This window comes from Mustela lutreola, chromosome 9 (assembly GCF_030435805.1).
Source record: "Mustela lutreola isolate mMusLut2 chromosome 9, mMusLut2.pri, whole genome shotgun sequence".
Taxonomy (NCBI): Eukaryota; Metazoa; Chordata; class Mammalia; order Carnivora; family Mustelidae; genus Mustela; species Mustela lutreola.
Genome location: NC_081298.1, coordinates 48,151,942 through 48,295,069, shown reverse-complemented (window position 1 = coordinate 48,295,069; position 143,128 = coordinate 48,151,942). Strand labels below are relative to the sequence as shown.

Genomic DNA, 143,128 nt, shown 5'->3' with positions numbered 1-143,128 from the left:
CTCCACTCAGTGGGGAGCCTGCTTCCCTTCCTCTCTCTCTGCCTGCCTCTCAGCCTACTCGTGATCTCTTTCTGTCAAATAAATCAATAAAATCTTAAAAAAAAAAGAACACTTGTCTATTGGCCTTAAAAGAGCAAATGCTCATGTTGAGTGGAAGACCATGTTGGCAGAGAATAGCAGCCTTTAACAGCTGAGAGCATCAGTCCTACAACCTCAGGAACTGAATTCTGCCAACTACCACATAAGCTTGGAGGAGGACCCCATATTTGGTGAGTCCCCAGTCTTGTCCAATACTTGGAAGCAGCCTGGAAAAACCCTGCACAGAAGACCCAGGTAAATTTGACCCACAGATACAATGAGATAATAAATGGATATTGTTTTAAGTTGTTAAATGTGTGGTTATTTGTAGCATACATAAAAAAACTAATAAAGGAAGAAAAACGGACAAAAGAAAAAAATGAACAAGAAGATACAGTCATCCAAGTATTTATAGGCCTAGTAATGGTCTAACACACACCTAGCAAGAAATGAGACAGCTGCAGGGGAAAACAGGTAAAAGTGGTCAGCTTTTTATCTTATTGATCTGAATCCAAAAATTGATAATCAAGAAGCCCCAAAACAAGCAAGTTCAAAAGCATAAAGAATACATTAATAAGTTCTAGTATGAAATGCCACACTCTACATTAAAATTCACAAAATTTAGGATGTCTGTTCAACAAAAGATATCATTCACAAAAGACAGTAAAGACATTTGCCAAATCTGATACTAAGGAATGAGCTAATGTTGTGAGACAGGCATTGTCAGAGGGGAAACCTAGCAGTCTGAGCATATCAACAGATATTCAAAGCCACTGGTAACCAAAGAAGTGGAAGTAGGTGTCACCAATGAGAAGGATTACTCCTTTTCACCTACTACATTATCAAAAATGAGAAAGCTAGATGAGACTGATCATGGGGGCACAGGAGGGCTCCTGCAAGTATAGGGAGTATGAGGTCTGGTGCCTCCATTCTGGAAAATAAATTGAGGACTTGCAAAGCCCAGTACACAAGTCTGTTCCTGAGTACTAGTCCAAGGAATTTCTCAGGACATCCATAAAGGACCTAAAGGAAGACATTCACTGCAGCAGATTTGATGGGGGAGTCAAAAACCACCTTGGGGTAGAGGAAAGGTGGGTAAAGTGGTGGACACTCCCCACAGAGTACAATGCAGGGGTTGGAAGCTAGACTGGATGTATGCAGAGAAAATCCATTCTTGCCTCCAAGATTCCGAGATTCCAAGAAAGGATCTTTTAAAAGACAATATTAACAGGAAAGAGTCAAATTCGGAAAACAATATATAGCAATATAAATAACTATTATGGACACAAAACGATACTACACACTCTTTAAGAAAACCAAAGCAAAGGCACACATAAAAGACATAAGAATGGTTGCCTAAGAAGAGGGACAGGGAACTAGAGTAGGTGTGGAAAAAAAAAGACAGTGAATGAATGAATGAATGGATGGGAAGCTAACAAACCACAGAGGACTCCAGGGTTCTGGAGATGTTGAGAGGGCAGGGCTAGGAGTGGGAAAGTACTGAGAACTGAGTCAGAGTGGAGGCAGGTGTCAAGTGTCCCTCCTCCATGAAGAGGTTCCCCCATGCAGGGTCTCTTGAGCATCTTCCCCATGGGAGGGAAATTCTATCCAGAGAATGCAGATGTGTGCATGGGGTTGGTGGAGAAGGCCAGCCTCCCTCTTACACCCACCAAGTGAGACTTTATAATTATGTGCAGCCTGAAAAGTTACTCATACCAGTTTGGCCTGGAACTGTCTCCTCAGAGAGGAGCCCCTCAGAAGTTTCTCTCTCTCTGTAACATATCCTCTAACTCCAACCACCTTAATCTCCAGGTCATTTCAAGGAAACAGCCAACACAGAGGACAGATAGGGTCCACAGAACAAAGGAAAGCTTCTCCTGATCTCTGGAAGTCACTAACATTTTCTTATTGATTGATTTCCCACTTAATTTTATCATGATCATGGAATGGCCTGCAAGGTGTTGGGCTTATAAATTTTTTTAAGAATTACTTTGTGGTACACAATTGATCAATTCTGGAAATACTTCATGTGCACTTGAAAAGAGCATGTATTGGGGCACCTGGGTGGCTCAGATGGTTAATCTTGTGATTTTTTATTTTGCTCATGTCATGATCTCACGGTTGTGATATTGAGCTGCACATCTTCAGGCTCCACAGTGGGTGTGGAACCTGCTTAAGATTCTCTCTCTCCCTCTATGCCTCCCCACCCTCACTCTCTCTCTCTAACCACCCCCCCGCCAAAAAAGAAAGAATGAATGAATTAAAAAAAGAGCATGTATTCATGGTCAGTGTTTGAGTGATGTTCAGTATAAGTCAAGGAGAAGTTGACATGCCTCTATGGGAACTTCAGAACATGGCTGATGACCTGCTTCAGCTGAGTTTTGTCAAGTCCTGCGGTTTGTGTTTGTGCTCTCTCGCTGTGATTATAGATTTGATTATCTTTCCTTTCTATTCATTCCGTGTCTGCTTTGAATATTCTGAGATAGGTACCTACACACTTAAGAGTTGTTATATCTTCCTAGTAAACAATATTTCCATTAGTGAAATGCCCACCTTTATTTCAAGCACTGCCTCTTGTCTTGGAGTTTTCCATTTTACAGAATCTTAGCACTGTTACACCGACATTTTTTGGTGGGCATTGACATAGTATACTATAATCCATTCTTACTTTTCCCATATCTCAGTGTTCTCATATTTAAGATATGTTTCCTTTTTGTTTTGCCTTCTTGTATTTTTTTTCAGAGGTCAACGAACCACGTCTTTTAATAACAGTACACAATTCATTTATATTATCCTAACTACACTGACTACTGTTCAACTTTGTGCTACTATTTTCATGTGTACTAATTCTATATGTATTTAACAATATTTAATACAATATAATGATTTTACATGTCAAAATAGCATCTAGATGTGTCCACAAATTCATCCTTTTGATGTGTTTGTTCTTCTTTCCTTCCTACCATACTATTTTTTTCCATCTGGGCTTGTTTCTCCTTCTGCCCAGAGAATTCCCTTTAGTCTTTATTTTAGAACAGTTCTCCTGACAGCAAATACACTCCATTTTGCTTATTTAAAATAACTTGGTTTTGTATTTGTTTTTGAGAGAGATTTTTGGTGCCCAAGGAATTGTAGGTCAGTGGCTAATTTCCTTCAGTGGTTAGCAAGTTCATGACAGTATCTTCTGACTTGTTGTTTCTCATCTGAGGTCAGCTAAAAGCCTGATGGTGGTTTATTTAAAAGTAAAAGATCTTTTTATCTCTGGCTGATTTTAAGATTTTTCTCCCTAAATTTGATTTAGAACTATTTTATGCTTGATTGTGGTTCCTTTCATTATATCCTGCTTAGGATTTGTAACCTTGTTTAAATAAATGGTTTGATGTCTTTGATCAATTATGGAAAACTCAAGCTTTACATTTTCAAATACTGCTTCTGCCCCATTGTCTGTTGCTCCTCTATGGGGAAAATCTCACCTCACCCTTCTTTGTTTCCCATTCTGCATCTGCTCTGGCCTGCCTCCACCTGTCTAACCTGCAGTTTAACCTGACAATCACATCATTCATATCTGTTATTAAATTTTTCAGTTCTAGAATGTTCCTTTTATTCTTTTTGGTAGCTTCTACTTTTCACCCATATTATCCATCTTTTTCCCCTAACTTACTCATCTTGAGGTTAAAGCCCCATATCTGATAACTGCCCTGTTGAGACATTCTCAGGTTTGTTTCTATTGTTAAATTTTGTTCTTGACTTACCCATCAAGTCTTGTCTTTTTTTCTTATTGTTTCTGACTGAGTGCTGGACATTCTGTGTTTTTAACATCTAGAACTAATTGAGACTTCCCTAATTTAGAAAATATTTTACCTTGATCTGATAGCAATGCACAAGATGTGAGCAATGGGAGAGGTTTATGTAAAATATAGACCATTTCAGAGAAAATGTCATCATTTAAAGAGTAGATTCCAAAAGTGGGTGCATCCAGGAGACTGGAGAAGAAAGGGAGGTTGTATAGGATCTATCGGGCACACTAGGAGGACTTTGGGGCAGATGCTGAAGGATGGAACCTGAGTGTGGGGCAATTGAAGATGGAGGTGAGGGGCCAGTCTAATGAATGCAATGCTTCAGGACAACGATTTGTTAGTTTTGATTCACTGATGGTATTATTGGACTGACAATGTGGCCTCATAAGAGAAGACAAGGAAGCAGATAAACAATAGCAGTTTCTGTGGTGAGTGATTTTGCTCAGAAAATAATATTTGGAAACTATCACAAAAAGGAGATAACAAATGGCTAGTTACATGTATTTCCAAGCTTTTGTTTCTTTGCTAATGCCTGTGGATATTTGTGTTTGGAAACCAAAAAGTTAACATAAGAGCTGGACTCAGTCTATGAGCTCAACTTAAGAAAAGCACAATAAAGAATCATGACACTAGCTACCAGGGCCCTGACAGGGAAATGGGGAAGGAAGCTGGTGGTTAATAGAGATCATCTCATAACTTCAATTTTATGACATTGCAGGGAAAGTGACATTTTGCCTTCACCTCCTCCCTTTCCCTTTTGAAGCTTCCCTGAAGACCCCAGTGCTGAAATTTTTGGATAAGCCCCTATTTCAGGAGAGGTCTCACAAATATATTCCAGGAACCTCTATTTCTTCAGGGCAGGAAGTCCCATAAAATATTCTGAGTTTTGTGGAAATCGAGAATTTCTGAGAAATGTGTCAATGTTTCTATGTGTGAGCTTGTATGGTAACTTCCAAGTATATTTTTGCTCACTACTGATTTGGGACAATGAGTCACTGGGCTGGATCTGGAGAGGTCTCTCCAGGACATGATGACACAGGACAGGCTGCCTCTGGTGCTGACTCACTTTGGACAGTAATGTTTCATTCAAAACCTACTAATGTGGGCTCACCACGGGCAGTAGTGGCAGACACATTTACCTGCCCTACCAAACACTCTTGTACAAACCATGACCTGTGAACATCAACTCCATGAATGGGGCCATGTTTTTAATCCCTTATTCTGTCAGAGTAGGAATAAGAGGAAATACACTAGTCACAAACAATATACCCTAACCTCAATTCACATATTTTTAAATATCGCAGTTCCTTAGAAAACTATTTCCCAACTGTGGCCACAGTGCCATGCACCTGGGGACTTCATGTATTTCTGGTGGCTGGTCAGAAAGATTCTTCTATGTAGTGGTGGGAGGTGGGTATGGCCTGGTCTCTACATTTTTAAAATGAAACCAAGGACGTTTTCATGTGGATCAAGAGAGAACATGACAGACATAGTGAGAAAAAAACAAGACACCAGGCCATCCTCAGGTGAAGCTACATGGCCCAAGAACAATGGTTCAACCCCTCAGAACCTGAGGGCTCTAAAGCAAGGGTGGAAAATAGGTCAGCTCTGCTGACCACACAGACTTACCTTGTAAGATTTTGTATGTCCCTATCTAAGTTACAAATTCTACTCTCAGATTGGTCGAAAAACCAAAGCTGAACGAGGCCACTACTTCTGTGCTGTACCCAATGGAACTATCCCCAATTTTCTTGGGAAATCCTGTCACATCATTGCTTATGACCACTTCGTGAAAAATGCATGGTCCAGGAAACAGGCAGACTTTTAACTAGGAACCACTCAAATCAGTCTTTAGAAAGCCAAGAAGAAGGAAGAAAGATATCTCAGCCCTTGCATTCTGAAAGATTCCTTCAAGTAGCATTGCCAGTGCTTCTCTGTCCCAGTCATGCCCCCAGGTGGTCCCATACCCTTCCTTACTCTGCCTCTTCAGGGCTACTCCCCACAAGGATCCCTGAAGACAGAGTTGCTCATCAGACTGGGTGCTATCACCACAGTGCCTATCCAAGGGGTAATGATTGATGTTGACAGCCATGGAGGCCAAGCTGGGTTGGGAAGGAGGCATCATCAGGGAGCAGGTGGGACATGGTGACTGGAGCTACCATTCTCTGAGCTATCCTCAGAGACCCTGGGATGACTTTCTATGTGTCAAGAGGCTCATGTGCAGATGCCCTGATGGGTGTCCATGGAAGGCAGAGCATTTTGTCAGCTTCACTCACCCACCTCCAATCTCTGTGACTAGATATGGCCCCTTTTCAGTAGGATCACCCCATTGTGAGCCTGGCCCCAGAGCCAGAAGAGAGAAACAGGTGTCTGCTCCTTGGCAAATTTGTCTACATTCCTTTTGAGTGGGATGGATGAGGGGCATGGAGAGATTGGAGGATGAATGAATAGGTGAGTGGGTACAAAACAGTGCAAAACAGACAGGGACCCAGAAAGTGCTCTGAGATACATTTAATTTTCCTGGTACTAAACAGACCTGGGACTACAGACTGACTATTGTTCTCTGGAGGGAAAAGAACATCTTTTATTTTTTTTTAAACGATATTTATTTATTTATTTGTCAGAGAGAGAGAGAGAGAGAGCACAATCAGAAGGGGGGAGGATAGAGGAGAAGCAGCCTCCCCACTGAGTACAGAGCCCGATGCAGGACTCAATCACAGGACCCTGAGATCATGACCTGAGCTGAAGACTGATGCTTAACTGACTGAACCACCCATGTGTTCCAGGAACTTCTGCTTGAGGAGCCAGGGTCTCCTTCTCTGCCTATTTCTGCACACAGGTACTGTTCAGGAGGAAGAACTGGGAAAGCCATGGTCTGGCATCCACAATAAAGGTGCAGTCCAACTGAAAAAAAAGTAATTATGAGATTAGAACAGTTTAACACATGGAGAGCACTTCACATGAAGGACTGAGTAGGAGTTCACCGTACATGAAAACTATAAATGATGAAAAGGAAAAAGAAACAGTGGCCTAGGGTAAGATCTGAAAAGCTCAAGTATCCATCAAAATGATGGGCAGGGGTTGTTGAATCTGCACATGTGGGTCAGGGGCTCCTGAGAGGGTCCTAGTGGGACCATGACTTGCCCTTCGGGGTCCTGCCAGTACCCATGACACTTCCTAGATGCTCCATGCCTCCCATGAGTTCTGAGGGATCCAGCAGACTGCTCAGGAGATGGTTCAATTGGACACTGGACACTCAGCAAGAGCTGCAAACCTACCCAGAGGGGAGGCTACCCCTCAGGCTGGGATGAGGGGTGGGGTTCAGACAAGCCCCACTGAGGTGTCATCCTGACTCTGGCTCATGCCCAGGGTCCAAGTCCCCTGGATGATATCAGCTCATAGATGATGACATAAGAAGGCTATTACACAGGCCAGCTGTGAGCACAGGGCTCAGTAGGCCGGAGCAGCTCTTTTGCCCTAGAATAACCATATTCCCCTCAGGGGGAGCCCTGGGACCTGAAGGGCCAGGACTTTTTCTTGCCCAGGATCATCCCTGATAACTTCCCTAAGCCTCTTTCCACTCATACTCCTTTATGAATGTTCATCATATTCTCAAACCTTTTTCTCTTCCGGGCCTTCTTGCAAGGGGCAGTTTTCCAGATCTTCATCCTCTTTTGTGCAAATGGTTTGGCCCAATTCCAACTCCATTAAATATATCAAGGTAAACTGCTGTTAATAACAAATTGGAGAAACTGCAATGAAATACTTTGGTTTTTTTTGTTTTGTTTTGTTTTGTTTTTTGTTTTTATTTTTTCAATTTATTTATTTTCAGAAAAACAGTATTCATTATTTTTTCACCACACCCTGTGCTCCATGCAATCCGTGCCCTCTATAATACCCACCACCTGGTACCCCAACCTCCCACCCCTCCGCCACTTCAAACCCCTCAGATTGTTTTTCAGAGTCCATAGTCTCTCGTGATTCACCTCCCCTTCCAATTTACCCCAACTCCCTTCTCCTCTCTAACACCCCTTGTCCTCCATGATATTTGTTATGCTCCACAAATAAGTGAAACCATATGATAATTGACTCTCTCTGCTTGACTTATTTCACTCAGCATAATCTCTTCCAGTCCCGTCCATGTTGCTACAAAAGTTGGGTATTCATCCTTTCTGATGGAGGCATAATACTCCATGAAATACTTTGTTTTAGTAAGAAAAGCAGAGAACCAAAAGGAAAACATGTAGTCACATCTACAGTGCCATGAATACACAGGAGGGAACCGGCTCACAGGATCAGAGGCCACACAGCATGGAGCCTGTGTGGGCCACAGCAACCCTAACAGCACCACTGATCTCTCAATCGTATGCCTGCATGGCGTCATCCAGACACAAGGGGAGCACTCCAGAGAATCCTCCTCTGGAGAGCAGGGTAGTGGGTCTGTTAGTCCACTAATGAGCCATCTCAGCTGGTGGTCCCTTTCAGAGCAGCGTCTAGACAGGGGTGTAGGGGGTCCTGAGGGCTGGGAATGCTTGTCTTTTTATATGGGAGCTGGCTGCACAGAAAGGCTTTTCTTGCTAAGATTCATTGAGGTGGATATTTACTAAGAAGATGCTGTTCCATGTGTTTGTTAGGCTTCTATCAGAAGTTATTAAGTTACTATTTGATCTTGTTAAATAGAAAGAAGTGCATGAAAACTTAAGAAGAGCTCAAATTTAGAAATGTAGCCAGAAATCACTGTAGGGAGGAACCTGTCTCTTACTGGACTGACCTGGAATTATCTGAAGGCTGACTTCTTTGTTTGGGGTTCAGTTCTTACAGGTGACACATGATACCCACTCATGACCCAATAAGCACCACCACCACCAACACACACACCCCCACACACACACACATTCATGTACCCCTAGCTTCACTTGCATGGCCCCCAGACCTTCCTGAGCTAAGACAGGCACAAGGTTCTAGAGCAGCAGCTATAGTCTCAATGCCCAAGGGGCTCCCACATCCTCCAGATGTCCAGAGTTGGCTGCTGTCTAAGAAAGAGGCAGAGGGTCAGGAAATGGGAAAGACTGAGGGAAGCCAGTGGGTGCTGTGCAGGGAGGGAGCCACACCCAGTGTGATGCAGAGATGAGACTTTACCCATCAGGGCCTTGCAGACATGGTGCCTGGCTCAGGACTATTCATGCAAGGACCAGAATATGGGCATGGACATATTCAAAGAATATGTATTCCATTCAAAGAAAGCACAAAGTGATAAAAATAAACAGTAGTGAGAAAGTTTTGCCCAACAGAGGCTAAGGACACATTTATATCTGGCCCAACATTTTCTCTACTCTTAAGGCTCTGTAGCCCATGGCCTCCTGCATGGGCTATTTCAGGAATCCTAAATGTGATGTGCTGCCAAGATCTCTTTGTGTCTCCTCCAACCTTGCTCTGTTGTTTTTTCAGTTGATGGAATCACTGCACACCCGTGTGTTCTGGGAAAACACCGGGGGTTCATATTTGACCCCCTCTATCTCTACACCCTCACACCAGTGCACCCCACACCGACTTCCAACACATGCAGAAACCAGCACTTCTACTTCCCAGTGACCAGAGGACCATCCACTGCATCTTGGTCTCAGGCTGCATGGCTTGTGGAACCCTCAGTGACTTACTTCGGTGGATCCTCAGATCTTCAAGGATAATATCCCCAAATCTTTGCCTGGGGCCCTGAAATGCCCCCAGCCCTACCTCCTCCTGCACTCCTGCCTCTCTGCATCTCCTTCCCTGTAACCACAGTCCACAGAATTTCAGGCTGTCTACAAGTATATTTGTTGCTTGCCCCCAACCAGGGTCCTCTCCACGGCTGCCTGCCCTTCTCATCCTCAACCTCATGTGACCAGATCTTTCCAGGACTATCCCTCATTGAGATGCCTTCCCTGACTTCTCCCCCTTGTCCCCAGCTTCCCCTCTCCCTGAGCCCCCACACCTACTGCTCTTCTCCAGCCTTCCCCAGCCTTCCCCTATTCCATTCATGAACTTGGAACCATTGGCCTGTCCTCACTATCACCACAGTCCCATGAGAACATGTCCCAATCTGTCTTCTCTGCTGCCTCCTGTCCAACCCTGGACCCACAGTGTTGCATGCAGAAGACTCACAGCTCAGCCTCTGAGATGCCTTTCCTTCTTGGGCTCTTGCTTCCCAGCGACTGCTTTTCTTAGTCTTTCTGGTTTCTTGTCTCCCTGCTGTTCTGGCTTCTCCCAACCACCTCACTAGCAGCCTTTCTTCCCTCTCTCACTCTGCAGCTGGATCTATGCTTTCAATGCTTGCTTTCTGCTCACCTTCTTTACATCCCTCTATTATTCAGAGGCTTGGCTCATGAAAGAAACAAATCAGAAACTCAGAACATTTCTAATGAAATCTTGCAACTTTTTAAACAATATTTACCAAATTAAAATATCATTGCTCTTTCCCACAGATCAAGGACTCACCCCTCCCAAGTGTGGTCTCAGGGTAAACATGGAGCCATCCGGAGGGAGGATACTCAACTCACCTTGCGCTGGCTTCGCCGCACCCACAGCAGCTTATACGCATACTCATCTGGGTAGACTTGGTTGAAATGAAACACCGCAAACTCAACACACAAGATGAAGTAATTTGTTCTACTACCAATGTCCATAAAGTCAGAACTGCAGACATGAGGCACCAGCACAATGAGCCCCAGAATCAGAGGTGCCTTCAGGAGCATTCTGTCTGGTGTCAGTCCTGGAGGCCAGCAGCAAACAGGTGGCAGGGTGGCAGCTAGTTTGGGACCACCCTCTGAAGCTCGGCATCCCACACAGTCCTATACCAGGGAGTCCCTGGGCTGCTGGCCAGTGCTCTGTCCAGCTCCTCCCCTTCACTGTCTCCTGCCCCTCCCATCATCACTAACAGAAGGCAGAGCAGGGGCTCACAGTTTTCACTGCTTTGTTCCATAAGCCTTGGACGCAGGAACATGCATGTAATATGCTCTGTTTCCAGTGCTGCTTCCACCTGCCCCAGCCCAGCCCTAATAGACTCTGAATGCAGGTCTTGAGCCCAACTCCCTTGCTCTCACAGCAGTGTATCCTACAACTGCCAGGTCACAGGAGCTCTTAGGAACACTGGTGGGCTCTAGGAAGTTGAAGTAAAAACCAGGTCTACCTCTGACCATGGATGCAGCCATCAGGAGGGTACAGGGAAGGGTTACCATGGGGGCTGAGTTACCATCGCTTCCAACACCTCTAGCACCAGTTGACCTGCTTGCCATTAGGTCTATCTGTGTTTGGCAGTGGGGAGAGAGGTTTCTAATGTCCTGAATGGGTGGAGAGAAATCCAGGACAAGGCAGGTACCAGCCCAGGGCTGGGCTTAGCTGGAATGGATGTGAATGGCAGCCATGGGCATGAGAGGGATCGGGACTGGGAAAGACAGGTCTTCTCCAGCCCTAGCTAACATGTGTTTCCACACAGTGTTGCCACTTTGAAGTCCCATGGCCTTTGCTGAGGCATCTTTGTTAGGCTTTTCTAAGAGGAACCACAGTACCTGTGAGTGTCCTGCCTGACCTCATACAAGGTATTGGGAGTGAGTGGACCAGGAAAGTATGACATGTTGCCCATGCATGTGAGGACACTGCAAGGGAAGGATTTTCCCACTTTGGGCATGGAGTAAACAGATACCTGAACATTGATGATGATCCCAGAAAGGATACAGGGCCAGGGTCACAGCCGGATAGGCCATAAAGACAGATTGGCACTACCCCAGAAAGAGATAGGAATGTGGCCAGAATGGCAGACACCTTTGTGACCACCTTCACTGTTGCACATCAGTAGATAGCTAGCAACCTGGGTGTCTAAGGATAATCAAGATGAGGACTCCACAGCCTGCCTAGAAATGTGTCTGATCCTGAGTGCTGCCTCCCCTAAGAAGCTCAGGTCAGTCCCCACATGGCTGGTTCTTTCTCCCCACTCCCAGCAGCGGGATGACGAGAGTGGCCATTGTCATCTTTCGAGACCTGCAGGATACTACCAACATGGGTTGTAACTGCCTTTCTTCTAGATATCTTGTACCAGGCAGGGATCAGTAATTTCGTGAGGCCTGCCAATGGACCCACTGTTGCATTTCATGACCCTTTCTATCAAGCTGTTTCTTCTTTCCTTTGTTTATTTTTTTTTGTCATAATTTCTTCCATTTTTGCGGGAGACACAATTTTTGTGCCCATTCTCTGCATGTGCCTGTCAGACTGTCACTTCCCTTGAGGCTGAACCTCAGGAACACCACATATGCTTTTCACATCCTAAGTTTAATCATTTCCTTTGATCACATACCCTAATCAGAATTGTGGTTACTCATGTTCTTTTAAGGTATGTTGCTACCTCGACAACCATTTTTCTCCTTAATTTAATCAAAACATCCCTGCAGCCAGAGACACTTATCCTTAATGAACTTAGTTTTTTCAAATTCATTGAGATTCACTTTATGGATCAGAATATGTTCAGTTTGGATCCATAGTCTATCAGCTCAAGAAGAATACCCGTTCCATAATTGGTGGTGAATATCCTATATAATTGTTACTAATTTGCCAATTAACACTTAAGTGGAGCACAGGGTGATGCATGGAGAATCTCAGTTCAACAAACGACCACAGGAGAAATTGAAACAGAGGAGTTATGGGGAACTTACTCAGCAGCTGAAGGGTCCACAATGTGGAGGTCACGGCACAACACAGGTGAAGCCACAGGATCTGCTTACTGAGTGGAGTACCTTGGGGTTCTTGGGATACAGCCAGATTGGCCAACTCAACCACAAAGGGCAGAGTTCTGGTAAACCCCACGGGGGTCTTATCTAAGGAAGAACAAGGGGGAGGTCCTGGCAGGCAGAGGAGACTGTTGCTCACAAGAGCTGCAAGGGAAGACCCATCACGCACTTCCATGTAACTCTGTAGGATGCTATCTAGGGCACATGCTTGTGCTTATATGAGACGCCAGTGTCAATTTTAAGACCCTGCAGGCCTCCTGGCCACGCAAAGTAGATGCCAAGACAGCAGTACCATTAAATAGCTTAGCTAAATTCCCAACAAAAATAAAAAATCAGATTTGTTCAGTGGATTCTTGAAATCCAGGACAATGATTTGTGTAAAAATACATTTTCGTGTATATGTACCTGGTGGCTTCTGGATTGGATTTGATCATTCTCCCACTAGCCCTGTCTGGTCTGGCTTTAACAATGTGGAGACCATAAGAAGAGGTAGCCTGAGGATAGAACTATTGTAACTTCCATATTCAAGCAAAACTGTGACCGTCAGTTCCTGAAAGGTTGTGTTTCTAATCCCATATTTATTGAAAGCTGCAAGAGGCCACAGTTACAAACCTGTATTTACACCTTGGTGCCCCAAGGGAAGCTCATTAGAATCATCAGTATAGGGCTTAAAATAATACCGTGGCAGGGTCCACTGAAGGACTTGATGTTAACAGAGGGACATTTACAATGCCCCCAGGTGCATGTAAGGTGTATCTGAGCTCAAAGCACAACGTAACTGAAAAGAACAAGATGCCAGACCTTCCCAATGTGAAATGGAAGAGAAGATGAAGGTGTTCACCTATGAGGGGCACCCATGAGCAACAACAACTGGACTTCAGGGAGGGTCTGGCTGTCCTCAGCCACCAGGGGTGTCTGAACAATGAAAGCTAGACCACTCTGAACTGACTGATCTCAAGCCAAGGGCAGGTAATAGGCTGCCTTTACTGACCACACATATTCCTTGTCAGCTTATATTTGCTCCTATCAAACTGTGGGGAGATGCCAGCAATTCTATGCACAGGCTGGTCAAAGGACCAAACCTGGATCAGGCCATCATCTTTATTCTGTCCCCAATGAATATGGTCAAAATATGTGGGAGATCTATCTTTACAGGCTTATAGCCAAATCATGGAAATACATAAGCAAAAAAGGATAGACTTTGAACCACACTCAAAATAGACACCCTAGAAACCCAAAAGGAAGGAAGGGAACCCCTAACCCCTCCCTGCTGAAGGATTCTTCTAAGAATCATTGCCATAGCCTCTCTGCCCCAGGCTTGCCCCCAGGTGGTCCCATACCCTTCCTTACTCTGCCTCTTCAGGGCTACTCCCCACAAGGATCCCTGAAGACAGAGTTGCTCATCAGACTGGGTGCTATCACCACAGTGCCTATCCAAGGGGTAATGATTGATGTTGACAGCCATGGAGGCCAAGCTGGGTTGGGAAGGAGGCATCATCAGGGAGCAGGTGGGACATGGTGACTGGAGCTACCATTCTCTGAGCTATCCTCAGAGACCCTGGGATGACTTTCTATGTGTCAAGAGGCTCATGTGCAGATGCCCTGATGGGTGTCCATGGAAGGCAGAGCATTTTGTCAGCTTCACTCACCCACCTCCAATCTCTGTGACTAGATATGGCCCCTTTTCAGTAGGATCACCCCATTGTGAGCCTGGCCCCAGATCCAGAAGAGAGAAACAGGTGTCTGCTCCTTGGCAAATTTGTCTACATTCCTTTTGAGTGGGATGGATGAGGGGCATGGAGAGACTGGAGGATGAATGAATAGGTGAGCGGGTACATGGAAGGATGGATGCATGGATGGAACAGTGGATGAATATATGAGTAAGTGAATGAATAAATACACCAACCAACCAGTGGGGACACTGCAAGGACCACTAGGACAGCCTCCCAGGAACTGGGGAGTCTGATTGACTCAACATTCTGCACCTACAGTCAAGGTAAGAGCAGTAATGATGAATTCTCCACCCCTTGTCACAGGCAGCAACATTTACAAAATATAAATTTTTTTTCAAGATTTTATTTATTTATTTAACAGACAGAGATCACAAGTAGGCAGAGAGGCAGGCAGAGGGAGAGAAGGGGAAGCAGGCTCTCTGCTGAGCAGGGAGCCCAATGCAGGGCTCAATCCCAGGACTCTGAGATCATGACCCGAGCCAAAGGCAGAGGCTTAACCCACTGAGCCACCCAGGTGCCCCTACAAAATATAAAAGATGTGGGAGAGTGCAAAACAGACGGGAACCCAGAAAGTGTTCTGAGATACATTTAATACTCCTGGTACTAAACAGACCTGAGACTACAGACTGACTGCTGTTCTATGGAGGGAAAGGAACATCTTTAAAAAAAAAAAAAAAGATTTTATTTATTTACTTGTCAGAGAGAGAGAGAGAGAGCACAATGAGAAGGCAGGAAGACAGAGGGAGAAGCAGGCTCCCCACTGAGCACAGAGCCCGATGTGGGACTTTATCATAGGACCCTGAGATCATGACCCGAGCTGAAAACTGATGCTTAACTGACTGAACCACCCAAATGCCCTAGGAACTTCTGCTTGAGGAGCCAGGGGCCCCTTCTCTGCCTCTTTCTGCATGCAGGTACTGTTCAGGAGGAAGAACTGGGAAAGCCATGGTCTGGTATCCACAATAAAGGTGCAGTCGAACTGAAAAAAAAAAAGTAATTATGAGATTAGAACAGTTTAACACATGGAGAGCTCTTCACATGAAAGACTGAGTGGGAGTTCACCGTACATGAAAATTAGAAATGACAAAAAGCAAAAAGAAACAGCAGCCTAGGGTAAGATCTGAGGAGCTCAAGTCTCCACCAAAATGATGGGTGAGGGTTACTGAATCTGCACATGTGGGGTGGGGGCTCCTGAGAGGGTCCCACTAGGACCCCACTAAGACCCATGGGTCTTGCCAGTACCCATGACATTTCCTGGATTCTCCCTGCCCCCATGAGTTCTGAGGGAGCCAGCAGACTGCTCAGGAGATGGTCCAGCTGGACACTGGACACTCAGCAAGAGCTACAAACCTACCCAGAAGGGAGACTTTCCCTAAGGCTGGGGTGGAGGGAAGATTGGGACATGTCCTTGAAGTCCAGGATATTAGAGGGGGATGTGGGATGACTAGATAAACTAAAGAGTCCTCCAAAACCAAAATAAAGGAAGAGTTAGGATCACAGAGCCAGAATCCAAGGTTTCAGGAAATATTCAGGCTATGTTCTAGAGAGAGGGCTTCATCCTGGGAGGAAGGTCATATGGGTATTTTCAGAGTATTTCTGGTGGGCCAGCCAGGTGAAAGCAGGGCTCAGCTTCACTACTCTGCTGGAAGCCACTCTGTCTTCTTAGTGTGACCACCTTCCCTCTCTGGGTGGAGCCCTGAGATCTGGATGGAGTGGGCCAAGACCCTCATTGTGGCCCAGGATCATCCCTGACATTTTCTCTAAGCTTCCTTTCATAGACCTTCCTTAATATTATTGTTAATTTTATTATCAACCCTTTTTCTTTCCTGGGCCTTCTTGTAAAGGGCAGCTGTTTAAGTCTTCACCCTGTTCTTTACAAATTGTGCAGTGCAACGTCAACTCCATTAAAAATATCTATCCATTAAAAACCTCTGTCAAGAAGAAATTATAAAACAGCTGCTAAATATTTGCTTCCCATGAATGAATAAAATAGAAAAGTGGGCAAAAGCATAGAGTGTCTATGATATGGACTCTCTCTGGTTCTTGTGGGGGTGGGGGGTAGGAGGGGAAATCCTTATCAAGCTAGTTCCTGTTTTTTTCCTGGAGAATGGAGAAAGAGATGGTAGGATAGAGGGAGGGGGTAGGTGAGGAGAAGATGGCACGGCACACCCAACCATCTTGGTGAGAATCCCAGAGTCTATAGGTAGTAGTGTGCCAAGGCTTTGGCACTGAAAGAAGCCTCCTTTGTAATAATAGACAGGAAACGGAGTTTGCTATTGTGCTGCTGCAGCTGCCTGCTCTGAAACTTTGTGAAACCATTGATCTGACTTCAATGAACCGTAATTCTATTGATTTGGTGTCAGATCACTGGTAGGCACTTGAGTGACAGCTTGAGTGGATGTGATGTTACTTTTAAATTGTCCTTTTGCTTTCTAGTTGTCAAAATCTCTTGATAGAATGTGTGCTGCCAAATGCCTGTACAGTCCTTATTAAAGTTCAAGTACCAAGAGCAGGAAAAAAAAGAAGTGGGCAAAAGACTAGAATATGAATATAAATAGAATATTCAAATCATGTGCAATTTCTCTGTAAGCGTATGATCAACAGAAAGGTTTCCCTAAATGCACCTGAAGCATGTACTGAAATCTTCCCTGAGGCACTCCTCCTGATGGCCTGCACCTGCTAGTCGTATCTGCAGTGCCTTGAATGCACAGGAGGGAGCATGCTCACAGGATCAGAAGCTGCACAGCAACGAGCCTGCATGGGCCACAGCAACCCTAACAGCACCACTGATCTCTCAATCATACACCTGTGCGATGTCATCCAGACACAAGGGGATAATACCAGAGAATCCTCCTCTAGAGAATAGGGTAGTGGGTCTGTTAGTCCACTGATGAGCCATCGCAGCTGGTGGTCCCTTTCAGGGCAGCATCTAGACAGGGATGTAGGGGGTCCTGGGGGCTGGGGATGTTTGTCTCTTTATGTGGGAGCTGGCTGCACAGAAAGGCTCTTCTTGTTAACACTGAACTGGATATTTATAAAGTAGCTGCTGTTCCATGTGTTTGTTTCGTTAGGCTTCTATCAGAAGTTATTAAAAGTTACCATTTCATCCTGTTAAATAGAAGTTCATGAAAATTCAAGAACTCAAACTTAGAAATGTAGCCAGAAATCACTTTGAGGAGTAACCTGCCTCTCATTAGATAATTCCTGACCTGGAATTATCTAGAAGACTGACTTGTTCGGGGCTCAGTTTTTGTAACTGACACATGATATCCACTCATGCCCCAAAACACACCAACAACTCTCTCTCTCTCTCTCTCTCTCTCTCTCTCACATACACACACAAACACACACACACACACACACACACACACACACACACACACACACACATATTCCCAACCTCACTTACACAGTCTCCAGACCCTGAGCTAGGACAGGGCACAAGGGCTGGGAGAACAGGTATAGTACCTGTGCCCAAGGAGCTCTCACATCCTACAGGTGTCCAGGGTTGGCTACTGTCCAAGAAGAGGCAGAGGGTCAGGAAATGGGAAAGATTGAGGGAAGCTGGTGGGCACTATGCAGGGAGGGGGCCACACCCAGTTTCTTCAGGAATGTGGTACAGAGGTGAGGCCTTCCCTACCAGGGCCCTGCTGGCATGGCATCCAGCTCAGGGCCGTTCATGCAGGGACTATAATCTGGTCATGGACAGAATGATTCCAACTCACCTTTTTCTGAGCTTGCCCAACCTCCAACAACTTGTATGAGTGTTCTTTCATGTTGTCTTCACTGAACTGAGCCAGATCAACTCCACAGATGTCACTAAATAATCATGGTTCTTACTAATGTCTACAAATTCTTTTTGACTGGTCCAGACATGAGTTCCCAGCGCAATGAGTCCCAGAAGCAGAGGCGTCTTCAGGAACATGTTGTCTTTTGTCAACACCAAGGTCTGGGGACACATGGGAGGAGGGGGTGGCAGCAGCTTCTGGGCTGCCCTCCACATCTCCGGATCCCACACAGCCCTGTTCTGAGAGCTGCTGACCTCCCCACTTTGACTGGTGCCTCTGTCCAGCTCCGTCTCTCCATCTACCTGCCTGTCCCTTCCATATTGCCAAACAGAAAGAATGGAGGAAGAGGGGTCACAACTTCACCCCCTGTTACAAAAACCCTGGACATAAGGCATACATGTGACATGCTCTGTTCCCTGCACATTGCCAGGGCTGCCTGCCTGAGTTGTTATTTCAGCCCCCATCCTGCAGAGCATTGTATCCACCTGTTTGCTCCCATGGCAGTGCATCAACTGAACAAGTCACATAGATTCCTGGAAATGCTGATGAGCCCATTTATGGGAGTGGAGGCAGTTGCCAAGGCTTCCTACAACCTTGGCTGGAGCCCACCACCACCCGGACCCAGGGAAGTACCGGATGGCCAGCCAGCAATGAGGAAGGTTGGGGAACTGTCTAATCTACTGTTCTGACTTGGCCTCTGCCAGAAGGTACATCTGGCTTCATCCTCCCAGTTTAGTATGATTGGTTTTCCCTCCCTTCAAAATATGTTCTCAGTTTCACTGTGACTTCTTTCTTGATCTGTGGGCTAGTGTGACTGTGTTATTTAATTCCTACTATAGCCAATTTCTAATCATCCTCTCTCCTGTTGACTTCCAGCTGAAGTCCACCATTGTCAGAAAATGCCCTATTATTTAACTTCTTTGAAATTTGTTCAGATTTCTTTTATTGCTCAGAATATGAACAACATTCTATATGTTCTTGAAGGTATATTCTGTATTTTTTAGGAGTTAGATACCACTCAGTACACCATTTCCTTCAAACCTTTCATATACTTACCCTTTTTTGCTTTATTTTGTTATATCGAGTTTGGTTTGCTTTGGTTTGGGTTCAGGTTTCAGTCTCTTTTTCTGTCTATTGCTCAGAAATGTGTTAAAGTCTCTCATTGTGATTGATCGTGAATTTGTTCTTTTCTCACAATGATTGCTTTATGTATTATGAGACTCTGTCATTAAGTGCTTATACAAATAGAACTGTTATACCTTCTTGGTGGTCAAATAGTTTACCATTATGTGTTAGTTGTATCTTTTATCCCAAGGGACTTCTCTTGCTCTGCAGTCTGCATTGGGTGATATCAGAGCTCCTACATCACCATTGTTGTCATTATTTTTCTCATGATACATCTTTATCTATCTTTTTACTCACGGTTGGTGTCCTAATCATTAAGATGTTCCTTTGTGAGCAGCAAACAGTTTTTAAAATCTTTCTAGAAGTCTTTTATTTTGAGGGTTTATTCCATCTACAATGACTCATATTACTGATCACTAACAACTAGTATTACCACCACTATTGATGGGTTTGGGTTCCAATTGACCATATAACTATTTGTTTTCTATTCATCTCATTGTCTGTTCCTTCTTTTCTTCTTTCTTGCATTCTTTTTCAAGTTCAAAGTTTCCATTTATTCCTCTCCATGGCTTTATTTACTCCTTATTTTACTCTTCTTTTGTGGTACCATTAACAATTATGACAAGCATCATTGAGTTACTTGTATCTGATGTAAATTAGTACTTTTACCATTTCAGAGTTAGAAGACTATAACTCCTAACTCCCTGTTATTGTTGTCAGGTGTTTAAGTTCTGTATATTTGAAAGACCATACAACAGTATGATTGTCTTAAGTTAATTGAATTTAATAACATATTTACCCTTCTGCTCTGCATCCTTCAACATTATTTTCACTGGGGTTATTTCTTATTCCCAAAGAACTCTCTTAAGGATTAATTTTTGGCTGGATCTTGATAATGTATCTCTTAATTAATTTGTTGGTTTTTTTTCTTTCGAAAACTGTCTTCTCACTAAACAACTGTACTTCCATGGAGGCCCTTGTCCTAAGGGTTCAGCAAACTTCCCCCATACCCCCGACATGTCCTTCAAGCATGGTTAATATATGGACTTTAAGATGATAAATTATTCTCTGTGCCCTGCTTTGGCTACATCTCAGAAGACTTGCTATGCCATATGTTCATTATCTTTTGATTGAAAGTATTTTCTTATTTTCTATGTGATTTCTTCTTTGACCCTTGGCTTATTGAGAAATATACTACTAACTTTACAAGAGCTAGAGTTTTCCAAATTATTTTTATTGCAGTTGTCTACTGTGTGAAGCATAAACAATGAATCCCAGAACACTGAAAAAATAAAATGAAGTTTAAATTTTTTAAAAAATACTCTGAACTCTTTTCACCTTTTAAAATTTTGAGATTCCTCTCCTTTGTGATGATCTGAAATGTTTTTACTTTACCTTCATTTTCAAGAAAAATTTTGCTGGCTATAGAATTCTAGGTAATTAGAGTTTTCATTTCAGTTCCTTGAAGACTCGAAGTGGCGCTTCTTAAATTGGTCTATTTCCAATTAACATGCAGGTTGTGGCCCTTCATGGTCTCAACTGAAGTCCTGGGATATTTGCTACAGCTCTTCTTCTTAGCAGGTGCCGAACTCCAGGTTTTGTCCCCCACTTGAGGCAAAGAAACACCTCTTCCCCAGGGTACTGAAAGCCACTCCCTCCCATTCCTCCATTCACACCCTGGTACCCTGTTACTCCTCTCTCCTCTCCACATCTTGCTTTGAGTCAAGCAAGACAGAGATGATACAGTTCCACACCGCAGGAGTGTCCATCACCACTTGTCTTTCCCAGGAGCAGTAAATAGTGCCTATAGCCTAAGTTCTCACCAGAAAGACAAGGCTGAGTCCCCAGGTAGGGGAGTTTAAGCATCAAGGAGCAGGTAGGGATGTGCTGAGTTGAACTGCTACCTTCTAAGTTCATTTGCAGTCCTGATGAAGGCTTTCTTTCAAACTGGTGGCCCCTGTGCCCTGGTGGATATCTATAGGTAGATGGAATCTCCCTTGGCCAACCTCTTGTGCCTCTCAGATTTAGGTATGGCCCATCTACAGAATGCCTGTGCCCTGTGAGCCTGGTGGCCGGAGTCTGAAGCAGAAGTAATGTGGTCTTTGCTTCCTGGGAAATTCTCCTATAACCCTTGACTCTCAGGAGGTTTGTGTGAAAAAAAAAAAATTTCATTCCTCTTGAAAGAGCACTGAACATTCAACCTGGCTCTACCTTAAAGTTCTCTTCATTCTGTCTTTGGCCTCCGGTCCACGGTCCAGCACTGCCTCTGGAAAGGTCAGCAGGACCATTTCCCTCCTTCCCTATAGAGATCAAGCCCATAGGTGACTGGACTCACTGTAGACTCATAGACAAAGCAGAGAGCTGCCCAGGTCAGGACCCCTGGGAATTCTACTGGGGTTTGACAGTTACTGCTCCAGAATGGGGCTTACTGAACAGATATGTACTCATCCACGTCCACAGAAGCATTAGGCACAATAGCCAAAAGTCTGAAGTAACGTATATCTACCAACAGATGGATGGATAAACAAAATATTTTACATCAATACAACAGAATACTATTCAGCCTCAAAAAGAAAAGAAATTCTGTCACAAAGGATAACATGAGTGAACATTGAGGGCATTATGTTGAGTGAAATAAGCCAGTCACCAAAGAACAAATATTGTATGACTACACTTATATGAGGTACCCCGGAATATTCAAATCCATACAAACAGAAAGTGGAAAGGTAGTTTCCAGGGACAAGAGGGTGGGAAGAGATGAGGTATTACTATCTAATGAGTGCAGAGTTTAAGTTTAGGAAAATGAGAAAGTTCTAGGGATGGATGGTGGTGATGGTTGCACAACAATGTGAATATACTTAATACCAATAGAATGTACAATTAAAAATGATTAAAGCAAAAGAACACAAACAATAAAATAGAAAATGTCAGTGAAAAAAATGATTAAAGCAATAAACTTCATGTTATGTATCTTTTGTTACAACAAAAACTACATATACCTATTAGGGGCTCAGGAAAATTCTCAATTACAAAGGAGAGAAGCATATGGTTCTGCAGGGAAGTCCAGGTTGCTCCCATCACACATGCTGGCACCACCCTCCAGAGCCCATGTGTCAGCAGGGAGAAGCAGGGAAGAGAACCCCTTCCCTGAACATAAACGAACTCTAACCTGCTGGCTGTCCTCTGCCAGTCTCCCAGCTGGCCTGAGCACTGCTGCCTCTTTCTACAGCAATGTTATCCACCGGGGGCTATTATTGGCCCCTCTCAAAGCTGTGCCCTGTATCTCAGAATACCTGATGCTTGCCTGGGTGTCCAATTCTTATATCACATTCAAGATCAGTCATTCCCAAGTAAACATTAAAACTCAACAGAACACACAGAGTAACTATTATAAGAATATGTTATCCTCTGTGGAGAAAGGAAAACCCTCTTACACTGTTGGTGGGAATGCAAGCCGGTACAGCCACTCTGGAAAAGAGTATATGGAGGTTCCTCAAGACATTAAAAATAGAGATACCCAATGGCCCAGCAATTGCACTTGGTATTTTCCCCAAAGATACAGATGTAGTGAAAAGGAGAGGCAGGGCACCTGGGTGGCTCAGTGGGTTAAAGCCTCTGCCTTCGGCTCGGGTCATGATCCCAAGGTCGTGGGATCCAAGGGAGCCTGCTTCCCCCTCTCTCTCTGTCTGCCTCTCTGCCTACTTGTGATCTCTCTCTCTGTCAAATAGATAATAAAATCTTAAAAAAAAAAAGTTTAAAAAAAAGAAAAAAGAGAGGAGGAGTCAAGATGGCGGAGAAGTAGCAAGCTGAGACTGCTTCAGCTAGCCGGAGATCAGCTAGATAGCTTATCTAAAGATTGGAAACACCTGAAAATCCATCGGCAGATCGAAGAGAAGAAGAACAGCAATTCTGGAAACAGAAAAACAACCACTTTCTGAAAGGTAGGACCGGCGGAGAAGTGAATCCAAAGCGACGGGAAGATAGACCCCGGGGGGAGGGGCCGGCTCCCGGCAAGCGGCGGAGCAACCGCGCACAAAATCAGGACTTTTAAAAGTCTGTTCCGCTGAGGGACATCGCTCCAGAGGCTAAACCGGGGCGAAGCCCACGCGGGGTCAGCGTGGCCTCAGGTCCCGCAGGGTCACAGAAGGATCGGGGGTGTCTGAGTGTCGCAGAGCTTGCGGGTATTGGAACGGGAAAGCCGGCTGCAGAGACAGAGCTGACAGTAAGCTCGCAGCTCCGTGTTACCTTGAACCGGTCGCAGGCTCGGTGAGCTCGGAGCGCGGCCGGAGGTCAGGCAGACGGGAGTAACTGGGCGCGGTTCTCTGAGGGCGCACTGAGGAGTGGGGCCCTGGGCTCTCGGCTCCTCCGGGCCGGAGACCAGGAGGCCGCCATTTGTATTCCCGTCCTCTGGAACTCTACGGAAAGCGCTCAGGGAACAAAAGCTCCTGAAAGCAAACCCGAGCGGATTACTCACCCCGGCCCCGGGTAAGGGCGGTGTAATTCCGCCTGGGGCAAAGACACTTGAGAATCACTACAACAGGCCCCTCCCCCAGAAGATCAACAAGAAATCCAGCCGAGACCAAGTTCACCTACCAAGGAGTGCGGTTTCAATACCAAGGAGAGCAGCAGAATTCCAGAGGAGGAGAAAGCCAAGCACGGAACTCATGGCTTTTTTCCTGTGATTTTTTTTAGTCTTGCAGTTAATTTAATTTTTTCTTTTTCATTTTTTTTTTTTTCTCGCCTTCGGGTAAAATTTTTTTTTTAACTGTTACCTTTTTCTTTTTTAACGACTTTTTACTAGTTTATCTAATATATATATATATATTTTTTTACATTTTTCTTAGGTGTTTTCTTTTTTTAAAAATTCTTTTCTTTTCTTTTCTTTTTTTTTTTTTCTTTTTCTTTTCTTTTTGTTTTTTTTTTCTTTCTTCCTTTTTGAACCTCTTTTTATCCCCTTTCTCCCCACTCACGATTTTGGATCTCTTCTAATTTGGTTAAAGCATATTTTCCTGGGGTTGTTGCCACCCTTTTAGTATTTTACTTGCCCCTTCATTTACTCTTATCTGGACAAAATGACAAGACGTAAAAATTCAACACAAAAAAAAGAACAAGAGGCAGTACCGAAGGCTAGGGACCTAATCAATACAGACATCGGTAATATGTCAGATCTAGAGTTCAGAATGACAATTCTCAAGGTTCTAGCCGGGCTCGAAAAAGGCATGGAAGATATTAGAGAAACCCTCTCGAGAGATATAAAAGCCCTTTCTGGAGAAATAAAAGAACTAAAATCTAACCAAGGTGAAATCAAAAAAGCTATTAATGAGGTGCAATCAAAAATGGAGGCTCTCACTGCTAGGATAAATGAGGCAGAAGAAAGAATTAGTGATATAGAAGACCAAATGACAGAGAATAAAGAAGCTGAGCAAAAGAGGGACAAACAGCTACTGGACCACGAGGGGAGAATTCGAGAGATAAGTGACACCATAAGACGAAACAACATTAGAATAATTGGGATTCCAGAAGAAGAAGAAAGTGAGAGGGGAGCAGAAGGTATACTGGAGAGAATTATTGGGGAGAATTTCCCCAATATGGCAAAGGGAACGAGCATCAAAATTCAGGAGGTTCAGAGAATGCCCCTCAAAATCAATAAGAATAGGCCCACACCCCGTCACCTAATAGTAAAATTTACAAGTCTCAATGACAAAGAGAAAATCCTGAAAGCAGCCCGGGAAAAGAAGTCTGTAACATACAATGGTAAAAATATTAGATTGGCAGCTGACTTATCCACAGAGACCTGGCAGGCCAGAAAGAGCTGGCATGATATTTTCAGAGCACTAAACGAGAAAAACATGCAGCCAAGAATACTATATCCAGCTAGGCTATCATTGAAAATAGAAGGAGAGATTAAAAGCTTCCAGGACAAACAACAACTGAAAGAATTTGCAAATACCAAACCAGCTCTACAGGAAATCTTGAAAGGGGTCCTCTAAGCAAAGAGAGAGCCTACAAGTGGTAGATCAGAAAGGAAGAGAGACCATATACAGTAACAGTCACCTTACAGGCAATACAATGGCACTAAATTCATATCTCTCAATAGTTACCCTGAATGTGAATGGGCTAAATGCCCCTGTCAAAAGACACAGGGTATCAGAATGGATAAAAAAACATAACCCATCTATATGTTGCCTCCAAGAAACACATTTTAAGCCCGAAGACACCTCCAGATTTAAAGTGAGGGAGTGGAAAAGAATTTACCATGCTAATGGACATCAGAAGAAAGCAGGAGTGGCAATCCTTATATCAGATCAATTAGATTTTAAGCCAAAGACTATAATAAGAGATGAGGAAGGACACTATATCATACTCAAAGGGTCTGTCCAACAAGAAGATTTAACAATTTTAAATATCTATGCCCCCAATGTGGGAGCAGCCAACTATATAAACCAATTAATAACAAAATCAAAGAAACACATCAACAATAATACAATAATAGTAGGGGACTTTAACACTCCCCTCACTGAAATGGACAGGTCATCCAAGCAAAAGATCAGCAAGGAAATAAAGGCCTTAAACGACACACTGGACCAGATGGACATCACAGATATATTCAGAATATTTCATCCCAAAGCAACAGAATACACATTCTTCTCTAGTGCACATGGAACATTCTCCAGAATAGATCACATCCTCGGTCCTAAATCAGGACTCAACCGGTATCAAAAGATTGGGATCATTCCCTGCATATTTTCAGACCACAATGCTCTAAAGCTAGAACTCAACCACAAAAGGAAGTTTGGAAAGAACCCAAATACATGGAGACTAAACAGTATCCTTCTAAAGAATGAATGGGTCAACCGGGAAATTAAAGAAGAATTGAAAAAAATCATGGAAACAAATGATAATGAAAATACAACGGTTCAAAATCTGTGGGACACAACAAAGGCAGTCCTGAGAGGAAAATATATAGTGGTACAAGCCTTTCTCAAGAAACAAGAAAGGTCTCAGGTACACAACCTAACCCTACACCTAAAGGAGCTGGAGAAAGAACAAGAAAGAAACCCTAAGCCCAGCAGGAGAAGAGAAATCATAAAGATCAGAGCAGAAATCAATGAAATAGAAACCAAAAAAACAATAGAACAAATCAACGAAACTAGGAGCTGGTTCTTTGAAAGAATTAATAAAATTGATAAACCCCTGGCCCGACTTATCAAAAAGAAAAGAGAAAGGACCCAAATAAATAAAATCATGAATGAAAGAGGAGAGATCACAACTAACACCAAAGAAATACAAACTATTATAAGAACATACTATGAGCAACTCTACGGCAATAAATTTGACAATCTGGAAGAAATGGATGCATTCCTAGAAACATATAAACTACCACAACTGAACCAGGAAGAAATAGAAAGCCTGAACAGACCCATAACCAGTAAGGAGATTGAAACAGTCATTAAAAATCTCCAAACAAACAAAAGCCCAGGGCCAGACGGCTTCCCGGGGGAATTCTACCAAACATTTAAAGAACTAATTCCTATTCTCCTGAAACTGTTCCAAAAAATAGAAATGGAAGGAAAACTTCCAAACTCATTTTATGAGGCCAGCATCACCTTGATCCCAAAACCAGACAAGGATCTCACCAAAAAAGAGAGCTATAGACCGATATCCTTGATGAACACAGATGCGAAAATACTCAACAAAATACTAGCCAATAGGATTCAACAGTACATTAAAAAGATTATTCACCACGACCAAGTGGGATTTATTCCAGGGCTGCAAGGTTGGTTCAACATCCGCAAATCAGTCAATGTGATACAACACATCAATAAAAGAAAGAACAAGAACCATATGATACTCTCAATAGATGCTGAAAAAGCATTTGACAAAGTACAACATCCCTTCCTGATCAAAACTCTTCAAAGTGTAGGGATAGAGGGCACATACCTCAATATCATCAAAGCCATCTATGAAAAACCCACCGCAAATATCATTCTCAATGGAGAAAAACTGAAAGCTTTTCCGCTAAGGTCAGGAACACGGCAGGGATGTCCATTATCACCACTGCTATTCAACATCGTACTAGAGGTCCTAGCCTCAGCAATCAGACAACAAAAGGAAATTAAAGGCATCCAAATCGGCAAAGAAGAAGTCAAATTATCACTCTTCGCAGATGATATGATACTATATGTGGAAAACCCAAAAGACTCCACTCCAAAACTGCTAGAACTTATACAGGAATTCAGTAAAGTGTCAGGATATAAAATCAATGCACAGAAATCAGTTGCATTTCTCTACACCAACAGCAAGACAGAAGAAAGAGATATCAAGGAGTCAATCCCATTTACAATTGCATCCAAAACCATAAGATACCTAGGAATAAACCTAACCAAAGAGACACAGAATCTATACTCAGAAAACTATAAAGTACTCATGAAAGAAATTGAGGAAGACACAAAGAAATGGAAAAATGTTCCATGCTCCTGGATTGGAAGAATAAATATTGTGAAAATGTCTATGCTACCTAAAGCAATCTACACATTTAATGCAATTCCTATCAAAGTACCATCCATCTTTTTCAAAGAAATGGAACAAATAATTCTAAAATTTATATGGAACCAGAAAAGACCTCGAATAGCCAAAGGGATATTGAAAAAGAAAGCCAACGTTGGTGGCATCACAATTCCGGACTTCAAGCTCTATTACAAAGCTGTCATCATCAAGACAGCATGGTACTGGCACAAAAACAGACACATAGATCAATGGAGCAGAATAGAGAGCCCAGAAATAGACCCTCAAATCTATGGTCAACTAATCTTCGACAAAGCAGGAAAGAATGTCCAATGGAAAAAAGACAGCCTTTTCAATAAATGGTGCTGGGAAAATTGGACAGCCACATGCAGAAAAATGAAATTGGACCATTTCCTTACACCACACACAAAAATAGACTCAAAATGGATGAAGGACCTCAATGTACGAAAGGAATCCATCAAAATCCTTGAGGAGAACACGGGCAGCAACCTCTTCGACCTCTGCCGCAGCAACATCTTCCTAGGAACAACGCAAAAGGCAAGGGAAGCAAGGGAAAAAATGAACTACTGGGATTTCATCAAGATCAAAAGCTTTTGCACAGCAAAGGAAACAGTTAACAAAATCAAAAGACAACTGACAGAATGGGAGAAGATATTTGCAAACGACATATCAGATAAAGGACTAGTGTCCAGAATCTATAAAGAACTTAGCAAACTCAACACCCAAAGAACAAATAATCCAATCAAGAAATGGGCAGAAGACATGAACAGACATTTCTGCAAAGAAGACATCCAGATGGCGAACAGACACATGAAAAAGTGCTCCATATCACTCGGCATCAGGGAAATACAAATCAAAACCACAATGAGATATCACCTCACACCAGTCAGAATGGCTAAAATCAACAAGTCAGGAAATGACAGATGCTGGCGAGGATGCGGAGAAAGGGGAACCCTCCTACACTGTTGGTGGGAATGCAAGCTGGTGCAGCCACTCTGGAAAACAGCATGGAGGTTCCTCAAAATGTTGAAAATAGAACTGCCCTATGACCCAGCAATTGCACTATTGGGTATTTACCCTAAAGATACAAATGTAGTGATCCAAAGGGACACATGCACCCGAATGTTTATAGCAGCAATGTCCACAATAGCCAAACTATGGAAAGAACCTAGATGTCCATCAACAGATGAATGGATCAAGAAGATGTGGTATATATACACAATGGAGTACTATGCAGCCATCAAAAGAAATGAAATCTTGCCATTTGCAACAACATGGATGGAACTAGAGCGTATCATGCTTAGCGAAATAAGTCAAGCAGAGAAAGACAACTATCATATGATCTCCCTGATATGAGGAAGTGGTGATGCAACATGGAGGCTTAAGTGGGTAGAAGAAGAATAAATGAAACAAGATGGGATTGGGAGGGAGACAAACCATAAGTGACTCTTAATCTCACAAAACAAACTGAGGGTTGCCGGGGGGAGGGGGTTTGGGAGAAGGGGGTGGGATTATGGACATTGGGGAGGGTATGTGATTTAGTGAGTGCTGTGAAGTGTGTAAACCTGGTGATTCACAGACCTGTACCCCTGGGGATAAAAATATATGTTTATAAAAAATAAAAAATTTAAAAAAAAAAATAAATAAATAAATAAAAAAAAAGAAAGAAAAAAAAAAAAAAAAAAGAAAAAAGAAAAGGAGAGGCACATGTGCCCCGATGTTCATAGCAGCAATATCCACTATAGCTAAACTGTGGAAGGAACCAAGATGTCCTTTAACAAATGAATGGATAAAGAAGACATGGTTCAGATACACAACAGAATATTACTCAGCCATCAGAAAAGATGAATACTACAATTTGCATCAACATGGTTGAAACTGGAGGGGATTATGCTAAGTGAAATAAGTCAAGCAGAGAGAGACAATTATCATACAGTTTCATTCATATGTGGAACATAAGGAATAACATGGAGGACCATAGGGGAAGGAAAATAAAACTGAAGGGGAGGAATCAGAGAGGGAGACAAACCATGAAAGACTCTGGACTCCAGGAAACAAACTGAGGGTTACAGAAGGGAAGAAGGTAGGGGGATGGGGTAAAAGGGTGATGGGTATTAAGGAGGGCACATGTGGTAATGAGCATTGTGTGTTATATACAACTAATGAATTGTTGAACACTATATCAAAAACTAATGATGCATTATATGTTGGTTAATTAAATGTAATAATAAATAAATAAAAGAATATTTTATCTTCTTGAGATCTGAAAGTTTAGATAGCAATGTTTTTTTTAATGGTGCAAAGAAAGTTCTGTTCCTCAGTCGTTCAGCTATAAGTCAGAACCAGGACCAAGCACCAACATAGTTCAATGCTCGAGGAACCCAGACCAAAGCCAATAGGCCCCTGCTCTCCTGCCTCATCCCACACTTCTGGCCTTGTCCTTGGGATGATAAGCCAGTGAATAAACATGCTTTCTATAGAGACATTACTATTCCTTAGCTCTGAATGAGTCTCATTGCTACTATCTCAAAAGTTGGAAAGGGGAGGGGGATGGGTAAGCCTTGGTGGTGGTTATTAAGGAGGGCACATATAGCATGGAGCACTGAGTGCAGTACATAAACAATGAATCTTGGACCACTGAAAAAATAAAATTAAATTTTAAAAAAATGTTGGGAGAGACCAAGACAGCTGGCAAGACAGCCACAAAAAGAACAGAGCTTTCCTTTTTCAGGGAGGTAGGGTCAGAACTGAGGCCTTGAGAGGAGGTGGGGTATGTGTGTCCCCTGAGGCCAATGGGCACAGACCAGGAGAGATCCACAGACAGGTTTCTGTACTGTCAGAGCACTTACCAGGATGCCATGCTATTGCACAAATTAGAGAAATACATATTTAGGGAAATTCCACAGTATAATGCCTCTTCAAAAATGTCAAGGTCAGGGTGCCTGGGTGGCTCAGTCAGTTATACTTATGGAAATATAAGTCATGGGGATGAAAGCCACAGCATAGGGACTATAATCAATAGTGTAATAGCATTGTATGGTGACTGATGGTAGCTACACCAGCTATACCTGTGGTGAGCATAGCATAACATATAGACTTGTTAAATCACTCTTTGTCCACCTGAAACTAATGTAACATTGTGTGCGAACTACAATTTTTAAAAAGACACCAATGCTGAAACAACTCAGTCTGACAAGGAGTTTAAAGCAACTGTTATAGAACATTCAAAGAAATAAAGGCAAGGACTTTTGAAATGAATGGAAAGGTAGGAAATATTAACAAAATCAAGAAAATTTAAAAAGAGGTAGCAAACAAAAACAAATACTAAAATAGTAGGCTCAATCCAAACACAATCAATAATTACATTAAATATAAGTGATCTAAAGTAAGAGATTGTCAAAATGAATAAAAATATGACTCAACTACATACTCTCCTTATTCATATACAACATGATTATATGTATGCCCAGAAACATCATATGAGTACATGCATCATGTTGTGAAAATCCCAAGGAAACCAGCCCCAAATTCTATAGAGCTAGAGTATGGTTCCTGCAAAATGGTAGATAAATACATGGAACAGAATAGTCAAGAAATATAACCACTGGTAGCCTACTCGCTTTTTACATTGATGTAAAAGGCAATTCAAGGTAGAAAAACACTCTTGCAACAAATGGTGTCGGAATAACTGAGCTCCTTTGGGCAGTAAATGAATCTCAAACTCAAGGAGTAAATATGGAGGAAAGAAGAAATAAAATCATCCTATCATGCTCATGCTGGGGTGGGGGGTGGGGGACAGAAGAGCAGGAAAAAAAATAAGTCTAAAGAGTTCATCTTTAAGGGGAGAAGGCGTGAACAGATAATAGTCTTGAACAGCAGGTGTGATAATCATTTTAAGAATAGGAAAATACAGTTTTACTTGGGACTAATATTCTGTGCTAGATTGATAAAATGGTTACAGTTCTTTAAGCCTCCCTATATCCACCCCCTTTGCAAAGGCGACTTTACAGTTCCTCTCACTGAGAGGTGGAGTCTCTTATCCTTTTTCATGGAATGTCACAGAAGTGTCTGTAAGCCAATTCCAAGTCTAAACCCCAAGGACCTAGAGCATATCCTCTCATTCTCTTGGAAGCCTGTCACCATCATGGGACATGCCTAAGTTACCCTGCTGAAGCATGAAGGGCCATGTGTAATAGAATCAGGTGGACCCAGGTGAGACTCCTGACACATGAGAGAATGCCACCAAGATCAGCAGAGCAAAGATTATGCTTAAAAAGTTGGAAGGGAGGCTCCTGGGTGGCTCAGTCAGTTGGGTGTCTGCCTTCAGCTCAGGTCCTGATCTCAGGGTCCTGGGATTGAGCCTCACATCAGTCTCCCTGCTCTGCATCAAGTCTGCTTTTCCCCCTCCCTCTGTGATTTCTCGCATTCACACTCTCGCAAATAAATAAATAACTTAAAAAAAAAAAAAGGTTGGAAGAGCTGAGAACACAAAATAAATCAAGAGAAAATGTTAGAACACTTAACGTAATATGCAGAAATTAACTCTGCACAAACTGCATTAAACCTGAAAGAATCTGGGCAAAGCAGCAGACACTGCTTTGGAAAATGAGAAGCCATGAAACTTTCACGATAGCCTTATACCAACTGTAGAAGGATTTATTGTGACTTCTTGTTTTTCAGACTGTTCCTGAGTTATTATTAACATTTATTTAAGTAGAAAATATGCATATTGTTTGTATCTACATTGATATATGGATAATGTATCTTCAGTTTTATCTATAATTTACAGATGATATATTATAGACTTATTTATTATCTACAGATGTGTTTTTTTTGTTTGTTTTTTTTTTAAAGATTTTATTTATTTATTTGACAGAGAGAAATCACAAGTAGATGGAGAGGCAGGCAGAGAGAGAGAGAGGGAAGCAGGCTCCCTGCTGAGCAGAGAGCCCGATGCGGGCCTCGATCCCAGGACCCTGAGATCATGACCTGAGCCGAAGGCAGCGGCTTAACCCACTGAGCCACCCAGGTGCCCTACAGATGTGTTTAAAAATAATTTCATACAGTACAAAATGGAGTGCATGCATGGCATATACTGAAAACAGGAAATATATGTTAGTTCATTAAACTTTATTTCAGTTTTATATATGTAGGTATGTGCTAGACCATAATAAACACACTATTTCTTCCTGTGGAATGATCTAACATGTTTATAGCCTAGTACGTTGAGTAACAAAAGAGTCTGTGCAGCCAGCAGAAAAGGCCAGTACAAGAATAACTATTCTTTTTCTGTTCTGTACACACACCATCTTAACCCCTCAAGGCCAGGCTGCAATCACTCTTTGATAGGCTCATATTTTTTGGCCTTGTCTTTTCAGATTTGCAGTCAGACAGTGATCCTCATTTAAAAGAACTTCCTCCATTTGCTATGATTACTTATAAGGCTAGGTATTCTGGTGGCAGGTTCCCAGATATTTATAGCTCTGCCAAAGGTTTAGAAGTTGTTTACACCTCTTTGTGACGTTTTTAGAAAAGACTACTTTAGAAAGGATGGCTTCTCACAGATATTATCCCAAACTCCCCCAACCCATGGCTTGAACAGGCCAATCAAGAAATTCCAGTTAATGAATCTATCAATAACCAAACTTTACCTGAAGTCTTTTGTGCCTCAACTGGTTTCATTTTTGTTTGCAGTAGACAGCATTTCCCATGGGCATGAACGTTTAGATAGCTGGTGCACAAGGGGTCAATGCTTTTGGAGACATTTAACTGTCCAAGTCAGCATCTATAACACATCAGAAGTTTCCCACTTGCCCTGCCTTGAGCCTCCATAGCCACCTTCAACAAAAACTTCCAGGAGGCATACATGACTCCAGAACTGTCTCCAAAGGGAGAACCTTTCTCACATGCCAATCAACACATGACCAGAAATCTCTCCCTAATAGTAGGAAAGCTAGCCAGTCCCACAGCCAAAGCAGTAGCAGCCCAGTGGTAATCACTTGACTCACCAGATAAAGTAGTTATAGACAATCACATGGCCCTTGATTATCTACTTACTGAACAAAGAGGCATTTATACAGTTGTGAATTCCATCCTTTTTACATGGATCGATGCCTCTAGAGAAGCAGAAATTTAATTATAGAGGATCAGAGAGCAAGCAAATTTCTCCTCACACTCCATCGTCTTGATCTATTTAGCTGGCTACCCTCAGGTTTCAGCTCCTGGCTTAGAATGATCATACTAACTGGATTTACCACATTACTCTAATTCTACTTTACATAATTATTCTTCAACTTCTTACCTGCTGCCTGTCAAATGTCTGCAAAAGGGATGCATCCAAGAGGATGATGTTGCTTCAATGCGTGGAGATGATCTCCAATGCTTACCACGCTGATAAGATAAAGAGTGTGGGTGGAAAAGGCCCGAAACTTCTCCCTCCTACCCTTCCTTGTTGCTCACATGTGGCCTCAGTAGTTTCAGTGAGTGCACTTTACCTCCAACATGGGACGTGACAGCCAGCACAGGGCTTTCCTGGCAACAGGACAAAGGCACAAAATGGGAGAAATCCTTGTGATCAGTGATGCTCTCTAGGGAAGATCTTGATCAAAAGCGGAAAATGTGGAAATGCCTAAAGGACACCTCATTTAAAATGGAGTCGGGAAGCCCTGAAGGGAACACTCTCTTGCACGTACTGTTCCTGGCAGTGGGCAGCACCAGCAGGAAGAGAAAAGATAAAAACTATCTTGACAAGGAGGACATTTTTCACATAGGAATTTTGTCTCCTGCCTTTAAGAAAAAGGAGGAAACCCCCTCCCTGTCCCAGCAACGGTGCACTAAGCACTGCTTGCCCTCAACGAGAAACCACCACAGTCTGTAAGACTTGTTCTTCTCCAGTGAACTTTTGCTCAAAATAATCCTCCCTGATGTCCTCCTAAAACCTAATGAAAGCTGACCTTCCTTTTGTCTCTTCAGACTATCCTATGGTTCACCATACTGTGTATGTCCTGAAGTGCGATTCCTCTGCTATCTCCAAATAAACTCGCTTTGCCAGTAAAATAACTGGCAGTTTTATTTTTAAGGTTGACGTCATCGGAGAACTTACAAAAGCACTAGAGAATGTGTGACTTTTAGAAACAAACCAGGCAGACTTCCTCAGCGTGTCCTTCAAACTGAGGTGAGAGTTTGGTGGTCAGATAACTTCTTCCAATGGAGCGCATCCAAGCCTGTGGCAGGAAACACATTAAGCAAATCCATGTAAACCTGAAACTAAGTGTCCTGTTCAAAGTTGAGCAGGAAGACTTTCTGACAGCGGGCAGTTACCCTCCCTCCCCTTTTAATTTCAGCCTCCAAACCAACTGTCAGTAGGATGTGGAAAGCCTCCTGCCAGGAAGAATGTTTTTTTGTTCTTTTTTTTTCACTGTATGTCCTCATCTTCCCTCTTTTTTTTTTTTTTTTTTTTGATTTTTTAAAATCTTTTTTTTTTTTTTAAGTTAACATGTAATATATTATTAGTCCTAGGGGTACAGGCCTGTGAATCTCCAGGTTTACACACGTCATTGCACATACCTTCCCCAATGTCCATAATCCCATCACCCTCTCCCTATCCCCTCCCTTCCCCCCCACCCACAACCCTCTGTTTGTTTTGTGAGATTAAGAGTCTCTTATGGTTTGTCTGCCTCCTGATCCCACCTGTTTTCATTTATCCTTTTCTAGCCTCTAAGCCTTCCACATTGCTTCTCAGCTTCCTCAAATCAGGGAGATCATATGATAATTGTCTTTCTCTGATTGACTTATTTCGCTAAGCATAATACCCTCTAGTTCCATCCACATTGTTGCAAATGGCAAGGGTTCATTTCTTTTGATGGCTGCATAATATTCCATTGTGTATATATATCACATCTTCTTTATCTATTCATCTGCTGATGGATATCTAGGTTCTTTCCATAGTTTGACTATTGTAGACATTGCTGCTATAAACATTCAGGTGGACGTGTTCCTTTGGATCACTACATTTGTATCTTTAGGATAAATACCCAGTAGTGCGATTGCTGGGTTGTAGGGTAGCTCTTTTTTCAAATTTTGAGGAACATCCATGCTGTCTTCTAGAGTGGTTGCACCAGCTTGCATTCCCACCAACAGTGGGAATTTTCTTTTCTTTATTTTCTTTTATCTTGCTTTCTTTTCTTTTCTCTTCTCTTCTTTTTAATAAGATAAATGTACTAGGAAGTGTACCCAGAGATGCATTGTCTTGTGGCAATAAAGCCATTGGCCCATGTTACCCATAAATGATCCATGGTGGGATGTGGGCTGAAAATGGTGAATGAGGACTAGGTGGGCCCTGGTGGCTGCTTTTGGGACTTCCAAGGGACAGTTGTGTGGTACACCCAAATGGGCAGTTTGAGGGGAGTAAGGACGATCTGGTCCTGAGTTTGAGGAGCTTCACTACACAGTGGGATTTTCAAAGAAATTTTCAACAACCAGGTAGAAATATAGGATCAGATCTCAAAATAAGGACCTGGCATGAAGGCAGTTATATAGGGGTCTACTCTATGGAAGCACTGAATGTGGCCAAATTCTTAGTAGTTTTGAGTATGGAAATGAGGTTCTTCATTCAGAGCCCATGACAGTGGGTATAATTTGGGGATCTATAACCTCTCTAAAGTTACATACAACATTTTATGTGGATGTTTCTCAATGCTCAAATGGGCTTTTTTTTTTTTTTTTTTTTTTTTTTTTTGACACAGAGAGAGAGAACACAAGCTGTGGGGGGGGGGGAGGTAGCAGGAAGAGGGAGAGGGAGAAGCAGGAGAAGCAGGCTCCCCACCGAGCAAGGAGCACTTTGCGGGACTCAGTCCCAGGACCCTGGGATCTTGACCTGAGCTGAAGGCAGATGCTTAACCGACTGAACCACCCAGTTGCCCCTCAAATGGACTTTTTAACTGAGAGAGATTTCAAGGTGAGGTTTTAGAGAAGAAATGGGAAATTTCTCACAGTAGGCGAAGACTCATAGATATTGAGGAAATAAAGCAGTCAGGAGTTGGAGAGCAGAGAGAAAGTTTTAAGCAATGTGGGCTCCTGTCTGAACCTCACCAAGGCTACAAGTTAAGACTGACTCAATGCTTTCCAGCTGGGCACCCAAGAAACGGCTGGGCCAGAACTCGTCTGAGCAGAGAGAGCTGGAGTGGGAAAGTCCATACACTTTAGCTTAAAGAAACCAATGGATTCCCAGGGAGCAAACAACCAGATGGAAGACATCTTGGGCAAACAACCAGATGGAATGCTGCTGGGATTGACAGAATAACTTCCCCCCAGAATGTTCTGGTCCAATTCCTGGAATCTGTGAACAGGCTGCCTCCAAAAGCAAAAGGGATTTGCAGGTGTGATTAAGCTAAGGCTCTTAATATGGATAGATGAACCTCAATTATCTGGGTGGGTTGAAATAATTACAAGGATGCTTGTGAGAGGGAGGTAGAGAGTCAGAGAAGGACAGGTGGCAGAAGAATCAGAGGTCAGATGAAACATTTGAAGATGCTACACTGTTGTCTTTGAAGATGGGAAAGGGGATATAGGCTAAGGCATGCAGGTGGCCTCTACAAGCGAGAAAATGAAAGAAATCGGTTCTTCTCCAGAGCTTCCAGAAGGAATGCAACCCTGCTAGCACCTTAATTTTAGAATTTGTAATCTCCAGAACTGTGAGATAATAACTGTGTGTTGTTTTTAAGCCAGTGATGATGATAACTTATTACAGCAGCCCTAGAAAACTAACACAGCTTCCAAGAGAGCTGTGGAGGAGAGGTTACTAGCAGTGGAGGCTGGGGTAGAGCCAGGAAGGGACTCACAGAACTGTATACTGCATAATTCCCAACAAGTCCAGAAGCACTGCAGCTGGTGCCGTGTAGGAACTTCTCAGTATCTCCACCCCTTCTTTTTCTCCTCGTCCCCACATCAGAAGGGTCCTGAAGTAAGATGGTAAGATGAGGCAGATGGAACAGATGGGGAAAATGAAAAAGGAGCTATCACTCTTCCCTGTAGGCAGGCCTCCAGGAGGAAGAAGTATAGCATCACAACACAATCCAAGCTCTAACCACCTGGAGAGACTGGTTCTTGATTACTAGACTGAGGTTGTATGTATTGTCTGAGAGTGCCCTAAAAGGTTACAGGGGACAAATAGCATAGCCGGAGCCATTCAATGGGACAGTGGAAAGTGAATATAAAGCTGTCTCATGACTTCATTCATACATGGAGTCTGCTTCCCATATGGGGCACATCTTTTGTTTTCTGAAAACCATTGGCTTCTCCAAGGGAGGCCATGCACCTCCCAAATTTAAGAGTTCTTAACACAGGGAGTCATCTGAGTGGCTCAGAAGATTAAGCGTCTGACTTTGGCTCAGGTCATGATCTCGGCGTCCTGGGATTGAGCCAGGCTCCTCATTCAGCAGGAGCCTGCTTGTTCTTCTGTCCCTCCCCTTGCTTGTGTTCTCACTCTCTCTCAAAAATAAATACATTTAAAAAAAAAAAAAAGGAAAGAGTTATTAATACAGGCTGTCGCACCACTGCCATCATTGTGCCAGCCCCTTGGATCTCAACAAGGCTGGATGATGTTTCAGAATGGCCGACAAGCCTATTTGAGAGCAGATTGCATCCAAATTCATTCAATATGACAGGAACCAACTGGGAACAATTTATATTGACCCATCATGCCTTACATGGGAGGGACAGCAATTCCTGAGGAAAGCTGCCATTGTGGAGAGGTTGTCTAGTCTTCCATTCCAGAAACCCAGTGCAGCATCACAGTGCAGAACCAGCAGCCCATGCCAGATAGCTGCATCAACAGCATGGTTGTGGGCCAGCTCAAGGCTGATGAAAACCCCAATGTGGGGTTCCACCAGATGTTCCCATTAAAGAACATTGCCAATGCTTGGCTTTGCACCAATCACATGTTCAAGGCTTTCCCTGCACAACTTCAACTGGTTTCCTCCCAGCCAAGCACTTCTGCTGCTCCTCTTTTCTCCTCTTCTTTATACTATTCACATTCCTCCAGATATTCAAAATATTATACACAAACGATCAGGGCCGTGGTGGGAGTGGGCTCAGTGTGCTGCCACTATGGAGGTATTGGGCATGACATTTGGACACTAGCTGCATCTGACAAAGTCTGTGTTGAACCAGCACATACCTTGGAAAGACTTAAGTAATGCAAAGGCTTGTCTTTTTATTTCCTTATTTTTAACCTACCGGCAAGTTGCCCTAATAACTCAGAAGTGAAGGGAAAGGTGGCTGCCTAACTGCCTGGATATTCATCTGTTCAGATGTTTCAATGTCTCATGATACAATAACATCACAAATATTTTCTTTAAAAAAAGATTAACACAGAGGAAGAGACCAAGATTTAGGCCTGAAGGAAAGGTGATATCCTGGCCAGGCAGAGTATGGGAAAGGGTGATAAGAAGAGTCCAAGAGAAAGGCAAAGGACAGAGAGGATGTGGTGTTCACTTGGCTGACCTGTTTGTGCCCCACTGCCCTGTGATCCAGCATCCCCCATGTCTCCATTGCTTTCTGTCACTCCAGAACACCCACAGTGCTGGCTGAGATGGGTTCAATAGATAGATGCACCTGGCCTGGCTTCCACCTAGATCATGCTGGGTAGCAAGGCATACCCAGCATGGGGTAGCAAGAGGGTGTGTGTTGCTAAGACGGAAGCCCCCAAAAGAGAAGAGATGAGTATTTGCATAAGTGTATGTGTGTGATAGGTGAATGTATGCAAAAAGAAGAAGAGAAAGTGGGATTGAACTTGCCAACCATGACAGAGTATTCCTGCTCATTCACCAGGTCCAGCTATAGTAGAGAGGGTGGAGGAGGAGGGCTGTGGGTTTCAATTACTGACCATTTAAATATGGCCAGGCAAGGAAGGTCAGTGGGATCTTGCTTGGCCCTGGAGGGTAAGGGGGGGTGGTTTCTTCCTATCACTCCCCAGGTGAGGGACTCTGGCCAGACTCTGGCAGGTCCCACAAATCCTGCTGGCCATACTGGTATCTCTGATGGCCCTCACCTACCAAGAGAAAAGGAAAACCTTTCTGAGTGTCAAAGAAGTTCCTGCATCAGAGTGCTATGTGGCAGCCACTATGCAGTATGTGATCAATGACTTCAATGAGAAGAGTGACGACAAGTACAGTTTCCAGACTGTGCATGTCCTGAAGGTCCAGAAGCAGGTCAGGTCAGCCCCCTCTCCTAGCCATGCCTTTCCAAAGGGGACAGTCCAAAGGGGATGCCCATACAAGTGAATTTCAGCCTCATTTAGTTTCAAGTGGGAATTTTAGGAGAAACATAAATTCACTGACATGGATGAAATTATTTAAATGACACCTAAGAGCAGGGGTTAACAGATCATACCCCAGGAGCCAAATATTGCCTGACTGAAATTTTTGTAAATAGTTTTATTGCTACCCAGCCATGTCATGCATGCACACATCATCTAGGGCTACTTTTGAGCCACAGTAGCTAAGTTGAGTACTTGTAATTGAGATTGCATGGATTGCAAAGCCTAAAAGATTGACTATCAGGCCCTTTCCAGACAGTTTACAGACCCTTGGCCAAAACAATTAGTATCATTTGAGTTGCCCAAGGGGTGCCTTTGCCCAGAGATTGGTTTCTGGAGAATTCTCTTTGAATGGCAAAAGGACAGGAGTCAGATAAGAGGGGGAGAGAGAAGCCCACCAGTTTGTCCAGGAAGGAGTACTTGACCTTGGGCACCATGCAAAGGAGTTTTTGCCACAAGAAGCTACAGAGAAAGGAGAAGTCCTTTAATCTCCTTGCCACTTGCTCCCCACAGATTACCGACCATGTGTTGTATCATGTGAACATGGAAATGCGGCAGACCACCTGTCAAAAGTTTGAGACTACTAACTGCTCCTTTCAGGAAGGAGAGATTTATAAGGTACTGTGTGAATGCACATTAATTCAGGAAGAACTCACTGGGGTTTTCTGTGGTATTAGGATGAGGGAGGGTAGAATTACTGGGGGTATATTCAAGCCTGCTTGAAAAGAATGCATAGATAACAATGACTTACACAAAGAGAAGTGAAGGTAAGAATGACCAAGATCCTACTTGGCAGGCATTGCTCCTTTGTTGCTGAAAGAATTTGGGAGACAAGGAAAGTCAGGAGTCTGATAATTGACTATAACAACAGGGTAAAATCAGAGGATCTTCTTGATGTGACTAAGCTGATGGAATTGGTATTTTGATTCCAATTTTAAAAGAAATGTAAGTGTGTAAGCCTCCTACCCCCAACCCTGGGCTTTCAAATGAAAAGCAAGAAAACAAAATCAAACTAAGAAATTATGTTTATTAATTTTTCATTATGGGATAAAAGAGAAGTGAAAAAGAAAAACAAAATCTTGAGAGAGAATGGGGACAAGGGAAGGAGGGAGAGGGTATGATGAATCAATGGATGAACAAAGAGAAATGCAGAGAAGAAAGGATAGATGGTGATGGGTGGGTTCAAGTAGATGGATCCAAGTAGATGGATGGATGGATGGATGGATGGATGGATGGAGAATGGATGGACGGATGGATAGATGGATAATGGGTGGATGGACAATGGGTGGGTGATGAATGGATAGATGATGGATGGATGGATGAAGCCAACAGAGGCCATGTAAGGGAAAGTATGAAGTAAATGACACGTGAGTAAAAATAAGGAGGAAAAAAGAATCACTGGTTTCTATTATGAGTATGGCAGGATGGAGCCTATTTTTAGTCTCCAATTATCACCATAAACAGAAGGGTGTTTTAGGGAATGATCTCACTAATTCTACTATCAAGTGATTGAAATCAAAATAAAAGTCAAATCATGTTTGGATGGAGGCATGGTGAAGTGGTGTCATTTCCCCAACTACATGTGTTATATCCTCCTCCTGCTCCTTTAAAATTTTCACTTTGCATGTTGAACTTTTTTGAATACTGTTTTTTTTTTTTTTTAGCAAATTGAATGCTTCCACTCAGTGTTTGTTCCTTGGTTTGAAAAGTACAGAATCCTGAACAAAAACTGCACCAATGGCTAGGTGTCCCGGAGCACGTACCTGCAATCACTATACATGAAAGTATCCTGCAATAAGCAGTAATTCTCAATATAGAAAATAAATATTTGTCGAACTATTATCTTAACACTCTTAGTGTTTATGATTCCACTCTTTTTTTTTTGCCAGATTCTTCAGTTCATAATGACATAATCTGAAGTTACTCTGGGCAAGGGCAGTTTGGGGATTCTAATGAGGCAATGTGGATAATTCCTGACCTTATAGACTATACTTGCATGACAGCAGAATTTCAACCCCAGCCTCATTTCAAGTAGGAGTCTTCAGACTGTAGAATAAGTAGATGATGAGGAGGAGGAGGGGAAAAGCTGAGGTTACTTATCTGATCAGACAAAATCTGTTTGCAAGTGTGACCTACAATGCATTCTCTGAAGGGCCCAATGAGGAGGATCCCTTTTCTTGCTTAAAGTGTTGAATAAGGACAAATAATACAAGTAATTTTAAAAGATGAGAGTCTTTGTTACCGATAAGGACTAAGTTGGGAGACGTGTGTTATTTTTTCAGGACAATGAACTGTCTAATACCAAACTATAGATTTATACCCCTAGCCTCAGCAAAATTGGATCAGGGCAGGTCTCTTCACAGAGGACTTCACTTGGAGTTACCAGGGGAAATATGTGCCCATGTGGGAAGGAGGAGGACCGGGGGGTACCATGACTATTTTATTCATCCCAGATAGACCCATCAGAATAATTCCTCCAAGAGACAAATGATTGAAGGTGGAGAGAAACTAGGAAGACTATAAAGGGACTATAAAGTGGACTCCCTTTCCACTGGTGCCATATTAGTAGTGGGGACTGAACATATACACACACCAAGCCAACAGTTTGATTCAGGATTTCAAATAGTGTCACCAACTTCATCTCTCCACTCCACTTCTTCCATGTGGTCTCAGAGGGCTGCCAGCTGGGTCACATCTGTCCTCATTCACATCCAGCAGGGGAGAAAAAGATCTCATTCCCAGGAACTGAGGAAAAAGCCTTATGGCTTAATACTACTGGGGAACTTTAGGGACATTATAAAACACACACACACACACACACACACACACACACATGCACGCGTGCACTCACAACTTTCTATTTCTTACACACACATGCGTGCACAATCACAACTTTCTCTTACACACACACACACACACACACACACACGCACACATATCTACCTGAAGGGAGAGGGAGTAAGGTATTTATGCTACAGCCCAGTTAGTCATTGGCTGCATAAAAGCTCCTATAGGAGAAATTAATTCCCCAAAACCACTGGTATGGGGTGGCTTGAGGGCAGAGAAGGCAGCCAGAGATTAAGGGGCGTAGGTGCTGCATTTGGAGCTGACATGCATAGTAAGATAAGATGTGGGAGGATAAAGGCAAAGTGCCAACGGGGTACTCTTTCTACATGTGGACTGTGTACAGGGATTCAAAATAGACACATCAAGTCTCTACCAGATAGAGAGAGCTGGGAGCTTTGAAAGAAAAGTATTTTTGCCTCCTACACTTTCTACCAAAGTTCTGGAATGCTCAAGACCCCATTCCAGGTGGTGCTCAGATAAAACTCCCCTCCGTGAACTATTCAGGAAAATGTTAACATAGTTTCCTCATCTTTAATTGAAAATAACAGTACCTATTTCTTGGGGTAGTTATAAATATCAATGATGATAGTGCATGTAAACTACTTAACAAAACAAATATTCAAATGGATGGTAATGATTAGTAAGAATGCTGGCAGTAGCATTAATACTTTAATATTAATCAGTCATACAACTATTTGCTGGTGTTTTGGCTGCTTTGTCTGAAGGCAAAGTTTATTAACCTGGGCTAGAATAAAAGAAAGTTAGAACATTTATGTCCATTGATTCTTTTGGATTTCTCAGGCCAAGTTTTTTTTAATTTATTTTGAAACAACAAAAAGAAGACACTTATCAGGTAGTACAGAGAGGTCTCTTGTATGCTTCATTTATTTTCCTTGCATGGTCACATCTTTTGTAGTTATAGAAAAATATCACAAGCAGGAAATTGACACTGTTATAGTTTACCTGTGTGTCATTTTGTCATCTGTGTAGATTTGTGTGACTGTAATCACAATCAAGATATAGAACTATACTGTCATCATGAAGTTGCTCTGAACTAACCCCTATACAGTCACAACTCCCTTTCTTCACCATCTGAATCTCCTTGAAGCCACTAATTTATTCTCTCTTTGGTTGCACCATTTTGAGAATATTATATAAATGGAATCAAGTATGTGACCTTTTGATATTTGTGACGATGCCCTTGGAATCCATCGATTGTGTTTCATGTTCTCAGTAACTTGTTTAATTGTTGAGTAGTATTCCATGGTATACGATACCATCACAGTTTGTTTACTTATTTACCTATTTTAGGATGTGTTTGTTGTTTTCAGCTTTTACAAATAAAGTTTCTGTGAACAATCATATATGAGGTTTTGTGTGGAGGTAAGTTTTCATTTCTCTGGGTTAAATTCTGAGGAGTGCAATTGCTGCACCATATAGTAAAGTATATTTTTGGACTTTCTCTCTTTGAAAAAGAAACTGCCAAACTATTTTCCAAAGGATGTATCATTATGTAATGTCCCTCTGTATCCCTGGTAATTTTCTTTGCTCTGAGATCTACTTTATCTGATATTAATATAGCTTCTCTCGCTTTCTTCTTCTTCTTCTTTTTTTTTTTTTTTTTAGTTCTCCAGGTGAGAATTTATTTTTTACTTTTTATTTATTTTTATTTTATTTTTTTAAGATTTTATTTATTTATTTGACAGACAGAGATCGCAAGTAGACAGAAAGGCAGGCAGAGAGGAGGAGGCAGGCTCCCTGCCAAGCAGAGACCCTGATACGGGACTCGATCCCAGGACCCTGGGATCATGACCTGAGCTGAAGGCAGAGGCTTTAACCCACTGAGCCACCCAGGTGCCCCATCTCTCTCTTTCTTCTAATGTTCACATAATATAACTTTTTCATCTTTTCACTTTCAACTCACACATATGATTATATTTGAAGTAAGTTTCTTGTAGATAGCATTTAGTTGGGTCATGTTTTATTTAATCCACTTCACCAATCTTTGTCTTTTAATTTGCTTATTTAGACCATTTACTGTAGCTTGCACATTCAGTGTAATTGCTGAAAGGAATTAGGTCTATTATTTTATTTTTTCTTCTCTCTGTGTTTTGTTTCTGTTTTATAAATATATAAAAATATATAAATTTATAAATACAAATTTATAAATTTATAAATATATAAAAAATATATAAATTTGTTTTTGTTTTATAAATACATTGACATTATAAATACATAACTTGTCATTCAACTGGTGCTGATTTCTTACCAGTTTGAATGAAATGTAGGAAGTTTACCTCCCTTTATACCCCTTTATTATTCCTCAGTTACAAATGTCCTAAATATTTCTTCTGTATACATTGGGAACCACATCAGGAAATGATATATTTTTGCTTTAACCATCAGACATAATTTTGAAAACTCAAGAGAAAGAAATATTATTGTATGTACCTATATTTTTACTTTTTAAGTTTTTCTCTTCTGATACTTTAAGATCCTTTTTTTAAAAAGTTCCTTTATATTTAGAGAACTTCTTTTAGCTGTTATTTTAAGGTGGGTCTTCTGGTACAAATTCTCTAGTTTCCTTCCATGTGAGAATGACTTATTTCCCCTTTATTCCTGAGGGATATTTTTGGTGGATACAGGATTCTGGATCCTTTTCTTTTGGCTCCTAAACAACATTGTAACACTTCTAGTCTCCATGGTTTATTATGAGAAATCTGTTGTCATTCAAATTGGAGTTTCCCACCTATAGGTAAGGTGCCTTTTCTCTTTCACTTCTTTCAAGATTGTTTTCTTTATCTTTAAATTTCAGAAGTTTAACTCTGATGCATTTGTTGTAGATCTCGTTGGGTTTATCCTGTTTAGTATTTACTCACTTTAGTAATACACATTTGAGTAATATACATTCACTTTGATACTATACATTTATGTCTTTTGCCAAATTTGAAAAGTGATCAATCTTGATGTCTTCAAATAGTTTTTTAGTCCCCCTTTCTCCTCTCTTTCTGCAATTCCAGTGTGTTGGATATTTTGTAATAGTTTCAGCAGTTTCTGAGACTCTGTTCTTTTCTACTCAGTCGACTTTCTCAGTATTATTCAGATTGGATAGTTTCCATTATTCTCACTTCTGCTTTATTTATTTTTTTCCTTTATTCCTCCCATTCCACTAGTGAGCCCACACATTTAATTTTGTATTTCAGTTATTTCACTTTTTAATTCTAATATTTCCACCTGTTTTTTTCTTTACATCTTCTATTTCTTTGCTGAGATTGTCTGTATTTTAGCTGAAACTTCCCATTTACTCATTTGTTTGAGGCATGTTGATAATTGATCATTGAAGCCTTTTTATGATGACTGCTTTAAAATCCTTATCAAATGGTGGGTATCCATCCTTTCTGATGGCTGAGTAATATTCCTTTGTATATATGAACCACATCTTCTTTATCCATTCATCTGTTGAAGGATATCTTCCCTTCTTCCACAATCCTTATCAGATGATTTTAAGATCTGTCTCATCTCTATGTAAATATCTGTTCCTTTTCTTTTCTCATTTAAGTTGACATTTTACTTATTCTTAGTAGGACAAGTGATTTTCTATTAAAACCTGGATGTTTTCATATTGTACTTCTGGATCCCACTTATATGTCTCTTAGAAGGCCTCCCCTGACAGTGCTATATAGGGAAGAGGAACACCATCTCATCACTCCCAAGTGGGCAATGAAGGCTAGGTTCCTCATTCAGCCTCTGTTGACACAGGTCAGGGAGATTCCTCATCACAGCTGGGTGGGATGGGAACTCAGCCTTTTGCCCCACCCAGGCTCAGTGGGGAAAAACAGAACTCCAGGCTCTATGTGGCCTCCACTATCACCACAGGGAATGTGTGTGGGGAGCAAGGGGGTTGTGACACTCAATGAGGTGAAAGCTCTGCACCCTACTTGGCTTTCTGTGACACCATTTCAACATGAGTATTGGGCTCCTCATTACAGTCTCAAGAGGTTGAATATCTACTTTCCCTACTCACCCTTTGTCGGGGGTCAAGGGATTGTAGAGTCTCATTTTTTCCTTCAGTATTTGCAGTGAGTAAAGCACTTATCTAAATGTTCTCTGTTCCAATGGCGTACCCCATCCTGATCTTTTGGCCAGAGAGAGCAAGTTTTTCCTGAGACTTTTTTTATCTGCCCCTATTGTCATTTCTAGGTTTCCCTCTTCCTCATCTCCAAGTCTGAGCTACAAAGCACAAAGGAAACACAGGGTATAAACTTCCTATAGCTGCTGTCAAATGTCCACAAACTTGTTGACCTCAAACTGTAGAGACTTGTTCTCATACAGTTCTGGAACCACAAAGTCTGAAATCAAAGGTGTTGGCAGGACTGTGATCCCCACAGAGGCTCTAGGTGAGAATCTGTTCTTTTCTTTTTCCAACCTCTGGTGGCTGCTGGCTTTGCTGGGCTGTGGCCATATCACTACCCTCTCTTCCTCGCACACCTTCTCTTCCATGATTCTCTGCTAAATCCTTCTCTGCCTCTCTTATAAGGAGATTTGTCTTGGGTCTCTTAGACATCAGGGACTGGACTCCCCTCCCCCATCACAGAGGCCTACCTTGTGTCTATCCTTCCTAGTTGCCATTCATAAAAGCAAAGCAAATGGGTAGGGCAAGAAGAGTTCACTTTAAAAATTCAAAGCAAAGTGGTGGCTCAGTGGGTTAAGCCACTGCCTTCGGCTCGGGTCATGATCTCAGGGTCCTGGGATCGAGTCCCGCATCGGGCTCTCTGCTCGGCAGGGAGCCTGTTTCCTCCTCCTCTCTCTCTCTGCCTGCCTCTCTGCCTACTTGTGATCTCTCTCTGTCAAATAAATAAATAAAATCTTTAAAAAAAAAAATTCAAAGCAAAGTTATAAAGTTTAGTAAAATATTATCAAAAGAATAAAGTATTATTTGAAATCACATAAATAAAGCTACAAATAAAACAATTAGGTCATATAACCAAAAGATATTTTAAAAAGTAAGAACTTAGAAGCCGAACAAGGTTTAAATCAATAATTAAATAACATTAGAGAGGTAAATTAAGTAAAAAATTTGAAAATATTTTAAAAATCTTGAGTAAATTAGCTAAAGCTGAATGTACATATATCCTATTATCCATGATTCCACCCTTAGCTGTATGCTCCACAGAAACTCATGCATATGTCTCCCATTAGACACACACATGCATATTTATTCTTAATATCTATTATTCTTTAGAAACTAGAAACTACCATAAAGTTCATTATCAGTAGAATGGATAAATATAGTGCGGTATAATCACAAAATAGTATTCTACACAATCTTAAAGTGAGCTACAATTATACACAACATGAAAAAATTCAGAAATATGTTGAATGAAAGAAGCCAAAAACAAAAGAATATATACTGTATGATTCCATTTGTAAAAGCTCAACCAACACGTCAAACTCAGCTAGGATGGTAGGATCTGGAGAGACACTCTTTTTTTTTTTTTTTTTTTTTTTATACTTTTTTTATTTTTTATAAACATATATTTTTATCCCCAGGGGTACAGGTCTGTGAATCACCAGGTTTACACACTTCACAGCACTCACCACTCTTTATCTGTAACATGAAGGTGGGAGTTGCTATTTCATAGGTTGTTATGATAACCAAATGAGAAAGTGAGGATAGCAGGCCCATGCAAGTCACCCACTCAGCCCTCAGTGACAATAGAGTTCCTAAACTGGATGTTTCTGCCTTCTCTCTTGCATGAAAATTTCACCACCTCTAACACTGCACCTCTGCTCTCCCTTCTCTCTCAAGTCACTCAGGTGAATCTGAGGTTCTTATTTGTGTGTTTACTCTTTCCCTTTGCAAATCCTCTTTCGAGCTGCCATTAGAAGTGTGCTGGTGGGTCTGATCACTGAGGACGTTCTCACTGTTCATCTGCTCCCCATTTCTGGTCTAGTGTACACCTAATCTGCTCAACTATGAGTTACATAAGGGAAAACGCCATAGGTCTTATTCCTCTAGCAGTGAGCACTTAGGAGGCTCAGGAACTCTCTGTGAAGAAAAGAGATCACACAGCCAGCCCAGAATGGTCTTTGGAAAGCCCCACTTGTAAAATTGGTCTTGGTTGAAGTGTGGGAACATGGATGGCAAACAGTTCCCTAATCTGATATAAAACTATCTCTAAGTGATGAGAGGACCTCATTGTGTCTATACTATTTATACAATGTGATTCATACTGAATACATTTTTTTCTTTCTGGGAGTCTGAAGCTTGGACACATCCTAGGCAGAGACTGCCTATGTGTGCAGCTCCAGGGAAAACCCATGACACTGAGTCTGTTTTTCCCTGGGAAAAACATTTCATACATGTTATCACAACTCACTACTGGGGAATTAAGTGCATACTATCTGACTGCACCAGGAAATGACTCTGGAAACCTGCACCTCATTCCCTGGAACTTCTCCACATTAGCCTTTTCCCTCTGCTGGTATTATCTTATCCCCTTTCACCGTAATAAGTCATAGCTGTGAGTACAACTATGTGTTGAGTCCTGAGGGTCTTTCTACTGAGTTACCAGACTAGTGAACTTAGGGACTACAGCCACACTCACAAAGATATGTAAGTCACAGAGAGTATGGGGAAGAAACATAGCTCCTGCAAGCACAGGCCAGGGGTCAGAATGTGCCTGAATCACAACAACTTCAGAGACAGGCACTGAAGTAGAAAAACTCTGTTTCCCCCAAAGAATTAACATCCTTCTGTTCAAATTGCAGCCAACACCCTAAGGGCCACTGAATTTGTGCATGAGTAAGTGTGAGCATGTGAACATGTGAGCATGTACATGAGTGTGAGTGTGTGTCTGCGTATGTGTGATTATGCCTGTGCATGAGTGTGTTGTGAGTGTGCATGTACATATGTGTGAGTGTGCATGTGTGCACAAGTATGAGCAGGTGTATGGAGACCCTGTTGAGGGGGAAGAGGTCCTTAGAAGTCTAATAGGAAGTGCACAGTATGACCATCTAAGTTTTCATCAAATATCTTTGCACCAGTGCATTCAAGCCTCCAGACAAGAGTTGTTCCAGAGTTGGTAATAGTTCATCCAGGGCACAGTGTACACCAAAAAATCACAAATGAAACTCTGTCGAAGGAGAAAGAAAACAGCTTTCAGGGAAATATTTTTTGAAGGTGAACAAAAAGCTCCTGCCCCCCAACAAGCCTTTATCTGAGGGAATCTGGACCAGTCCCCATGTCTGCAGTCACATGGTTGGGCAGAGTGGGGTCAGCCTGAACAGGGATGTCCCCCTGGACGCCCCCTGTCCAGTCACTTGGGACCTGGAACAGGTGCACCTGGAGCCTACAGCCCAACAGGATTCTGGGATGAAATCTGAGCAGGACAGCCTGCAGTAGCAGCATTACCTACTGTCCTCCTGCTTCTGCACTCAGGAACAGAGTATCCCTTTTGTCTACACCAGCTTGCAGGTGGTTGCACCAGGATAGACTGGGAAAAGCCAGAAAAGATGAGCAGAAGTTGGAAGACAAGAAAGAAACTAGATAATTCCCAGGGACAAGAGAGTATGAGCTGAGACCAGAGCAAAGCCCCAGGGAAAGTAAACCGTTTCCACCTGAAGGTCAGGGGCAGGACTGCCAGGGGAAGGCAGTCAGGACTATGACAGCTCAGGGTGAAGAGACTGCCCAATCAGAGAACCTTCCTCCCACCTTTGGACACCTCCAATGGCATTGGGCAGCCTGAAGGCCCATATCCATACAGTTAGAAAAGCTGTCGATGTCCAAATACTTTTTAAAATTTTACTTTTCCCCCTTTGATCACAAGTCCCTGCTCAAATTACTGTCACCACACACCTTTTTCAGCTTCTTTTTGCTTTGAATGGGGCATGAATTTCTTGAGCTGTTTCTTTTGCATTTGGTCCGGCTAATCTTCACAGATATCATATATTCCACTCCAGTTGTGAGCTACCGAGAAAGAGTGGCACGGTTAGTGTCGGCTCCCAGCATCCAGTTGCTGAACTTGTCCAGGAAAAGCTAGGCCATGAAGCCCCAGGACCCACACTCCCTGTTTCCAGAGCTCATACACTAAAATATGTCTCCCTCCTCTCCCAGAGGGAGGATGCACAGTATCAGCTGAAGCCCTTGGTCGACCCTCAGCATGTGCAGAGTCCTTCCCCCTGCTCTGGACTACCTTCACTTTTGCAGCCATAGAGGGTTTCTCACCTGTCTCCCTTGCGTCCTCAGGATGAAGGACTGGCAAGACATTGAGTTTGGCTGCCCAGAAGCCCCAGAATACCCCATATCTATACACATGATCCCCAGAATGCATAGGGGTGCATCTTGTCCCTTGGCTTCACCCAATGTCCTCCCTCCCTACTCTCCTTCTCAGCCAACCTGAAGGAAAGCAATTTAGCAACACAGCTAAAAAACAGGAGTAGAAACTGAATTGATTTGGGGCATTTGTTTCCCTCCTACCAGCACTGCACCCTTGAGCAAATGCCCAGCAGCCTCCCTTTCTTCAGCTACAGAGTCCAGATAATAATTGGGCCAGCTCAAGTTGTTGTTGCATGCGCTACAGAGAAGCATGCATCTTACTGAAAGCACAAAGCAAATTTTAAAATAAACTATAAGGAATTATTAAGTGTTTTAACAAAGTGTGGGGACCATTACTCTGAAGCAGCGATGGAATTAGGAAAACAATGGAACAGAAAACAGAAGAATTGTGCTCGAGTTCTGCCTTTACCGCTGCCAACTCTCTCCTTGACCAAGCCCTGCCACCTCCCTGACTCAGTTTCCTCATCTAGAAAATGGGGAGAACAGTGCCAATTTCCTCCTAGGCTGTACGCAAACAGTGAATGTGTAAACCATAGAGAACACACACTAGAGCTATTTCCAGCTGCTGGGCTCTGTCTTGTTTCGTTCATGATTGAGTGCCAGGCTGTAAGGACTCTGAAGGCAGGGAGACTTGGAAAGCCGTTTGTGGCAGGACCCACACCCTGCAGTGGAACTCCAACAAATGCTTTGGGGATTCATGTCCTCTACTGGAAATGCCTGGGTCCCTCAAGTCAACAGGTGGGAAAGAGAGCTCTACCCTGGGGAGGGGAGAAGCTCCTGGAAGTTCTTGCTTCCTTGTCCCTTCATCAGGGTCAAACCAAAGGAGAGGGCTTTGTACTCTCCCTGGTGGTGGTAAAGGGAGAGAGCGCCCACACTGCCCTCTTGAGGAAACTGCCCCCAGAAAAACTCAGGGTGGTTGCAGGAGAGGGAGGCTTGAGGGCATTATGGCCATCTTGGTCCCAACATCTGCCACCTGAAGAACCTCAGGATGCAGGGCTCCTTTATCTTTGTCAAAGGACAGTTCCATCCAGGTGTTGGCATCTTGCAGAGCTTTCACACAGCATACTCCATAGATATGAAAAATCTAAAATACTGGCCATAAATTTTACTGACATTCCAGTGTGCAAAGTGTTTTTGTACTCATTATTAGACTGGGTTGCCAGGTAATAAGAGGAATCATCATACTCATACAAATATTTTCACGAGTGCTGCTTTACTCTTATCCTGTCCAGTTGCAGGTGAAGAAACAGGCCTGGAGAGTATGAATGGCTCTTGACATAGATCTCACAATGAGAGGGACCTGGAACCTGGGTGCATGTAGCACCTCAGGCCCTCCTCCTATACCCCTCTGTGAGGTATTAGGACACACACCATCAAGCAGCGGAAGGACCTAGGTTCCCCTGGCTTCCAAGGGGCACACACACTCTGTTCCTTTATCCTTCTGAATGACATTAATAGCTCATAAACTATTCTTCTAGAGTTAACTGTTAATGATAATGGACTGACTGCACAAGACAGCCCTCTTGGGAGTCTCAGATTTATCCTTGGGAACATGGACCTGGGAGAACAAGCCAAGTTGGCAAGAACTTTGGTCATTAGCCGCCACCTTGTGGCCAAGTCACCTCAGTGTTTGTGGGCCGCATGAGCCACAGTCTTGGGGCAAGAGTATGTGACTGAAACAGGGACAGACTGATGTCCACACTATGATGTCAGGCCTACTTTGTGTCACACTAACACTGACTACCCCTTTCTGTGCCCCGGCCTTGCTGGTTTCGCCTGTTTCCACTGTCTCCTGCCTCTCTATTCTAGCCAGAGACCTTTACTCCTGTCATTTTTTCCCCCCAAAATCAGGTTAATTGAACTAAAATGAGCTATTGCCTCCACTCTAACTTACATATTGTTTACTATGTAAACTTGAAGGGAAGTTGGACCCACGAAAGTGGTTTTCAAACAACTTCTCTTTCCTTGTCATCTTCAATTGGTGTATTTCAAAGAAACTTTGTGTGCAAAACACATAAAAAGAGAGATGATCTGGTTGAAGTCTGTTCCTCACTCCCCCTTCTCCCTTTCGCCCAAAAATATGCCCTGTGCAATTCCAGATTCCTTTAGAATACAGCTAGAAAGCTGAGACTTTACAGCCCTGGACACTGAAAGACTATGTTGAGGGGGAACCTACAGAAAATGTTTCTATTTCACCAAAGCAGACTATTAAAGGAAACGAAGTCATCCTCATTGGCTGTCACTCTGGTAGGACTAATTTCAGAGCAAAAGGCAATTATTTTCAAGAAAGAATAGCTGAGAACCTCAGAAACTGTTTTTACTTCAGACCAAGAGTAACAGAGTTAAGGTTTCATTCCAGTCATTCAGCAAACTTTTTGAAAGTGTGGCAAAGGCAAGTCTGGGTCCAAATCACTCCAAAGCATGCTCATCCCAAATGAAGCCTCCCCACAACCTTGGTGAAACCATCACTTGGTTCTCTCTGGGAACCATACCGCGTTCCTGAATGTCCACGTGGACATTGCCCACATGCAGAGAAACTGAGACACAAACCTGCATCTGACTTCGAAGTAGCTTGTCGACTTGAAATAAGTAGGTGTCATTGCTAGCATTGTTGTAGGTTTCCATGAAGAACTGGAGTGTTGAATTCATATTTGCCTTGCTCATGGACTTCTCCTGGAAGCCTTCCCATCTTTGAAAATGACCTAGTCTGGCTGCCAGGACCAGGGCAGCCAACAGCCACAGAGTGTTCCTCCAGCATCCAATTCCCATCTTGCAGCCTTGGAAACCTCCTATTCACTGCACCTGCCAGGGTGGGGTTGGAGTCAGACTGCAGCACACTCACCCTCCCGCAGTGCCTCTTGTCCTATAGGCTTTCCCAGGTTAAGCAGAGATTGAGACCCCAGCCTCATCCTTTCAAGCTTCTGCCCCCAATCCAACCAAAGGACCAACCCAGGAAATCTCCCTGCATGGGTGCTCAACTCTCTTTCAGGTCTGTACATTTTCCACATATTTATAATACCCACTTCGTTCTTCCATTATGCAGGCAAGTATAATTTCTAAACAACTGCAAGATGGACAAAACCCTCTCCCTGCCTTCATAACTATCAGGAAGAAAGCCCCCAGAACAGAGCTTTACAGTGCTGTGTGGTAAGAAGTATATTGGACAGAGAAATGTCATTGGTGTGAACTGAAAACTTATAGAGGAAATTGTATTTGAACTGAGATATGAGGAATCAGGATATGGAACAGGGTTTGATATATTCTACTTACCTATCGTGGGTTCTACCTGTCTAACCCAGCCATCAACTATTCCCTGTGCCTCCTTCAGAGATGGGTTCTCTTTACTCTCCTGCCTCCTTTATCAACACAGATTTCTGCTGGCTGGATCCCACTGTACCTGCAGGCCCTGGCACTAGCTCTTGCTATCTTGGTGTGACCCTAGTAAACCTTTGTGAGGTAATATTAGCTTCCCTGTGAGGGGGGAATAAACTCTGATCCTTATTCAGAAATTAATCCTGAAGACCCCTGAGGGTTAGGTGTTGCTAATTTGGGGCAGGAAAAAAATTCTCTTCAGCCCTCTTGGGGTCTCCGGTTGGACCTAAGAATTAAACTAATAGAAGAAAAGCATACAGGTTTTATAGATGGTTTATATATGCATGGGAGGCGTCACAAGAAAATGAGCACATGAAGAAGTGGCCAGAACAAAAAGCTTATATATTCTGTAGACAAAGAAACAGTAAATGTGTGAAGAATAAACAAGACAAGGTGTTCTGACTAGGAGTAATAAACAGTGGAGAAAGAACAAGGTTTGCTTATACAGCCTTATCCCCCATCTCTGGGGATAAGGATGTCCTCCCTCTTCCTGGTACATGGAAGTTTCCTTTCACATGGGCGATTTGTCTTCTGTTTTCAGGGAAGAACGGCTCCGGGTGGGGGGTGGGGGATGATCAGAGTGTCCTTCCTGCTTCACCATTTTCTCAAACTCCTTAGGCTTAAGATCTTTAATGCACCGAAGTGCCGTATTTGGGGGTAACATGCCCTGAACCCATCGCCTGCATCCAGAAGCTCCCCAGTTTAAAAACTTTTAAGGTGGGATATTAAATGAGGTCCTGCCACAGGAAAAAAAAAAAGAATTAGTGGGACAATTAATGAAATGTGAATCAAATCTGTAGATCAGTTCATAGCACTGCACCAATATTAACTTCCTAGTTTTTACCATTGCACTGTACTTACATGAGATGCTAACATTTGGGCAAGTGGGGTGAACATTTTTTTTTCTATTTTTGTACCCTTTTTGTAACTCTGAAATTATTGTAAAATAAAGGTTAATTTTTTTAATTTTTTTGTTTAAATTCAATTTGGTTAACATACCCTGTATTATTAGTTTTAGGGATAGAATTCCCTTCAGCAGTTCTCAGTTTGTTTCCTAGAGTTGAGTCTCTTATGATTTGCCTCCCTCTATGTTTTCATCTTATTTTTTTAATTTAAATTCAATTAACCTAACACATAATACATCTGTAGTTTCAGATGTAGTTTTCAACAACTCATCAGTTGCATATGACACCCACTGCTCACCACATCATATGCCTTCCCCAATGCCCACGACCCTGTTACTCCATTTCACACCCACATTCCCTACAGCAACCTCAGTTTGTTTCCTATAGTTACTAGTCTATCATGGTTTTTCTCCCTCTCTGATGATTTCCCTTTCAGTTTTTCCCTCCCTTCTCCTATGATTTTTTGTGCTATTTCTTATATTCCCCATATCAGTGAACCTATATGTTTATCTTTCTCCAATTGACTTATTTCACATAACATAATACCCTCCAGTTCCATCTATGTTGATGTGAATGATAAGTATCCATCCTTTCTGATGGCTGAGTAATATTCCATTGCATATATAAACCACATCGTCTTTACCAATTCATCTGTTGAAGGACATCTCGGCTCCTTCCACAATTTGACTATTGTAGACATTGCTGCTATGAACATTGGGGTTCAGGTGTCCCTTCAACTCACTACACCTGTATCTTTGGGGTATCTTAGTAGTGCAATTTCTGGGTTTTCATCTTATTTTATTTTTCTTTCCCTTCCCCTATGTTCATCTGTTTTGTTTCTTAAATTCCACAAAATAAAGGTTAAAATGTTCAAAAATAAATAGGACCTTAGTCTTCAGGAAGCAGCACACATGCAGCTTGCAATCTGAATCTCCTGGGTTCATATCTCTGGCTAGGTGATTCGGAGAGACAGTTAATCTCGGAGTCTCAGTTTCTTCATCTGTAATGTAAGAATAGGAAAAACTACCAATCTTGGTTTGTGGTGGAGACTAAATCCAGTACCAAACAACCTGTTCCCAGGTCAGGCATCATCCAGAGCTCAGAAACATCCTCTAGGGGATTCTTCCATGACTCTGAATGTACACACAGAAGCCCATGGTCTGTCAGACCCCAACTGCCCAGGGATAAGATCACCTTCTAGTGTGAAAATCCTACTAGGACTTATTACAATATCCTCCCTGACCCTCAAAGCCTGCCTTGTAGGACTTGTCCATCTGATGGAATTGGCTGCTTTGAACAACCTGAGCCAGAGCTACAGGAGCACCACTGTCACATAGATGCATAAGGATTCTGACTGATGTGCGTACAGACTGGCCTGGAAACCCGAGATATACCCTGCGGACCTGAAGAAGGCAAAGTAATATTCAATGGACCGTATTGGAAAATCTATGAAGATGGGGCCAAATACATAAAAAAAATGATCTACTTAAAGTAATAAGCAGTGTGGCTATCTCCAAAAAGTAAGGGAAAAATGAATTCCCAGTAATTTGCATGGAATAAGAAAAAATATATAGACCATGGTTCTCCCCATACAATTAAACAGAAAAAGGGACCATATCTGTCACACCTGGAGTTCTTTGGCTTATGGTGGCATAACAATCTCTGCCTCTCTCCACATGGCCTTCTCATTTGTCTCTTTGTCTCAAATCCCTCCCTCCTTTCTCTTAAGAATGCCAGTCGTTGGATTTGGGTCCTACCCTCAATCCAAGGTGATCTCATCTTGAGATCCTTAACTTAATTATGTCTGTGAAGACTCAATATCCAAATTAGTTCACATTCATGGGTACTAGGAGCTATGACTTGCATATATATTTTTGAGGAACACAATTCAACCCACTAACTTGTCCACAGAATATGAAGAAAATTGGGGAATACAAGTGTATCCATGTATATTAGTTTCCTATGGTTTTGTAACAAATTCACATGAATTTGGTGGTTTAAAACCACAGAAATGTATCGTCTTATAATTCTGGAGGCTAGAAATCTGAAGTCGTTTTCACTAGACCAAAATCAAGATGTTGGTAGGGCTGTATTCCCTCCAGAGGCTTCAAGGGAAAATCTACCGCCTGCTAGCATCTCTTGGTTTGTAGCCACAACACTCCATCTCTGCTTTATATGCCCTCCTTCTCTTCTGTCTGCCTCCCTCCTATAAGGATATATGGATGGTATTTAAGGCCCACCAAAAAAATCCAGAATGATCTGCCCATCTCAAGATCTTGAACTTAATCACATCTGTAAAGTCCTTCTTTACCACATAAAACAATGTTCACAAGTTCCAGGGGGCCATTACTCAGCCTACCACACTATGGATTCAGGAAAAATAGGAAGAGTGATTATTTCCATGAAGGGAGGGTGACAGGGGCCCTGGTCATGTCCCTGGAGAAGGAAAAAGGAGAAACAAACACATCCATGGGAATAAGGGGAAATAGGAGACCTCATCAATTCTGTGCTTAAAGGAAAAACAAGTATCCTGGTTATGTCTGTGGAATAAGTGAAAAATAGGAGACCTGATAAAATTCATGGGATAAAATGCCATCTCATATGCTGAAAAATAAAAATAAAATAAAACAAAATAAATTTTCATTCTAAATTAAAAAAAAATTTCATGGGATAAGTTGAAGATAGGGATCAGCATTTATGCATGAATCAGAGGAAAAGTTCAGGAGGATAGATGGTTTCCATAGTTGGAGGGGAAATGGTGGTTTTGATTATGTTCATAACAAGGAGAAAATAAGATTCCAATAATGTTTGTGGTATGAGGGATAAGCATGGGGAGTGGTTAAGATCATAGAATAAAGAGAAAATGAATAGCCTGGTTATATCCACAGTCAATTGTGAGAAAAGGCAGTAATATAAGCCATAAAATGAGGGGAAATTAGGGACCTTGGTCATGTCCATGGAATATAGTGAAAATAAGGTGTCTAGCAATGTCCATAAATTAAAAGAAAAATACTGAGCCTGATAAAATCCAAAGAAAGGGAAAATATTAGGGCTGATATTTCCATTCAATGAGGAGAAAATACAGGGTGTGCCTGTTTAATGTGGGGAAAGTTGGGGGCTTGGTTGTGTCAGTGGAATAAGGGGACGAGCAGAGTTCTCTGGTCATATCTATGGAATAAAAGAAAATTAGGCAGCTTTGTTGTGTCCATAGAAAAAGAAATAGAGAGGATGGCTATGTCCATGAGGTAAGGAGAATATAGGAACCCTGGTTATGTCCATAGAATGTGAGGAAAAGCCCTAGTTGTATACATGAAAGAAGAGAAAACAGGGGACTTGGCATGTCCATGCATAAAGAAGAAAATAAGAGGCCTTTAGTGTCTGTGAAATAAGGAAAAGCATGAGGTCTGATTGCTTCCCAAGGAATAAAGGGAAAATAAGGGCCTCAGGTGTTCAGGAATAAGAAGAAAATTGGAAACATGGTCATGTCCCTGGAATAAGGGGGAAACATATGGCCTGATTAAGTCTATGAAAGTCTATAATGAAGATGGGAGGTGCTGATTATATCCATTTCATAGCAGACACAGGGAGTCTAGTCATGTCGAGGGAATTAGTGGAAAAGAAAGCGGGGTCTCTGTGTGTTTCCATGGAAAAGGGGGAAAGTAGGTAAAAGGGAAAACTCAGCTTCCCACCTTCCCACCTGTGTAGGGAAACCCTAGCTCTTCCCTGTGTTCTCCTGGGAACTCCGGGGAGTCTCCTTTTCTATCTTATAAAACATACTTTCTGACACTTCTGGCTACCAAATATGTGAGTTTTTCCTCACAAGCAATTCTCCCCAACACAAGTTACGTGTCCACTCTACCTGGAGACAGCCTCAGACCCCACAGATGAAGGGCTTAGTTTGCCTATCACCACCTTCAGACACTAGATGCAAGTACAGGTTGTCAACTGGGCTTCAGTGACCGACTGGCTATAAATCCAAGGTTCCCATGACTCCCTTTCTAGGTTTAATTAATTTTCTAGAGTGGCTCATAGAACTCAGAAAAACACTTTTTCCCAGCTTATTGTAAAAGCATACAGATGACCAACCAGATGGAAGGGATGCGCCGGGCAAGGTATGAGGGAATGGGTGTGAGACTTCCATGTCCCATCCTGGAGGGCAACTTTCCCAGCACTTTTACATGGTGACCAACCTGGAAGCTTTCCAAACCCTATATTTTTAAGATTTTATAGAGACTTCATTGTATAAGAAATGATCTATCTTTGACTCCATTTTTACCCTTCTCCCTTCTCACAAGCATAGAGGGCAGGGCTGAAAATTCCAAGTTTCTAACCACGGGTTGTTCTGTCTGGTGACCAGCCCCCCACCCAGGAGCTCACTCAAAGTCACCTTATTAGAACAAAAGGCACTCCTTTCACCCAGGAAATACAAGGATTTTAGGAGCTCTGTATCAGGAACCAGGATCAAAGACCAAAATCAAATATTATAACTAAAGATGCTGTTCGTACTCTTACCACTTAGGAAATTACAAGGGTTTTGGGGCTCTGTGCCAGGAACCAGAGGCAGAGGCCAATACATATATTTTATATTATCTCATAAATTAAAGCCTATTTATGTCCCTAAAATAAAAGGGAAGTAAGTAGAGGCCCTGGCTCTATATATGGCCCAATAATGTCCACAGAACAAGAGGAAAACAGAGAACCTATTTATTTCCATAGAATAATAGGAGATTATATTGTCAGTTACAATCATGGGCTAAGAGGAAAATAGGGACCCTGATTATCCATGGAATAATGATATATATGGTGGGCTGGTTATGTTCACAGGAAAAATGAAAAATAGGAGCCTCATTTTGGTCAATAAAAGAAGGGAAAATGAGGTTCCCAGTTATAGCCTGAAATTATAAGAAATATGGTCTGTGTATGTCCATGAAATAAGGGTGGGTGGGTGGGAGGAAATGCAAAGGCACATGAGGAAACTTTGGGTGACAGATGCGTTCATTTTATGGAGTAGAGTGGTGATCTCACAGGTGACACACATCAAAGCTCATCACATTGTGCAGTTTATTATAGTCAATTATACCTCAATAAAGCCATTTGGTTAGACGGATGGATGGATGGATGGATGGATGAAGGGTGTGGAGGAATAAGCACAGAGCTTCCTATGGGACAGATTTGGCTGCCCTTTTGTCCCTTTCCATGACTGGCCCCCAGGGCACTGAGAAAGAAAAAACTGCCCTTGTCCAGAGTTACATGGGTGCAAGTATGAGAACGTTGAGGACTGCAACGCAGCATCTCCCACCTGCATGGGCCCAGGCCACCTTCTCACTTGCTGCTGCACCCTTCAGAGGAAAACAAGTCAGCCTCATTAGTAATTGGTGCTTAAGAAAGAATAAGCATCTTTCCCAAAAGCCCAGAACACCTGGCCTTCTGACTCATGGGCTAAACCTGGTAGCAGGGCCACTGTTGGAGCAGTCACAGTGGCAAGGGCATGAGATGTGTCTTAGATCAACCCACAGCTGTGTGGTGTGTGGGTGATATGGTGGCAGGCTAGAGGGGGCTGTCTGTGAGTGCACAACTGCCTAGTTGTTGCCAACCAGCTTGGAAATTCTTTGTCAGGCTGCTCCCAGGGGGAAAAAATAGCAGGAAAGAGAGGGAGAATGTATCTTATCACTGCAGGCAGTATGGCTCTGCTGGTGTGGGGTGAGGAGTCTGGAGACTGTGAATTTCCTGGCTGCGGCTTTTAATCTACCCTTTACCCTACCTTGTCTTTACTACCCCTCCCTCACAGATGAACTTCATAGGCTCTTCCTTGACCCCAGTTCTCTTGGGCCTGCACAGACCACTCACCAGTCTGGTCAAAACCATTGCTCATCATGATTTGCTTCTGATTGGAAACCTGAAGCAGGGTGCTATTGCTCCCCAAAGCGGGAAGGGACCGGGAGGTCATCTAGCAGGTGAGACTCCATGACCCAGGATGCTGTGTATGTTCCAGGACAGGTAGCTAGGTAGACCATTCCCACTGAGTCTAGATCTCCAGGCTGGTCCGTTCTGGTGTCGCTGTGGGGCCAGGGGCTGCCATGAAGAGTAGGAGAGCTGCACAGCAGAGTCAGACATGGAGCTGCCTTTCCACAGTTGCTTGGCAGCTGCTTCACCTTCTGAGTCTTAGTTACCTCATCTGTAAAATCCATATAATAGTAAATACATCAGGTTATTATAAAAGGTACAGAAGTACCTAGCAGAGCCTGGCACACAGGGCTCTATCATGTTGGCTATTTTAATAAGAAGGGGAAACCTCCAAAAGCCTTGGCAGTAAAGCAGGTCGAACTGCCCTGGGGGCTTCAGGCTATTTCCTGGGAACTTCGCCCTCCTGGCCTCTCTCCATCCCCATTGTCATTGACATCACAAGACATAGAGAAGAGTCATGGTGTGATAACTCTCAGAGAACAAATATGCCATTGCAAAAAGCAGGGATGATCTCACTTGGGTTCTTCTCCCCTTATTTATTTACTTACTTACTTACTTATCTATTTATTTGTTTGAGCACTGTTTGATAAAATCTTCCTTGTTCTGCTGTCCACTGGCTGCTGACCTGAATATTACCTTGACAAGAAGTAAATATATTTGAAAGCCCCCCGCCGCCAGAAACCCCTCAAAGCCAGCCCAGCGAGGAACAGTCTGGGCACCTACTTGAGTACTCTCCCAAGCACAGCTGCAGGGGAGCATTGCTTCAGCTGCTAGTGGCAGCTCCAATGACAGCCCCAAGGCCCTGAGCCCTCATCCCTAGAGCTGCAGCAGAAGAGTACGGCTGACATTGGCTGGAGATGCCCGCTGGTCCTGGGGAGCAGGCCAGCAGCAGGCACAAAATGTCAACAATGACAAGGTGGTACTACAGATGGCTCAGAGCTGGCATTGCCCCAAAAGGCTCAGTGTACAATTTCCCTTTCCAGTCAAGGGAACAGGGGAAATCACAAGGCTCAGAAAGTCAGACATGTCACAAGACACGGAATATTCTCAATGTCTCTGTAGGACCTTCACCTGGGGACCGAGGGTAACAGGGTTTGTCGGCTGGCCATTGTCCTCATGCAGCCTTTGGTCTCCTTTCTGTGGCCGTTCTCCCTGTTACAGCATCGGCTTACCAGCTCCTAAACAGGCTACTCCATTTAAGGAACCCTCATGTCTCATTTTGAAAGCAAATAAAAAGCACATAGTCTCTGCAGACGGTGGTGCTCCAGCTGGACTTCCATTTTCCTGTGAGCAGGCAGCCATCCTCCTGAAGCAACAAGCAGTAGAAGTTGAAGAGGCCCAAACTTTGTTGTAACTTTCAAGTGTTCAAGTTCAAGTCCTTTGTCCATCTTTTCTATGTGGTTGTTTGCCTCCTATTGATTTGCAGGGTTTCTTTATCCTTAGTAATAACTATTTTGGGGTATATTTGCTGCGGATACCTTTTCTGGATTGTGATTTTGTCTTTTCATTTGAGTTCTATGCTATGTTAGTGAAAAGAAATCCTTCATCTTAATGGAGGAAATGTATTGATCTTTTCTCTTATGGTTTGCAGTTTTGATATCTCACTTAGGAAGTCAAGGTCATGAAGCTACTTTCCTGTATTTTCATCTAAAACTTCTGAAAGATTTCACCCAAAACTCATGTGACACTAACTATACTTCAATAAAAAAAAAAAAAAACTTTGAATAGTTTTAAAGTTAAGCATTTCACACTTATGTCCATAATCATCAATATTTTTGTGCCAGGTGTATTTGCTAATATCTCATTCAGAATTCTTGTATACATGTTCCTGAGTGAGACTGGCCCAAGATTTTCCCTTCTTATACAGACCTTTACTAGTTTGGGTCTCAAGATTGCACCTTATACAACAAAGCTGGGGAACATGTCAGTCAGGGTCCCTGCAGTAGATAGAGCCACGATGAAAATAGGAAGGTTTATTTAAAGGGGATACTTACAATGTTGCAGGTATAAATGAATCCAAGGGCACAGGACTGTCATTTGCTGGAAGATAAGGGGAGTAATCGAGATGTCAGGGAGCCTCAGCTGGCCACCTGGCAGAGGGACCAGGGAACAAATGCCTTGATCTCACTCACTTTCTGCCCTCCACCTCAGGCTGGGTACCTCATTGGCCTCCTGCACCAGAAGTCAGAGGACATGGGACCCTATTGGTGGAGTCCCTACAGATAAGCCTCTTGGGGCAGAGAACAGCAGAAAGCAAGGTAATAAGTGGGATGGGGGGTTGATCAAACACAGGGACATTGCCCTCTATCTTAATTCCCTGGAAGAGCTGCTAGTTTGTTACTTTTTGTCCATGTCCTTTAGGGACTGGGAAAGAGAGAGTCTTCATGCGGCTGCATTTCATTTTCTTTATTTGGACACTCTCCCAATGTACAGCCAATTCTCAATTGAAGTAGTTACGGTCTAGAAAATCACTACAAACACTGAGTTAACAAGTACTGAACCATTGCTCCTAAGAGAAGCACAGGTTTGGTTCCCTTGAGTCTCTGGTCACATTTTTGTAAGCCCATTAACACAAAACCTTGCTTTTATTTGACACATATCTTGGCATGTTAACACTGAACTCATAGACAACAGCATTATAACTTGTGCCTGAACAAATCTTATCTAACATGTATCTTCTCCCTAAGGCACAGCACCATCTTCTTGTGCTGAAGATCACCAGGACACTTATTTACAGTATGAGCTTAAAAAACCAAAAACAAAAAACAGTGTTGCTTTGTCCAGCCTGAGCTGAAAACATGTATATCATGTCACTCAAATTTTTCATGGCTCTACACATGTCTGTAAACAACTGCAGAAATGCATAGTAATGATATGAGGTTTATAAATGGATTTTAGCAAATAGACAAATTTGCAAATACAGCACCCGTGAATGCTGAGCATTTACTGTATTTTCAAATACAGTCACTATGACAGCGTGGAGTGGGCTTAATTGCAAAGATCAGTAGCAATCTGGAAAATGCTTATATATCCTAAAAATGAAATATAGATATACATTCTAATAATACCTGTGCATCTGTAGGTTTAAAAAGATTTGATAGAAACAAACTAACAACAACAACAACAACAAATCTAGTAGAAATGGCTGACTTTTTCCTAAAATTTCTTCTAGTTAAAGAAATTTAGATCAATTAAATTAATAATGTGAAAGGAAATCAAAACAGTCCAGGAAGTACACCCATTTTCTTTGTAAGCCATTGTGCCTGTAGCTTAGAACCATAACTCCGGCAAGAACTATATCAACTATTGAGAAGAAAAGTCTTAGAATATTTCATTACATAAATAAAAGTTGGGTAATCTTGGTTCTTACGTCCATTTGGCATTTTTAAAAGCATCCAGTTAATTTTAAGCTGTGTGGTGGAATTTCATATCAGTTCATGAAAAGAAGAACATTAAGTAATGACAATATTACTTTTTAAGAAGTATTTACTTGAACTTAATTTACCATTTTCTATGTTTCCTTTAACAGATATTTTGTAAATTTAATTTTGCTTTTTCTAATATTTTGGTCTAAATTTCACAGAATAATTTCTTAAGAAAATAATATTAACAAATATAATTAAAAATAATAAATATAAATACATATTTAAATATAATATTTAAATATAAAATAAATATAAATAATTAACAAAGCTGTCTTCAGGAATATTTGTAGCAATTTCGACACGTGAAATCTCTCAAACACACAAACATACACACACTACTACTGGCTTGAAGGTTAGAAATATATATATAATAAAAAACACTTATTTAATTATCCCTCTGAAGTTCCCCATTCAATTTTCTCAGATTTTGTGAGTCCATGAGGAAAATGAAAAGAATTACCATAAATAGAGTAATTAAATTCTATCCTCAAAGCTGCACAAACTGTGGAAGCCCAACCTCATCAACATGAATAGAGAACATTTATTTTCATGAATTCATTATGTTGATGCTTTTGGATGAAGAACCTGGAATGAATTCTTTTCTTCACTGCCTTCTAAAGGGAACCACACTGGAGCAGCCCAGGCCTTCTCCCTCCCGACACCTTTGAGCCACTCTTTGAGTAAAGACAGAAATAAGGCTGAGATATCAGTGAAGTTGGGGCAGAGTCTCCCAGGGTTCCAAGGCCCTTGCAGGTGACAGGCTGCTCCCCAGCCTGGAGGAGTCCAGCTTCACAGATTTGTCATGCAACCAGGCTCCCTTGAATACAACTCTGGTGGGTTTAACACATCTGCAAATCCTGTAAGACCCTGTCCTTGAAGACAGGTGAACCTGAGCAATTTTCTTCAGGAAAACAGAACTGATGCTTCAAACTTGAGACATTAAATCGTAAAAGTAATTCAGCAGCCGTTTGGCTACCATTCCTCTAGCACCTTTGGAGCCCTGGCCACCATGCAAACATTCAGAGAGAGGTACTAGGAAGCTCAGCTGGTCTAGCCTTTCGAGTCTTCCCCTCTCAGGCAGCAGGCATGAGTAGCCCTAAGATGACCACAGCTCCAGCTACCACCTGAGTGAGAAACCCTCAAGTGAAAACAACCCATCTGAGCCCAGTCAGGGCCCAGAACCACAAGTGATAACAATAATAAACAACTGCTATAGCTTTACACCCCTACATGTGATGTGGCAACTGGACCCTCAAGTATACAGTTATTCACAGATGACAATACCAGTTTATGAATTTGTAATGAACACCATGATTGTGCCTGGGTACCAGAACACACCTACTGTTCCTCAGTGCATATGCCCCCTATCTTAGTTTGTGTGGTCCCAGAAGCAGACCTTGAGACCAGGATTCTAGGGAAAGCAATTTCCTGGGAGATGACACCAGAAGGCAGCACCAGTAGGAGTGTGGGGAAAGGCAAGGGAAGAAAGTCAATAAAGAGTACAGAACAGTGTTCTACTGTGAACAGCTGGAGCTCATTGCCACTGCGGATCCCTAGGAGAGAGTGTAAAACATTGCTCAGTTGTCCCACCAGAAGGGTACTTATCTTCCAATTTTCCAACACTCATTGATTGGGAGCTGCTCTTATGAGGCCAAGAAGTATTAATTTCCTTGTTAATGTAATTAATCCTCCTCATTTCTTTGGCATTCAAGCAGAGCAGCCTGGAAGGCCAAAGAGAACCCTGAGGAGAATTTCAGGTGCTAGCAATTGGGACCCACAGACATGGGAACACCCAATGCTAGTCATGGCCAGAAGTTTCCTACAGACTTTGGAATCAAAGGGAGGGATGACACTAGGTGAACTGCTCCTCACGTAGCTGCAGCTCAGGTGTGGGTTAGGCAGTGGTCCTAGGAGCCAGCTGAACTCAGCAGCGTGGGAGATACTCACCCAGTGCATTGGGCTGCTGCACTGGCCACTCAAGACATTAGTCTGGACAATCCTGGAGATACAATGCATTTGTGCCCGCTGCACCTTCCCTTGGTGCTGGTCTCCACACAGGACTCTTCCCATGCTGCACACCCTTCTATGAAAACATACAAAGGACCATACCTTGTTTTTCACACAGACCATTTTCCGATCCTGCCTCTCTAACAGCTGGCTATTCTTAAATGGCTTCAGCCTTGCCTTTGCAGAGCACCTCTCAGGGTGAATAGTTGGACACTCAACATTCCAGTTTAACTTCCAGTGTGTTCATTCAGTCTGAATGCCCATGAGTCTTCCCTGAGGCCTGCAGGTTGTGTTTTGTTCTGCCTGGCAAAGTATGCAGACTCCTCCTTTCTTGCTCCATCTTCTAAGAAACTGTCTGAAGTCTCTTCTTCCAAGTGTCCAGAGCTGCTGAGAGGCAAGACATGTCTAGACCAGCAATGCCAACTGTGTGCAATAAATCGAAATGATCTGTATTTGTGCATTCCAATTGAGCAGTTGAAATGTGGTTAGAGTGACTGAGAAACAAAATTTTACATTTGATTTCATATTATTTGAGTTAGATTTAAATGGCCTCTTGTGGTGAGTGGCTACCATCCTGGTCAGCACAGGTGTACATCATGGGTCCTTCGGGCCTACTCTAGGACAGTTTCTACTTGAGGGCTTCACTCTTTCCCTGGTCCACAAGAGTGCAGGTCCCCATCTTCCTCCTGCTTGGAGGATTCCTCATCTGTCTCTTGTTATCCTTGTTCTTTGAGTTTTGTCTCTGTGTCCTGCTACATTCCCTTATCTAGTCTCTGCAAGAAGAAAACAAGTGCTTTATAAAATTGTGATTTGAAGTTTTTTTCCCACTTGGGTGTGGATTGGGGAAGGATGGGAGTGCCTGTCAGAAACAAGAGAATGAAGGAAATACCCAGAAACATAAAAAAAATGTCAGGATGTACCCTGTCATCCCTAGCTGCATGTTCTGGCTTAGAGGAGGCAAGTCTATTCTACCTCCTTTTGAGCTGACCACAGATTTGAGAATATAGAATTGTATGCTTTACAATAGTGCACAGAGAATTCTTTTTAAAATGTACATTTCCTAGTCCCCAACCTCAGGAGATCCTGATTTTAAAAGCTAGCAGCTTAGAGATCAGTATTTTTGAACATCCTTTTACTTTGGGCCAGCTTTGGGAGCTGCTTAAATCAACATATTGATGCTGCACTTAGGAGCTTTTGAGTTGGGCCGACTCCATGAAATCCCCATGGATTGCTCTGCTTTTCAAATGTTTATGTCTGATTTTGCAGTTTTTCTCTTTAATCCTACATTTACTGACACTTCTAATTTCCTGCCTCCTTATTCTCCAATACTGCTATAAAAGAACACAAATTAGGTTTTCAAAGTTAGAATACTGCATTTAGTGAATAAATTCTGCCTGAAGACCTGACACTTCCATCTCTAGAGTGCCTTCAATGTATGGACTCTGCAACAGATGCTTTAGTTACCTTTCTAGGAGTTTGGCCTTTGTTGCCTTGGTCTCCGAAGACAGCCTCATTCTCTTAGATATATTTCATGTGCCAGTGCCCACAGTGTATTTATTAATAATTTGACTTTGTCACAAGTTCTCATTTGGCAGTGATTTTCTTGTTTCACCACCATTGCTTTAGCATTGCCAAATGTAAATGGTCTATCTAGATTTTGTATAAAACAAAAACAAAACAAAACAAAAATAGCCACTCCCTCCAGGACCGGCCTGGAAATTGTTGGCACATGATAGCATCTATCTATGGATACTTCTGCCCTGAAATTAGAAGACCTCTGGGCAGGCCAAATTGTGCCCGAGGAGACTCAGTCTCTACGGCCAGCACCGTGTAAAGGAAAAGAGAGCTCAAAGCCTCCCAAACATGGGAAATAATTCAGTCAATTAAAAGAGTGGATTATGCATATGTAGCCTAAATGCAACTTATTTATAACCAAGGAAGAGAAGACCCACATTAGGTTGTAACATGAAAAATAACTCTGAATTTATATTGGGGAAAATGATAAATTCTTAAACGCCTTGCTCTGGGGATAAAAATGGCTCTTTCTGCCAGCTGTTGCTGGTGGGTGGGTGGGTGGATGGGCATCACATGGTTAATGAATTTGCTTTCGGTGGCTGCGTTAGATTCCCTCCTGCAGAACTTGCGCGTAGGCTGAACGTTCCAATCTGTTACCTCCCGTTTCCTCGTCCATCGCCTCGCCAGATGTCAGTCGCGGTGAGCAAGGGATTCCTGAACCAACGTGATACTGCGTGTTTGAGGTTATCCTTACTAGGGAGCCGCGCGTCATCTTCCATTTCCCCCGCATACTTAAAAGATTAAAGTTCACCTTGGACTAAGACCCCTACGGAGAGTCATGCCTCTCGCCCCGAAATCCCTGGCGCTGGCAGTCTGCAAGCTCTGATCCCCACCCCGCCCCGCTCTGCGGCCTTCTGGGAAATGTAGTTGACGCCTCACACATCTCCGCCTTCAGGACCGGACCCGGCACTACAAGTCCCGATAGGCCTTGCGCGCCTCGCCGGCGCTCCCCGCCTCTGCGAGAGGAGGGCGAAGGCGCGGAAGGCGCGTCGGAACCGGCTGAGGAGGTTGTGGTGGCTGCAGCAGGCGACATGGACAACGCGGGGAAGGAGCGTGAGGCAGTGCAGCTGATGGCGGAGGCCGAGAAGCGAGTCAAGGCCTCCCACTCCTTCCTCCGAGGGCTGTTTGGGTGAGCACCAGACTGCGAGTGCCCTGAGTGGGGGGTCTCCCGTCGCGGGCCCCCTCCCCAGCCAGTTGCCCCCTTGCGTGTCCTGTTGAATCCCCTCTCTCCCCTGAGACGCCTGTGGGTCCTCATTTCCCCTGTATCTTCCGGACAGCTCCTAAGCCTTAGGGCATCCTAGAAGCACCCCCTCCAAGAATGCCCCGGTGGCTCTTAGAACCCCCGCCCTCCCTCCAGAGATGCCCTTGGGTCCCCAGACCTCACCCCCGTACCTCCTGGAACCTCCAGAATCTTTCGGGGTCCCTCAGCCCCCACACCGTCCAGACAGCCCCTGGGGTCCCCAGAGGGCCCCCACGCCCTCCACGCCCCCACCTGCCGGGTGTTATCTTTGGGTTGGTGGGGGGTGCCCCACCGTCTCACCTGGAGGGTGCTGTCGCCGCGGCTGCGGGACACATTTGTTCATTTCGCCATGGTTGAAGCTGCATCTCTAGGAGACCGGTGTTGGTGGGAGGCCAGCCCAGGAGGAGCCGAAGGGGCAGGTCCGGGGACACCCCCGCCCCCCCGCCCCGGCGCCTGACCCTTGCATCTGGGCGCCTCTGGCTGAGCGTTGGGCCCCGCGGAGCAGCAGACTGGCGTGGCGCCCCCATTCCAGAGATCGTCTGCGGGTTTGTCTTGCGCCAAGTAGATATTTAATAAACGTTCGTTGGAGAACGAGTACGTTTCCTCAGCGTAGTATTTTTACTTCAGCAGAGATTGATGGGTTTGCCAGGGCCTGCTGTTTGATTAAGGATAACGCAGCTCCTGTCTAAGTAGGTGTCTTTTGGGAATCCCGTTAATTTTTTGTAATTCTCCCATGTTCTCCTAGGGAAGGTCTTAAATTCAGACTTAGCAAAAAGCAGAGCTTGCATTGACAGTTCTGGGCGGTTAAATATGTGAATGATTCAGCTGTTTAGGATTAGAGAGGCTGAAATTTCCTTGTGGTTTTTGTTGTTGTTTTTCTTTTTGAAAGTGAAAGATCTGCCGAGCAAGAGCATATTTTTATTTTTGAGAAGGACCAGTACTTAATCGTTGCATTATTAGACAGGTTTATTTCTGCTCTAAATTCAGTTTGGAATCTGTTTGTTTTACCACCAGGATTCTTTTGATTATAATAAAACACTACCATTGATACATCCCCAGGAAATGCTTAGACGCAGCTTTCATGCAGAGCACTGTAGTAGGATGGAAAGATGCGTAAAGGTAAGGGTTCCTATCTGCAGGAACCTCTCAAAGGGCATTTATCCTAGCTGGTTTCTAAATTTCTCATAGGATTTGTAGTTCCAAACATAGCAATTAATCACAAGTTCCCTCCTTTAAAAGTTACCCAGATATACAGTGATACTTAAGAAACACTGTTCCCCCTTTAAAAGTTACCCCGATATATGCTGTTACTTAAGGAGCACTACCCAATACTTGATGCTAACACCAAACAATAGCTCCTTTCTGTGATTCACAGCACATTTAAAATATATTCATATAAAATTTAATGTCCTAGCACCTCCTGCCTAGAGGTGATCTTAATGTCACAGAAGATTTCAAGTCAGAATGTACTTCCCTGGAAGAGAATCTATAATTGGCAGAGGAAAACATTACAGCACTTGATACTGGTCTCGGGGAACCCTCCTTTTTGTGAAGAGGTGTTGTGTTTATTGTTTTTATGAAACTGGGCCAAGTCTTGAGCCAGTAATCCTAAAAGGATTTTAAAAAGGCTTTTATTTATAAACAAGCGTCTGTTTTCTCCTTGATTGTTGATCACCTGTTTCATTGACAGAAGGTATAGGAAGACTTTATTTAACCTTTGCCCTTTACAGTCAGTTTGCACAAAAGTAACTTCATCCTAGGCCTGGATATGGCAGGCCAGTTGATTGTCTTAGCTTTTGGATGGGGCAGGGGGCGGGGGTGGCAAGGTATTTAGCCTTTCTGTGCATTAGTTTTGTCTGTTATAAAAAGGGATAATAATAATATATCTTACAGTGAGGGTTGAGTGAGTTTATGCTTGTAAAACATTTAGAACCATTGGAGATGGTGATTATGAAATATTAATTAGCATATTCATCAAAATTGTCAGGCACTATACTTACCGAGGAAGCAAAGAGCCAGACAGATTAAGTGACTGCCAGAATTTCAGAGCCAAAGACCTTGAGGACTAGGTCTTTGGTCTTTTAATTAAAGATTTGAAAGAGCTTTGTACCATTTAAGTTTATTTATCCTATGGGGGACTGTGTTATTTTCAGTGAATGTTGGTTCCAGGAAAGTTTAGGGAAGAAGAGTACTCAGGGTTCTATGAGTTTTAATGGTATATAATTATTTGAAGCCAAAAACCAGGCCTAGTTTCTCTGTCAGTAACAATAGGAAGACTGATTCTGTATCAGTTTTAGATGTTTAGAATCTTCCAATGTATTTGGCATCATTTGTACCTCTCCTCATCCTTCTAGGCTGGAGCACATGTTAGTCCACCCTGCCACCCTTCCTTTGATATAGAAATTTTCCATCTACTTGTTATCCTTTCTTGAAACCACAGTGTAGTCCATCTCCCTGTGTCAGACTCCTGAATTCACTGAACATACATAACTGATGTGTATCATGAGTATCATCCAAGCCCAATGTAGTTAAGAGCTGACCAGTTAGTGCTTTAAAGGGAGCAGGTGCTACTGTTCTAAAGACATTGGCCACCATTAGAAGGTGCTCAGCATACTGTAGAGTAGTTTGTATGGACTCATTCTCATAATCCAAACTGCAGATTAAAATGTATTAGGAGCTTAACTTCTTCACCCCCTGTTTATCCACCACCCACACAGGTTTTATGGCAATACTGTATTCTCTGTACTATTCTTTTTCTCTTCTTTGTTGCTTTCAGTAAGGTTAGTTGAAAATACACATTGTATATTCCTGAGGAAAGGTCAATCATGTATTCTGTGTAAAAGGCACAACAAGTCCCATTCTTGTCTCCAAGATGTTAGCGAACCACTGAGGGATGCCGCCATCACCAAATACCTATTATGCGTGTTCTGCTTTTCTCCTTGACTGCCAGTTTAGAAAGTCGTGTGTTTTTATAGCTGTAGTATTGAATTAAAATTTACTATTTCTGAAGAGCTTAGCACAGTATAGCAAAACTACCACCAAAAGAGCAGTGTTTTCATTTCATTTGTTCCCAGGGACGAGCTATGGAATTTTGTAGTTAATTTCAAATTCAATTATAGAATCTTAATGAACTGCCAGTAAGATCTTAAACTGGCCTGAGTGTGACGTAGTTTTGAATTGCTAAGGTCTCTCTTACTGTCTTTTCCTTGTTAATAGGAGGCCAGATTGGGGATAGCCTGCACAGTGCACATCACAGAGAATGGCTGCTTGAGAATGACAATTGGAAGATGTTCTGCATGGCTGCTCTCTTTGGGTTGTTGCCCAGCCATAAAGCTTGTAAAGAGCCATGAATTTGGCAGTGTCAAATTTAATGAAAGACCCTATTGGGTTATCTTGATGCTATTGAGTCTGTAATTTCTTAGCTATTTTTGAAAATTGGGAATATTTCGGGGCAACTGGGTGGCTCACTGGGTTAAGCCTGCCTTTGGCTCAGGTCATGATCTCAGGGTCCTGGGATCCAGCCCTGCATCTGGCTCTCTGCTCAGCAGGGGGCCTACCCCACCTCACCCCCACCCTGCACCCCCTGCCTCTTTGCTTGTGATCTGTCAAATAAATAAAATCTGTTTAAAAAAAAAGAAAATTATTATTTTCTTAAATTTTTATTTCTTAAATATTGTAGGCCATTAATTATGAGTATTCTTCACTCAGCCTTATTTCTACAAAGACTGTTTTTAAGTTTTGCCAAAATGTGGTAAGGACATATGATAGCATTTGTAAAGCATTAGGGGCACCTGGATGGCTCATTCAGTTAAGCAACCAACTCTTGGTTTTGGCTCAGGTCATGATCTCAGGGTGGTGGGATTGAGGCCTGAGTCAGGCTCCTTGCTGAGTGTGGAACCTGCTTGAGATTTTCTTCTTCTCTCTCCCACTGTCCCTCCTCACCACTCCTCTTTTAAAAAAAAAGGGGGGGGTTGGTTTTGTTTTCTAGTTTTAGTGCCAAGTTATAGTTTGTGTATCAAATGATAAAATCGTTCTAGATTGGCCTATATTGTTTGCATTTGCAGTGTTCACCTCTGTTCTCTCATTGTTGTGAGCTCTGTGAGGTACACTTGTTTAGAAGAGGTAGGGAGGACCCATGGTGGTGTGTAGCTCCAGAATGTAAGCTCCTGGGGAGTCTGTCCTCTGTCATTGCTCTAACCCCACACCTCACTCGACCTGTGTCATGCAGTAGGCACTTAGTGGATATTGGTGGAGAGAATGTGTGAATCTTCCTATCATGCTGATTTTTTTTCTCTTTAGTTTTCAAGAGCAAAGGCAACAAAGTGAAGGGGAGTTCATGTCACTTCCTTCTATGTTTTACTTAAATATGTGTTTATTATAAATGTAGTAGCTTCTACATATGTGAGAAAAATGCAAGGACTATGGTAAAGTTCCAATTAAAAAGTAAAGTATTCCCTGAGTCTCCTCTCTCCTAAAGAAGAATGATACTCCCAAGAAGTAATGATTTTTAATTTCCTTTTAATTTTTCTGATGATTACCACTGTAATTCTAAATAATTTTGGAATACTTCTACTTCCTGATTTACTAATTTTAGACAATATCTATTGACTCTGCTAAAAATGATGAATAGTTGCATGGCCTTGTATTTTCTCTCTTACCTCTTGATTTTACTTAGTTAACTGTCAATCTCTGAATATTAATGTTTATATATGAATAACATTTAAGTTGTAATTCTAGTTTTAATTTTTAAAAAGTTTTTTTAATTTTTAAAATTTTTTAAATTATAATTTTACAATTTAATTTTTTAAATTAAATTGTAGTTCTACTTTTAATTCTTTTTTCCAATGGTTCCCTGTTTCTGTGAGTTACGTAGTGGCCATGAATACGTTGTCCAAACTGGGATATTTTCGAGCTGTCAGGAAGATGGGTGTAAGCCAAGGGTGTCTGTCCATCCAGCCAGGACACAGAATCATCCAAGTTCTAGGACTTTGCAATCTGTTCTTATGCTTCACTTTGTGTTCATTTGATTAGATGGTAAGATCAGTAAAGCTTTTGTACCTTTAAAGCATTTTCAGTGACTAACACTTAGGGTTCATCCTTTAATCTTAAGCCTTTTCAGAATAGCTTTATTTTAGTTGTATCTCTCTTATTGAGCACACAGTTGGTTTTTGTTTTATGAGCAAATCTAAAAACCTTCAGTCCATTTACATTGTTTGTATGACTGGTATATAATTGGTTTTTAAATCTGTCATCCTGCTTTGTTATATTTATTATGTCTTTGTATTGATTATGTATGATGCTTTTATTTTCTTTCTTCAGGTGATCTCTTTTTTTTTTTTTTTTAAGATTTTATTTATTTATTTATTTATTTGACAGAGAGGAAATGCTAGAAGTAGAATTTCAGAATGCTAACCATTTCTGTATTTAAATGGACTTACAAGTAATGGTAATTTAATTATAATTGAAATAACTAACAGATCATTATTTTCTTGGCTTAAAGTGCATATTCATGATAAGGAAGTCTCTGTCAACTTGTTTTAATGAGTGTTTTCATTAAATATTGAAGAGTTATATTTTAAAAAAGATTTTATTTGAGACAGAGGGAGAGAGAGAGCATGAGGGGTGGGGAGGGGCAGAGGGTGAGGGAGAAGCAGACTCCCTGCTGAGCAAAGAGCCAGACTTGGGGCTTGATTCAAGGATTCTGAGATCATTACCTGAGCTGAAGGCAGACTCTTAACCAATTGAGCCACCAGGTGTCCCAAGCTTACATTTTGAAGGCCTCTTTAGTATCTGTGGAGACAAACATGATTTTTCTCTTTAGTTACTAATATGTTAATGGATGTCCTCATATTAAACTGCTCTGGCATTCCTTCAATAACCCCTCTGGATTATGATATAATTTTTATTTTTTTAATGTGCTATTCGATTCTGTTTTTAATTCTTTTCTTTTGAATTATTTTCTTTATGGTTCTTTTGTGTATAGCCCATCAGGTTGATGTATCAATGTTACAGGTGCCTCATAAAAATAATGTAGAGATTTTCCTTTTAATCTCATGCTATGGTTTTGAAGGTTTAAGTGAACCCTCAAACGGACTTTTTTTTAATGTTCTTCAGTTCAGTAGTTTCTTCCCTCTGTCACTTCTGTGTTTTTGCATTTACCCTTCTTTCTTGATTCTTTCTATCTCTTTCCTCCAAACAACTAATATTTTTGACTTATGGGTTTTATTATTTTCCTGTTTTCTGCTTTTACCTCGATTGTTTTCTTCCATTTTTCCCTCTGGCTTTTTTGGAGTGAATGGAAGATGGTGTTTTTTTTTTCACTATTTTCATTATTGTATTTATATGGATCCGAATATTCATGGATGAATTTTCCTTTAAAACTGTATTAATGTTGGGGCGCCTGGGTGGCTCAGTGGGTTAAGCCTCCGCCTTCGGCTCAGGTCATGATCTCAGGGTCCTGGGATCGAGCCCCGCATCGGGCTCTCTGCTCAGCAGGGAGCCTGCTTCCTCCTCTCTCTCTCTGCCTGCCTCTCTGCCTATTTGTGATCTCTCTCTGTCAAATAAATAAATAAAATCTTTTAAAAAAATAAAATAAAACTGTATTACTGTTTTTAAATTGTATCCCCCCCATCTTGATATATAGTGTTTTTTATTGTAATTTGTTTCCTCTTTAGCCCAAGGGTTTATGGGTTGTGTTCGAAGTGGAGGTGCTTTGATTTCTAGTTTTCTTTCATTATAATCAGAGAACTTACTGAGGTTTTCTTTGCCCCTGATATATGATTGGTATTTATGAATGGTTCTTGCGCACTTGAAAAGAAGGCAGATGTTCTCTTATTGGAGTATATACCTGGATAGAGATCCCTGAGATCTAGATATTGATTATGTTGTCAGGCCTTTCACATCTGTATTTATTTGTTGGCCACTTGACTTTCTTGAACCAAAAGGGGTCCGGTCAGATCTCCTTTTATAAATGCATTTCTGTCTTGCATTTCTTGTAGTTTCTGGTTTATAAAAGTGGCTACTTATATTTTGGTAAGTAGATATTCACAATTAATATAATTTTGTTAGGAATTGTATCTTTAGCATTAGCAAGTGAATTTCATTTTTTCATTTGGTATTTTTGAGCTCAAATTCTGCCTTGTCTAATACTGGAGTAGCAGTCCTTGCTTTTTTATTATTTGCATTTGCCTGCTTGAGGACCCTATTATGTAAAAGGATTATACATTAGGCCTGCTGCCATGTGACCTGTGCTGCCTGGCTCTGGGCAAAGTGCACTTCCCTTCCCCATTGAGTCTTCTCTGGCCCATGACTGACTTTGAGGGAGTGTGTGGAAGGGGGATGCACACTTTACTTGAGCAGAAGCTACAGGGGTCATCCTTTGCCCTGGTTTAAAAAAAAAAAAAAAAAAGAGGGGTGCCTGGGTGGCTCAGTGGGTTGAGCCGCTGCCTTCAGCTCAGGTCATGATCTCAGGGTCCTGGGATCGAGTCCCGCATCGGGCTCTCTGCTCAGCAGGGAGCCTGCTTCCTTCCCTTCCTCTCTCTCTGCCTGCCTCTCTGCCTACTTGTGATCTCTCGCTGTCAAATAAATAAATAAAATCTTTAAAAAAAAAAAAAAAAAAGAAAGGAAAAAAAAAGAGTACTCCAGATAGGGCTACATGCCAGAATAGAGAGATGACACATGGAGAAAGAACAAGCACAACTGGCCTGCAGTTATAGGTAAACTGAGTGAGAGAGAAGCCTTTGAAGATTTGAGGGTTATTTGTTGTTGCAACAAATTGAAGTTGGTAGATATATGTGGTATACTTGTGATGATCTCTTTATTTAATCTTAAGCCTTTTCAGAATAGCTTTATTTTAATTGTATCTCTCCTATTGAGCACACAGTTGGCTTTTATTTTATGAGCAAATCTAAAAACCTTCAGTCCATTTACATTGTTTGTATGACTGGTATATAATTGGTTTTTAAATCTGTCATCCTCCTTTGTTATATTTGTCTTTGTATTGATTATGTATGATGCTTTCATTTTCTTTCTTCAGGTGATCTCTTTTTTTTTTTTTTTAAGATTTTATTTATTTATTTATTTGATAGAGAGAGAGAGAGAGAGATAGCAAGGGAAAGAACATGTGCAGAAAGTGGGAGAGGGAGAGAAGCAGGCTCCCTGCCCAGCAGGAAGCCAGATGCTGGTCTTGACCCCAGGACTCTGGGATCTTGACCCAAGCTGAGCTAAAGGCAGACACCCAACAACTGAGCCACCCAGGCACCCCCATGTGATCTCTTTTCTGTGCATTTTTTTGGAGGGGGGGAATTTTGTATTTTTGTTCTACTGGTAACCTTTATACTATGAATCTTTTTTAATGCCCTTAGCTCAGGTAGGCATTTAGTATTTGTTTGATGTGGAAAACACCCTTTACCTATGTGCCAGTCCCTGAGCTTGTTCTAAATTTTTCCCTCTGTCCAGCGTATGTGTGTGGAAGGACAGGGTTCAGTTATTTGTACTTTATTGGAACAGATGTCTCCATTTTATTTTTCTACCCTGTCTCTACATTTTTTCTCTTCTCTTTGATCTGTAGTAAAACATATTCAATGCCCCCACCACCAGCCTTTTCACTGATGTTCCTTAGTCATCTCCGTAGTTGGAAGCCAATATGGTATTCCTTAAGTCCTTGCTTCCATCAGTAGTACTTATTTGTTGACTTGGCTGACTGTGTGATCTTTTCTTCCCTTGAGTTTCTTCAAAAATATTGTTCCCCTGTCAACTTGCTTTGTAGGTTGTCTTCCTTTGTATGTTGGTGCTGAAGTCTAAATCAAGCTAACCTGATTTTCTTAATTTTGTAAGTGACTTTGCCTGGAAGCCTAAAGATTTTCTTGATTTATAAAATCTGATAGTCTTGAGGTGCCTGGGTGCCTCAGTGGCTTAACCTTCTGCTTTTGGCTCAGGTCATGATCTCAGGGTCCTGGGATAGAGCCCCACATCCGCACATCCGGCTCTGCTCAGTGGGGAGCCTGCTTCCCTGCCTCTCTCTCCCTGCCTCTCTGCCTACTTGTGATCTCTCTCTCTCTGTGTCAAATAAATTAGTAAAGTCTTTTTAAAAAATCTTTTAAAAAAATCTAATAGTGTTACTAGATGTGTTTCACTGGGTCAGTTTTCCTAGTACATGACGGACCCTTTCAGTATTTAGATTCACATCTTATTTTGTTTATATAAAATTTTCTGAAATTAGATTTTTAAATATTATTTCAATATTTTCTTTTGTTTTACTCCTATTTTCAGATACTATGTTTATCCTATCACTTTTTCTTGAATCCATTTTCTTCCCTTATTTCACTTCCATGCTCTTGGCTGTTTTCATTTTTCTCCTCAGTATTAATAGAATTTGTTCTCCCCATAGGTATGTTCTAGATGAGACTTTACTTCTGAGATGACTTGGTCTTTTTCTTTCTTTTCTTCTAGAATTTGAAATAGGAGTTCATGGTCTTATTTTTGGTGTACATGTAGGGAAGGAAGAACTTCACCTTTGTTCTCTACTCTCCTAGGTTCTCCAGACAGACTAACAAGAAAAAGTAGTTTATTGAACACAGGTAGCAATGAGTAACTCAGAGGAGTAATTAGAACTGGGCTTATAGCGCCTAACAAAGAACGAGGTATTTATAGAGAAGTGTCAGGACAAAAGGTTTTAGTCTTCTAAGGAGGCAAACTGGAAAACAAAGGAGTAAAGTTTGTTTGTGCACGCTCATTTCTATATGAACTTTCCATCTGCTTCATGACCATAAAACTTTCCCAAGAGAGGGGATTATGGCAGTCCTCATTTCTTAGAAATTTCTGTGTTTAGTCAAATGGGGAAGCTCTTAGAAGGTGTCTTTCTGGATCTGCTACTCTCATTTTCCTCCAGCTCAAAATAATCTTTATGCCAAAGTGGTGTATTTTGGGGTGGCATATTCTGGTCCCCTGCATGCTCTTGCATTTTGAGTTTTAAGTTTCTGGCCTGTGATGTAGTTTCATATCTATAAATGTTTGTTTAATAATATTTAAATTATACGGAATTGTTTTTGTCTGCTTTGTGGTAGTTTGAGGGAACATTTTTGTCAGTTGCAAAGGTTTTATTCTTAATTCTTACATGGTAGCTTTGTATGGTTGCTGCTTGCCTTCTTCTGTTTAGAGTGTCTTGGATTTTCTTGGGATCATAATAGCATGTGTTTCTGTAATGGGAGATGAAGGGTTTGGGTGCTTTCACAGGTTTCTTTCTTAATTTAAATCCTCTCTTCCATAGATACCGTTAAGGACTTTTTTTTTTTTTTTAATATAATTTTTTATTTTTTATAAACATATATTTTTATCCCCAGGGGTACAGGTCTGTGAATCACCAGGTTTACACACTTCACAGCACTCACCAAAACACATACCCTCCCCAATGTCCATAATACCACCCCCTTCTCCCAAACCCCCTCCCCCCAACAACCCTCAGTTTGTTTTGTGAGATTAAGAGTCACTTATGGTTTGTCTCCCTCCCAATCCCATCTTCTTTCATTTATTCTTCTCGTACCCACTTAAGCCCCCATGTTGCATCACCACTTCCTCATATCAGGGAGATCATATGATAGTTGTCTTTCTCCGCTTGACTTATTTCGCTAAGCATGATACGCTCTAGTTCCATCCATGTTGTTGCAAATGGCAAGATTTCATTTCTTTTGATGGCTGCATAGTATTCCATTGTGTATATATACCACATCTTCTTGATCCATTCATCTGTTGATGGACATCTAGGTTCTTTCCATAGTTTGGCTATTGTGGACATTGCTGCTATACGTGCTGTATACGTGCTGTATACGAGTACACGAGCCCCTTTGGATCACTACGTTTGTATCTTTAGGGTAAATGCCCAATAGTGCAATTGCTGGGTCATAGGGCAGTTCTATTTTCAACATTTTGAGGAACCTCCATGCTGTTTTCCAGAGAGGTTGCACCAGCTTGCATTCCCACCAACAGTGTAGGAGGGTTCCCCTTTCTCCGCATCCTCGCCAGCATCTGTCATTTCCTGACTTGTTGATTTTAGCCATTCTGACTGGTGTGAGGTGATATCGCATTGTGGTTTTGATTTGTATTTCCCTGATGCCGAGTGATATGGAGCACTTTTTCATGTGTCTGTTGGCCATCTGGATGTCTTCTTTGCAGAAATGTCTGCTCATGTCCTCTGCCCATTTCTTGATTGGATTATTTGTTCTTTGGGTGTTGAGTTTGCTAAGTTCTTTATAGATTCTGGACACTAGTCCTTTATCTGATATGTCGTTTGCAAATATCTTCTCCCATTCTGTCAGTTGTCTTTTGACTTTGTGAACTGTTTCCTTTGCTGTGCAAAAGCTTTTGATCTTGATGAAATCCCAATAGTTCATTTTTGCCCTTGCTTCCCTTGCCTTTGGCGTTGTTCCTAGGAAGATGTTGCTGCGGCAGAGGTCGAAGAGGTTGCTGCCTGTGTTCTCCTCAAGGATTTTGATGGATTCCTTTCGTACATTGAGGTCCTTCATCCATTTTGAGTCTATTTTTGTGTGTGGTGTAAGGAAATGGTCCAATTTCATTTTTCTGCATGTGGCTGTCCAATTTTCCCAGCACCATTTATTGAAAAGGCTGTCTTTTTTCCATTGGACATTCTTTCCTGCTTTGTCGAAGATTAGTTGACCATAGATTTGAGGGTCTATTTCTGGGCTCTCTATTCTGCTCCATTGATCTATGTGTCTGTTTTTGTGCCAGTACCATGCTGTCTTGATGATGACAGCTTTGTAATAGAGCTTGAAGTCCGGAATTGTGATGCCCCCAACGTTGGCTTTCTTTTTCAATATCCCTTTGGCTATTCGAGGTCTTTTCTGGTTCCATATAAATTTTAGAATTATTTGTTCCATTTCTTTGAAAAAGATGGATGGTACTTTGATAGGAATTGCATTAAATGTGTAGATTGCTTTAGGTAGCATAGACATTTTCACAATATTTATTCTTCCAATCCAGGAGCATGGAACATTTTTCTATTTCTTTGTGTCTTCCTCAATTTCTTTCATGAGTACTTTATAGTTTTCTGAGTATAGATTCTGTGTCTCTTTGGTTAGGTTTATTCCTAGGTATCTTATGGTTTTGGATGCAATTGTAAATGGGATTGACTCCTTGATAACTCTTTCTTCTGTCTTGCTGTTGGTGTAGAGAAATGCAACTGATTTCTGTGCATTGATTTTATATCCTGACACTTTACTGAATTCCTGTATAAGTTCTAGCAGTTTTGGAGTGGAGTCTTTTGGGTTTTCCACATATAGTATCATATCATCTGCGAAGAGTGATAATTTGACTTCTTCTTTGCCGATTTGGATGCCTTTAATTTCCTTTTGTTGTCTGATTGCTGAGGCTAGGACCTCTAGTACTATGTTGAATAGCAGTGGTGATAATTGACATCCCTGCCGTGTTCCTGACCTTAGTGGAAAAGCTTTCAGTTTTTCTCCATTGAGAATGATATTTGCGGTGGGTTTTTCATAGATGGCTTTGATGATATTGAGGTATGTGCCCTCTATCCCTACACTTTGAAGAGTTTTGATCAGGAAGGGATGCTGTACTTTGTCAAATGCTTTTTCAGCATCTATTGAGAGTATCATATGGTTCTTGTTCTTACTTTTATTGATGTGTTGTACCACATTGACTGATTTGCGGATGTTGAACCAACCTTGCAGCCCTGGAATAAATCCCACTTGGTCGTGGTGAATAATCTTTTTAATGTACTGTTGAATCCTATTGGCTAGTATTTTGTTGAGTATTTTCGCATCTGTGTTCATCAAGGATATCGGTCTATAGCTCTCTTTTTTGGTGGGATCCTTGTCTGGTTTTGGGATCAAGGTGATGCTGGCCTCATAAAATGAGTTTGGAAGTTTTCCTTCCATTTCTATTTTTTGGAACAGTTTTAGGAGAATAGGAATTAGTTCTTCTTTAAATGTTTGGTAGAATTCCCCCGGGAAGCCGTCTGGCCCTGGGCTTTTGTTTGTTTGGAGATTTTTAATGACTGTTTCAATCTCCTTACTGGTTATGGGTCTGTTGAGGCTTTCTATTTCTTCCTGGTTCAGTTGTGGTAGTTTATATGTTTCTAGGAATGCATCCATTTCTTCCAGATTGTCAAATTTATTGCCGTAGAGTTGCTCATAGTATGTTCTTATAATTGTTTGTATTTCTTTGGTGTTAGTTGTGATCTCTCCTCTTTCATTCATGATTTTATTTATTTGGGTCCTTTCTCTTTTCTTTTTGATAAGTCTGGCCAAGGGTTTATCAATTTTATTAATTCTTTCAAAGAACCAGCTCCTACTTTCGTTGATTTGTTCTATTGTTTTTTTGGTTTCTATTTCATTGATTTCTGCTCTGATCTTTATGATTTCTCTTCTCCTGCTAGGCTTAGGGTTTCTTTCTTGTTCTTTCTCCAGCTCCTTTTGGTGTAGGGTTAGATTGTGTACCTGAGACCTTTCTTGCTCTTGAGAAAGGCTTGTACCGCTATATATTTTCCTCTCAGGACTGCCTTTGTTGTGTCCCACAGATTTTGAACCGTTGTATTTTCATTATCATTTGTTTCCATGATTTTTTTCAATTCTTCTTTAATCCCGGTTGACCCATTCATTCTTTAGAAGGATACTGTTTAGTCTCCATGTATTTTGCTTCTTTTCAAACTTCCTTTTGTGGTTGAGTTCTAGCTTTAGAGCATTGTGGTCTGAAAATATGCAGGGAATGATCCCAATCTTTTGATACCGGTTGAGTCCTGATTTAGGACCCAGGATGTGATCTATTCTGGAGAATGTTCCATGTGTACTAGAGAAGAATATTTATTCTGTTGCTTTGGGATGAAATGTTCTGAATATATCTGTAATGTCCATCTGGTCCAGTGTGTCGTTTAAGGCCTTTATTTCCTTGCTGATCTTTTGCTTGGATGATCTGTCCATTTCAGTGAGGGGAGTGTTAAAGTCCCCTACTATTATTGTATTATTGTTGATGTGTTTCTTTGATTTTGTTATTAATTGGTTTATATAGTTGGCTGCTCCCACGTTGGGGGCATAGATATTTAAAATTGTTAAATCTTCTTGTTGGACAGACCCTTTGAGTATGATATAGTGTCCTTCCTCATCTCTTATTATAGTCTTTGGCTTAAAATCTAATTGATCTGATATAAGGATTGCCACTCCTGCTTTCTTCTGATGTCCATTAGCATGGTAAATCTTTTCCACCCCCTCACTTTAAATCTGGAGGTGTCTTCGGGTTTAAAATGAGTTTCTTGGAGGCAACATATAGATGGGTTTTGTTTTTTTATCCATTCTGATACCCTGTGTCTTTTGACAGGGGCATTTAGCCCATTAACATTCAGGGTAACTATTGAGAGATATGAATTTAGTGCCATTGTTTTGCCTGTAAGGTGACTGTTACTGTATATGGTCTTTGTTCCTTTCTGATCTACCACTTGTAGGCTCTCTCTTTGCTTAGAGGACCCCTTTCAAGATTTCCTGTAGAGCTGGTTTGGTGTTTGCAAATTCTTTCAGTTGTTGTTTGTCCTGAAAGCTTTTAATCTCTCCTTCTATTTTCAATGATAGCCTAGCTGGATATAGTATTCTGGGCTGCACTGCATGTTTTTCTCGTTTAGTGCTCTGAAAATATCATGCCAGCTCTTTCTGGCCTGCCAGGTCTCTGTGGATAAGTCAGCTGCCAATCTAATATTTTTACCATTGTATGTTACAGACTTCTTTTCCCGGGCTGCTTTCAGGATTTTCTCTTTGTCACTGAGACTTGTAAATTTTACTATTAGGTGACGGGGTGTGGGCCTATTCTTACTGATTTTGAGGGGTGTTCTCTGAACCTCCTGAATTTTGATGCTGGTTCCCTTTGCCATATTGGGGAAATTCTCCCCAATAATTCTCTCTAGTATACCTTCTGCTCCCCTCTCTCTTTCTTCTTCTTCTGGAATCCCAATTATTCTAATGTTGTTTCGTCTTATGGTGTCACTTATCTCTCGAATTCTCCCCTTGTGGTCCAGTATCTGTTTGTCCCTCTTTTGCTCAGCTTCTTTATTCTCTGTCATTTGGTCTTCTATATCACTAATTCTTTCTTCTGCCTCATTTATCCTAGCAGTGAGAGCCTCCATTTTTAATTGCACCTCATTAATAGCTTTTTTGATTTCAACTTGGTTAGATTTTAGTTCTTTTATTTCTCCAGAAAGGGCTTTTATATCTCTCGAGAGGGTTTCTCTAATATCTTCCATGCCTTTTTCGAGCCCGGCTAGAACCTTGAGAATTGTCATTCTGAAGTCTAGATCTGGCATATTACCAATGTCTGTATTGATTAGGTCCCTAGCCTTCGGTACTGCCTCTTGTTCTTTTTTTTGTGTTGAATTTTTCCGTCTTGTCATTTTGTCCAGAGAAGAGTATATGAGGGGGCAAGTAAAATACTAAAAGGGTGGCAACAACCCCAGGAAAATATGCTTTAACCAAATTAGAAGAGATCCCAAATCATGAGGGGGGAGAAAGGGGATAAAAAGAGGTTCAAAAAGGAAGAAAGAAAAAAAAGAAAAAAAAAAAGAAAGAAAAAAAAAAAAAGAAAAGAATTTAAAAAAAAAAGAAAACACCTTTCAGAAAGTGGTTGTTTTCTGTTTCCAGAATTGCTGTTCTTCTTCTCTTCGATCTGCCGATGGATTTTCAGGTGTTTGCAATCTTTAGATAAGCTATCTAGCTGATCTCCGGCTAGCTGAAGTAGTCTCTGCCTGCTACTTCTCTGCCATCTTGACTCCTCCCCCCCCCCTTTTTTTTTTTTTTATTGAAAAGTGTTAGGGAGGAGTGCTAGGGGTGTGGTGTGACTCTTGGTACTGTGATACTCCTTTGTTTCACAGGACTCTTAGTTTATTTCTATCACTGGTTTTCTTTCCTTTCACTACCAAGCTTCCATGGAGCTGCCTCTGCCTCTCCCAGAAGCCAGTTCTTCTGGAGGCCACCACCTCTAGCCACGTTTTCCTTGCATTTCCCTAGTTCTAGTGCTCTAGTGGCTGTGATGTTGTGATGTAATAAGAAATGTATATTTGTTCTTCATCCTTGGTTCCTGGCACAGAACTTGTAAAGCACTTGTGGGATCCTCAGTGATAAGAGTGAGAGAAGGATCTTCTGTATCATAATAAACCCCTTTCAACATTACTAAAGTTTTTGCTAATGAGGTGACTGTTGTTGGGGCCCTAGGTGGCTTCAGAATGAGGGCTGGTCCTCAGAGGAGCCAACCATATAGTTAGAGGGTTGGAACTTTCAGCCCCACCCCCAAACCTTCCCAGGAGAGAAGAAGGGTTGGGGATTGAATTGATCACCAGTGGTCAGTGATTTAATTAGTCATGCCTATGTAGTGAAGAATCTTCCCAGAACCCTAAATGGTGGGTTCAGAGAGCTTCTGGGATGGTGAACATATGGAGGTATTGGGAGGTGGTGCCCCTGGAGAGGGTATAGATGCTCCTTGTACTCCTTCCAATATACCTTGCCCTGTGCATCTCTTCCATTAGCTGTTTCTGAGTTACATCGTTTGTGATCTTAAGAAAATGTTTTCCTGAGTTCTGTGAGTTCTTGAAAATTAATCATATTTGAGGAGGGGGTTGTGGGAACTCATTTTTAGCCAAGTTAGAGATGTGAGTACCTTGAGGACCCATTACTTGAGAATGTTGTCTGAAGTAGGGGCAGTCTTGTGGGACTGGCCCCTTATCATGTTGGGTTTGCATTGACTCTGGGTAGTGTCACAGTTGAATTGAATTGTAAGACACCTAGTTGGTGCCTGCAGAGAACTGGAGAATTAGATGTGGAAAACCCACATGTTTGGTGTCAAAAGTGTTGTGAGTAGGGAAATAGCATTTCTGTTAATGGAGATATTTTAAACAGAGTTTGAATTTTTCTCTCCTTTCTGGATACTTTTTGTGTTTGCTTTTTAGTTTGGATGATAAATGGGAAAACTTCCCAAAAAATGTAATGTGGGTAATTTCTTCCACGCAGATCCTGAATGGTCAGCATTGTTACTGAGACCTGTGTGCCAGGCCCTGTTCTGGTTTCTGTCCCTAGGGTCAGCCTAAGGGCTAAAGTAATGTTACTCAAAGATAGTGAAAGTAAGGAGCTGTCCTGGTTGGTGAGGTCTTCTCCCACGGGTCCCAGGCATTCGGAAAAGTTATCCCTGTTTGCAGTCCTCTGATGTAGTTTGACATCCATTCAGGATACTTCGATTATGATAGAGTTGAATTTTGTCTCTAGTTCTGCTTTCACACCGAAACAGCACTATCAGTGTCATTTTTTATATTTCTTCTCTGCTACTCTGTGATTTTAGAAGCAACTTTGCTTCTCCCTCAGCAGTTGCCTCCTTTTCTTTTGGGTACATCTCATTGTGTGTGCTGTTAGTCCCCATGATGCTACTTTAACGTCCCCCTCTTCTCACCCACAGTCCTAGAAGAGCATGTACTATGATTGCCAGTGTTTTGTAGTACTCCAAAAATAGTTCTTATTCAGGATGAGGAAAAATTAAGACTTTAGATTATTTGAGGATTAATTTGTTTTTAAAAAATCAATAACTGATCTGCGTTTAGATGTTATGGGAGTTCATTGAAATAATGGGCTGTAGTTTCCTAGGCTGGATTCTCCTCCCCGTGCCCCCCAGCATCTGAATCGGAACAGACAGGGTGGGATTGTGAAGAGAAGGAGGGACTTGCAGGCTGGGCTCAAGGTACAGCTCTGTGGTTCACTGGCTCCTGGTGGGACATGTTGGGGCTCTCACCATGTTTCTTCAGTGGAACATGGGAGGTGGGATGGGCACTCAGATCTTTTCCAAGCACTGAAGTTAAATATTTTTTCCTCGGTATTCTGATCTCTTCATGGGTGAGAACATTTTTTTTTTTTCTTAGTGTTTTCTGACACTGATCTCAGTGAGTGTCTCCTGAATAAGCAGTGTCAAGAAGGGAAGGGAGTCCGTCTTGCCCCTGGAATCGAGAGTTGGTGGAGTCAACTGAGGCTGCATGGGTGGGATAGTGATGGTGGTGGCAGTGGTGATGGTGATGGAGGTGATGGTGGTGGCAGTGGTGGTTCTTAGGGCTGGTCAGTTTCCTTTTGTAGTGCAGAAGGCGTTTTCTTCAAACGTCTGGTAGCATAATCTCCCCAAATAGTTAAGTATGGCTCAGTTTAGCTTCTCTTAATGTCAGTTTAGTGCCCTGTACTTATATTTATATCACTTTATAATGTAGATTCCCTCTTAGAACTTAATTCTCTTTTCAAGGATCTTATACCTCACTTATGGAGGCTTTGAATAATAACCATTTGAATTATATGAACATAAGTTCTGAGTATCTGTCCTTAAAATTCAGAAACATTAACTTTCACATGAATAGAACACAGTAGGCATTTGGAATGATTTCAGAAGTACATTTTTTCATAAATTGTTAAAGTTATGTTTTGTTTATGACAAGTGAGTTTTTCTAGTGCTTATAAAATGAGTATACTTCTCAAGATTCTATTTTAGGAGAGGGGAGTGTTTTAGTTTTTATAAAAATATATTCATTATTTTTATAATGATCACTGAACATGACATCAGGTTCAGCGCCACCACTGACCTTGACTGGATGACCTTGGGTGAGCCATTGACCTCCATATACTGTTTTGTTTTTTCTTTTTTTAGTTTTATTTAGTTATTTGAGAGAGAGCACAAGCAGAATAAGAAGGAGAAGCAGGCTCCCCACTAAGCAGGGAGCCTGACGAGGGGCTCAATCCTAAAACCAGGGCTCAATCCCAAGACCCCTAGATCATGATCTGAGCCAGGCATCTGCAGATAGAATTTTCTCTTCTGTCAAATGGATTTAGCATCTTTCACTGTGGTTGTAATAATGATGGAAATGACATAACACATGTGGAACTATCCAGCATAAAACCTAGCATAATGTAGGCGTTCTATTATTCCTAGCTGAATCTGTCTCCAAAAATAATAGGGTAAAGTACATTTTAATTAAGCTAGTTTTATTTGGAAACCTTTAATAAGAATGATTGAACTATAATTACAGTGTAAGATTCCTGGTACACTTTAGAAAAATAAGACAAGAAAGTGGTAAGCCTTTGCTTGCTCCAGGGAATTATGGATGGCTAAGATAAAAAACTTAGGAATTTTCCATTGGGGTAATTAGCTAATTGTTTTATTGTTGTTTTAATATATAAGGGTGTGATTGAAAGAAAGCTTTGCTAATTCTGACAATATATTTTTGGTGTGGCTTGTCGCCATCCTGTCATTCACTGTGTGACATAGCCCCAAAAGGTTGTTTTTTTTTTTTTCTTTTTTTGTGTGTGGGGTGAGGAAGAGAGTGGTACAGCTTTATATATAATAAGTACTGTATAATTCATCCATTTAAAGTGTCCAGTTCAATAGTTTTTACCATAGTCACAAAGCTGTGCATCCATCATAATCCAATTTTAGAACATTCTCATTGCCACCAAAAGAAACTCTACTCTCCGTGCTCCTGCCCATTTTTCTCCCACACTCTAGGCAACCCACTAATCTGTTTTCTTTCTCTATAGATTTGCTTACTCTGAAATGATATCTTATAATATGCTCGTGGCTTCTTTCATTTAACATAATGCTCTCAAGGCTTATCCTCATTAGAGCTTTAGAGTACTTCATTTCTTTTTATTGTCCAATATTCCATTGTGTGCATATACCACGTTTTTTTTATCTTCTCATCAGTTGATGGACATTTAGGTTGTTCCCACTTTTGGGCAGTTATGAATAATGCTAGGGTGAATGTTTGTATACAAGTTTTTGTATGGGCATAGTCTTTTCATTTCTCTTGGGTGTGTACCACTGGGTCATATAGTAACTCTACGTTTAACCTTTTGAGCAACTGGGGCGCCTGGGTGGCTCAGTGGGTTAAAGCCTCTGCTTTTGGCCCAGGGCATGATCCCAGGGTCCTGGGATCGAGCCCCATCCGGCTCTCTGCTCAGCAGGGAGCCTGCTTTTCTTCCTCTCTCTCTGCCTGCCTCTCTGCCTATTTGTGATCTCTGTCAAATAAATTTTAAAAAAAGAAAAAAAAAAACTTCCTCGGAAGTATGATTTGAGCAACTAAATAAATGTGGCTGCAGCATTTTACATTTGTACCAACAGTATAGGAGGGTTACAATTTCTTTACATCCTCCCTAACATTTGTTATTATCTGTCTTTTGATTCTAGCCATCCTAACAGGTGTGAAATGGGATATCATTTGTGGTTTTGATTTGCATTTCCCTGATTACTAATGATGTTGAATAACTTTTCATGTGCTTATTGGCTGTTTGTGTATCTTCTTTGAGGAAATGTCTAATCAGATCCTTTGCCTATTTTTTTTTAAATTATTAAGTCATTTCTTTTTTTATTGAGTTGTAAGAGTTCATTACACATTCCAGATATAAGTCCTTTCCTTAGCAGACAGGCATGTCCCTTATTTGTACAAATATGCCCAAAAGTCTTTATGCCTTAGTACCTGCACATAATTATAATAATCATCTTGATTGAGTACGGACTCTGGGTTAAGCCCTGCAGCGGCCACTATATATGGATTATTTCCATTGATCTTTATAATGACCCACAAGTAGATATTCTGCTATCTACTGTTTACACATGCAAAAACTTGAGGCCCAGAGAAGTAGTTACCGCCTAAGGTGTGAGTCACACTGGAGTCAGTGTACTGCACCGGAGGTGTACTGACACAGAATTGTCTATGTCCCTCTGCTAGAGCTCAGACTCTCTTTGAGTTTCTGATATATGCATATGTGCTCACTGTTGTTCATATTGTGCCCACTCTCCAAGGGTCAACCTTGATCTCCCCTTTCTCTTAGTCCTTGTGTCCTTAAACCACTCTGAATTCTTCACTGCATATGGTGTTTTATCTTCATTCTTTGGTTATTTATGTTTATAGTATAGCTAGACAAGGTAGAGAAACATCATTTATAAAAGGGTCTTCGTTTAGCTTAGGAAGAACGAAGGCTGAATTAGAAAACTCTGGTGCAAGTTACAGAGGATTATTTTTGCCTTTGTGTAAGAGGACATGTCTGACAGCTAAAGCTGTCCCTCAGTAGAATCAGCTGCCTAGTGGAGAACTTTCCATAACAGTATGTATTCAAGCAGCAGTTTTTAAATTTTTCTCAGGATGTTATAAAATGCATTTCCACATGGGTTGATGGTCTGGACACTGAGGCCCTTCCATGATGGAGAACAGCTTGTCTCCTGCCAGAGGTGATAATGTTGCAGTCAAAAAGCATGGCTTCAGGCTTTTGTTTTTGTTTTTTTTCATTTGTTTGTTTTTAAAGTCTGGATAAACATAGTGCTAAACTCTTAAAAAACAGGGTAAAAAATGTCTTTAATCTTCAAATCTTAATCTTATGCAAAGATTGTACTTCTTGGGGCGCCTGGGTGGCTCAGTGGGTTAAGCCTCTGCCTTCGGCTCAGGTCATGATCTCAGGGTCCTGAGATGGAGCCCCACATAGGGCTCTCTGCTCAGCAGGGAGCCTGCTTCCCACTCTCTGCCTGCCTCTCTGCCTACTTGTGATCTCTCTCTCTCTCTCTGTCAAATAAATAAATAAAATCTTTAAAAAATATATATTGTACTTCTTATTTCTCCAATTGACCTAAAACTTCAATTTCTATACATGGAAAACTCTGATTAAAAACTCTGGCTCTAGAGCGTATCATGCTTAGCGAAATAAGTGAAGCAGAGAAAGACAACTATCATATGATCTCCCTGATATGAGGAAGTGGTGATGCAACATGGGGGCTTAAGGGGGTAGGAGAAGAATCAATGAAACAAGATGGGATTGGGAGGGAGACAAACCATAAGTGACTCTTAATCTCACAAAACAAACTGAGGGTTGCTGGAGGGACGGGGGTTGGGAGAAGGGGGGGTGGAGTTATGGACATTGGGGAGGTTATGTGCTTTGGTGAGTGCTGTGAAGTGTGTAAACCTGGCGATTCACAGACCTGTACCCCTGGGGATAAAAATATATGTTTGAAAAAAAAAAAAAAAAAAAAAAAAAAAAACAACTCTGGTTCTAGGGCGCCTGGGTGGCTCAGTGGGTTAAAGCTTCTGCCTTTGGCTCTCAGGTCATGGTCTCATGGAGCCCCACATAGGGCTGTCTGCTCAGCGGGGACCCTGCTTCCTCCTCTCTCTCTGCCTGCTTCTCTGCCTACTTGTGATCTCCGTCTGTCAAATAAATAAATAAAATCTTAAAAAAAAAAAAAAGACCTCTGGCTCTGAGATGAGTCTGTATTTGAGTCTCAGTCTAAGACTCAGTCTGAGACTCTGTATTTGAGTCTCAGTTCTGTGGCATCCTTGGGGTATTTGCTTTACTTTTGTATGCCTCAGTTTCCTCATTTAGAAGACAGGAATAATAAGTGTGTACCCTTTGAGCAAGCAGCTAAGATTCTTTACTTGTCTGGCGCATAGTAAATGCTCATTAAATGCTTATTATTTGAGGGAGGGAGAGTTAGAGATGTGGATGGTTGCTGTAGGAAAACTTAACCTCATTTTTAAATTTTTCTCAGAGGAAACACAAAAATAGAAGAGGCTTGTGAAATGTATACCAGAGCTGCAAATATGTTCAAGATGGCTAAAAATTGGAGTGGTATGTATACATTTTTTTGTCTTTTTGTTTGTTTGTTTGTTTGTTTTTACTTTTCAGGCAGGTAACTTTAAAATCATCTTGAAGGAAGAAATAGCTGTCTGCATTCCTCCTGTCTCACCTCCCTGGCTGAGACAGGTGTGCTTGCTGGAATAACTGGTGTGGCCACCATGGCCTGGAAGAAAAGAACCTTGATCTAAGTGAACAAAGCCTGTTTTTTTTGTTTGTTTGTTTTTTTACCTAAACATTGGTTGAGAATTTCTTACTGTGGGAGGAGCTCTGTGGTAGCTGATTGAGGTTACATTGAGAAATGTGACAGTAAGAGTGTTACTTCTATAAACTCCAACAGATTTATTGTTACTTTTAACATTATGCTTTCTATCCAGTGAAATTACATGTAACAAAATCAATTCCAAAATAGTGGAATTATTTTATTGGTCTGAGAAAAGATGACTCTTTCTAACAGTGATTTGAGAATCAAACTTGTCCCCTACTATAAAAAAGGGGCTTGTTATGTCTCTGTGATAGGATCTTTCTGTAATGAAAATGGAGCCAGCCTTCAGCTAGAACAGGGACTGGGTCTGTAGTCCTGGCTTGCACCTGCTACATGATCTAAAGTAGGGATGTTGCCCTCTACACAAATCTTTTCCCCATCTGCTTTTTTCCCCTAGCTTTATTGAGATATAATGGACTATAATATTGTATAAGCTTAGGGTGTAACTGTGTTGATTTACCCATTAAGGCTGACACTTTAAAAGCATTTCAGTGAAGAAATTGCTATAGAAATATAAGAATCTGAATGAATGGTCCTTTCTGAGTAAAATTCACTTATCGATTCAGTTTTAGGTTAAAAGGATATGTTATGTTTTCAAAATGTACTTACACCTGAATTATAATATATTGAAAACTGTAGAGGAGAAAAGAGCATTGTCTCACCATTTGTATCTTTTGTATCATATAAAGGTATAATCCAAGGAATGATTTGCATGTACTGATGAGATTGGCCATTGTATGCATAACAGGAGCCAATCTGTTAGAAGCATTTTACTTGGGAGGCTCAAGCTATTACTGTACTCTACTGAGGCGGAGCCCATCAGAGCTGCCATTCAGTTAGCTGCTGCCACATGTGCTTGCCTACTCCCCTGGCAGCCCCTCCTGTGGGACCGCCAACCCCATGATTCACCAGTTTAAGGGTTAAAGCATGGTGGGCAAGGGTTCCCCAGTCTCACTCAGTGGGGGGCCACTTCCTCTCTGATTGCTCAGACTGATGTCTGAGATTTTCAACACTACCTGGGCACTCTTTTTCTCTGGCTAGAGCCAGAGTTGAGCCAGGGCAGGCTGGATCGGGAGTCCGTACCGATTCTTTTCTTTTCCCTCAGGTGGAAGTCCAGAAGCCTGAGTAGGAACTGTGTGGTTACCTCTGGAAGAGGAGTCAGAATAAGGGATGATAGCCAAAGCTTTGTGGAATTGAATGCTTTATTTCTTAATACCAGCAATGGGTTTTTTTGGTGTCTGTCACGATTTTTGAAATGACTAACAATATTTTTTTTAAGTACCAAAAGGTCTTCTGATGTTCGTCATCATGTTTTTTCTAGTGAAGGGATCTCTTTCCCATCTATTCCTATAAGTGCTGACTTCCCTATTCCAGACCTCACTGAGCTGTGACCCCACAGGCTTTGTGCTTCCCAGTCTGTGGTGGTTCTCTCTGAGCCAAGAACTTCATGACACTGGGGGCTCATCCTTGTCCAGGTTCTTCGTGCTGGCATTAAGGCATTAAAGCCTTCCAGAATTGTCCCCATAGCATTTTCAGCCTTCACCTCTCCTGCCCGCTGTGTTCATCCCTCCTGCAGGTAGCGTGGGCTTATCAGTGGCCTCTGTTCTGAGGTTTTTCTTGCCTTCAAGCATTTATTCCTTGTTCATGTCACTCCTGTGGCTAGGCATTCCTTCCCTCCTTCTTTTCTGCCACTCCAGAATTTACAGTCCCTGATCAAAACCTTTTTGAAAAAATTCTGTGCGTAAACCTTTCACATTATGTCTTGTCCCAGCAGAAACCCGGACCGCACCTAACCAAACCCACCCATCATCCCACAAGGAATGTGCAAGTTTTCACACTAACTGGGAGAAAAAAACATATTAAACCTCATATGAAGTTCAGTCAGATTTTGTTATAACTTAAGAAACTTTGAGTTTTGAAATTGTGGGCCTAATTTTCACTCTTTGAGATACTTACTTTGTCCGAGAAGGTTCCATCAGCGCTTTCTTCAACAATGACAGCCAAGTCCATGGGGCGCTGTGAGAAAAAAGATGAGCAAATAAGTATTCCTGACCTCAGTGTTTTACCTTTCTTCAAACACCTATAGCTTGATGCCCTGGTCAGTGTTTAATATATGCTAGAGTTGAACGGGACTGGCTCTGGTACTAAATGGAGACCTGTTACTCAGGTGCCACTTGGAGGTTTCCTGGGGCTGAGAGATACTTTTGTCACTGTTCAACTTGGTTCAGGTTTCTTTACACATATCTGAGTTGCACTTGACCACATTTACATGTGCTTTTGACTGAAATGCTGCTTTTCAGTGACAAGGAACTTTTCCAGGAGTAGGTCCAGTACTTAAGAGCACAGACCACCCTGGGAACACCTGTTCCTCTGTGATTAATTGTAGTGACCTGTCTTCTTCAGCTGCAGGAAATGCATTTTGTCAGGCAGCCAAGCTCCATATGCAGCTTCAGAGCAAGCATGATTCTGCCACCAGCTTTGTGGATGCTGGCAATGCTTACAAGAAGGCAGACCCTCAAGGTAAGATGCACCTCCATCTCTGTGACTAGAACCATAGGGTCAATGTCAGGGACCTTTCTCACAGGATATGGTGCACAACCTTGGAGTCCTGGGAAAAATAAATTTTTGTGCTTTGGGATGATAGACATTTTAGTAATTTTAGGGATTTTTCCATAATTATTTTGAGGTTTTATGAGGAGAAATTATGTTCAATTTGTCCTGGCTATTTAGTTGACAGCACTGTTTTCTTAAATGCCATTTAACTTTATGAATATATTATTACTCAGTAAAGAAAAAGAATGGTCCCTCACTCCTAAATATAAGTGCATTTTAAGATCCAGTTAATGGGAGATTATAATATCTGATAGGTAAAAACAACTTATTCACCCAATATTCATCTGACTTTTTGAGGAATGTTTTTCAAAGTACTGGTTTTGAAGAAAGAATGAACTTGTATATTTAAAGTGGCAAAATTTTGCAGATATTATTTCTTTTCTAGTTAAGAGTATAAACTCAGTGATTAAAAGTACTAACTTCTTCCTATAGCACATGCACTAGTAGCTGTGGAGTCTCATTTTTCTCTTTTAGCAGTGCATTTTAACAGAGAAATCCCAACTTTTATTATGAATATATAATTGAAAATGAAGCTGCTTCCAGGGCTTTTGTATAAAGATTAATCACATTCTATTTCCACATGTTAAAAACTGGACATGGCCTAAATGAACAGCACGGATAGGATGGTAAAATTATAATGCATCAGTATTCTAGAATATGATGCAGGCATTAATAAATTCCCTGGATTAAGAGCTTCTTCAATGAGCGTCAATATCTACATGGTAACCAAAGAACCTCATGAGAATTGAGATCTCAAATTTATGAAGAAAGGTGTGCACATAGAAATGCATCCAGAAAACACTGGAAGGAAAAGTGGATCAAAATACTAGCAGTGGGTTTGAGTGGCATCGTGGGTAGGTTATTTTTCTGTATTTTTAAAGATACAATAAACCGCATTTCTTAATATAGCGTGGGAGGAAGTTGAATTTTAATTTTGTTAATCTGTGCACCTTTCTAATGCTTCAGTCAGGCCTTTTCTCTTTGCTGCCTCCTTTAAAGCAAAAGCAATAAATTTGGAGCTGTCCCCCATATGTCAGCCTTATAAAGACCACCATTTTGTGACAGGAAATTTGTTGGCTCAGTGTTTCAGAAAATGAATAGAATTTATTAGCAGTATCACTAGATTTTTTTTTTCTTCCTTTTGGCATATATCGGTAAACCAAAAATTAGCGTCTTTTAATGTTGTATGAAATGTTGACTTTGAGTTGTTTGAACAGGTATTTCGAAGTGCTTTTGATTTTGGCTGCATGAAGAATCAAATCTATTGAAATGATCTTCTTTATGAAGGACTGTCTTCTATAATTCATATATATTATATATATAATTCATATGAATTATATATATAAATTCTAGAAGACATATATATGTACACATATATATATATAACATATATATATGATATCATTTGAGGAATGTTTTTACATTTATATTTTACCAACTAAAGCTGATCAGTGTTGATGACAGCCCACATGGTTTTGTCTGCTTTTTAATGTAGTCTTGGCCCTGGCTGGGGTCTTCACTGTCAAGTTGAGAGTACTGAGCCAGTCCCAGGCCAGCTGCAGTTACACCTGCTGGGAACTGACCATACTGAGGAGTCTGGCCTTGTGTGTGATTTCTGCTTGCTTTTTACTAACTCACCTGCCCACCATCCACAGCAAATGCAACCTCTTTAACATTCTAGTAACAGCCAGGAAGATAGGCTCCCCAGAACCCTCTTTGACTGAATGGATTTTTCATTGTTTTTCTTAAATGCCTTCGCTTCAGAGGCTATCAACTGCTTAAATGCAGCCATCGACATTTACACAGACATGGTAAGACACTGCCTTGCTTGAGCGGCTATGGGGTGGAATCCTGGAGATGGCTTACAGTTGTACTTTTGTCGTTGTTTTTTGCTTCCCAAAGGGATTGACATTCAAAATGGTAAAAGCAGGACGTAACTCTGTATTTTTGTTTGTTTGTTTTTTTTTTAACCCCAGGGAAGGTTTACAATCGCAGCTAAGCACCACATCACCATTGCGGAGATCTATGAGACCGAACTGGTAGACATTGAGAAGGTAAGCTGGGCACAGTTCCTCCACAGCTGGGTACGAGGCAGGTGGATGACATGACTCAGGGAGCTCTCTCCCAGAGTTAAGTGGTACAGCGCCATTGAGATGGCTTCATATGGAGGGTGGGTGGCCTGACAGACTGAAGACTAGATGGGCCTCTGTTGGGGTGAGCACGTGGCCCCTGAGAGCTGGGTAAGGTTTACCAGGCCTTCCTGTTATCTCTGCTCTGGGTGACTCATGTCAGGATGGTAGTGTCAGCAGAAGTCTTTCTCTTGGTCACCAAGGCCTCTGTGGCCCTGTGAAGGAAGCTTTAGGACTGCAGGCGTCTTCACACCTTTATATTCAGGCCCTGACCTGGAGAAGGAAGGAAGCTGAATGCCAGCTTGGCCACACCTGGTCTGGTTTGCTGAGCTCTGATTTATAGTAGCAAAAGAAGAGAGGCAGGAGAAAATGCTCACTGAGCACCACTGTTTCCCAGGCTCTGTTCTTGCTTGCATGCTGTGGATTTAACTGCTTTCCAGTTTTACAACACAGAGGTCCCCTGATGGGTGTGGGAGTTCGGACTTGGAAGGACTGCACTGCCTAGAACCACTTAGGTTGGAACCAGCGGAGCTGAGGCAAAGCTGGCCCCAGCACACAGCTTCCTCCTGTTTCATACTGTCTTCTCACAGGAGATGGCTGGCAGGGCTCAAGGTACCTCAGCAAGAGGAAGACATTTGTCAGACTCCAGAGGCTGCCACAGTTCTGGAGACAGATGTTTGTGTAACACTGTCTTAAGTACTGTAGAAGGAAGACAGGAGGTGTGACTGAGAAGGACAAACAGTAGTGGAATCCATTGGTTGTTTTTGCCAGGCTGATGAGCACCAGGCATGCTCTTAGGAGTACAGCTGTGTCCTATCTGAATAGTCAGAGCACTCCTTGAGCCTGCTGTGGCATCAGACAGGCGTCCCTCTTCTCTCTTTTGTCTCAGGGTTTCTCTCAACCTCTGGCACAGGTGCCTAATGATGCCTCCTCTTCTCCCCGCCCTCTTGTGTGGGGCACCCAGGGTTGACTCCTTGTCTTCCTTTGCTCCACATTGCTCCCTTAGTACTCTCTGTGCACTCAGCATCATAGCTTTACAGATCATCTGTATGCCAGTGGCTTGAAAGTCCATCTGCAGTCCGCATCTCTTTACACCTCAGATTCTACCCTCCTGTCTGTGACCATCAACCTCCAACCCAGTGTGTCTGAGTCAGAATTCTGATACCCCACCATGTTGTTCCCCTCCAAACCATAGGCATCCTTGCCTTCTCCTTTGCTGTACATCCAGCCTACAGGCGATTTCTCTGATGGTGTCCTCCATGCTCCCACGTCTGGGCACCTCTCACTCAACCTTGTTGTCAGCTTTCCCTGGATCTCTGCATGGAGCCTCCAAACTGGCTTCCCTTCTTTTCCTGCTTGAGCTCTGAGTCCTGGGCATAGGGTCCTCATCACCCCTTCTTTTGGATTCACCCTCTTCTGCTTCTGTGCATTTTCTTAGGGAAAGGGGGCTTTATACTGACAAATAGCATGTTGACCAAAATTCTAGGGGACCATCAAGAGGGTAGGTGTAATATGTTAGCAAGTTAGGAAGATGGACACTGTTGTCAACATAAGAAATTTCTTCCTGATACGAAATGGTAATTTCGTATATATTATACTGGTTTTGATACTGTGAATAATAGTGACCCTCTACCCCAGTGTAAGGATTGCCAGAGCAATCCTCTTTAAATGGGCTTTTTAGAAAAATTATCTTAAGATTTAGTCATTTCTTTTAAGGAGAGAGTGTGCACATGCATGTGTGTGTATGTGTGAGAGAGAGAGAGGGCAGGGGGAGGGGCAAAGGGAGAGGGAGAGAGACAGAATCTTCAAGCAGATGCCTCACTGAGTGCAGAGCCTGACTCAGGGCTCAGTCTTATTCCATGACCCATGAGATCATGACCTGAGCCCAAACCATGAGCCGGACGCTTAAACAGCTGAACTACCCAGGCGCCCCTAAATGGGCTTTTAAATGACCCAGAGGAACTGTGATTCATTTCTGTTTCAGCCCCTCAAGAACATGATTTAATACTGTTTGTTACTGTGTAGGTGTGCTGTGGCAAGTTCATGTTAGGTCCTATCTAGGGGTACATGTTCTAAGAATTGATCCCATCTGAAAGCCGTTTAAATCTATCTACAAAGTAGACTCTTCTTGTGACTTAGAAATTGCATTTGCTTTAGGACACTGATGAGGACCACAGTCCTAGAGGGTCTTGTCTCTCATTTCAGGATTCATATATTTTCCAGCATCGTGACATTTACCAGATTTCCCAGGAAGGAATATTATTGCAGTTCCTTTGGTGGGCTACTTAAATAACAGGATAACAAGCTGGTTTTGTATTTATTGTTATGTGTGGTGTTGCTATTGGTGGCTGTGCTCTACTTTTGATATTTATCATGATCTTTGAAATTGTAAGAAACAGCAAGCAGATTTCTAATGGGAAGGGTCTACTTGTGCCTGTTAAATTTCACTACATTTTAAAATTCTAAACCAGGTGTGGACATCCAAAGATGACCTGTGAGGCTGTTGCCAGGCACCCGCTGGTGAAAGGACAACATAGGCTAAGGGTGGGGGCCACGGGGACTCTGGAATCCCCCGCCCCTTATCCAGAAATAGTTGTAGAGGAACATGGTATTGCTGGTGCGAGTCCTTAGGAACCAGATTACTATTTCCCAGTGGGTTGCAGTTTGCAGCTGATTGGAACCTGTATCTTCTACACAGGGATAGTAGGGCAGGTCTCTGTCTGGTACTTTCCAGTGTCCTCGGAAGAGCCAGTCCCTAGAATGTGGTGGGTCAGAACTGATGCCTGGGATAGATGTTTAGTGGAGTAGGAAGTATCACACCACAAATAAGCTTTCTACTACCAAATATTCACCACAGCCTATGGAGGAGAAGGTTGGTGCCTTCATGAAGATAACAGAAGCCATGGGATTTATAGGACCTTTGAAATACAGTAAATGGAAGATTAAGGTTGTAGCCCTGCGCATGTATACTAGCTGTGTGGAGAAAACTGACTTTGAGGAATTCTTTCTAAGGTGTCAGATGCCTGATACATTCAATTCATGGTTTCTTATGACTCTGCTTCACATCTGGGTGTGTCTAGTCCAAATGAAGCAGGAAGGGCAGAGTGGGAAATACTTGTGTGGGATCATAGTTCATTTTATGTGGGACGATGTTACAGTGTGGCAGAGTCATGGGGCTTAGGATCATCTAAAGCAAAACTATCAGATGGGGTCACAAAATGGGTTAATGTGGTTTTTTCCATTACGATGTTCTCCCTACAGAGTGAGGAATGAACAGAGTTTACATATGTATTATAAAAGTCATACATGTTCATAGACTAAAAAAATCAAACAATAAAAAGCATTTAATGTAAAGACAAGTGTCCTTTCCTCATTCCAACCTCCCAAAAGTAACCATTTTTTTTTTTAAGATTTTATTTATTTGACAGAGAGAAAGATCACAAGTAGGCAGAGAGGCAGGCAGAGAGAGGGGGGGAAGCAGGCTCCCCGCTGAGCAGAGAACCCAAAGCGGGGCTCCATCCCAGGACCCTAAGACCATGACCTGAGCTGAAGACAGAGGCTTAACCCACTGAGCTACCCAGGCACCCCAGAAGTAACCACTGTTAAGAGTTGATGTGTATCTTTCTAGTTGTTTCCTATGTAAGTGTAAATTATAAATATGTGTCCTTTAACATGACACAAATGGGCTTAACCATACAGTTTTGCATCTTGGCTTTTTAACTGAATACATATTAATTTTTTTTTTTTTTTTTAAGATTTTTTTAAAGTAATCTCTACATCCAACCTAGGGCTCAAACTCAGGACCCTGAGATCAAGAGTTGCCCCAATGACTGAGACAGCCAGGTGTCCCTATATGAGATACGCTTTTACTTTATGATTGTTTTTAAAATTCAAAACATTTTAACTAAGACAAAAATCCCTTTAATCAAGAATCTCATTGATAACCTAGTCGGTTACCTCTTTTAGGTGGTAATCACCTGTTTCCACTCTGGTGTTTATCTTTAAAAAGCTTTCTTCTGTGTTATCTATAGAAAATATATAATATTGATTTTGTGTGTGTATATTTGATTATACATATCATCCTGTGTACTAATATGCAATCAATATGTACTTACTTTTTTTTTCACTTGACAGTATGTCTTGGAGATTTTTCCATGCTACATGGGAGTTACTAAGTGGGAGGTCGTCACTTGTATTTGTTATAATTATTTGTTATAATTATATTATTTGTTATAATTATTTTCACACACTCCTATATCATCATCAAATGGTATCCTGTGCTTACTCTATGTATAAAAATTGTGGTCTTTGAGGCTAAATCATGGAGGTGATGGTTTCCTACTGAGAGGATATTTCCAAATTCTCATGTCTTTGGAGGAATTGTATATATAGGAACCACAGTGGACATGTGCTCATCTTAAGATGTTTTCAGGGACATTTACATGCCTTTCTCTGGGACAGCAGACCATTGGCATTTCTGTTCATTCTAAAAGAAAAATAGCATATGTCAGAGTTTTAGCTCCTATATAGCAGCGTCATGATCATTTGTTTTGGAGTCAGTGAGTACTGACTGTCTTTGTAAGTGTGTTCTTTGGTTTCTTGTTCATTTTTTTTTCACTATCAGGCCTTTCTGCTATCTTTGCTATCCAGAGTGGGTCAGCAGCCTTGAAGCTATTCATGTAGCAGAGTGTTCCACATGCCCTCAAGTACTTACTGTCCAACTCTGGCAGCACCCAGTGGATATAGGGTGGTACTTCTAGTCCCAAATCACTTAATGACAACCAGTGACACCCCCTGGCCAGCCAAAGCTTTAGCTGACTGCCATGCAGTGGCACAGTAGCTCTTCTGATTAGCCTGTTTTTTTCTTGTCACCATTGACTAAACTTGCCTGGACGTTAGACTGCTAGAGCCATGTGGGCACATGGCTTAATGAGCTATAGGTTACTGACTCTTAAACCTCAGGAACCTCTTAATTATCACACCCCACCATGAATTTCCTTTGGACCTCCATAAATATCTCCATCATGACCTCCAGCACTTTGAACCTTCTGTGTTACTTTATAATGTTAGTTCCACTTGACTGCATGCTTTGTAAAGCCAGGAGACCTGTCTTAACCACGTTTTTGCTTACATAGTAAAGCGAAACACTGAGTGAATAAATACTTGTTGAATGAATGAATAAATTGAATTTCAGCCTCTGAAATTGTTTTAAAGCTTCCCCCCCCCAAAAAAAAATGAGCTGTGACAACTTCTTTTCTCTGAAACTTCCCTGTTAAGCCACTAGATAAGGCTTTCCTTTCAACTACAGCTTCTTTCAAAACTTGGGAATATCATAAAGTTTGATTATTGTTTTAATTAGTATTATTAAAAACCAAGCTTTGGTTTTCCTTTTTACTATGATAAATCTAGCCGTAGTTTACAGTTATAACATTTCGATGAACCACTATCATTATTGAAGAACTATTAGGTTAAACCATATTCTCCACATTTGGCCATTTATTTTTACCCCCAGAACAGCAGTTACAGACAGTTCAATCCAACACTGTTCATTGAGTTCTGGTGTTGTAAGAACTGTAGAAATAAGTAGTGACACTCCCCACCACCCTCCAGGAGGTCTAGGGGCCATCATTTGAAATGCAGCTTGCCTTCATTCACTTAGCATCTATTTATTGAGCACTACTGTATGATAGACATGCTAGGCTCAGGGACATAATGGTGAGTGGAACTCTCATACAACCTGCCCTCGCAGAGCTTACATTTTAGTGGGAGAATAAATGCATTGATCAGATCATCCCACAGGCATGTGTATGTGACAGCTCTGACAAATGCTCAAAAGGAATCTGTCCCAGATGTTTTCTATATGTGTTTATGTATTTGTAAAAAGAGGGCCACAGTGTGTCTTTCATGTATTTTTGTTAATTTAATATTTCATGAAGAAATTTCCATAGTGATACTATCATTATCTTTTTTTTTTTTTCAGGAGGCTCCACCCACCCAATGTGGAGCCCAACACAGGGCTTAAACTCACAACCCTGAGATAAGGCCTGAGCTGTTATCAGGAGTTGGACCCTTAATCAACTGAACCACCCAAGCACCCCATCATTATTCTTTTTTTTTTTTTTTTTAAAGATTTTTTAAATTTATTTATCAGAGAGAGAGAGGGGGAGAGAGCGAGCACAGGCAGACAGAATGGCAGGCAGAGGGAGAAGCAGACTCCCTTCTGAGCAAGGAGCCCGATGTGGGACTCGATCCCAGGATGCTGGGATCATGACCTGAGCCGAAGGCAGCTGCTTAACCAACTGAGCCATCCAGGCGTCCCCCCATCATTATTCTTAATCTTAGGGTAGTAGTCTATTATATGCCTTGTTTCTAATTTTGCCTCTGTTATAAATAATACTCAGAAAATTTATTGGGGGAGCATATTAGTTAGGGTAGGCTAACCAAAAAGACCCAAACCATAATTATTTAAACCTAGAAATGTCAGGGTGCCTGGGTGGCTCATTCGTTAAGGCTTCAGCTTGGGTCATGAACCCAGGGTCCTAGGATCAAGCCCTGCACCAGGCTCTCTGCTCAGCAGGAAACCTGCTTCTCTCCTTCTGCCTGCCCCTCTGTCTGCTGCTCTGCTTACTTGTGCTCTCTCTATCAAATAAATAAACAAAATCTTAAAAAAAAAATCCCGGAAATGTCAGTTTTTCACACACTGTCAATGTGCTTTGTAGTCCAGACTTGGCTAATATTGACTGTGACCCCTTTAGCCCGAGGCCTCAGAGCAAACAAATTCTATAAACCAAGTCATTTTTGGTCTTGGTCATTGTACTAGTACCTGCAGAAAGTGGGGGCTGAGGCATTATGGCCAAGTCTGTCTCCAGTCAGCTCTGAGGAGCCATACCCAAAGCTTTAACATGGTTCCCTAAGCCTGTTTGGTTTGTTGTTTGTCTTTGTGCCTCCCTCTTAAGTCATTACTTGGTACTTCCTTGAAGCTATGGGCTTAGTGGGAAGGGAACACCTCTAGACTGTTGTTTGCATAATGCCAGCTTCCTCTTTAGGACTTACTGGGAAAACCTTGAAATTTAAGGCATAGCTCTATAGACCCATCACCTGTTTATGTACACCCACAAGTTAAGATTGTTTTTACAGGGACACCTGAGTGGCTCAGTCAGTTAAGCAGCTACCTTCTGCCCAGGTCATGATCCCAGTAACCTGGGATTGAGTCCCACATCGGGCTCTTTCCTTGGCAGGGAGATGACTTCTCCCTCTGCCTCTGCCTGCTACTCTGCCTGCCTGTGTTCGCTTTCTCTCTGACAAAGAATAGGTTTTACGGGGCACCTGGGTGGCTCAGTGGGCTAAGCCTCTGCCTTCGGCTCAGGTCATGATCTCAGGGTCTTGGGAACAAGTCCCGCAGTGGGGAGCCCGCTTCCCCCCGCCTCTCTTTGCCTGCCTCTCTGCCTACTTGTGATCTCTCTCTCTGTCAAATGAATAAATAAAATCTTAAAAAAAAAAAAAAAAAAGAACAGGTTTTGCATTTTTTAATCACTGTTGGGAAAAAAAGCAGTTCGTGACACATAAAAATCATGTGAAGTCGAAATTTCATTGTCTACAGATAAAGTTTTTGGAACATAGACACGTTGCTTTTGTGGCATTGCAGGAGAGCTAAGTTGTTGCAACAGACCGTTTGGCTCACAAAACCTAAAATATTTATAATTTGGGCAATTACAGAAAAGTTTGTCAGACACCTAGTTTAAAATGTTGTTCAAGCTTACGTTTTGCTGTTTGGGATATAGAGGTCATTGGCCTTTCCAGTCTTATGAGGCCCTATCACTGGACTTTGCCTATTCTTTTATAATTGCCTACAAACAAGCTAATTCTTTCCCGAGTTCTCTCTCACAAAACTTTGCTGCCATAGAGCTTCTTCCCTTGGAGTTTCTGGCTCCAGTAGGGATGTGTTTGTGTTCTGCCTTCTGAGTTGTCATATGCTTGATTTCACTCTATGTTATGCCACAGGGTTCCTAACTTTCCAGCCTGCAATTTGTTTCCTCTCCACTTCACTGTTAATTTAGCACCACATATTTTAGATTGAAGGCAACATCCTTATTCTAGATGACACTTAAGGTATTAAGGAGGAAATTCTGTGCTGCTGTAGTAAGCTGTAGATCTCTTCATATGTCTCTAATATAGCTGTCTTGGGTTTGGCAGCAGTAGGTACATGGTGGTTGAAGTATATTCTTCCCTTTGTAGTAATTTAGGAATCAGGTGGACAGCAGTTCTGCTGTCTTCAGTTTTTGGCTTCCCCTATCACTCCAGACTTGTTCATTGGCATTCTAGGTCTTGGGAGCGGAAGAGACCTGGAGAAGGGTGCACAGTTAGATGGACAGACCAAGCCTGGAAGAGGCTCACAGCATGCCTCTTTACATTCTGTTGGAAGCAACAGATCACAATGACCTGGAATTGCATTGGGGGCTGGGGAAATGATGTAGCTGGGCGTTTGCTTTGGGGGAAAGGAGGAAGAGATTTTGATGGATGGTAAGTATTCTGTCACTAGGCTTCTGGATGTGCATGCTCTCTTGTCTTCCCCAAATAAAGGAGGCCAGCTGTGAAAGGTGTGCTGTTGAAATAGGTTTATTATCTATAGGAATAATACCACTGCAAATTAATGTGTAATTGTAGCTCTTCTGAGTAGTTTGAATAAAATGCATGTGTGTTTTTCAGGCTATTGCACATTATGAACAATCAGCTGATTATTACAAAGGGGAAGAATCCAACAGGCAAGTGCTGTTTTTCTTAATATAATTAAAATTGGTTTTGTTACGTGCGATAAAAGACAAACCTTTACTATACTCTGTGAGCATATCAGGCTGTACCAAATAAAGATGTTGTACTGGGATACCTTTTAATTTTTCTGTTAAATTTTGTTAATTTGCTCTGCTCTGGTTCTTGATTTCAGTTCAGCTAACAAGTGTCTGCTGAAAGTGGCAGCGTATGCTGCCCAGCTGGAGCAGTACCAGAAAGCCATCGAGATCTACGAGCAGGTGAGGCTGCTGTGGTCTCAACAGTTTCTGGTAGAAGTCACTGAATCTTGTTCTTTCTTAATTATACATTTTATTTAATTTTACTTTTTATCGAGATATAATTCACACATCATATAGTTCACTCTGGTAAAGAATACAAGTCAGTGGGCTTTAGTATAGTCACAATTGTGTAACCATCACCAGCACCTAATGCTTGGAATTCCAAGCATTTTTGTTATCCACTAGTGGGGAGGACTCCATTCTTCCCTCCTCCCAGTCTCTGGAAACCAGTATCTAGTTTCTGTCTCAATGGATTTGTTCATTCTAGGCCTTCTAGGATAGGTGTCCTTTTGGGACTCACTTCTTTCACATAGCAGTTTTTTTTCAAGGTTCATCTTTTTTTTAGCATGTAATGATACTTCCTTTCTTTTCATAGCTGACTAATATTCTGCCATCTGTTTACCTGTTTTTCAGGAAATGTTTACCATTTGAGTTTTCTTCATTTTTGAACTATTTACGAATAATGCTGCTCTGAACATTTGTGTTCATGTTTTTGAGAAGGGAGGCTTGCCATTGTCTTGGTTATATGCCTGGGATTGGGATTGCTGGTTTATGTGGCAGGTCTGTTTTTAATTCTTTGAGGAACCATCAGACTCATCCACAGCGCCTGCCCCATTTTACATTCCCACCAGCAATGTGCCAGGATTCCAGTTGCTCCTCATCCTTAGCAGTACTGTCTTTTTGGTAATAGTTATCTTAGTGAGTATGAAGTAATTCATTGTGGTTTTGATTTCCATTACTTCTTACCTTCATGGTTGGTGATGTTGACCCTTTTCTTGTGCTTGTTAGCCATTTTATATCTTCATTGGAGAAATGTTTATTCAATTTCTTTGCCTATTTTTGAAGTGGGGTGTTTGTTTTTATGTATTGCATTTTAGGAATTCTTATTTCTAAGAAGTTAGAAATTCTTGTTTTAGATATTTATATTTTATTTATATTTTAATTTGTATTTTAGATATTAATTCCTTATCAGATATATGATTTACACATATTTTCTCCTATTCTTTGGGTTGCTTTTTACTCTGTTGTTGATGTCCTTTGACATGTAGTTTTGTTTTTGTTTTGTTTTTAAAGATTTTATTTATTTATTTGACAGATAGAGATCACAAGTAGGCAGAGAGGCAAGCAGAGAGAGAGGAGGAAGCAGGCTCCCTGCTGAACAGAGAGCCCGATGTGGGGCTCCATCCTAGGACCCTGGGATCATGACCTGAGCCAAAGGCAGAGGCTTTAACCCACTGAGCCACCCAGGTGCCCCTGACATGTAGTTTTTAACTTGGATGAAGTCCTAAGAGATTTATAGTTAGAGCCCTTAGGTTTTTAGGTCTTTGATTCATTTTGAGTTAATTTTTGTATATAGTGTTAGGTGAGGACCCAACTTCACTCTTTTGCTTGTTGCTATGCAGTTTTCTGAGCACTTTTTGTTGAATACACTTTTTTGCCATTAAATGGTCTCAGCCCCTTCATAGGAAATTATTTGAGTAATACTCTGTTTGACTATTCTGTCCCATTAGTCTTATATGTCTGTCTGTATGCCAGTATCACATTGTCTTGATTTTATGGCTTTGTTTTAAAATTAGGAACTGTAAGTCCTTCAACTTTGATCTTTTTTTTTTTTTTTCAACCCAAGATTATTTGCCTATTCTGGGACCCTGTCATGTCCATATGAACTTTAAGATCAGTTTGTCAGTTCATACTTCTTAGCCAGCTGGAATTTGATGAGGATTACATTGAATCTATAGACCGATTTGGAAAATATTGACATCTTAACATTCTTAAGTCTTCCATACTATGAACCCAAGGTGCGTTTGCTTTTGTTTAGATCTTCTCTAATTTTGTTCAGTAATATTTTGAAGTTTTTAGTGTGTAAGCTTTGCACTTCTTTGATTAAATATACTTCTAAGTATTTTATTCTTTTTAATGCTATTGTAAATGGAATTGTTTTCGCAGTTTTCTTTTCAGATTGTTAATTGCTAGTTTTATATACTGCAACATTGATGAATTAGTTTATTAGCTCTAATGGGTTTGGGATTTTTTTGTTTGTTTGATTTTTGTTTATCTTTGATTCCTTGGGATTTTATTTGTACAAAATCATGTATTCATGTCATCTGCAGGTAGCTCTACTTATTCTCCAGTTTGGTGGCCTTTTACGTCATTTTCTTGTTATTTGCCCTGACTAGACCTTCTAGAGCAATGGTAAATAGAAGTAGCAAGAGCACACATCCTTATCTTATTCCCATCTTAGACAGAAAGCTTTCAGTACTCATCATTCAATAGGATATTAGCTGCAGGTCTCTGGTGGATATGCTTTATCAGTTTGAGGAAGTACCCTTTTCTTCCTTCGTAGTGTTTTTATCCTCAAAGTATACTGGCTTTAGTCAAGCACTTTTTTATCCATCTGTTGAGATGATCATATGTTTTTTGTTCTTTATTAATATGCTGTATTCCATCAATGGATTTTCATATTTTGAGCCAACCTCTTACATTCTTGGGATAAATCCTTGATTATTGGAAAGTTTGAGGGTCTTCAAGAGTACCTTCAGGTTTGATAATTCTCTGGAAGCACTCACAGGATTCAGTGGTTAAGTTGTTATGCCACAGTTATGGCTTATTATACCAAAGGATACAGATTAAAATCAGCAAAAAGAAGAGGTGCTTAAGACAGGGTCCAGGAGAGTTGCAAGTATAGAACTTCCTTTTTTCCTTCCCCAGTGGAGTTGTACAGACAGTACTTACTTCTCCCAACAATGATGTGTGATGAAAAAATATCCATGGAGTATTGCCAACAGGGGAAGAAGTTCACCTTATTGGGTGTCTAGAATTTTTACTGTGGCTCAGTCACAGATTCTCCAGTCCCTCCTTAGGTTGAGCTGAACCATATTGTCAGAGACATCCAAGTAAGCAAAAACACTCTTTCAGGTGGGCATTCCAAGCAAGGGCTTAGAGTTGACTCCCCAGGAGCCACAGACAAAGGCAAGACCTCACTTAGGAGAAAACTAATCCTGTACTGTATAATGTGTAATCCTTTTTATAAGTTGTCTCAGTTAGTTTGCTAGTCTGTTTGGAGGATTTTCAATGTACATTCATGAGAATATTGATCTTAAATTTTCTTATGAAAGCTTTGGTTTTGGTAGCAAGGTAATACTGGCCTTATGGAATGAGTTGGAAAGTATTCCCTTCTCTTCGGAAGAATTTGTGAACGATTGGTGTTCGTTCTTTAAACATTTGGTAAAATTCAATGATTTTTTCTGTACTTCTGTTTTTAAGTTTCATTGATTTCTAATATTATTTCATGCTTTTTTTTTTTTTTAAATTTAAATGTTTTCACTCCTTTATAAATCTTCTGTACTCTGGCCACTCATCCCTCTCTCGGTACCTCACACCCCTGGCAACCACGGAATTTTTTATAGTTTTGCCTTTTCATCATGTCAAATGGTTAGGATCACACAGTATATGGACTTGCCCATTGGCTTCTTTCATTTTAGTAATCTGCATTTAAAATTTCTCCATGTTCTCTGATGTCTTGAGAGCTCATTCCTTTTTAGGGCTGAATTATTTCCCATTATGTGAATGTACCCCAGCTTATTTATCCATTCACCTACTGAAAGACATCTTCATTCCTTCCAAATTTTGGAATTGTGAGTAAAGCTGCTATAAACATCCCCAAGCAGATTTTTGCATGGATGTTTTTTTCCACTTCTTTGGGTAAATATCAAGGAGCACAATTGGTGGATCTCACGATAAGAATATGCTTAGTTTTGTAGCATACTGCCAAAACTGTCTTCCAGTAGGGCTGTACCATTTTGCATTTCCACCACCAGTGAATAAAGTGCCTGTTGCTCCACATCCTCGTCAGCATTGGGTGTTGTCAGTGTTCTGGATTTAGGCCATTCCAATAGGTGTGTGGAGGTATCTCATCATTATCTGAATGTCATTTTCCTGATATCGTATGATATGGAGCAATTTTTCATATGTTGACTTGCCATCTGTGTATCTTCTTTGGTCAGATGTCTTTAAAGATCTTTAGTCCATTTTTTAATTGATTATATACTTTCATTTTCTGTTTTAATTTTTTAATTTTTTTTATAAACATATAATTTATTATTAGTCCCAGGGGTACAGGTCTGTGAATCGCCAGGTTTACTCACTTCACAGCACTCACCATTCATGCTTATTTTTTTAGATTTATTTTACTATTCTTTTTTTAGGGAGTTGAGATAGGAACTGAGGTTATTGGTTTTCCTCTTTGTTGTGTATGCATGTTTTGTGCTATAAGTTTCCCTCTAAACACTGCTTTCACTATGTCTCAACAATTCTGTTATATTATTTATTTCATTGTATATATTGATTTCTGTGGATTGTTTAGACATGTTTTGCTTAATTACCAAGTGTTTGGAGATTTTCTTCTTTATCTTTCTGTTGTTGATTTCTGGTTTGATTCTGTTGTAGCTGGAGAATACACTATAATTTCAATTTTTAAAAATTTGATAAAGTTTTATGACTCAGAATATGGTCTGATTTGGCATTTGTTTGTGGGTCTGCTGTTGCTTCATAACATGTTCTGTGGTGTTGATCAGGTCTTCTTGGTTGATTGGACTGTTGAGTTCCATATATTTGTTGATTTTCTATCTCAATACATTGTTGAGAGGGGAGTGTTGGAGTCTCTGTGATTGTGGATTTGTCTCTCTTTCATTACTATCAAGTCTTTGCTTCATGTATTTGCAGCTCTGTTGTTTGCTGTATACATGTTTAGGTTTGCCATGTCTTTTGGTGGGTTGACACTTTTATCATTATATAATGTCCCCTGCTGTCCCTGGTAGTTTTCTTTGTTCTGAAGTCTACTTTATCTGATACTAATATAGTCTCTCCTGCTTTCTTCTGATTAATATTTATATTATCTTTTCCTGTCCTTTTTCTTTGAACCTGCCTTTATCACTGTAATGGAAGTGAGTTTCTTATGGATAGCATATAGTTATGTTAGTTTCTAATCTATTCTCTGAATATCCAATCTAATCTAATCTCTGAATCTCTTTTAGTTGGTGTATTTAGACCATTTATATTTAATGTAATTATTGATATATTCAGGCTTAAGTCAGCCATTTTATTTGTTGTTTTCTATTTATGCCCTTTATTGTTTTTCTGTTTTCTTTTTCCTGAATTATAGTGCGTTGGTTGATTATCTGTAGTGTTTTCAAGTAAATGTCTTTGACTAAATACTAGTCTTTGACTAGTTGCTGTAGGTGTAATATGTACATGATTTATCACAAGTTGATGATGTTACCATTTTATCATTTCCAGTGAAATATAGAAGTCTTACTTTCTGTCCCTTTGTCCTCCCCATTCAGTATAAATTAACTGTTTTCTCTACATATGTTGAAAACCACCTCAGTCAAGGTTATAATTTTTAATTTCAATCTTCTAACATAATTTAGAAAACTCAGAAGAAGAAAAGCCTATTATATTTACCCATATTTTAGTTATTGTGTCCTTTTTCTTCTAATGTTACAGGATTACTTCTTTCACTGTTTCCTTTGCATTTAGAGAACATCCCTTTGCCATTCTTTTAGGGCAGGTTTTACTGGTGCAAATTCTTGTTCCTTCATCTGGGAATGTTTTGATTTCCCCTTGATTCCTGAAGCACGTTTTCCTGGGGTTGATAATTCTTTCCTTTTAGCACTTGAAAAATGTGCCACTTAGGGCCTCTGTGGTTTCTGATGAGAAGTCTGCTTTCATTCAGACTTATTTTTCTCCTGTAGGTGAGGTATTGTTTTCTTTTCTAGCCACTTTTTTTTTTTTTTAATGCTGATTGTATTCATTCTATTTTTTTTTAAGATTTTATTTATTTATTTGATAGAGACACAGCAAGAGAGGGAACACATGCAGGGGGAGTGGCAGAGAGAGAAGCAGGCCTCCTGCTAAGCAGGGAGCCTGATGCTGGGCTTAATCCCAGGACCCTGGGATCACAATCTGAGCCAAAGGCAGACACTTAATGACTGAGCCACCCAGGTGCCCATTACTGGCCACTTTTAAAGTTTATTCCTTAGCTTCTGTTTTTGAGAAGTTTATGTGACTTGGCTTGGGTGTCTTTGCTTTCATCCAGTTTGGATGATTCACTACTTCAATCTGTAGGTTCTATGTTTTTTGCCAAATTTAGGAAGTTTTCAGCCATTATTTCTTCAAGTACTCTTTCTTCCCTTCTCTCTGTCCTTTCTTCCCAAGACAGACAACCTGAATGTTAGACCTTATTTTATAGTCATATAGGTCTCTGATGATACTCTGTTCATTTGTTTTTGTTTTTGTTTTTTTTTCAGTCTGTTGTCTGCTCTCTGTTATTCAGACTGAGTAATTTCTAGTGTTCTGTCGTTAGTTCACGATTCTTTCCTCTCCTGTCTATTCTGATGTTGAGCCTATCCGCTTTTTATGAAGTTATTGTGCTTTTTAGTTCTGAAATATCCATTTGTTTCTTTTTTATATCTTTTTTTTTTTTTTTAAAGATTTTATTTATTTATTTGACAGAGAGAAATCACAAGTAGATGGAGAGGCAGGCAGAGAGAGAGAGAGGGAAGCAGGCTCCCTGCTGAGCAGAGAGCCCGATGCGGGACTCGATCCCAGGACCCTGAGATCATGACCTGAGCCGAAGGCAGCGGCTTAACCCACTGAGCCACCCAGGCGCCCCTCTTTTTTATATCTTATGAGATTTTTTTTTTTGCTGAAAATTTCTTTTTTCTTTATTGATGCTTTCTGGTTTTTATTTAGTTTTAAGCATTTTTTTTAAAGTTTTTATTTATTTGACAGAGAGAGAGAAAAATCACAAGTAGGCAGAGAGGCAGGCAGAGAGAGAGAGGGGAGGAAGCAGGCTCCCCGCGGAGCAGAGAGAGAGAGGGGAGGAAGCAGGCTCCCCCCGGAGCAGAGAGCCCGACGTGGGGCTCGATCCCAGGACCCTGGGATCATGACCTGAGCTGAAGGCAGAGGCTTTAACCCACTGAGCCACCCAGGCGCCCCAGTTTTAAGCATTTTTATAATCGCTTATTGAAGCATTTTTTCTGAGGGCTCCTTTAAAATCTTTGTTGTATAATCTTAACATTTCTGTTACCTCAGAGCTTTCATCTGTTGGTTTTCATGTAGCTTAAGATCTCGTGTCTTAGTGTTGTGAGCTACTATGACAGCTGGACCTGATCATGTTTAAACCTTCTCTCAGGGGTGCCTAGGTGGTACAGTTGGTTAAGCGTCTGACTCTTGGTTTTGATTCAGGTCATGATCTTATGGTCATGAGATCAAGTCCTGTTGTTAGCCTCAGCATGTGCTCAGCATGTGGTCAGCATGGTGTCTGCTTGAGAGTTTCTCTACCTCTCCTTCTGCCCCTCTTGCTCATGCGCTCTTTCTCTCTCCTTAAAATAAATAAACCTTCTCCTTCAGCTGGTTTTCTGTGACCCTGCTCTGGCAGAAGAAGGGGCGTGTTGCTTCACTCCTGGGTGGGTGTGGCCATTCCCACCCTTGCTTGCTCTCCACCAACACCACATTGGGATTGTTCTCATTATTGCCAAATGGTGATAGAAGTCTTAAGCCTACACTAGGCCTCTTCTGAAACCATGACTCCTGGGAGATTAGAGATGATGTCTTATTCCTACTGGGTGGAGGCAAGGCCCAGGCTCCCAACATAGTCTCCATTGCCTTGCAGCAGGCATGAAGGAGGATGGGCCATTACAAGCTGGCAAGGATGAAGACATGGCTTCCTTCTGGGCCTTCATGAAGCCACTTTGGCAGGGGTTTGGGGTTCCTTCACAATTGCAGTCTCAAAAGCATTAACATCTCAGCTCCATCTAGGGTCTTTACTGAAGTGAGTAGGGTTAGGGACCATGGTGTTCTATGGCATTGGCTAGAGTGAGCAGTAATTACCTAAACTTTTCTGTCTTTTTAGGTTACCCTTTTCTAGGTCCTTCAGCTAGAGAAAGCAAATTTCTGAATATTCAGAATTTTTTCTTTCTTTGCTTCTTTCCTCCTGCATCTAGTGTGGCACTTAAGAGTTGCTGGCTTTTTCTATTTTAGGTTGGGGATAGATGAAAGAAAAAACCCAGAGAACTCCCTGCTGTATTTTATGTGTGTCTCAAGGACCCTAGCTGGTCTGCTATCTTGTCTCTACTTTTCAGTCTCCTTTTGTTGATTTTATATAAAGTGACTGGGGCTCTCAGTTGCTCTTGGCAGGAGGGATAGAGAAAAATAATGTCTTTTCCATCTTCCTGGAAGTAGAAGTCTTCTGGGTCATTTTTAACATGTTAGTGCTTTATGTATCAAATATTGTTTCTTATATAGTAAAATTTTCTAGTGTGTGATACTGAGTTAAAAAAATATATTCATAGCAAAACTGATGTAAGATATAGATATTTTCTAAAGGGAAGGTAAGGATCAGTTTGCCTACCATAAAAAAGCAAACCTTTGAAATCTATTCTGCTTTCTGTGCCTAGGTTGGGGCAAACACCATGGATAATCCTTTGTTGAAGTACAGTGCAAAGGACTACTTCTTTAAAGCAGCCCTCTGTCACTTCATAGTAGATGAGCTGAATGCCAAGGTAAGGAGTCACACAGCGCGAGTTTCCAGTGCACTTTACCCATGAGAACTCGCCTCAGGCCTTCTGTCATTCATGATATGCTTTGTTGGGTGATATTGGTTATAGCAAAACCAAGCTGCATGCATTAATAATAATAATAACAGTTATACTACGCTGTGCTTCCTAGCTGTAATCTTGAAACTGCTGCCGAAGTGGTAGCTGTGTTCCTTTCAGTAGTTTTGCTTTAAAGAAATTAGGGGGTTGGGGCACTTGGGTGGCATAGTTGGTTAAGCATCAGACTCTTGGTTTCAGCTCAGGTTGTGATTTCAGGGTCCTGGGATCCAGACCTGTGCCGGACTCCTGCTCAGTGGGGAGTCTACTGGAGATTCTCTGCCCCTCCTGCTCATGCACTCGCTCTCTCTCACTCTCTCTCTCTCTGTGTCTCTCTCAAACAAATAAATCTATCTTAAAAAAAAGAAATTAGGGGGCAAAGTGGTGAGACAATAAAAGTGGAATAACATCCTTTGTTTTAAACTCCAAAATTGTGTGGGAACATGGACTGGGGAGACAGGAGGCAGAGACTTGGACTGTTGTTGTGTCTGGGGCTCGGACAACAGAAGTAAAGCTGCTGAGAGGAAAGGTATCCTTCCCTCCAGACTTAAGCAGAGTGATATTTATGTGGAATCTGGACATTGTTAAGGAAGGGTTTCTTTATGTAGTGAATGGTCACAGAAACTTGGTTTGTGAGTTTTTACAAATTAGATTTGGTCCAAGTTGTTTTCTCTACAGCAACCTAATTTAGAAAAACTGATTTAGAAATTTATTCTTAACTGAAGTTAGTAATTCAAACTGAACAAGGTTTCCTGTGTTGATTTTGATGTTGAGTTTAACAGCATACTTCTTATACATTTAAATAGGCTGCAGATAATTCTTAACTGAAGTAGTAAGATGTTCAGATAGAAAGGGCTTTATTTCCTGATTCAGTGAGTGGGGCATTAATGAGTGGCTTTTCTCTTTCAGCTTGCTCTTGAGAAATATGAAGAGATGTTTCCAGCATTTACTGATTCAAGGGAATGTAAGTTATTGAAAGTAAGTAACACCACAACTTTGAAGAAGAAAAACACCCTTTGCTGTCAGGTGGGATCAGGTCTAAAATGAAACTCTAATTCTCTGAGGAGCACTGGTACTCTCCTGCTTTTGTAGAATAGGTCTCAGATGCCAGCAGAGTCAAAGACATAAGCATTGTGTTCTAAACCAAGGAACTCAGAAATGTTAGCACAAAAACTAGATTCCTGACTTGGGGTAACTTGTGGCTTATATTTGAGAATTTCCTCTATTCTGTAAGGTGTTTGGCAACATCAGTTAATGTGATACTAAGGCTATTTCTGTATTTAAAGTATCTATTCATAGGTGGAACATTTTAGCCTACCAAACTAATTTTTTCATGCTTACGCTACCAGAAACTTCTAGAAGCTCATGAAGAACAGAACAGTGAAGCTTACACTGAAGCAGTAAGTTATGCATTTGCAATGTAGTACATTCTCAGAAGTTTAGAAACATCTTTTCATTGTATGAGTGCTGAACGTTTATTTGAAGATTTTTCTGATATACCTAAGTTGTTTTTCCCAAAGGCTATGTTTTATATGTCCCACAAACCTTTGTAATTACTTAATTCCATTAGCCTGTTGAATTTAGCTGGGAGACAAATTTAATACACTATCACATACTGTTAAAATTTGCTGTTTGAATGAAATACAGCTTGAAATATAAAAAACAGAATTTGGTATATTCTTGGCATAAAAGAAATGGAAGATTTTTTTTTTTTATATACTCATTAGTTTTCTGTTTTCCCATATTTGCCATCTTATGTTTATAATTAAGCAGATTGCTCAGTATCCTCCATTAATTTACTCATGGCTTTGACACAATAGTGGAAAGGAATGTTTTCCATTTCACTTTGGCTCCCAAACCATTTGAATCATATTTGAAATATCACTCTCTGGTAATGCACTGAAATGAGTTAAAGAGATTCCACTTCCACATGTCTTTCCTGTCTCTGCAAGTACGCTGATTCATGTTCAGTGACTATTAGAACACCATGCATTTTCCATGTTCCATTCTTATACGAGGTTTCATTTCCCTTGTCACATTAAGTATGCTCTTCCAGTTACAAAGGCAGTTAGGAGCTCAGCATGTTAGCACATAGAGCGGTTTAGAAAGCACAGGAACTTGTCACTAGCTCCATCAAAATAGTCACAGAACACATAAGCCATTTTAGTGAAGAGAGTTATAAACTGGAATGAATGATATAAACCATTTTTCATGAAGAAAATTTATAAACTAAAATGAAGGATTTAAATGAAGAAAGTTGGAGGGTTATCACTTAGTAATGTTTAAATAGCTTGGGGTGTTTTTTTGTGTGTGTGCTTTGGTTATATTTCCATAGACTAATTTCTGTTCCCTTTATTTTTTTTTAAACTAGGTGAAGGAATTTGACTCAATATCTCGCTTGGATCAGTGGCTCACGACCATGTTGCTTCGTATCAAAAAGTCCATCCAAGGGGATGGAGAAGGAGACGGGGACCTAAAGTGAACATTTATGTCTTTGTGGCATGCAGCTGACTCCTCTTTAGTTTCATGTTAGGGCCACATGATCTTTATGGGATGCCCATTAAATGGCTTAATTCTGTTGCACATGGGCCAAACCATCTGTGTGTTTAAGTTCCCTGTGTTTGTGTCTTCATTAAGTGGACGGCTGGGAAGCTCCTGTGCATATTGTGGGTGTAGTGGGCTATTTCATGTTTGTCAGAGACCCAGAGTTTTCTGAGAACTACTTCAGAATCTTATTCCTGTTGTTTTGATATCAGCAGAGCCTGTGTTTAACTTTATCATGTATTTTTATGTCATTTTCTTAGACTGGAGTACCCAGCCTAATCATTGTAATAGATGCTTTGCATACTTTCCACAAATTCGCACCTGGATGTATTCTCTAAGTTTACATGTTTAGTTCAGGATGGTTGTTAGGAATGAGCTTTATGGCTTCACTTACTAAAAATGGTTTTTATTGTTCTTGTGATTCTTTTGATGGTGCTAGTGATCATTTGTTTGCTTTTTATATTGTTGTGTTTGCTAACATGCATGCGAAAATTCAGAACAGCCGGGGTCTGCCAGCATCACTTACTTAACATTGTGAGAAAAGGGACTTTCCTGGCAGGGCTTGCTGATGTGTATGGGCCAATGTCAGGGTGAGTCTGATGGATTTATACTCCTTCACACACTAGAGATCTGTACACAACAGTTTTTCCTTTTCCTGGAGATAGTTCCCACTTTAAGTTGGAGTGGAACCCTTTATATTCACATAAAAGTAATTTGAAAGGCATGTCCTTTTGTTTACTTTCACGTTCATACACTTGTCCACGTTGAGATGATGCCTGGTGTGCCACCACCATGTGAATCCGCGTCAAGGCCACAGAGAGACCAGGTCATTAATTTTACCCTTTAATTAAACATGATGGGTTAGGTGGTGTAAATACGGTACAGAGGTTTGCCATGTGTCCCGTTGGGGAAGAAGGGCAACGAGCTTCTGAGGAGAATTGATTTTCTTCTCAGCTAATGGAGTCATTTTGGCTTGAATGTTTGAATTTAGTTGTCATTTTTGTTTACATAATATTTGCTCTATTGGTTTATGAATTTAACATGCTGATACTGTGCTTTAGACATGGTCTTGTTTTCTGAATCTTCTCTGTATTTTTATGCTTAACTGACTTAAGTTTGATGTGTATTTTTTTGCCAGTCCTAGCTTGTAGGTCTTTCTAAAATTATGCTGCTACCATTAAAGACAGATAATGAAATTTCCCATGTTAGGTCAGATGGAAACTGGCATTTGAAGGGTGTTTTCATTTTTGGATGTCCCTCCACTAGCATCGGTAGGCCTTTTTTGAGCGGAAGTAGAGGGTACGCCACAAAAAGGGCTGAGCTTGGAGGAAGGCAAGGGGATGGTGAGCATGTTGGACTGAGATGAGGGAGAAAGTAGCTGATAGGGCCAGCTGACGCCTGGTAGTAGAGGCTGTCCTTCAGGTCACTGTGGATTTCCTAGCTGCGGTTGTGGGGTCACCTGTGCTAACATAGCCTGGTGGAGAGGAAGGTCAGAGATGTCACAGGGTGGACCGAATGGACCAGAAGACTGGACACTCTGGCCTTGTGACCTGGGATCTGATGAATGTTCCTTCCTTTAAAGGTCTGGGATTCTTAGAAGAAAGCTGGCTATCACTTATAGTACAATTTGGAATGCAGCCCTTTTGGTACTTTTTCACTTCCTGTCAGAATCTCTTATGAAGAAATGATTAGAGCAGAGTGTGGGTTCCTATGCTTCATCTGTTCGACAACCAGCCAAATGCACTTTTGTAAAAGTGAGGTATGGGAAGGAGGGTGCTTTTTTGTCTGTGTCCTCAGACTGTAAGTCTCTCTCATCTGGAGAGCATTTAAATCCTAGCCTGCCAGGATGCTTGTTTCATCACTAGTGTGCAAGGTTTGTTTTCACTTGTTAAAAGGTCCTTCTGATGTGACCACTTAAAGTAAGAACCAAATGATTTCTCTTAGGATTCCTTTAGCTTTCAACATGGTCCCGTCAGACCCCTGTCTGAGAAAGAGGTATGGTTTGTAAAAATAGTACTGGCACCATTTTGTTATGTTAGTTGGAGAGTTGCTAGTTTGTCTTGAAATAAACACTGGGATCAGTGGCTGGGTTAAGAATTTTTTGTTTTTAGTATTTCACATGAAAAAAGTAAAAATACTTGTAATGGCTAGAACAGAACTGCCAGAAAATAAGAGAATGAGAAGAAAGTCCATTAACATTATCCAAACTTTTGAAATGTCCTGTCAACATACGGTAGTACCACAAGGCCCGAGTTAGGTTTTCAGGAGTTACAGAATGTTCTTTATGAATAAAATATAATGACCATTTATGTTGGGTTCTTGTATTTTATCAAATCTGGAGTTAGTTCGTAGTCAGAGTCAGTTAAAATTTCTTACAGGAAAGCTTTGCTTTTTGTGGCAACATTTTTATAGCTTGTGTGAGTTCCTTTTTTATTTAATGATTTGAAAACAGTATTTTTGCACAGTTGTGACAGTGTGTAATGACATCCCTGTAACCAAAGTGTGTGCATTTATTGTTTTCTCTGATACTGTGCATTTAAAATGTCCAAATGCAACTTCTGTGGCTTCCTTCAGGGGACCCGGCAGTACAGCATGGCACCTACGACCCTCCTGCCTGCAGTGTGAGCTGTGGCCTGGAGCAGGCTCCTGCCTGGGCAGTGTTGTGTTGGGCACTGCAGGGTCTCCTCCCTCATGTTCTCGGGTGGAGGATTATGTTATGAAAACTAACCATGTGATGATCACTCTACCTTAGCAGAAAGAATATGTATGTTTTATGTCACCCTGTACAGAAAATAAAGTGGAAATTATGAGTATTTTGATGGGTCTTTCCTATGTAAATTTATACAAATCAAGAGTAGCTTCCTTTCCTTAAAGGAGTTCCCATTAAGGTTTAAGGCAATGGATATTATTTGCTGGGCTCTTTGAATATCCATCCAAACAGTTTAGCTACCTCAAAACCTCCATCACTTGAAAATGCAAGGCACTGGAGCAGATCTGCTAGCAGATTTATGTGGAAGCCCTGGTTCTAGCCTGTAGGTGCAGTCCCTGGGTTCACATGGTGTTGTCCATTCTGGCCACACCTGGCAAAGACTTTTCTGGCATCCCTTAGGCCACAGTCAGCTCCAGGTACAAGGAGGTTGGGTTTCTAGAAAACTGTTAGGTGGGGGTGGGGGGGTGAGGAACCCTGAAGCCCCTCAAATCTGTTCATAGTGTGGGTATTCATGTCACTCTGCAGGATGTCTTAGCGGGGTGACATGTCCCTGAGGCAGGTCGAGCCACAGGCCACTTGGGACTCAAGTTGGGGGTAGAGGCTAGTGTAGGCCGGCTCCTCCCCTCTGAGAACAGTGGTCAGGTCCATCAGTATATTCACAACTTAAATAAAGATATTTCAAAGCAAATTTTAAAAAATGAATGGTAGAACAGGCTGTTCCAGTTTAGGCATTCTGAGTTGATCTGTCTTATTCAGATGTCTCTTAGAATCCTTTCCTAATGAAAGCCACCATGGTGGTTTAAAAACCTGGTTTTGTCAGCTGTGGTAAGGGTCCTCGTACAGATTGGCAGAGGTAAGCGGGTGCTTTCCAGGGCTCAACTGGGATGTTACGCCAAATGGCATTCTAAGCCATGTTTATAGCCTGTTTGGTTATTTGAGGCCGTCTTGGTACAAGTGAATGAATGCCTCTTTGTAAGAGTGTCTCGGGCCTCATACTTCCCACCAAAATAATATTGTTACTTCAAGTAACATGACCACCACCAAGTTTATTAGTTAAAAGACAAGCACTCATTTGGTCTCCAAAAATTTCCCTGGTGTGGCAAGGTATAAAATTGAATAGGTTAGAATTAAAACTCTCAAATTTTTTGGTTTGGATTATCACATATAGCAAAACCATATTTCTCTTAAAAAGTCAGTCAGTATAAAGGTCTTCTCTACCTACCACCACCACAACATGGCTTTCTTCAAATTCTGTACAACAAATTTGGGTAAAATCAAAGGTGGCAGAGTGCTTTAGACTTTGTGCTGCGAGCATTTCCCACAAAATGTTTGGAAGGCACTAAATCACCCCATCGCCTATTATGATGCTATGGGAGGAACAGCACCAGCCTTTGGGTACTTTCTGAATACACTTTTGGGACCGATATACTCAGAGGGCAGCCTTGTTTTCTCTCAGCAAGACTGTACTTGGATGAAGAGGAATCATGACACCCCACAAATCCCTCTGTGCTGGATTTTCTGCAGGGTTTTTGCATTTCTCTGCTCTCAGGGGCAGCCTTACTTTCCTGGTAAGGACAGAAATGGGTCTAGTTGGAGACACAGCTGTGACGGAGCCTGTCACATCACACTGAAAAGTCCTCTCTGCCTCTGCCCCAGCACCAACTGCACAGGTAGTAAGCCGTCCCTCACAGGAGGCCAGCGTCCCTTACCACCAGGCTTTCACATCTGGTGTAAATATGCAGTCCAGTTACATAGACAATCCTAGGACTACACACCCTGATTTTACATTTCATTGCCCATGAAATGGAAGAGAATTATACTTGTTCCAGTTAAGAATCTTATTTCTACAGAGCCTAGATTCTAACAGTGGAAATAAACTTTAGATATGCAAAACATTTTAGAAAGCAAACATTTATTAACACATTAAACAATTTTTTTGTAGAATTCTAAAGAAACAAATTCAAGACAAAAATTCTTCCAGTAGGTAACAAAATAATCTATTATTTAAATTCCTTCCATTAAGAGGACTTTATTCCATGAAACAGTACATCAGCTGGGCAGGCTCATTCTTACCAAAAGTAAAATGCTTGTGTGACAGTTTCACTGTTGCTGTTCTGTAAACACAACCAGGATACACTGTCATCACTGAAAATTCAGTACTGCCATCTTCAAGAGCAAGTGTGAAACATGTTATCAGCACCTAAAACATCTTAGAGTGGTTTTAGTATTTACTTAACATGTTACAAGTTAAAACAAAATAAGCATTTAGGGAGAGTCTTCCCACATTAGTTTCTGGCATGGTACAGCTGTATCTTCATCCTGGAACTTAGGATAAAGTACCTTTCTCTTAGAAAGTGAACATGTTTTCACAGCAAGTTTAATAAATTAAAATACAAGGAAAACAACTAGTGAACAAAAAAACTCTTCGGGTTCTCTCTTTAAATTATTATGTTTAGGGTTACATGTGAGTCAAAGCACTTAGCATGCGGCCACACATCCAAGCCACTGGAACCAAGAATCAGGCTTAGCAAATAAAGAATTAACTTCACTGCAAATTCATTTTAAGCAGAAGGCCAGCATGAGCCAGCCACAGGAGCACTGAAGGCAAAGTTCCTGGTTCTTCACAATCTATTCTTAAGGCATAATCAAAGACAAGTTCCAAGGGTTTTGGTCCCTTCTGCTTATGTGCTCACATGTTCCCAAGGAAAGAAATGTGAGGGAACTACTTACCTGTTTCAAGCTCTTGATACATAAAAGAGGAATTCTGCATTTCTGAAAGTCACAGAGTTAAGTCAGGAAAACCTAGCCAAAAATACTAACACTCTGTGTTCTAAGATTTGCCAGATCACCTCATTGCTACTTGTGAATAAAAGGACTCCACAGTGTTTCAAGTGTTCTAAAGCCTCTTACTTTACTTTTTTACACTTCTGCAAAAACACTACACCATTTGCTGCTAGAATCTTTGGTAGGACAGCTTTTACCTAATCAGACTTTAGGAATGAAACCCAACAGCTACACTTCATTTCAGCAGTCACTCTACGGCCAACTTCCTAGCTGTGAATGTGCTGTGAGTACAGATTACAGAAAGCTATTTTTCAAGTGTTCAAATTGTCATTCCTTTTTTAGTGCCTACAGACAGGAGGTGGAAGAGAATGAATGCAACCATCCATTTCTTCAGTCCCAACTCAAGGGTCCCCAAGCAAATCGACTTGCTTCTGTTCAACAGCAAAGAGCTGAAAATACATGGTCCCAGTTTTATTTCAGCTTGGTAGAAAAATAGCTTAAAATTATCAGGAAACTAAACCCACACAGAGGGGTAAGGCAGGCTGAGAGACCAGGGAGATCACTAACATAAACTTCATGAGCTGGGCCAGGGCTCTGTATTCTACATTTCCATAGTTGTCCAAACTTCCTACACATCAGGACAAGCGTTATGCATACGACCTGCACCAGGATCCAGTGAGGTCATGTTAACTGCTTTGTCGATCAAGCATAGCTGAAATCATGCAGACTAGGATTTTTTAAGGGGAAGCTCTAAAAATGCTTTGATAAAGACGTGCAAGTTAGCAGAGATTCAGGAAAATGTGCAGAAGGTATTGCCCACTCTGCTCGCAGACAATTCGTCTTAGCCCCTGACATGAACCTGCATACAGCAATCACACATGCAGAGATGCAGCGTAGGATCTGCCTGGCAGGCACCAAAGCTCTCATTCCATGTTGGTCAGCGAGTGAAGCTGTGTTGGCATCGTGTCTGCCTGTGGAGTCAGCTCACTGAGCTCACTGATGGTAGTGGCCAGCAGTGTGTCCTGAGACACCACGCAATCGTCCGACTTGCAGGCTGGGTCTGCAGAACTGTTCTCATGCACTGTGGACACACTGCCTTGGACTGTGGCAAGGTTGTGAAAATGGCCATTTTCTGCAAAAGACAGCAATTTATCCGAAAGTTTGGATGACGTATATTCTTCATCCAGCTGCTCAGTCTTGTGCGTGTCATCGCTCTTGGGTGAGCCATCTACAATAACAAGGAAAGACTTCCATGGAGTATTCTTATCATGTATCTACAAATCAAACACAAAACAGAAGTCACAACATGTCTCTGAACAAGTACATCTTTTACAACAGTGGTCTCTTTTCAACTTCAATTTAGTTTCCACCATGGCAAAATACCCTTCCACTAATGGCCAACTATTTCTCTACCACCACTGTCACTGTTAAGAAGCACGTGTCATAGACTGTGCTCTTGGGGACCCGAGACTCAGTTCTTCGTTCACACTGTGAATGTGCTCCCTGCAGAGAAAACCTGAAAAGGAAAGGCCCACTGTCGTCTTCTACGATGACCCTATGGAATGATGGCCGGCATTTCTGTCTAGAGTTACGTGCACCTGGGACCAGTGATTTGTCATGCAGAAACTGTGCTGCTGCTTACCGAGGTATGCCGCCGCAGGGTGGACTTGTCAGTGAATGTCCGCCCACACGCGTTACACATGAATGGCTTCTCCCCCGTGTGGATGCGATGGTGACGCTGGAGAGCGTTGAGCTGGGTGAACTGCTTCCCACACTGGTCACAGCAATAAGGACGTTCCCCTGAGATGGGAAGAGAAAAAAGTCACTGGTTGATCTCTCCAGCCTACTGTGTTGAATTCTGGTATGCTCTGGAATCATGCTCCTAGGAGACCACTGGAAAGCAGCAGTCAGAAGGCTATGCTGGGAACAACTCAAGAGTCGACTGACAGGTACAAATCTACTCCTGTGATATCAGGAGTTTATGCTAAACTTCTGGGAGTTTAAAAAGCAGGTACTACATCTACAGAACTAAACCTGTTTTCCACAGTAACGGAATATAAAATTCCAAGTCCCATAATAACTGAATTTGTGTGTGTGTACACTAATATATCTGGACCATTATTCCAAATTCTAATTTGAAAGTATTAAAATGTCCACATATCCACATCCACATCCAAACACTCCTACCTTTCCAGTTTGTGAGAGCCAGAAACTAGAAACTCAGAAATTTTAAAATGCTATATGACACACAAAACAATGCTAAATTCTGATAGTTTTCTAGTAAACATAAAACTTTTGGGACATTATCCTTGCCACACTAGGGAACTCCCCTTCCCTAGAGACATGCCAGCCATACCTGTATGGACTTTAATGTGCTGGTAGAGTGAATTCCGCTGGGCAAAAGTCCTGAAACAAACTTCACATTTAAAGGGTTTGGATCCAGTATGGATTCTATTGTGATGTTTTAAATACTCCTTAGAAGCAAAACTCTTGCCACATGTTTCACACATGAAAGGTCTTTCACCTACATGAAAAGGTGAGACAGAAAGTTAGAAATGCTACAAGCACCAGAACCCTCGACGAGCTGGCCCACACTCTAGAACACATATGAAGTCACAGCACGTGACATCTTCACATTGAAACTGTCCTAAAACATCTATTTGTGTAGGATGCCTGCTACTTCCTGCAAGTTCAGGTAAAATATCCTTGGGAATCCTAAGAAGGGTTCCACTAGCCTAGAATTAGATCATTAGTTGGCCCAAATTTTGTAAATTTAGTCATTCCAAACAAGAAATTAATATTACAATCTGTTTGGGGGAATTGTTGGATTTTTCCAAGGAGCACTGGTGTGGCACTTTATCAGAACCAAAGTGTCCCCTGAGAGGAGAGGAAGTTTATATGGATACATATGCACCGCTGTTCTGGGGCAGCAACTCCAACAAACCTGGGCTGGTTTACAGAACAGGAGAAAAATGTTTCTACTTCATGTTGCATAGTTTTAGTCTTTTAATCCCACAAATCAGACTCATCTGATCATTAGGTGTGCCCCTGACTTTACAAACATCAAAATAAAAATACTGGCTTTAACAGACCGTGAATACATTAATATTTTCATCAACTGACCAGTTCTCACTTAATGCTTCAGTGTGACCTGACCTCACCTCCATCCCCAATCTTCCATCAGGCACCAATTCTTATTCAGGGTGTCAATAATTCTCATCATTAAAGGCCTCAGCTCTGCCTTGCCTGCATGTGAACTTGAGGCTCATATGGCAGTCTTTAGAGTTAAAAATTTTTAAATGCAAGCAAGAAAGAACTGGATCAGTATGGTAACAGCAGTGTATGACAGTTAGATTCTACATCCTATACACTAAGGTTCTGAACCTCAGGATGGCTGTGCTCAGTTTGAATAGAGTCAACCTGAATTTTCTCCCTCACATAATAAAATCACATCACAAAATTTTGAAAAATAGAAATGAGATAATCCCACCTCCTAATATATTATATAGCAATTTATTTTCATCTAGTCTTCTATGTGCAGGTTTTCAATGTAACTGGAATTAGCTGTGTGCACAACTGTACATTTTCAAATCCATATCCAAGCACAGGTGTTTTTCATAACGTTCATAGCCCTGGGAGTGGCCCCATCAGGTGCCGAGAAGGGATGGATTTACCAGTTTACTGAACCACTTCCTTGTGGTTGGACCATCAGGCTGTTTCCAATGCTCTGTTATTACGGAGAGCAAGAAGCGGGATGAGAGCATATAGCTTTTCCCATATTTTGGATAATTGCTTTAAGACAGATTCCTGGAAATGGAATTTGGGGCTAGAACAGTAGGAACTGTTTCATACCTCTTGATATGTAAGACTCACGTGCCAGCTCCTACTGCCCAGTGTGCACGGCTGCCACCACGAGCATGCCAGCACCAGAGAGCCATGGGCATATTTGAGTTGTTTTTGCTCACTTTCGAGATGGAAAAGCTATATCACGGCCTTAGCCTGCACCACTTTAGTAGATGCCAACTTCTAAATTAAATGGCAGTTTCTTCTACAGCTAGAAAGACATTCAATCACAACAGCATTGAGTATTTACCTGTGTGACACCTTTTATGATAAATCAGCATGTGGTTCTGAGTGAATCTTGCACCACATTCATCACAGACAAAAGGTTTTTCCCCTGTATGAATTCTGAAAGTACAACATTCAGATGATAACTTAGGATGTATCTCAAAGCTCACTTTGCAATATAATTTCCACTCTAGCCTGCAAAGATGGTTATTCCAAGAGACCAAATGAGAATGGCTGAAGGGGAAGTACACAGGCCCATGACCTCCATCCCCAAATTCGTTTCTGCTGGAGGCCAGCGGCTGCTGTGCTTCCCCAGGGGACGCTGCAGGGCCCAAGCCAGCAGACACTCGCCTTTGCTCCCTCTCTTCACCACTGAATAGTACCATGCAGTATTTGCAAAGCTTCCTCATCACAGTAATTGACCACAAACACCTTGGGGACTATGGCTGACCAAGCACCATGTGATCAAAACCGTTACCAACGATTCCTAAGACGACATGAGCAGTCCAGAAAGAACGGTTCTCAAAATGCTGAAAAAAGCTGGTTTCTAAGGAACGTGCATCAGCATTTGAGTTTCACAACTAGGATGAAGCAGCCATCAACCACGACTCACTGCGTGCTTCCTGTCAAGGTTTTAACTGATCACAGAGTAAAAAGAAAATGAACACCATGCTACCACCCCAAAGACGCCCCAGCCTGACGATGGCAGGTCTAGAAAAGGAGAAACTGCTTCTCTGGATTTCAAGCATAAACAGCACTGGAAGGAAACCTTTTTTTTTAAGTAAAAAAATAAAAACCAGTGTACTCCACCTACAGGTCAAAAATTATGAACAGAAGACACTGTCCTCATTCTGAAGGTTAGACTAACCAGTGGCACTTTCCAAGCCCCGAGAACGAACACCTACAACCAGAGGAGGGTCCTAAAGCCCTAAGAGTCCTCTCACTGAGATCTTCAATGGGACCATGGGACCAGCTGGTCACAGGTCCAAGTTCTAAATGAAGAGTAAGGAAAAGAGAAATGAAGGCCATTAGCCCAACTGGCCCTCAAGTATAAGCATGGCAGGCATGGTAAGCTCCAGAGGCTACTCTGGGATTGGGAAAGCCTGGCCTGCAGTGGCCGTGCGACAAGACTGTCAGGGTCTGGGTTTCATGTCCAGGCTTCTGTGCTGGCACTGGGCACAGGGTGAGGGGGATAGCCATCAGCCCAGGGCCTGTAGGAAGGCTGAATAAAGAAGAGGCACTTCCACCAAGAAAGAGAATTCACAGACGTCCCAAAGCAGACCCCCAATTTCTAGAGGCCACAAATTAAGAAGTGGAACATCTGCAGACATAGCCACACTGGTCAAACCCTGGAACGACCTCGATCTCTCCCCAACCCCATCCTCAGAACACAAACGGGCCACATGGCAGGCAAAGAGCACCCTCGCAGTGGCTCTGGCCGGTGGCCCCGGCCCTACCTCATGTGGGTCTTCAGTGCCGAGGGCTGCGAGAACTTGGCCTCGCACTCGGTGCAGCCATAGGGCTTGTGGCCTGTGTGCGTCCGCTCGTGCAGTCGCAGCGCTGTCTTGGAGCTCAGGCCCTTGCCGCACTGCTGGCACTGGTGGCGCTCGCCACCACCCTCGTGCACCTGCACCACGTGCCGCTTGACATCCTTCTTCCGCTTGAACTTCTTGCCGCACAGCTCGCATGGGAAGTGGCGCTCGCTGCTGTGCACATGGCGCTGGTGGCTCTTGAGGTTGCAGCGGTTGGCAAAGGTCTGGCCGCACGTGTCACAGCGATGAACCACCTCAGTGGCCACCCCATGGTGGTGCCGGATATGTTTCAGGAAGCTCTTCTCATACAGAAAGGCTTTTTCACAGATAGTGCACTTGAAGTTGCTCTTCCTCTTCTCACCCTCCTCCTCCTCGTCATCCTCCTCCTCCACGCCTCCTGCGTCCTCCCTACTGCCTGCTTTTGGCAGCTCCTGGGCTGCCTCCACTCCCACTCCGCCCTCCTCACGCTTTGTGATGGGCTCCACCTCTGCTCCCATGGCCTCTGGGTTGGGATCCTCGGGGCTTTGGCAGTCCCCCATGTCGTCCTCGGCACTTTTCTGCTGCTCTCGCAGCCTTCTTGTGTATTTCTTTTTAGGGATTTCCACAAACACCTTTCTTCCAGCCAGCCTTCCACTGGCCCTTCTGATTTTGGGGTAGGGAGGCTTGATTGCATCTTTTTTCTTGTCAGGTTTCTCCTTGGACTTCTTCAGGGGCATATCTGGCAACACGCCATTGCTGATTGTCTCTACTAGGGGATCTGAGGAATCCCCAAGGCCATTAGTGAGAGGACTGTCCCCTGGGGAACTTGCCCTGGGGTCAGGAGCAACAGCAGCTTGGGAGTTACCGCTCCCTTCTGCCTCCTGAGACTCAGAGAAGTTCTGCAACTCCAGAAGTACAGATTCTAACATCTGTTTCTTCAACTGAAAACAAGTCTCTGATAAGTCCAGACATTTTAGTTTCTCAGCCATTTCCAGCATTCGCTGCACCCGATCTTCTTCTACCTGTACCTTTGCAGTGTACACAAACTCGAGAAATGAGGCAAAGTCAACAACTTGTACTTCATTTAGATAAACGTTAGTCCTCGTACCATCTACAGTCTTCTCATTAAGGAACATCTCCTTAAAGAATTTGCTGGTGGCTGCCAACACAGCTTTATGAGCCATGAACTCTTCACGGACGCCCTGGTACTCCACGCTGACAGTCACATCACACAGGTGACCAAGAAGGCGTAGCTGATGCATTTCATGCAGAAGGTTGAATGGTGAGGATTTGGATTCCAGCAGAACCGCACCACTTTCCATGTTTCTTCTTTCGTGTAACAGCTCTGAAAACAGAAACAAAAATTATTCATGCCTGAGCAAAAGGATTAAAAGTCAAGATTATTTCAGTTCTCTAAAGGATATCAACTGATTAACAAACAAAACCTAGCTTTCCTCATCTAAAGAGATAAGTCACGCTACTTCTTAGTGAGTTCTAAAGTGAAGTCCTAATGCACCCTCTTAAGGTAGTATATGCACCAAAAAAAAAAAAAAAATTACTATGATTTCTCCCAATGATAAACATAATTAACCAAAGTCATACTTAATGAAATATATTACAGCAGTAATCTGCTTAGCTAGATCATTTTCTAATTTGCTTATAGACACACCTCAAAACTATAATAGAATTTACAGCAACAACAACGTCTATCTCTTTGACCAGGAAATCAAATAATTAAAACACATGGCCACCAAACCTTAGAGGATCATGTCTGCCTTTGAAAACAACCAACCTGGGGAGACTGGGTGGCTCAGCTGGTTGACTGTCTTTGGCTGGGGTCATGATCTCAGTGTGCTGGGATGGAGTCCCACATTGGAGTCTGCTTATCCCTCTCCCTCTGCCCCTTCCCATGCTGGTGCTCTCTCTCTCTCATAAAGAAATAAAAATAGGGGCACCTGGGTGGCTCAGTGGGTTAAGCCTCTGCCTTCGGCTCAGGTCATGATCTCAGTGTCCTGGGATCGAGCCCCGCATCTGGCTCTCTGCTCGGTGGGGAGCCTGCTTCCCTTCCTCTCTCTCTCTGCCTACCTCTCTGCCTACTTGTGATCTCTGTCTGTCAAATAAATAAATAAAATCTTAAAAAAAAAAAAAAGAAATAAAAATAAAATAACATAAAATAAAAATAAGAAAAAAAACAACCAACTTGGGAGACTGGGTGGCTCAGTTGGTTAAATGCCTGCCTTCAACTCAGGTCATGATCCCAGAATCCTGGGATCAAGCCCTGCATCCCACTCCTCTCACAGTGGGGAGCCTGCTTCTCCCTCTGCCTACTGCTCCCCCTGCTTGTACACAGGCGCATGCTCTCTCTCTCTGACAAATTAATAAAATCTTAAGAAAAGAAAACAACCAACTATAACTACTTTCCACAAGGAAAACTTGATAAAATAGTCCATAATCCATGGCCATTTCCAGCACCCCTAGACACCTCATAATTGAATTACTGTTACTCTTTGAGAATAACTTCACAAGCTGTGCTACCTTGAACAAGTAACTTAATTTCTCTGAACCACAGTCTGCTCCTCTGTAGAAAGATGGCAGAGCCCATGAGGCTCCAGTACAAACATGTCAAGTGCTTACAGCTTCACCTGTGGCTTGTAAGCTACTTGCTACTGGCTTCCCATACATGAGGCCTAGGTGCTATTGTCGCTATTACCTTCCCCATTTCACAGAAGAGGAACTGACAAGATTAAGTGGTTGGGCCGGGGCTTGAGCCAGGGACTCCAGACTCACACTGAAACTGCTCAGCATACCTAAGCAGTGCCAAATGCAAAGAGCTGCTTTTCCTCCCTAGATCTTTCCATGACTGGAAACTGCAGATTTCACTCCCTACCCAAGGTCTCCTTCCCTGGCTTCCGTGGCCCCCTACACCAGCACAGGTCACTTCTTTACTGGAACTACTCTTTCCTCAGACTCCCTATGTGCTTCCTCAAGATGCACTCCAACCCTATGCTCTAGAATCTACCTTCATTTGTAGAATCTACAAATGTTTTGGCTCCTAAATCTCCACCCCTGTCCAAAGTACCCGTCCTCCTTCTATCCCCCTTCAGCCAGATCTTAGATGTTGCCTCAGACTCAACATGTCTAGGGCAGAACTTGTCTTCATCTTTCCTGGAAAACCATCCTCACCTCTACCCAGTTTTCCAGTCCCACCAGTGATACTGTTTCCAGGACCTGGGGCTACAGCTGGCTTCCTACAACCACCAGCCACCCCAAAACACGAAAAAGACTGCCCTCTGAGAGTTCAACTATAACTAGAACATCCAGGAGGCCTGAACAGTTACCCGAAGACACCCCACAGTCAACTGAGAACGCCCACCAAGCCCAAATGGATAAGGCAGGGAAGGAGCGGTACACTGGCCAAGGACCGTCACTGATTTCAGCCCCAGCGCCGGAGAAATGGCTGCAGAGGGCTCTCTCAATCTGATGCCCATCCTCCCCAGTAGCCCTCCACTGCCCCAAACCTCTGCCAACCGGGCCCTCAAGCAGACGTGTGAACCTACAGGCGGCGAACAGAGATTTCTGAGTCAATCAATAAAGTGGTTGCTGAGTGCGATTTCCCATCCTGTCTGAGCACAGGAAGGGAAGACAGTGATCATGGCGACAGGAATCCTCTGGCCTGGGTGACAGCTGCATCTCCCACTGTAATTGGCTGGCGCCCGGCCGCACCTCTGTGTCCGAGCATCTCCCTCCCGCCGGCCGTTCTCCGCGGCTCCTCCGCACTAAGGAAGGTGCGGCAATCCCTCCCGGCCGCGTCCGGTCGGCCTCTCGCTTGGATGGCGCACGCCCCCGCCCCCTCGGCCCCTCCGACCCGCACACCTCCAAGGGACACACGCTCCCTCTGCAAACGGATCCGGTGCCTGCTGGGCCGCGGGGGCATCCAGGGCGCCCGCGAGATCGGGCCTGGACCCCGACCCTGGCCGCCCGAGGCTCCTGCGCCCCTGAGGTCCGCCGCTTCTCTAGGAAGGCACGCGCTGCCGGCCCACTCGCCAAGCCCGGACAAGTCGGGAGGCAACGGCTGGGGCGAGAAGCCCCGACGACCCGTGGGCCGCACACTCACCTCCCAGCCGGCGTTGCCGCCGCCGCCGCCACCGCGCGTCCACCGGACCAGGCCCCCGGGGACCGACGGCTGGCTGGGCGGGGCAACAGCGCGGGCGCCGCCGATTGGCCGCCCCGGCCCGCTCCGCCCCCAGACGGCCCCGCCCCTCCCGTGTCTAGGGGTGGGGACTGCGCGCGCACGTCTGACTGCGGAGGCCGTTCGAGCAGAGTTACGTGATTCGACTGATGCTTGGAGCCCAAGTCCATGCTGGATTGCGTCACCAGCAGCGAGTCACGGTTTGCGCCTGCGCAGAAGACAACGAAGGCGGTTCCGTGGCTGTTCTTGGCGCGGCGGGGGCGGAGCCGGGCCAGCCCCAGAAGGTCACGTGAGTGGGGGAGGGGTGCGTGGTCACTTTCGGGCCTGTCTTCGGTTGCCGGCCTGTGGCATTTGTAGTCCGGGTGCTACACGTAGTCCGGTGCGTTGTCCGCCACTCGAAGAAGGGGAGGATCTACGACGGCGGCTGGCACCGGGAAGGAGCTGGCTTTCCGCGTGCGTCCTGAGACTGGCCGGTGGCTGACAAAGCGCTTCCACGTGCTGCAGGACTGGGCTGGCTATGGGCGGGGTGCTCGGCGGGCATTCTTCCCGCAGGGTCGCCGCCAGAGTTGGCCCCGGCTCAAGAGCCACGAGACCCCACCTCTCACCTTGCTTCAGCGTACCGTGTAGGGTCCCGGGAGTCTGCAGCCACGCACGTGGTTTGAGTGCTCATTGTGGAGCTTCCCAAAGACCCAGCCGCCCTTCGGTGGAAAGAATCCATGCTCCATCTTTGAATCCTTCAGCCCCAAACCTTGCTGCTTCCATGCATCCTTGTGCACTCTTAATCAAAATCCTGTTCTGGAAGATTCGCCTTAAATTAAACTTCCAGTTCTCGATTAATCCGGCCTGACTTCCTGCTGCGAGCCAATGGCTAAAGATTTGCGAGATCCTGTTGCTCACTGTGGCCAGTGTAGCACTGGGCGGGGTCTTACCCTCAGGGTGTGTCGGTAATTTGTAGGACTATAAAACGCAGATTAAAAATCAGACGCTTAACTTTCTGTTGAAAATATTTTCCTCCCCTTTTTGAGCAAGTAGTTTAGAAAAGTGATCATTGTAAGTATTTTCTCTTTGAGATGTACCTAATTCCTTCTGAAGATTAGCTAGGCCCTGAGTCAGCTTTATGATCCAGAACCTAGAACAGCTGTGTTCAAGGGCTCCCGGAGCCATCTGTTCGCAGTGTAAGCATCCAGAGAGAAAGCGCCCAATCTCCCAGTTTCCTAGGAGACTAACTTTAAAGGGCGCCTTGTTCCAAAGTTGCACAACTAACTCCTGTCATAAAGGTATGAGATAAACCAAGTAGATGACCTAGATAGTCATCCCACTCACCAAGTAGAGAGCATGAACTATGTGTGATCAGTAGTAGTGTCTAGTCGTCTACTGGAGCACTAGTTATTACTGTACATTGAGACAGATTGTACCTAGTTAGCTAACATGAAAAGGCTGAGATTTCTTTCCTTGTCAATTGCCTGTGATGCATGTTACATTCTGGTTTAAGGCGTATTCAATAATACGCCTTAAAAAGTGTTTTCTTTACTACTTTTATAGAGATTAGGGGAGAAGATTTTATTTTCCGTTTTATCTCAACAGGAGCCAGCTTCCCACACATACTAGGTACTAAGTCAGTATTTGAAGAGTGAAAGAGAGGCATCTTTGCTTAGGCACACTCCTTTTTGTAGTCCATGATTCCAGGAAATTGGTATGAACACAATTTTCACTTGTGGCCCCAGATCCAGAATAATTTTTTATTTTATGATTTTATTTTACATTGCTAAAAGTTGATTTGCATCCTCACTTAAATCTTCATTGCTTTTTGGCCATTTGTGTATTTCCTTTGGAGAAATTTTTATTCATTCAGATCCTCTATTTTTTTAGGTATTGTTCTTTTTATTATAAACTTTTATATTCTAGATGAAAGTCCCTTATCACATATATTTTGTAAGTATTTCTTTTTACTTTCTGGATAGTATCTTTTGAAGCACAGGGGTTTTTAACTCTGAGGGACTCCAGTCTAATTTATTTCTTTCTTGCTTTTGGAAACTGTTGCTTAATTCAAGGTCATGATGATTTATCCCTACTTTCTTCCAAAAGTTTTAGCTCTTACATTTCAATTTGATACATTTTGAGTTAACTTCTGTATACATATGAGGTAGGGGTCCTGCTTAATTCTAACTGCAGGAGATTATCCAGTTGTCCCAACATTTGTTGGAAAGACTGTTCTTCCCCATTAAACTGTGTGGCCTTCCTGTCAAGAATCATTTGACTGAATGCCACCATTTACTTCTGGATTCTGTTCAGTTGATCCACAGGACTATCCTCAGTACCACACTGTCTCAGTTAGTGTGGAGTTTTCCTTTTTCATGGAGAGGTTTTAAAATTCTTGCTGATCTGCCAGTCTTTTCTCTTGGGTTTTCTTCTGCTGATTTTAAGCTCAGGAAACACTTGTAAATATAGAGAGGACAGGAAGAACACAAGTGCAGAGATGGTGCCCAGAGCACCTACAGTGTCCAGAACAGGCTGTACATGTGGCTCTGAGATTCCTGGTAGCCAAAGGGAAAAAAGCCATAAAGCTTTATCTACAGAAAGAACAATGCAAATTTAGTTTGCTCAGAGGAAGTTTAACATACAGTGTGGGAAATATATGTCCTAAAGAGCATTCTTAAGATGAACTGACCTCCATGTTCTTCTCCATCATCATTTTCATCTTTTCTCTCTTCTTCAAATTTGCATTAAATGAATTTTCTCCCTCCTCTTCACAGCCAGCAGATTCCCTGTGATTGGCCCCTGCTGATCCAGGATCTGATGCTGCCCCTGTGTTTTTCCAGGTACATCTGTTTCATCGTGTCTTGCCCCTGATCAGCTGGTTAAGTGGGACCACCACCCAGCACACTGGCTGCAGTTTTTGTCTTGTCTGGATTCATGTATTTCTCTGTAGAAAAACAAGATGTAATTGCAGTGAATAAACACTCATTTACATGAACTGGGAAACTATAAGAAATAAGGTAAGAAATAAGGTAAACATTGGAATGAGATATAATGCACAGCTCACATCCCCTATGTGGGGATCAAGACTCAAGGGGGAAACCGGCTGATGAGAGACCGGTGGGTTCCGGATTTAAAAAAAAAAAAAAAATTACTCCTTCTTAACCACAGGATTTGAGGCAAACAGCTCACCCAGTCTGTCAGTGCATGCCTCTCTAAGAGCCCCTGGACAGGTGGAGGCCTTGGGAACATCTCCCATCACTGTGGTGTTAGACACACTAAAAGAATGTGCTTTAGTGGGTTAGTGGTGCCAGCCCCTTGGTATTTAGTGTCCAAAGATGGCAATTCCTTGGGGGAGAGCCTAAAACCTCAGAGATGGGCAAGAAAATGGCACGTACCATTCAGAGACCTCCTGGGTGTAGAGCAGTGGCTCTACACTGGGGTGGGCACAGGACAGGGTGCTGGAGTGGCTGCACATCTGTTTCAACCTGGGTGGTGGTTACAAGTGGGTCTGTTACTAAGCTTAATATTTGTTTTATGTAGTTTTCTGTATTTGTGTCTTATTTTTCAGTAAAAAGAAAGTAAAAGGAGATAAAGAAGGCATGCTTATTCCTCTCTACCATGTAACATGTGTTCAGTCAGTGTGCATGCTCCATTGTTGACTGCAGACATGTGGCCACTTCTCTACTTGGTCTTTTGTTTCCCACACAGTAGTTACTGGGTCACTCAGATCACCAGCAGGGTCTCTTTAGTTACATTATAAGCTCACTTTGTTCCCGCAAGTGAAGCAAAAGGAATGGTATGTGTCACCTTGAATTGCTGACCCTGCCAGAAGCCAAAGATCTTTCCCAAGTTAGGCTGTAGAAATAAGATTTGAAAAATTCCAGCAAAAGAGCCAACTATGTAATAACTTGACAATCCTGCTACAAATCCTTAGAAATGGTAGCTTAAATATAGCAGCTGTCGTTTGAATTCATGGCCAAGTTTGCAAGAAATCTGGAAAATTTCTGGGGTCCAGAAATAAAGAGGGAGCTCAATATGAAGCCTGTTGTTGTGGGAGCTGCACTGCCCTAGCAGGGGCTGTGGGTCTGGTCTTAATAATAGAGCTAGGAGTCTGGATTTACACACACACACACAGAGTCTGAAAAGTAAGAAGAGTGAAACCTTGCATAAAGCTGAGCCTCAGAAAGCTGAGAACCACACCCTCAATGAAAACAATAGTTTAGAGAAAACAAAATCTATTAGCACAGAGAATCAAGTAGTTGTTGAGTTTTTCCTGAGTTAGAGGTGTAAAAGTCTCTCCTGAAGGTTTATAAATATGGGCCTGCAGATGCACATGGAGTTGTTGTTCAAGTTATGCTTCCCTGAGACCTGGGAACCCGTTAACTTGGAAATTAACAGAAAGCCTGGTCTCTGGCCAGAAACATTCCAGGAGCACCCGTAGAAGCTAATGTAAAACTGCTCTGGAGGGACGGACAAGGGAGCAAGATTCCTGAGCAAGTGGATGCCAGCGGTGGAACATCAGCATGTTGGACCTGTAAAAACTTTACTGGGACTCTCAGATTCCACCATAAATATGTTCACATTGTTTAAAACAAAAGAAGGACTTAAATATGTGAGAATAAGATAAAGAATAAGCAGATATGAAACAGGACTAAATAAAACTTCTGAAAGTTAAATATACTTACTGAAATAAAAAGCTGCGTTGAGGTAAGCAGCAGATTTGGCACAGCTGAAGAATTACTGGGCTGGAAACAGACCTAAGGATATTACTAAGAATGTAGTAGAGACACAGATGGGAGATAATAAAGAGAAGTTAAGGAAGATGGAGGAAAGAATAATAAAGTCTAGTATATTCCCAGTAGGACTTGAAGAAGGAAGAAAGACTGAGAGGCAAGAGCCAAAGAAATATTGGCTGGTAATTTTCCAGAACTAAATAAAGAAACTCTCAGGTTTGGGAAGGATGGATAAAAATAAATTTATATCTAATCACAATATAATGAAACTACAGAATGACAGAACCAAAGAAATCTTATAATTATCCAGAGACAGACCAGAGAGGACTGAGTAAGATTATCTAAGATCATAAAAGGAAGCGTGTGATGTGAAAAGAGTCATGTGGAGGGCCTCCAGATCAAGGTAAGGAGACAGGTAACCATAAATTCAGCAGGAGAAATGCTGAAGAGCAAGTAGCAGCCTTCTTTATGGAAATGAAAAAGGATGAATTCTACAGTAAAACAAAATTCCCCATTCAACAACTGAGATTTTTCTTCCCCTCAATTTTTCTAGTTTCTGGTCTTATCTGATGTGTGACAGTTAATTTTGTTCCAACTTCACTGGCCCAAGGGAGGCTCTAATAGTTGGTAAAATAGTATTTCTGCATGTGTCTGCAGGGGTAGGAGAAACTAGCATTTGGTTCCGTAGACTGAATAAAGAAGATCCACCTTCACCAATGTGGGCCGCATCATCGAATCCATTGGGCCCAAGTGGAACAAAAAGGCAAAGCGAGGGCCAATTCTCTCTTCCTGAGCCAAGACATCCATCTTCTGCCCTCAGAGCTCAAAGCTCCTAGTTCTTGGGCCTTTGGACTCCAGCATGTACACCACTGGTCTCTGACCTCAGACTGAATGATTCCCTGGCTTTACTGCTTTTCACCTTGCAGCCAGCAGAGTGTGGGGCTTGGCCTCCAGAGCCGCATGACCCAATTCCTGTCATGAATCTCCTCTTTATTTATCTCAATACATCTAGCTACTGTATCTCTGTAGAGCATGGACTAATCTACCATTCCATATCCTCTAACCACCTTGACCTTGCCCTTGCCTCCCACCCCCTATTTTAACTGTCACTTTCTGACCCTATCTGAAAATCCTTGGCATTAAGATATACTCTCGGGACAGAAAACCTATTAAATCATGGCCTCAATTAATTCTCCAAAGTTTTCAAACCACTACTTCTTGGAATATGTGTCACATTTTCTCATATGAGTCCATTACACTGCATTCAAATCTACAATTGAAAGATGTTTCCTTTTTAATGAATCTATATTACAATGTAAAAATTCTTACGGTTGTTATTAAAATTTGATTTTATATTTTTATGTATTTTATATTTTGAATATCTTCAAATGAATGTCTGGTAAAGTTCAACTTCTTATAAATACAACATTAGATGATAATTCATTCACTTGCCTACTGTAAGTTTCAAAATAAGAGTCCAACCTGCAGGTTCTAAAATCAAATTATAAGTCTCAGCTCTCTGGTGATGAAGCAAATGTTTCTACCTGCCATTTAAACATCTTATCTTTTTTGCTGTTTATTTATTAAGCAATTCCAATAGTAAGTCAAAGTGACTGGAAGTTTAAACCCTGACAAAACCTGCTGTAACTTACTGTAAACACAGACTCACTCTCTCTCTCTCTCTCTCTCTCTCTCTCTCTCACACACACACACACACACACACACACACGTGTCCCTACCATGAGTGTTGCAGGCAGCTCACTACAGAAGCTGCACAGCTCTCCACAGCACCCACATTCATAGGGCTTCCCCTAGTATGGCTTCCACTGTGCCTGGCACACTGCACTTCATGACAGAAAGGACAACCTTTCTGTAACACTACTGCAATCTTACTATCAAGAATCTCATGTAAGTATTTAAAACACCACATGACGTTAGAATCTGCTAGAAGTCTAAATAGACATAAAAACAATATATGTGGGGGTGCCTGGGTGGCTCAGTCAATAAGCATCTGCCTTCAGCTCAGGTCATGATCCCAGGGTCCTAGGATGGAGCCCCGAATCAGGTTCCCTGCTCGGTGCTGCTTCTCTCTCCCCCATTCCATCTGGTTATGTTCTCTCTCTCTTTCTCTCTCTCTCTCTGTCAAAAAAAATAAAATCTTTAAAACAACAGCAACATGTGTGGACAAGAGCAGCTAGGATTCTGTATTCCAGGTAAGATAGTTAGCATTCATTGCCAGAAAGACTTCTTCAGTTGGGTGTCATAATAACTCTAGTGCTTGACCAAGTGAAGAAACCAGATATGACTATCATAAATTTTATATTCAGTTCCCTTTAGAAATGCCAGATAATCAGGTTCAAAGGTAGAAATTATGTCAAGCTTCTTTACAGAATTTTTGGAAATCAATAAGAAAAAAAACACACCAACAACCCAAAACAGAACTAGCAAAGAACACAGACAATTCAAATACAGGTGTACAAATAGCAGAGATTTCACTGACAAATGAAATAGTATAAAAATGACAGACCAATATCTAGATAAATTGCCCAAGGTTAAACACAACGTTTGATGCAGCACAAGTATCCATGGGGAATGCAATCTCAGGGTCAGTTAGGAAAAACAAAATCTATCTATTCACGGAACTGTCCTTACCCGTTAGCTATCCTGAAGAAATACACGGAGGTGAGCAATTTTCACGTAAAGGCACTCACTGGAGTGCATTTACTAAAAGTTTAGAAACAGAGTACTTACCCACAAGGAGAGGACTGAATAATTTACATATATCTATGCATTGGTTTATTATGCAGTCACTGAAGTAACGTTTAAAATTATTTACTGGAACTAGTGGTAATTACTACACAATGTATACATTTATAAAGTATGCTATAAATGGAATTTTGTCAGCTATTACTTCCAGTAAAACTGGAAAACCTTGGGGAAATGCTCACTTTATCATAATGAGTAAAGGAGATTACACTATTCTCATAAGAAATGATCTGATTTAAAAAACAAATCTATAAAACTAGATAAGGAACCGTACGGAACTCGACACTGGGGAGACGCGCGCGACCGCCTCGGCTCCGCCCACCAGGCCACGCCCAGCCGCTCACCCGGCGCCACCCGGGTCCACCCCGCAGTCCAGGCCACGCCCCGCACGGACTCCCAGACGCACCACTGAAGTGAGGGCCAGGCGGCTCACCACGCATTGGCTGTCGGGAAGTCTGCCCTTTCCAGCCGGGACCTCTCCTTTTCAGGGCTCCTTCGATGGCAGACGGCGGGGCTAGGGCGCTGGGTCACGTGGGCGCGCCGCCGCGGGTGCTGTCAGGCCGCCTTCCAGTTCGTCCTCGGTGGTCGCAGGATGATGATGTTGGCGCCATCCCGAGACCCGGGAAGTCCCGCTAAGGTGGGGGAGCTCTTGGTTCAGAGGGCGGCTGCGGGCAAGGGCGCCGGTTTGCAGGGGTCCCCGAGTACCAGCGAGGGGATAGTAGTCAGTCAGGCGTCGAGGCCGCGGCGACCCAGAGCCTGGCGGCCTGGCGGTTCTCGGGAAGGAACGACGGCGCCGCCTACTGGGTGATTTTCTTAACGTTTGTATTCCCAGGCTTCCGAAGACCAAGAAGTGGCTTATTCCAGATGAAATGAAGCATATCTACATAATTTGGGGGTCAGTCAAAGTTTGAATTTTAGCACCCGCTGTAGATTTGGGCAGATCATTAGAACTTTAAGTTACTTCTCACAAGGTTAATTGGTGACTTTTAAATTTTTTAAATGTGTATTTTTTTTTGAGACCCCAATATGTTTCAGTGAAGTATCTACCTAGAGACTTCATTGCGCTAGGTCAGGCTCGGGTTGGCTGCTCTGTGGCGAGCGGGGAGGCCTCTCATCGTGGATATCTGCAACTTGAATGCCTTTTACACCTGCCTACGAAAACATACTCTTAATTCTTAAATGAGATTTTAATCGAAAAAACAAAACATGCATACTATAAAAATGGAGAGTCTGAGAGAATATACATCAAATGCCTTGTCCCTATATTAAGATCCTAAAATCCAAACCCGGACAGCTACTGTTAAGTTTTACATGAACTTAACTTATTGTTAAGTTTTTGCCAGTCCTTCCAGAAAGCCCGCACATACAGCGCAAGCCTAAAAGGAATCTCATTTTTTAAACATGAAAATCAATTTTCTCAACTGTAAAAAGAGGTTGGAAATAGTGCAAAACACCTTGAATAGTTCTTGGAATGTTGACTGCACTGCCTGTAATAACTATTGTTAATATACTACAAAGATTTTAAATTTTTATCTCCAAGATTTCATGTCCTTCATACCATGTACAAGTCTGCCTCTTATTATTTTCAAGGCTGCACAATAATCCATTCTGTGGGAATATTATAATTTGCTGAATCTCTTCGTGTTGGACTTTTGAGATTTTTCATGATTATCACAAAGACTGCTATGATTAATTATCTTGTATGAAGATGTGTGTGTTTATGGCCATCTGCAACATATTCATAGAGTTGACCCTTGAGTAACAGGGGGTTAGGAGCACTGACCCCTCTATAGTCAAAAATCCACATACAACTTTTTTTTTTTAAGATTTTATTTATCTTATTTGACAGATAGAGATCACAAGTAGGCAGAGAGGCAGGCAGAGGGGTTGAGGGAAGGAAGCAGGCTCCCTGCTGAGCAGAGAGCCTAATGCAGGGCTCGATCCCAGGACCCTGGAATCATGACCTGAGCCGAAGGCAGAGGCTTTAACCCACTGAGCCACCCAGGCCCCCCCACATACAACTTTTAACCACCCCCAAACCTAACTACTAATAGCCTACTGTTGTCCAGAAGCCTTAATGATAACATAATTTATTAACACATATTTTATATGTATTATATACTATATTCTTTCAAGAGAGTAAGCTAGAGAAAAGAAAAACACTAAGAAAATTATAAGAGAGAATGCATTTACAGTCCTGTAATGTAAAAACTCCATGTTTAAGTGGACCCACGTCATTCAAACCCACGGTAACTGCACATAGAAATGGAACTACAAAGATAAGTAAGTGTGTTTGAAATGTCACTTGCCCTCAGAAGAACCTGCACCAATCAGCATCCCCCAAAACTGGGCAGGAATGCTCCCTTCCCTGGACCCTAACCAACATGGAGTACAGCAAAATGTTTTGGTTCATTATCACTATGATTCATTATCACTAGTGATTCACGTCTGTTGGACTTTTATTGAAAGTTGCCAAGCGGCCCATCACACTGTCTTACATGTTAAAAAAGATTAATTGAGGGGTACCTAGGTGGCTCAGTTGGTTAAGTGTCTGACTCTTGGTTTTGGCTCAGGTCATGATCTCATTGGTTTTGAGCATGAGCTTGCCCTCTGCCCTTCCCCCCACCTTGAGCTCTGTCTGGCTTGCTCTAAAATAAGTAAGTCTTAAAAAAAAAAAAAATGA

The 143,128-nt window shown here is 42.0% G+C and overlaps 5 protein-coding genes, 1 long non-coding RNA gene and 2 pseudogenes across 9 annotated transcripts; 4 read left to right on the top strand and 4 right to left on the bottom strand.

The window, feature by feature from the left end:
* Window positions 1-6,446: 6,446 nt before the first annotated feature.
* Window positions 6,447-10,705, bottom strand: LOC131808212 (probable cystatin-15). Its single transcript, XM_059134201.1, has 3 exons — window positions 10,412-10,705; window positions 7,494-7,604; window positions 6,447-6,779 (listed from the first exon to the last, which is right to left on the bottom strand). The coding sequence occupies exons 1-3, from the start codon at window positions 10,604-10,606 to the stop codon at window positions 6,699-6,701; spliced, it is 387 nt and encodes a 128-aa protein (XP_058990184.1). The 5' UTR covers window positions 10,607-10,705; the 3' UTR covers window positions 6,447-6,698.
* A 27,706-nt stretch (window positions 10,706-38,411) lies between these two features.
* On the top strand, window positions 38,412-38,942 carry LOC131808359 (nuclear transport factor 2-like; annotated as a pseudogene).
* A 661-nt stretch (window positions 38,943-39,603) lies between these two features.
* On the top strand, window positions 39,604-41,864 carry CST11 (cystatin 11). The gene is made up of 4 exons (XM_059134347.1): window positions 39,604-39,643; window positions 39,783-40,012; window positions 40,633-40,737; window positions 41,784-41,864. Exons 1-4 carry the CDS (start codon window positions 39,604-39,606, stop codon window positions 41,862-41,864), a joined length of 456 nt encoding a protein of 151 aa, XP_058990330.1.
* A 7,831-nt stretch (window positions 41,865-49,695) lies between these two features.
* CSTL1 (cystatin like 1) lies at window positions 49,696-54,715 on the bottom strand. The gene is made up of 4 exons (XM_059133971.1): window positions 54,575-54,715; window positions 53,855-54,106; window positions 50,825-50,935; window positions 49,696-50,102 (listed from the first exon to the last, which is right to left on the bottom strand). Exons 2-4 carry the CDS (start codon window positions 54,071-54,073, stop codon window positions 50,019-50,021), a joined length of 414 nt encoding a protein of 137 aa, XP_058989954.1. The 5' UTR covers window positions 54,074-54,106; window positions 54,575-54,715; the 3' UTR covers window positions 49,696-50,018.
* A 5,764-nt stretch (window positions 54,716-60,479) lies between these two features.
* On the bottom strand, window positions 60,480-69,446 carry LOC131808237 (uncharacterized). Of its 2 annotated transcripts, none has more exons than XR_009344740.1 (4): window positions 68,442-69,446; window positions 67,080-67,750; window positions 61,429-61,756; window positions 60,480-60,920 (listed from the first exon to the last, which is right to left on the bottom strand). It is a non-coding gene; the product is annotated as an uncharacterized LOC131808237 (long non-coding RNA). The 2 variants fall into 2 exon arrangements; XR_009344739.1 differs by having other exon boundaries at window positions 69,150-69,446.
* Window positions 69,447-69,500: 54 nt separating this feature from the next.
* On the top strand, window positions 69,501-120,518 carry NAPB (NSF attachment protein beta). 2 transcript variants are annotated; one of them, XM_059134219.1, is made up of 11 exons: window positions 69,501-69,681; window positions 92,350-92,429; window positions 95,104-95,220; window positions 97,078-97,124; window positions 97,290-97,367; window positions 106,149-106,204; window positions 106,384-106,468; window positions 114,967-115,071; window positions 116,071-116,139; window positions 116,511-116,561; window positions 117,533-120,518. In XM_059134219.1, the coding sequence occupies exons 1-11, from the start codon at window positions 69,584-69,586 to the stop codon at window positions 117,641-117,643; spliced, it is 897 nt and encodes a 298-aa protein (XP_058990202.1). In that variant the 5' UTR covers window positions 69,501-69,583; the 3' UTR covers window positions 117,644-120,518. The 2 variants fall into 2 exon arrangements, with proteins under 2 accessions (XP_058990202.1, XP_058990203.1); XM_059134220.1 differs by lacking the exons at window positions 69,501-69,681; window positions 92,350-92,429; window positions 97,078-97,124.
* LOC131808236 (ubiquinol-cytochrome-c reductase complex assembly factor 1-like) lies at window positions 97,376-106,141 on the top strand (annotated as a pseudogene).
* A 1,790-nt stretch (window positions 120,519-122,308) lies between the features above and the next one.
* On the bottom strand, window positions 122,309-133,015 carry GZF1 (GDNF inducible zinc finger protein 1). 2 transcript variants are annotated; one of them, XM_059134218.1, is made up of 6 exons: window positions 132,893-133,015; window positions 128,725-130,123; window positions 127,293-127,387; window positions 125,556-125,723; window positions 124,842-124,999; window positions 122,309-124,473 (listed from the first exon to the last, which is right to left on the bottom strand). In XM_059134218.1, exons 2-6 carry the CDS (start codon window positions 130,098-130,100, stop codon window positions 124,123-124,125), a joined length of 2,148 nt encoding a protein of 715 aa, XP_058990201.1. In that variant the 5' UTR covers window positions 130,101-130,123; window positions 132,893-133,015; the 3' UTR covers window positions 122,309-124,122. The 2 variants fall into 2 exon arrangements, with proteins under 2 accessions (XP_058990201.1, XP_058990200.1); XM_059134217.1 differs by lacking the exon at window positions 132,893-133,015 and adding an exon at window positions 132,652-132,886.
* Window positions 133,016-143,128: the final 10,113 nt, after the last annotated feature.

Coding starts and splice junctions, on each gene's coding strand:
- CST11 (XM_059134347.1), top strand. CDS start 39,604: ATGACAGAGTATTCCTGCTCATTCACCAGGTCCAGCTATA. Junction 39,644..39,782: donor ATTCACCAGGTCCAGCTATA/GTAGAGAGGGTG, acceptor TCCCCAGGTGAG/GGACTCTGGCCAGACTCTGG. Junction 40,013..40,632: donor TCCTGAAGGTCCAGAAGCAG/GTCAGGTCAGCC, acceptor TGCTCCCCACAG/ATTACCGACCATGTGTTGTA.
- GZF1 (XM_059134217.1), bottom strand. CDS start 132,712: ATGCCCCCGCGGCCCAGCAGGCACCGGATCCGTTTGCAGAGGGAGCGT. Junction 125,724..127,292: donor TCATAAAAGGTGTCACACAG/GTAAATACTCAA, acceptor CTTTTCATGTAG/GTGAAAGACCTTTCATGTGT. Junction 125,000..125,555: donor GCACATTAAAGTCCATACAG/GTATGGCTGGCA, acceptor TTCCCATCTCAG/GGGAACGTCCTTATTGCTGT.
- CSTL1 (XM_059133971.1), bottom strand. CDS start 54,073: ATGGGAATTGGATGCTGGAGGAACACTCTGTGGCTGTTGGCTGCCCTG. Junction 50,936..53,854: donor TACTTCGAAGTCAGATGCAG/GTTTGTGTCTCA, acceptor CTTTCTCGGTAG/CTCACAACTGGAGTGGAATA. Junction 50,103..50,824: donor GCAAAAAGAAGCTGAAAAAG/GTGTGTGGTGAC, acceptor CTCCTTCGACAG/AGTTTCATTTGTGATTTTTT.
- LOC131808212 (XM_059134201.1), bottom strand. CDS start 10,606: ATGCTCCTGAAGGCACCTCTGATTCTGGGGCTCATTGTGCTGGTGCCT. Junction 7,605..10,411: donor TGCGGCGAAGCCAGCGCAAG/GTGAGTTGAGTA, acceptor TGTTATTAACAG/CAGTTTACCTTGATATATTT. Junction 6,780..7,493: donor AAGGCCCGGAAGAGAAAAAG/GTTTGAGAATAT, acceptor CTTTTTTTTCAG/TTGGACTGCACCTTTATTGT.
- NAPB (XM_059134219.1), top strand. CDS start 69,584: ATGGACAACGCGGGGAAGGAGCGTGAGGCAGTGCAGCTGATGGCGGAG. Junction 97,368..106,148: donor AACTGGTAGACATTGAGAAG/GTAAGCTGGGCA, acceptor TGTGTTTTTCAG/GCTATTGCACATTATGAACA. Junction 116,140..116,510: donor GGGAATGTAAGTTATTGAAA/GTAAGTAACACC, acceptor TTACGCTACCAG/AAACTTCTAGAAGCTCATGA.